This window comes from Labrus bergylta, chromosome 14, assembly GCF_963930695.1.
Source record: "Labrus bergylta chromosome 14, fLabBer1.1, whole genome shotgun sequence".
In the NCBI taxonomy this organism is placed as follows: Eukaryota; Metazoa; Chordata; class Actinopteri; order Labriformes; family Labridae; genus Labrus; species Labrus bergylta.
The window spans coordinates 15,423,429-15,567,607 of NC_089208.1; the positions used below are offsets into that span (position 1 = coordinate 15,423,429).

Sequence of the window (144,179 nt, forward strand, 5' to 3'; positions counted from 1 at the left end):
TTCCAATAAATATAATCACTGAACAATTCATGGAGATGAAAAGGGTGCAGTAATTGTGATGGATTGCAAATATGAATGGCCCATTCCATGAGAACAATACAGCCACGTATGCCAGGATGGGTAGCAATTCAATTATGTCAATTTCAGAAGTACAATTACTTTGGGAAGATAAGGGGACACACTTCAAAACCCGGCGTGTTTTGATGACGGAAAAGGCGGCTTCAGTAGGAGTTTGTTAATTGGTTCATTATTCCACAAAATAGGATTTAATTATACATGTCATGATATGTTCTCTGGATTCGAGTCGTTTTAACGTGAAGCTGGGGTGCTGAGCAAGCAGATTATTGTGAGAAACTTTTCAAAAACTTGCTGACCTTTTTGAAGGAAAAAGAGCTCTCAGATGGCAGAGTGGTTTTTTTTATAAGCTGTTTGCTTAGTGCTAGTCATCCATTTTTTTCTGTGGAAAACAGACTGAGACTGACATACATAAAAGCATGCTGTGAGGAAGAGAAGAAATCTGCAGAAACAGATGACAAGGACAGAAAGGAAGAAACAGAAGAAAGACAAAGAAAGATCTCACCCGTCTCAACATTCTGAATGCTGTACTGTACATGTTTTCCAGCACCACGGACAGTTCCAACATCCACTTTATTTTTATCACATTGAAGCACTCCACACAATGACAATTCAAAGTCACTGCTGACACACTCTTACAACAGAGCACACAGTCGCTCTTACACACTACAACACTTCATTGCTTGTTATTACCCCAAAAAAAGTGTATTGTTTAAAGTCATTTCTGGCCACACCACAGTGCTTCTATAAATACATGATTTCTCCCACGTGAGATGGACCCACTGTACTTCACGAGCCTCACCATGTGGTATCTATGGTAACCACTTACAGTAGGAGAAACTCTGCCTGTGTGCTGGAATGTGTGTGCTTGTGTGTGTGTGTGTGTGTGTGTGTGTGTGTGTGTGTGTGTGTGTGTGTGTGTGTGTGTGTGTGTGTATTTGTAGACTATTTAGAACTTAATGTGCTCATAAGAATAAAAAGGTGAAAAATATCTGGTTTTTGCTTCTAAAAACAATTGAGGTTGCAGTGTAGGGTGAGAATTAGAGCTTTAAGTTAGAATTAATATAAGTAACTATTCCTTGACATATTTTAGACATGTTTAACATGATAATATGTAAGGTATTTTCTGAGTCTTACTCTGTGCAAGCTTTTTGTTTACCTTTCATTCTATTTCTTTGTTGAATTTTTTTACATTGAAAAAATTCCTTGCATGTGTAAACCTGATTGGCAATATACCATTAGCCTATTCACACACGCACAAAACACCTGAAAATATCCCCACATTTTTCAGGATGAGATGCATGTGTAAAAACAAACAGACAACCTTCTAACCCCACCTTACACACATTCCTCCCTGCCCTCTAGCAAAAGTTTTGCAAGGCATAACAGTTAATATTCTGGAAAATACACCCGAAGCAAATGGGTAGGGGTGATGACATTTATGTTTTGCAACCACTGCATGAATGGTTCTGTCTTCTTGCAAATAAAAAAGCTGCTACGTATTATTTTCTGCTTGCCAGTATGTTCTTTTCCACCCTTTTCCAACCACTTATACGGAGAATACGTCCAAGACAGAAACTGTCATCACACCTTCAGATGTTGCTTTGTCCACCATCTTGGATATATTATAGACATTGCATTGTATCTTCCATGACATCTGTTTTAACAACAATGTCAGGATCATGTGTGAAAGAGCTACCCAGGAAGATTTCAGGGTCATGTCTCAAAAGGGCTCGTGAGTTAACACTCGGTCTGCGTTAAGTGGTAAAACATTATGTTTTCTAGCCTGACCCACTCACTTCTTTTGATGAAATTTGTTTCTAAAAATAACAAAGTAAATAACAAAATTCCTTATCACAACAAGACAAGTGCAATTTAAGTAAAAAAGGCAAAGGCTTCCTCAGACAACAAAACATGTTCCATCTATACTTAAAACAAGACAATCAGCAATATTCTTTAAACATAAATAAAATAATTTGACTTGGTCAGATCATCTGTTTTTCCAGTGTTTTAAAGGTTTAAACCTGAAATTAGGGATTTTGTTGGGCAAAATGTATTGTTAAAGAAAATCTAATATATGTGATGATTTTTCCACTTAAAGGTGTGTATTTAGGTTAGTGGTCTGTACTGGGCATGGCATGTGTATTGAGTTTGGGGCTGGATGATGTATATCTAAGCACTTATTTGTCAGTAATCTCATTGTTTGAGACCCATATCAAACTAGGTGGCTTAAAAACTTTGCAACTAAGCTTGGGTAAACTGCTGTCCTCTTTACCAAACCCCCTGGCCAAACATCCACAGCGATCAACGATGCATAGTTCTTTTAACATCTCTACTCCTTAGACATGATGTGCTGCACCACCTCCAGTAAATTTGACGTAAGGGGGTTAAAAAAAAAAATCCACTGCAGTTTCCATGGAGACCAAACCATATCATTGTAGGATAAAATAAGTGTTGATTTTGAGAAAAACAGTTGTCCTTGCTGCCTCAGTTGACCTTTTGCCTGACTGAAGCCACGAGCTTTACAATGAACTGTGCTGAACAGCTGCCAACAGCCCGCAGCTCAGAGAGAGGGAAAAGAAGCAGAAACACTAAAGTCAATTGAATAAACTTTATTGCCTCAAGGTTTTTTTGCTGCGATTGAAATGTAAATGTATTCATACGTTGCATACATGTACAGTACACAAGAACCAAGGAAGAAACAGAGGTACCATACCAATAAACATGAAGGGAAAACAGATTATATATATTGTATATATTATAACAGAGTTATTTCCATTGCAAGACAACTTAACAGGAAAACTTAACTATTTTCTTATTGCCTCTACTGACATGTAAACTTAAGTTGAAAAAGAAAAATACAGGAAAGTTCCATAAAGTCTTTCAACAGCCCCCAGTGAAATACAAAGTTCTACAAACTTTTCAGTACTTCATAACAGCTTCTATTTCTTATATAACCAGGTTTGGATTTTGGTTTTATATTCTAAGGTTAAGCATTGGATATATGCAAACGATAAGTTTATATGGTTAAGAAGAAATGTTGTCTGTTTGAAGTACCGAGATCAAATCATGAACAAGACCGTTGATTACAGGCTCTGTCAAGACCAACATTTAAGAGACTTGACAAAGGTTTGGCTAGACCAGTGCTGGTCCAACAGAAAATGACCAACAATTATGACAAAGACTACTTAACAGACTCACACAAAACATTGTAAATACATAAATGATTACACATTATTTTCTGAAACTGTTGCCGTTTTCAATACATGGAGCAAACAGATAACACAGATCAAAACATCAATTACATACTGAGCAGAACAACATTTCGAAAGTTGAGAGAAGGCAAACTCTCAAACAAAACAAGAAACTCGTGTCAAAAAAAAAAAAAACAATCGTTCATGATTCCATCACTGCCTCAAAAAACACTTCATCTCATGTCAAACAGAGAAACTATTAAACTGCATTCATATTAAAACAGTCACTGAAAAAGCCCCCTACACAACCACTAATTCACAAAAATTTCCTCAGGCTAAAGCCAAACACCCACTTTAAAAGCTAATGGGAATGACAAAGGTACATTCAGAAATAAAAAAAATCATCAAAATACAGAAAAAGAGCAGACATAGATCCTTTAACATAAACGCTTTTTCTTGTTTCATCTGTTAAAAACACAAATAGTTGGTGCTAAATTTGTCTTGACATTCTGAACCATCACTGTGCATAGCTGTTCCTCCTTCAGCAGGTATAAGAATAGAAAGTTAGTATTCAGTCCCCATGGTAACCACTTGTAGTTATGGAAGAAAAAAAATCAATGTCAAGTTAAAGTCAGCCAGCTTGCAGAGGTGTTACTCTGTCAGTTCTGAGGAGCTATCTGCAAAATGAATTGATCTGATTGCCTGACCCGGTCAGACCAGCTGCATGCTGGTGAAGGGTTATGATTTAGTCACTAGAGTAATTAAAATACTTGTTAACTTTAAAGCTACTGTGAGGAACATTATTTCACTCAATCTTGTCCATTCCTGTTGACAAAGCAGAACCTGTAATCTGATCGTGTCCTGTACATGTATAAGAAGAAGGACAATCTCATCCTGCTTCCTGTTAACAGTTTAATATAATGTATTGTGAATCTTGATTCTGAAGACATTGTGGCTGCAATGAGCTGTTCATAACCCCTACATTGATAGCAGACATTTCTGACAGACATAATCTGTCCAATTAATGATGGTCTGGTTTGCTTTTTTAGGTCATCAAGAGGCATCAGTCTTCATTTTGGTCTGTTTCATAACCAGTTAAAAATTCCCAACAGGAGCATTAAGTGAGAAAAATCTCAACAAAGTCTTTTGAATCCATCATTAAAATGACAAAATAATTCACAATTAAACTGCTTCTTGGATTTATACTCAATAAAAAAAAAACACAAATTCAAAAAGTGTAGGTTGTTTGTACTATCCACATATCCATTGAGTACAAGTCCTTAAGCTGCGGGAAAGCAAATGCCATTTTAAATGTCATTGAGGTTGAAATGTTCTCTCTGGAACAAATTAAGGGATGGGTGAGGAAATCCCAATGAAAACTTTTTTCTATTACATAATTAAAACTACTAAATAATGCATAATGTGACTGCTTTGAGGGCTTATATTTAAGGTTAAAAGATAGTCTTTGAGAAAAAGTACACACGAAAAAAACTCAGGTTTGTACAATTTACATTGATGTATTCTGTAGGATTATTTAAATAGATGTTGTAACATATGCGAGCTGATATGGCATCAAGAGTAGAGCACGACCCGTTACAGAGGCTCTTGGCCTTCTTAATCTGCAGATGGCAGGGCAAAATGGTGACACCAGTTCCAACTACCACGTTATCATCCTGTGTTACTGCCTAAATCACTTCTCATGCCAAGACACCAAAAGAGGGACTTTTGGCAGAGCTCCTCAAGTAATCCTCCTTTCCTTCCGTCCTTCCTCCTCCACCTCCATCTTTCCAAAGGCTCCAACTGTGGCTAAAGCTGACACTCACCCTGGACTCCTGTCAGCACTTTTGGCAATGATAACCAACGTCTGTCGTAGGCATAGTGAAGGACTGGATGTGTGAAGGTAGGCAAGGAATGGGCCAACGATCTACTGTTTTGGTTGGTGGATGGACAGAGAAGGACACAGCAACCTTGAGTAGGTAGCAGGTGGCGCCTTCTCTGGTGGTTGGAGGGTAATGAGGCATGACGGTTGGCTGAGGCTTCGTTTGTCCTGCTTATCTACACTTCAGAGGTTGAAACCACTGGCATGACATTTTACCTGACAGGTGAAGATCATGGCCAACAGTGGCTTTCACATGGTGCCAAGTTTTGTGTGGAAAACTTGAAATCCAGGAATCATTATTGGGTATTTTTAGGCAATTTTAACTTGCTTTTTTGCCTTCAGCTAAGATGTATTAATTGTTAATGTGCAGTCACTGTTGGTAGGTTTTGATCTACTATACGTAAAGCATGAAAAAACTGTCTGAACATAATTATCAGTGAAAGCTGTTACATTTGAGAATAATTGTTTTTGGACGTTGCTAATTGGATTAAATGTTGACCTGAAATACTTCAGTCGTCACAATTCTACTACTTAATTTGATAAATAAATTCAAACTGTTTGATGTTATTTTCAGGGGCTTTGTGTGGGTAACGTTTTATTTCCAATGGGTTAGCATAGGTTATCAAAGCAACTCTTCCAAGGATTTTTGTTAGATTTTGAAAATGTGACAACAGCACTTAAAATGGTTTCAATTGGGCAACCATCAGGCAGGTTGACATGATAGTCAATCAAGCCAGAAAGAGGAACTGTGAAAATAAAACCCTGAAGTGTATCAAGATTGTTAACTTTTATATAAAAGTTTAAGGTAGGCTCCTGTCGGGGGACACTGTACACTGTCACAGGCAAATATGTTCAGGGTATTTGACCTTACATTTATTTGCACAATATACTGTACATTATATTTCAAAATATGGGTGCAGAAAACATGTGAGCTTGTTTAAATATGATAGCCTACAAGTTATAAAACTGATAAAACCAAGCAGGAACATTTAAATTGCATTAAATATTCAGACAGAGGTCCCTGTGCATTGGTGCATTAAAGGCATTGAATTCATTAAATTGTCTAATCTGTAGTCAAATGATAATGCCTCTTTCCAAAACAGTTACAACATTATGAAACAAGATGCGTTTAAACAATTCATGACAAAGAGCTCTGGCTAAAATAATTCTGAACTGGCTGCTTCTTTTGAACCTGCCTGATTTTCCATTGGGTTTGATGGTTAAACACCTTTCACCAATTTTGCAAGAGACCCCTCAGGATGAAAAATAAATGAATAGTTTTTTTGTGAATGAGTCACAGAATGCAAGGGAGAGAGAAGGAGAGAGAGTTTGATTGTTTTGTTTTTTTATAGGAAAACTGGATGGGGCACAGATTATCTGGGCATTTTGTCAAATAGCTTCTTTTCTTTTTTAAGAGACCTTTCCCTTCTTTCTTGGCTGTTTCAATGTAAAGGACTTATGGCAGACACTTCCAATCCCTTGCTGCACACAACAGTGTGAAACAACAAAGACCAGAATGAGCTACAACAGGGAGTCAGCCACAAAGCAAATACAGTTTTTCTAAGTCTGCTGGCCTAACAAGAATTTGTTTAACATTTTAAGGAAACTAAGACCAACAAAAGCAGGGCTTTTGATTCATGCGGTTAATCGGTTTGGTTATTAGAGTTAGCATTAGCTTGCTCACTTACACAGAAAGAAAAATCAAGCTAACCAACATACCAGAAAACTATCTTGACTAGATAACCTCAGCTAATTCATCCAGACTGCTTGAGCTAATCAGGATGCTCAATTGACTAGCTTCCCAAAGTTTATTTGGAGCAGCTAAGGCCAGGTCTACGCAATTTACCTTAGCTAACTTATTATAGCTATCTCTAAAAACACATTATCTGAGAAGTCATGTTGGCTTGCTTATATAACCTAATCAGTTGACTTGGTTCTTGTTAGAACATATATATTATAACAGACCAGTCTGGATTAAGTCAACAGTATTATCTGGTGTGAGGCTGGTCATTCTATTTTGAGTCTAAGGTATATCATGTCACTGTCTTGGCCAAAGCCAGAGAATCTTTACATGTGCCCAGTATAATAGCTGATGATTTAACAGTGTCATTTATAACAATGATTCCCACATAGTAACTTTGAGTACATTCTACTGGCAATAGTTTTAGTTGAAAATATCTTAAATCTTATTCTTTCATTTGTTTTAAAGCATTTTAAATTGAATTCCAACTAATTGTGAGATAAAACATCTGAGCCTTTCCTTCATGACTGCACATGTCTAGGTGTTCGGTTAAGTGCACCTCCTTTCTAAAATCAAATGATTTTGAGCAAACGTTAATAAAAGGAATCAATCATTACCCTGTCGGTTATAATTACACTCTACTTTACTTGTGTCAGGTTTTTTTTTTGTTTCTAAATTTCTTTTGTGCGCCATTGACCTAAATACTAACCCTCTCAACAATTACAAGGACATCGTTTAAATGTGCCTTCCACAGGCCTCTAATAGAGCTCTCCTGCTGAGTTAAGGAGCTCTAATCAGCAGTGTCAGTGCTGTAATTGTGGTACATATAAAATAGAGATACAGAGAGGTGTTTAATTACAGAGAAAAGCAGAGTGCAATTTTCATCTCAGGCTGACAAATTGGGTTTGACGATTCTCTCAATGTTATGTATGTTAAATGTTGAAGCCTACATTTCATCTGATGACCTAGTTTAAAAACACATCTGTCAGTTCTGTTTAATCTTAATATTTCTGTAAATACTTACAAACATAAAAAAAACAACGACATTACAAACATGAATCGACACATTAAGTGCACCAAAACAGATTCATTACAGTAACTGGGTGAAATGATGCCACTGCTTTGTTGGCTATGTGCCATGACATATTGCCACTCCATCTCAGTGGTGCTGGATTGATATCAGATAGTAAATCCATGGGAGGTGTTACCTGCTGAGAACAGACCAGGTGCAAACTCTGCAGTAAGACCACAAGCTGTAGAGGTTTATCAAGCACTGTGGAGTAATTCACCCACTTACTGCCCTCAAGCCTAAAATGTGTAAATAAATAAAAAGACAATCCCACTGCCTCTAATATTTTGCCACTATTTGGTGAGGTTTAAGAATACGTTAGAAAGATTTAATTGAGGAATTATACTAAATGAGACATGTGGTGGGCAGAGATTTGAAATGTGGGCACATCACTTAACATGGATAAACTCCACAAAATAACAAGACAGTTATTGTACTGAAATTGTCTTTTTTATAAACTAATAATGATAGATGATGAATCACAGCCTCCCCACAATGTCCCTAAATCTTTTAAAATTGAACAAGCTCAAGTGATAGTCTTTGCTTCTTAACCAGTTAGTGATGAAGTCATTTTGATTTGAAGGCATTGGATCTTATGAGCATGTGTGTTTATTTGTTTTACTCACAAATGTGTGGACACCCCGGCTCATAATAACTTGCTACACAATGGACTTACTATTTTGGGAGAGAAAGCTCATCCAACTAATGTAAACTATGACCAAATGTATGTGCAAGTGTGTGGGACTACAACTTTTGGGATATACCCAACAACACACTGAGTGTGTTGTTGGGTATAGTGTTGTGACTTTGTTTGAGGTTTTCTCATCATGTTTGTAGTTATTTATTGCAGAAGTCAATGTCATGGCAGATGATGGACTGAGATGTGTTATCTGTGTGCTCAGGCAGAGAGTCCTCATTCGCTCTCTCTCTCTCTCTCTCTCTCTCTCTCTCTCTCTCTCTCTCTCTCACACACACTCACAATTTCCATCATCTTGCCAAAATTCCTGCAAACAAACCCCTGTTTACTCACATGAAACAACACTAATGTCTCTTTTTTTCAGACACTAGGGACATCGTTTTTTTTTTTTTTTATTCTTCAGCACAGAACAACCTTAACATTGCACTGGCAGAAATGTGTGCTACCTTACTGAGAGGCCTGAAAAAGCATTCATTATATTTATGTAAGGGCAAAGCTGCAGAAAGACATGGCAAGAGAGAGAGAGAGAGAGAGAGAGACAGAGAGAGAGAGAGAGAGAGAGAGAGAGAAAAGAGGAGAGCTAAAGCCCTTTTGGGAAAGTTAGACAATTTACTAAATCAGGCATTAAAAAACGCGTGGCAGGTCAACATATTTGTTTGCTTGCATCAGTGCCAGTTTCTGAGGGATGTGAGCATCCACCCACTGACTTTGAAGGGTTACAATACAAGTTTCTTCTTGATTTATACTCACAATATTGTGATTGGTGAGGCATTTTGTGGATCCACCATCTGTTTGCCCTCCGATAAATATTAATGAGCTATGAAAGGCATGCTAAAAGAGATCAGGAAATTGCTTTTCATGACAGTCACTAAAATCTTTGCATGCATGGAGAAAATAACACAATTGGGTCTGGTTCTGATGGAAACATGTTTTGTTTTTTGTTTTGTGTGTGCATGTGTGTGCATGTGTGTGTGTGTGTGTGTGTGGGGGGGGGGGGGGTCGATTACATAACTGATACAAAACATGGTGGCAGGCCTATTAGGAAATGTAGTGGAGATTGCCGTGCGTGCTGTCCATGGGGCTGATCCTTCGGCACACATGCAATTTCTTGGTAACACTCTGAAGTTCTACATGTTCTAGTCAGTGGGTCACCAGGTAGCAGCTTCATGGTGGTGTATTGAGCACACTTACTATTTGGTTAAGTAGGTTAGTTGAGTTAAAATAAATTGTCAAAAAGTTGACTAAATAATGTAAATGAATGCTTGTTTTTAATCATGTTTGTTCTTTTCTAGTTACCAGAAACAATATCAACACAAATGACAGAATATATCTACAGTAGTTCCTAGGTGGCAAAATAAATATCATATTTGCATAGGGGAGACAACATAAACACTGTCAATGAAATACATGTGCTCAGAAGTAATTCAGTCAAAATAAAATATTCCAATTACTAGTATAGATGAGGTTCATAGGCCCAATGTCTCCAAATAACAGGTCTGACATTGAGTATCTAAGGCTTGACCAAGCTGAATCATTTTTGCAGCTGCCTCTTTTAAATGTTTTTATTATTTATGTCAAGTAGAACAGTCTGGAAATTCATTACAATATACTCTGTGCCAGGGACAGTCTTGTATGGAGTAAACTTCCCTTGCATTCTTATGTTTAACATTCATTTCTATTAATTTTTTTGCCATGGGTAGGTACAAAGTCAATCAAAATACGACAATACAGCTGAAAAATTATTTATTTTTTTACCCAAAAACTTTATATCAACCTCCTATAGATGTATCAATATATGGGCTGGGAATAAAAATAAAAAAACACCTGACTTAAAATGCATTAAATTCGACTGTGCAAGTCTTCACATTTTACAACGCCCCCTTCAGGTCAAAAGAGAACAGAATTGTATAGTTTTCTTTGGTTAAAAAAACAAATCGATTCTACATTATAATGCAGGAATCACTCGTAAGAAAGTAATTGTTTCCGATGTGTGCTTTTACATCGCAGTGCATTTAGCATCCTCCTGCTCGGATCACTTCTGCCCCCCTCCTCTCTCTGTGGCAGGGCAGGGGATCCGCTGCAGGACTCCTACACAGGGCTCACTGCTCTAGCATCCGCCTCTGATCCCACCATATCCATGACGTTTCGTGTCCGAGTTTACACGCTGAGTGGCGCACATCCTGCTCACCAGTGCGTGGAGCCACAAGCGTGCATGTTTGCAAGAGATGCCTCTGACTGTAGGCTTCAGTGCATACCGCTCTGCTCCATGCATCCCGCTTTCAACCCTGAGGCTCTTGCACTGGCACAGCGCCTCTCAAAGTATTAAGTCGCACTTCTAGTTGTCGTCAGAGGCCCGAATGCGAGGAGATCGATGCAAGAGCAAGTGTTAAAGCAGGGATGCATTTATAGCACGGAACCCCCGTTTTGTGTGGAGAATAGGCGATGAGGGAAGCACATTCAGCACCATGGACAGCGGAGGGAGGGAGTGACTGATTTTGCACTTCGAACAGGGAAGAAAAAACGAATGTAGTGATTTATTTTTTCCACTTGTATTATATCATACTCATTCCCTTTTGAAAATTATGAAGAACAATAATTAAAGAAGGTTGCAAACTATGAATACAGTTGGCTCCCTCAGCCTGACAGAACTCATCCACTCCACAGCTTTCAAGAATAGGCCTATATCTGCCCTAATTGCAAGTTCACACCTTTGCAATCACGGTCTCATTTCTCAGATCACTGTAATTCTTTTTGCGATGCACACCATAAAGATTCAGAAATATGACCAAAAAATAATTCAAAAGAAAATAATTCAAATGTATATGTAAAGTTTGTATTGGGTTACTTGTTTTCCTTATATCCATTAAGCTAGAGTTAAGTTAGTGATGATGTCACGTGCACTTTAACTGGTACATATAGCTGTCCAGTCAAAACATCAGCAGGAAGCTCCCCAGAAGTTCTGAAGAAACAGCAGGGTTAAGTTAAATGCTAGGGAACCCCTCTATAAATTGGGATACGGGCGTGTAAGGAGCGAATGAAAAGAGACAACCCCACCCACATGTCCAAACTCGCCCCCGTGGATTCAACCCCACCATCTTTCCAATTACCGCTTTTAAAACAGCCACGGTGAGTTATTTAAAAGAGGGATACCCCAGCATGCCCCAGAGGAACTTGCAGTCTTAGTTCTCCTTTAAATTCCTCCGTGTCTGGGTACTACCTCTTCTACCAAGGGCAGCGGTAGCAGCAGCGCCGCTTCTTGATGTTGTGGTTGCTAGTACGCATGCGCCCGGCATTGGAATTACTGCACTGGCGAGAATAAGTTGCACCTCGTCTCTCTTCACTAAAAGAAAAAAAACAAACACGTAAAATAAGTATGGCAGTTTTCAAAATAATGTGTTTTTGCGTGTGGTTGTTTCCTCTCGTAGTGACTGTGGTGCGCGCCCAAAGGTAAGTGAAAGGGTCGGAGGATGCTCCACTCATTTTTTACTAAGTGTGTAACAGACGCCGTGGAAAATACTTGGTGCACTTTCTGCTTCAAGAATGTCTCGTTTTTCAATCTCCTGTGCAACTTTTTCTCTCTTTTTTCTTCCATAGTACCAAAGTCAATGACCCAAGCAATATGTCCGTGGTTAAAGATACGGTGGATAGAGTGTTAAAAGGTTATGATATACGACTGAGACCAGATTTCGGAGGTAAATGAACTCGTGTTACCACCAACTCTGTTCGAATTTGAGCCTTGACAGCCGTATAGTGGCTACAGTGTTTATATCGCTTATAAAAACCACCGAAAACTGAACGAGGTTTGGTTCGGAAAGTAAAGTGCCACAGTCTATGTGGCTGATATGAAACAGTCAAGGGAAAAAATGTGCTAAAACATTCCAGGTTGCCGACAAAAATGCGAGAACTCATGAGTTAAGAGGCTATCTGATGTATTTGGATGTTGATGTCCACGACATCCTTTATTTAAATGAAAAATGTATAGTCTTCAGAAAAAAAAGTGTCTGTCTACTCCCAGGACACGTCTATTGGAATTTGACATACAGTTGACAGCCTATTTGATTTTCCAGCATCTTCCTATTCAAGTGTTCACTTCAAGGGAAACATGTTTGGACATAATCAAGGGCGTCATGATTTAATGTCAACAACTTTTAGGGGAATTACCAGCACTTTCACCACAGCTCAGCGAGTCTAATCCCACCCGAAATGAACACTGTAAACTATTACCCGGCTGACAACTGCTAAATTCTCAAATCTGTGTTCCCATCACGCAAACATTATGAACCGTTTCTCGCATGTCAATGAATCATTTATGCACGTGATGTGCCGTATTGCTCTTCTTAATCGTTGTTTTGGTCTGTCCCAGGTCCTCCGGTTGGAGTGGGAATGAATATTGACATAGCAAGCATAGACATGGTATCAGAAGTCAATATGGTAAGTAGGCCATTATTACTTTTTATTCTACTTATCCTTCTGTGCTATTTATAACGCTAACAGGGGAAATACCCCTTCTCACCACCGGGGAACCCCCTCGAAATGTAGGTCCGTGTGCATGTGTGTTTCCCCCGATCACTGGCATCGACTTAGGGGGTTCGAGAGAGAGAGAGGGGGGGGGGGTGATTTGAGCCTCCTTAGGGGTTTTTGATATAGATTGACATTTATGGATGTTTATGGCTGTATAGTTTGTTAAGTGGCACACAAGCAAGCATCTTTCAACTCACAAAATACATGATAGGCTATAGGGACTTAAAGTTCAGTCCAATCACAGCTCTCACTTACAGGTGAAGTAGTATTAACTCAACTCACTACTCTGGAAATATATCACACTAACACTAATATCGCAAAAAAAATGTTTAACGTTGTTTGCAGTCGCTTTATTATAAATTGTGTCAGTAGAAGAAGTTGAGAGCTGTGGATGTGAGAAGTACAGATTAAGTTTTGCTTCATCCAAGTGCACCTCCTAGTGATGAGATATTAAAACTGCAAGACTGTGTCCATTGAAACTGAAGGCTGTATTTTATCATCATAGAAGGTCACTCTTGACACTTATAATGCAGTCGACAAGGTGAGCAAAAATTGATATTTATGGTAATATGCACGAGATTCTGATAGGTCCATTGTCATCTTTTTTTTTTAATTTCTCTCTGTGGTTGACCTCTACTGTGGCAGTAAACTGGTTTTTAATTTGCATCTTCTTTGTACACTCCCGTCCTGATGTTGCACTCGCAACTTCCTTGTTACTAGCTGTGTTCTAAGTCATGTTGTGATATCGAGGATATTTTTGGCAGCAGCCTCCAAAGGCTGTTTCTCATGTTGTTATCTTTGTGCTCCTGGAGACTATATTGATGTATAGGACAGAGATTAGAACATAGACGATGTTCTTTTTTGCATGTTCTACACACAGAAGACCTGCATAACCATACTCTCATACATGTACATACACACACACACACACACACACACACACACACACACACACACACACACACACACACACACACACACACACACACACAGCCATACACATTCACAGAGCAAGTCTACAAGGGCTTCCAGAGTGGCCTAGAATGCTTAATTAAAGGCATGTTTCCCGAGAGTAACAGATGCAAGAGCTTGATGGATGCCATGCATTGTTTTTCTTGCTTTTGTGCTTGCAAGTTTAGTACAGATTTGAATCAGATTTTCACAGGAACGACCGATAAATGATGACATCTGGGTATTTTTACTTTTTGGATAGCATAGAATAGGGCGAAAAGAGAATAAAAATAAAAAACGATTGAACATAAAAAAGTTCAGCAATGGTGTTACAAGTGTATAATATTTTGCAGCCTGCCTCACTCCAAAGTCATCAAAAATGGCAGCTTGGGCAGTGGCCCTTGGTTTCAAGTTATGGCACTGTAGGAACCCCAATGGAAAACTGTTTTGAACGCTTTCCTCTAGGTCATTGTGTTGTTGCAGAATCGATGTCAGGTGTTGTAGGATATCTGCTTGTGGTGACAAAAAAAGAGTGGTGGATGGGTGATCAGTGGGTTAGAACTTTCCAAAACATCCATGTATGACTACAGCCTGGTTATAAAAAGATCATCAGGGCTTATTTGCATGCACACACCTACGCACACAATGCCAAACAAAAAAGAATATCCCACTCTCCAAACGTACAAAACCAGTGATGCACCGCTTCTTTGATCACTCCACTCCTTTGTCAGGTTTGGCCCACTAAACAGCCTCTGATGTGAAAGGGGAGTCATTACCACCATTGGATTCTCATAAAAAGGAGAGGCCACATGTGTTTGTAATGCTTTTTTCAGAATCTTTGATCCGCTCCTCTTCCTATAAATGTAACCACTTTTCAGGATAGCAGCTGGTGTAGAAGGACTTTCCTTTCTTCCATTTCCTCTCCCCCATCTGGCTCCGTGTCTGCCACTTATTTTGGTGCAGGGAGAGAGAGAACCACCCTGGGTACTTTCTTTTAGAGAAGAGATAAGAAACAGGGTTGAGGATAATGGAGACATGTCACTGAGAGAGATGTATCCAACAGTGTCCCATTAGCTATTAAGGCAGAGCGGGACATCCATGCTTTGGTGTGTATTAGCAATATATTCTTCTATCCACCAACTGCTGCTCTCTGTTGAGGGCTGCACATTAAAAGCCGAGACATGGACCCATGATAACAGGATGTATTATTTGATTTTTCCAGAGGGGCCATTAAAATAAAGAACTGCAAAGAGGGTTGTCTTAAACCATCTGTTTTAGCACTTTGTTACCAATGTCACAAAGTAGAAACCCATTTAGAAACAACACAGGCCTCTAGCACACTCCAGATGAGTCACCAGACTAAGCATTCAAGCCTTAAAGTGTGAGTGGCCCAGAGGACATGGAGTCCTCTTCTGTATTTTGTCACGTAAGCGGCTCTGATGTCCAAATGCACTACCTGGACCCAAGCAGTTTACAGTGATTTACTCCCACAAAACATTTTCTTTTCTTAATCAGAGTTACAAGAAAATGAAGCAACTGACTGCTGCTGAAGTTCTCTGAGGATAAAAGCACCAGACGCTGTCTTTACTGAGTCATATACCATGCATGAAACTACATTACATGTCACTTAGGCCCGGAGCCAGACATGGGATGAGGAGGCTGTAGTCTGGTGTTCATTACATACCCATGAAAGGTCACTTGTTCTTTGGGTGTCAGAGCCGAAGTCCTGAGCCTTCTGGGGTGAAAAGGTATAAGATATGGTTGTGTAACACCTAGGGGTCAACTTTTTCACCTCTGTGGCTGTGACAGAGAGAGAAAGACAGAGACGGATAGGGGCGAGAGATGTGACATTAACAAGTTAGCATGTGGAGAGCCAGAAGCAGGGCTTGGTGTTGGAGGGAAGGTCATGTACCTAGTGCTGCTCAGGGTTCATTCTGTATGACTCAGAGGTGGACATATACAGAGAGACACGCACTGAATACCAATGGCATGTTAGACATTCCTCTCAAGGCCAGGTGTCTTTGCAAGGCTTAATGTATGTACTTGTGGAAGGGAGAATGAAAGATCTGTCTTCAAGTATAAAGTATGAATTCAAAGCAATTCTCAATTTTTGTACCTTCTCCAGTGCCATTTAAGTCTGAATATTTGCTTTTAGTTGAGCTTCTAAGCACTTGAATCCTAATCCAACAGTTTTCACAAGGGAAGAAATACTCCTGTCTGAGGATGAACTCAAGTTTTTATCCTCCTCCAAAAGGCAGAAATACCATTATTGATGCTCATAAAGGTCAAGAGGAGCTTATTGATTGCTGGAGAGGGAGGCACCCCCCCACAAATTTGTAGAACCCAGTTATTTCCTCTCCCTCGAAGAAGATATCTGAAACGGGATGTCTGCTATAAATGCAAAGATATCCCACTGAAATCTATACCATATTTTAAACAAATGTGATGCATTCTAATGGATGATGGCAGAATGGCAAGAGATTACATTTGGCATACGATATTAAAGGAAAGAAAGATCGCGGCAGCACTTATGTGGTATTGAGTTATATCTCATCCGGACGTGAGAGCTTTAAAATGATATTAAGTCTGAATCTGCGCATGTGTCTTAATCTATTCCACGGCGGTCTTCCACATCGTATAGCTGATGTGTGCAGAATCATGAATTGATGAGCAGCCAAAATAATTAGTCAATCTGATTTTAATAGATTTTCATGGCATGAATTTGACAGTTAACTCCAAGTATATAATGGTTAGGAAACATCAACCTAATCAGCCCATTGTAATGTTAATGATACTTATCGAAAGATAAATGATAAAGTGTAATTATTCTTTAAAGTTAATGAATGGGACATCATTTTATATTCCTAAAGTGAGATAGTCAAACTCCTGATTCTTTTGTCGTTCCAAACACATTTTACCCAGCAGGATTTCTCAGAAAAATGTCACACAAGGTTGGATCACCAGAGGCTTGCCAAGCTCTCAAATGATCTCCAAACCTGCTTCATTACTGTTGCATGGTGAGTAATGCGAGTGTAGAGGCAATGTGTGAAGATTTGCAAACTGCAACACAATCAGATTGTGCTGGGAAATAAATAACAAGTGAAGTGCAAGGCGCAATTAAAATGTGTGAATTCATGGAGGCACTGTCAAACTATTAAAAACCATCCTGTGCTATCTTTCAAACTCATAACAAGCTAATGAGCAAATGCTCCGAAATTGCGGGTAATAAAGTATTACATTTAGTTGACGAGTACAGCTCAATGAATACGTGTAATAAAGCAAGAGCAGGGTTTTTTTTAGTTTGGATTCTGCGAACAAAATTGAGCTATTTGTGCCACACTAGTCTTGATTTGTCTTTATTGGGTAGGTGCAGCACTTCAAACTACGCTATGAAAAGTTTAACTTCCTGAAGTTCCTTTGAAAGATTCTTGCAGTGTCTCCTTCTCATCTGCAGTCTATAATAGGCTTCCATATAGGCCAGACATGGACATATACTTAGATAGCCTCTGGTGAGGATGTAATATCTCTGGGGTGCCGGTGGCCTAACGGTTGGTGCGCACACCCGATGTGAGTAGGCGGTAGTCCTCGAGAGCGGGCCGCCCGTGTGTGGGACCTTTGGCTCCTTTCCCACTTGTCATTCCCTGCTCTTTTTTCCCCAGTTTCTAACTCTATCCGCCGTAAAATCTCAGAGATGGAGATATGGAAAGCCCGAGAGTAAATCTTTAAAAAAGGATGTAATATCTTGTCTTTCACATTCATGAATCCTAATCCTTCATTCACTGGGGCCCAAACTCAACCTATCTGTTCTGGAATGTTTTGGTATCAAGAGTGCTGGAGTGTATATAATGTATGAAGAAAGCGAGGCTGGAATGTTACTGATTCATTTTCACTGCTCGGGAAGGAAGATTGATCGGTCAGACTTAAGAGACAGCCTGGACTGAACCTCAATCTTTGTTACCAAGACAACATCATTGGAAATTTGGTTTGAATATGGTTTGAAATACATTACAGATACCACTCAACTCATGTTGCAGTGTACTATAGAAGGGGCCTTGCTGCATAATGCTAACTTCATATGGCACGTGAGGCTAGAAAAGAAGACAACAATAGACAACTGAGATGTTAGGAACACGAGAGGCATTTCAAAAATCACAATTGGATTAAATGCCTTGTTATCCATATCCTTCCCGTTAGCTGCCATTAGAATGTTAAACATCACATCAGGAAGCATTCAGTTAAGAGCTGCACCAGAACATTGTCACGATCTCGGAGGCGGAGCAGGATACAAGTAATTTTAGTAATCTGAATGCCGTGATGAAATAGAATTAATCATCCATGCAACAAAGACATGAATACTGATTACTGTCACCATGTGTTTTTTAGCCAATTGGGAATAACAGAACAATAGTATTACAATCTTTTATAAATAAACACCTGGTAAAATGGATTGCAATATGTGTACAAATGAAAACCTGTTGCCTAATGACTCATCCATTAGCAACATTTGCATTCATGCTGCGTGCTGTTTCTGACCACCCAATGAATGTTAATGTAAAACCCATGAGGTTTAGTCATTCTATTTTAGTCCTGTTCTATGCAGGAAGTCCTTTGAGAGATATTTGGAAGCATTGACTCTGAACCAAAACAGTAAAGGGGAGCTATAAACCTATAAAGCAAAGAGTTGAATTTCTATTCAGGGAAAGTGCAGAGTTTGGTGGCATTTATCTCAGTCTGTTTTTAGAGCCATGAACTTTCATACTGAATGACATAATGTCCTATGTTAAAGCAAATATGTTTATTGATCTGTCAGTTGCTGTTGCAAAAGGTTAGATCTGGTTTTGGTTAGACTGTAAATAACCAAAATATCTCCAAACTCCTGAAGTGGACTAGACTTTCTTGTCGATGATGTTTTCGCCAATGCTTTCTGTGTCACTATCGCTTACCCATATCCCTGCGACAAGATTGGCTGTTCGGCGTCTTTTTCTTCTTCTCTTCCCCTTTCCCAGTGTTTGGGGGGTGTAATGAGCTTTAAATCTATCAAACCTTTATCAAACATTTGTTACAATTATTTTGAGAAAAATTATATTGCGATAATTATTATTATCATTTTATCACTCGACGACAAAAAATATCAGGTCCCTGATCACACTCAGTCATTCACTGTCTTGTTCTTTATTTATGTACTTGGGATTTGAGGCACTGCGAGAAAAATGTTCACCTATATACTTTTCTTTTTCACCTCAAAACCTCTTCACAAAACCACATAGTTCACACTCAAAAAGCCTGGCAACAACCTGCTACACTTATTGACCATTCTTTAAAAATAAGACAAAACCATGAAACATACAAAGAATCTGTGTGTAGAAATTACATAAGAATCAAAAAAAAGGACAGTAATCCTATGCAGGAATAAGTCACAAGGGATGTTGGAGGAGTGGATGAATTGTGTGAGTGGAGTGCTGAAACAACCCATGCACCAACCTACATTATTCATGCTGTGAGGTTTAAATACATAAGCCTCCCTGTAGAGTTTTCATAATGCATTCAGATTACATTCATTTGTCACTTGAAGGCAGGAGATGGACATACATTAAGTGAGATTTCTGTATTCGGAAAAGAGGATTTTATGGCACCAGTGATAAGACATGTTTTCACATTAACAACCAGTAAACTAAATGTGCTGGATGAAGGTGCACGCCTTGATAGTGATCATGCTGGTTGAATTAGAAAGCCGACCTCACACTGTACAGTATGAAGAGGGCATTTACAGCACTCTAAATGCTCAAGTACTCGCATTACCTGCTGTGTCTGTAGGACGGCAGTCAAATCCCACGGCTGAATGAAATGACAAGTGATGGTAACACAACGTATGACTCCTTGAAGAGAGCTGTCCACAAGTCTGTGGTATCAGACACTTTGCTGTTTTGCACAATTCTGCTACATGTTTTCCACTGTCATTGCTGTTGTTAGCCGTGATGGTGGCTTGTACTCCGGCTCGACAAACACCATCGGCTCGCAGAAGCTTTCTTCTTCTTGATACAACCGTTATTTCGTTATTGGCGTGTCTGGACATAGGGCTAATCTTCTCCGCTCTAGTATATTCAGTTAGGCAAACCTAGAAAGCGCAGTGATAAGGTGAACTATCGTAGCTCATAACAATGTGTGCGCAAGCAATGAAACGTTACTCGGGTAATAACATCAAGTACTGTACTCAAGTACTGCAGTACCCGAGGACTCGTACCCATCTCCAATGAAGAGAATAGTGCATTACACAATAGAACAATGTGAGCATCTGTCTCCTTCTCCGGAATACTATTAAGCTGAGGTAAAAAAGATCCACTGTCGTCAACGTGGGCACAGCCGGAAGACTTGACATTTTGTTGTTTGTACTTCACACTGTCAGTTTTGGGAAAAAATAATAACTGATGCACACACAAAAAAGAAAAGCTGAATGATGTTTCAGCCTGTGAGTCAGACTCATTTTGTAGAGTGTTATTATCAAAGCAACACTGCAGCTCTACTGGATTAAAAATGACATGTTGGTTATACTCCATAGTTCATATCAGGTTAGGAGAGATCTTCCTTTCTGGTTTACTGCTTGTTAAAATGTGCCCCTTTTGAGGACATCTTTTCCACCTGTGGCATACAGTATGTTTTAATCCACAACTGAAAATAGTTCCTTAACAAATGTAGTATTTCCTCCTGTTAACTTCTGTACCTGGAATTGTTTAAATTGCTTTTTAAAAAAAACAAAAAAAAAAACATATCTGCCACCTTGTAAAAGTTGCTCTTTAAAGGAGTGATTTAAATAGACTAAACAATTGGGTCAAAGTGCCAAAGACAGGTTAGAGGGGATCATGTTATCCAAAAAGAAATCGCTTTGAAACAAAATCAATCAGATATGGGGGAAAAAATCCCAAAAGTTTGACAGGCAATAAAAGAAGAGCCAGGTATGATTAACATAATGACTCAGGTATTATATGAGGGGGGAGGGGGGGTGATAAAGGCTGGAACAGTAATGTCTGTGAAAACAAAGACAGTCTAGCAGAGGGTAACTGTGCGCTAACCCCATATAAACAGAATCTGTTACTCTCCTTACTGATGCTTGTTATATTTGGTTGTGCGGATAACTGAATGAGGTATGCGACCAAAAAAGTTGAAGAATAGCTGGTGTGGGAGAGAGACATTTTTGCATCTGAAAGAGGAAAACATTCAGAGAGGGTGGAATAGTGGGATGAACAGAGGCAGAAAAGGGAAGGGATGTAGACGGAGCAGCTGTCATCATGACAAGATTACCACAGGTTTTGGTGCAGTCAAAATCTCATAAGCTGTGTGTACAAAGATGTCTGGGTAAATGGTGAATTAGGCATTATTATGTCTGATCTCCATGCAGATATCTCTTTAAATATCGTGGGTAGACTAAAGTTTCTGCGGTTGTCCAAACTTTTTTCACTTTTTCATAAATGAATGAGCTCTATATTTACTTTTCCTCCTCATTTGAGCAAAAGTTGGATTCTTTACAAACTGCTGTCTTAATAATAATTTTGTTGCTCATTATTTGCTTTCTCCAACTCTTTTTACTCCAATTCTATATCTATCCATTTTTAAGTCTATACGGATGACCCTCTAGCTTTTACAAGTCAAAATATTTCCTTAGTGACTCCTAAATTAACCTTTTGTATCTAATACACCAAAAGTAATGGCAATCCCAACAGTCTCAGCTGCAATGTGTGTTAAGCGCTCTTTAGCAAATGCTAACAAGATAACAGGCGAAACCAAAATGTTAAAGTAAGGCCTACAGCAGTGGTCGATAGAGGTGCTCTCGGTCACCACCCTACAACTTTCCATAAGGAGAATGACAGACCTTCACTGATTGTGATTTTAAAAAATTAGTTTTCAATATAGGTTATACATACATTTACAAAATAAATGGTCAATTATTTATTAAAATGTATAATCTGCATTAAAAGTGTAGATTTAAAAACGTATTAAACACCATCGCTCTAGGGAGGCAGCAGATAGACATGTCCCATGAACTGAGACATAAAGAGCAAATCATGCAGTGTCACTGGATGAGAGCATTGACTGTTTATAAAGATGGATCAGAGAAGCAGACAAGCAGTTTTTTTTTAAGATTGTTTCCAAGAGTTTAGGAAACATATGCCTGTAAGAACAAATGTATAGGGTGTTGTTCGTTGAGTATGTTAAGTAAAATAGATCGTTTCCTAAGTTAAAATTATTGCTATGCTAGTTCTGTTTGCCAGAAAGAATGTTCAAGTATGTGTTAGCATCAAACACACCAAGCTAACATATACATTGCAGTCCATATGTGAGAAATGGTGCCCACCCTGGAGAACAATGCACCGGCTGCAACTTGCCTACAAAGTTGCAACCTTGGTTTAGCTGCTTTCATGTTAAAAGAAACATAGACACAAGGGGAACCCTTTATATAACTAAAATATCCTCTGTGATGTGGTGAAAAAAGCCTTCTTTTAGCTCTCTATTGCAAGCCAAGCTCTCTCTTACGCTGAAAGCTGACACAGTTAAGCCTCACTGAACCCTGCAGCAACACTTGGAAATCTTCATCATAATCTGAAACATTAATAAAAGAAATGACGTAGATCCATCACAATACACAGAGACACACACAAGCACACACATACATCACAAAGCACTAGCGTCATGAATATGTAGGCCTGCTGCTTAGATCGTTATTAATGTTACAGACAGTGCTTAATGTACAATTAGTACCGTAGCTCTAAATGTCAGGGGAAGGAAGGCGTGTAATCAATTCCCTCAGGTTAAACAAGCTCACTAGTTAAGCATCTGATTCACTGCTGCTTGTGACAATGAATGATGGGCTGGATGTTCAGCCATCAGACATCAGGCCAGTCCCTGCAGCTGTAGGTCTGTTAAGCAGCAACATCTTGTTGTCTTGTCAGTGGGGAATGGACAACATATTGCCATCGGGCTGGTCGCTCATTGCAGGGCAATAATTTCTGCACCTGTCCCACATCAAGCTGATGTTATTCCTTTGGTGCAGGGATGAGTATCCCTCTGATTCTCTCTCACTCTCCAGTTCTCCCTCGCTTCATGTTCTCTTTGCCTGTGTGTTAATGACACAAGGCTTGGACCCTGCTGCAGGGGGGATTACACAGAGTTACAAATCGAAGTGGGTTAATCGGCCGGCCTACCATTTCTGAAAGCGTCTCTCAGTTCACTGGCCCCACTGCTCTATTTGTATGTGTGCCATTGCTTACAGTTTGGTTTAGTCTTGGTGATGAAAACCCTTCTAATCACATTTGCTGAATTTCTCATGAACTTGTGCGTGTTGAACATCAGTGTAAACCAACAAATGGATGGAGGGGCTTTGACACAAGTGTTAAGTATATATGTAAATTCAGTTTTAAATCTAAAAATCAAAGATTATTCATGCATGACAGAGATGACTTAACAAAATGGAAAAAGGGCAAAATACTATTTTTTTGTAACCTTTATTGTATGTAAGAGACAATGAGATTGCATATAGGGTGCAAGCAAAGATATACATGAAGTTGCATGTTCAGTGCAACACTGTTGAGTTGTGGGGGGGCCAGAAGGGGCCATGTGGTAGGGTAGGAAGTATGGGTGTTGTATCTACACATATCTCACATCTATATCAGATCAGATATCAGATCTGTTATATAATTGTTGCAGTTTCAGATATATATATATATATATATATATATATATATCACCCTGCATTCTCAATGTCTCACTTCAGAGGATGACTTCAAAATGTCCCTTTGACATACTTCCTTGATATTGGCATTAGACTTGTTCAGCTCATGAATGAATTGTTGGCAAGAAAGGGTGAAACAGTTTCATAGAAAGTACATGTTGTAAGAAGAGTTAAGTCAGGGTCAGAGTAGAAGAAAGGAAAAGTATGGATGAGGACATCATACAGACACAACATGAGCTTTAATCATTTTTGCATAAACTCCAAAACACATTGTGGTCCACTTCTGCCTCAAGTAAGCATTCCTGTGTTTCGCAGTGGGGAGAACACTCATCATTGTGTAGGACCTATCTTTAGATTGTTAATCAAGGTAGCATGTCCAGACTGACACACTCAGCATGATATTCCATTAAGTGTCGAGTGAAGAGTAGAGTGGGATTGCTTCATTTCAAGTCATCCATCCGCAGTGACCTAACAAAGGTCAAAACGTGTGTGCATTAGGTGTATGACTGTTAGAGATGAGCCCAAATCCCAATATGAATTCGCAAAGCACAGATAATGAGATGGATACAGCTCTTTTTCACATCAAAAAAATTGTTGTCACAACAACACGTTATTATCCGTATACTTAAATGACCCTCACTGTCTCGTATTGGGGGAGGATTCATTAATAGGTTGGCACTGAGAGCCTTGTGTCTCGCAAACAGATTTCTTTAACCCCCTCACAAACTATACAATAGAATTAAGCTTTAGAGCTTTTTGTTTTTAACTGTGTTCTTTTCCTCCACTCAAAAAGCTATAATAGTTACTTGATTTAACTCAAGTTCTATGAGTATGTGGGTAGCTATGGAGGAGGAGAGAGGAAAAGGCTATGAGTAGCTACTGCAGACAGGCGCTATCGTTGGCTATTTGCAATTCCACTTGGCAACAATCACCTGGATTACTTTTGATACGATGCAAAGTGTCTAAATAATGTGATTGAGACAAGATTTGAGGTTGCACCATTTTACTTTTGTATATGATTTCTATGTGGCATATCTAGGTGGGAGAATTATGCTTGCTTGCATTTGACTAACTGTGATTTGTGTTTCGATGTATTGGATTAACTAACATACATTATTGACATACTGTGGTGGGTTGAAGATCAAATGGCCTTGGATTTACTCGTCTATGTTCACTTGAAGCGGAACAAACTTCCACAGGACTCCGAAGTAAAACTGATAAAACAAATTCCTTTAAGCCACAGTTTTGTTAAACAATCTTACTGGATGATTCAAAGTCAAGTTCTCCTAATCAATGAACTATACCACGGTAAAGAAACCATGTGGCTCGGTCCTTAATTGATCCTCAACTGCCTGAAACCAGTCTAAACCTCCCACAGCACTAAAGAGCGCTCTCTCTCTTAAAGTGACGGTAACCTACCTCACTGCTCTAACAGAAATACCATACTGCTTTTAACTTTACAGAAAATCGACATGAATTAAATCAAATTACCTTTAGCTGACTTTTAATACATTTTTTTTTTTTTTTTTACACTGCTTATTTATTTACTTTAACATGTATGAATGTAACTTGGCTCCTTCACATACATTTGTACTTTCTCTATCAAGCAGTGATTTCATACTGATTTGACCACTTTTACCTGTGCAAGGGGAATATTAGTAATCTCTGGCCTGCTTCCAAGATTTGGAAGGTTCTCAACAGTGCAACCCTAAGGCCTAAGTATTGTCACTTATAGAGGTAAGGTAATCAGATGAGTTCATTTTGTTTGTGTAGATCCCCCATCTACACAAAGCAAAAGGTTTTAAAGGGTTGGTATCTTTCAAAAAGTAGCATTATTTTGAAAGTAGCATTCCCTCAGTGCGCTGTCTACACCCACCCCTCCTCACTGTGCTCCCTCAAAAGCCACGCCCCCCTCACATTTCTGCAAATATTTTATTATATCTTTTCATGGGACAACACTGAAGAAATGACACTTTGATACAATGTAAAGTAGTCAGTGTACAGCTTGTATAACAGTGTAAATTTACTGTCCCCTCAAAATAACTCAACACAAAGCCATTATTGTCTGAACCGCTGGCAACAAAAGTGAGTACACCCCTAAGTGAAAATGTCCAAATTGTGCCTAAAGTGTCAATATTTTGTGTGGCCACCATTATTTTCCAGCACTGCCTTAACCCTCGTGGGCATGGAGTTCACCAGAGCGTCACAGGTTGCCACTGGAATCCTCTTCCACTCCTCCATGACGACATCACGGGAGCTGATGGATGTTAGAGACCTTGCGCCCCTCCACCTTCCGTTTTAAGATGCCCCACAGATGCTCAATAGGGTTTAGGTCTGGAGACATGCTTGGCCAGTCCATCACCTTTACCCTCAGCTTCTTTAGCAAGGCAGTGGTCGTCTTGGAGGTGTTTTTGTGGTCGTTATCATGTTGGAATACTGCTCTGTGGCCCAGTTTCCGAAGGGAGGGGATCATGCTCTGCTTCAGTATGTCACAGTACATGTTGGCATTCATGGTGCCCTCAATTAACTGTAGCTCCCCAGTGCCGGCAGCACTCATGCAGCCCCAGACCGTGACACTCCCACCACCATGCTTGACTGTAGGCAAGACACACTTGTCTTTGTATTCCTCACCTGGTTGCCGCCACACACACTTGACACCATCTGAACCAATTAAGTTTATCTTGGTCTCATCAGACCACAGGACATGGTTCCAGTAATCCATATCCTATGTTGTTTTCTTTTGCATCATCTTTAGAAGAGGCTTCCTTCTGGTACGACAGCCATGCCGACCAATTTGATGCATTGTGCGGTGTATGGTCTGAGCACTGACAGGCTGACCCCCCCCCCCCCACTCCTTCAACCTCTGCAGCAATGCTGGCAGCACTCCTACGTCTATTTTCCAAAGACAACCTCTGGATATGACGCTGAGCACGTGCACTCAACTTCTTTGGTCGACCATAGCGAGGCCTGTTCGGAGTGGAACCTGTCTTGTTAAACCGCTGTATGGTCTTGGCCACCGTGCTGCAGCTCAGTTTTCAGGGTGTTGGCAATGTTCTTATAGCCTAGGCCATCTTTATGTAGAGCAACAATTCTTTTTTTCAGATCCTCAGAGAGTTCTTTGCCATGAGGTGCCATGTTGAACTTCCAGTGACCAGTATAAGAGAATGTGAGAGTGATAACACCAAATTTAACACACCTGCTGCATTCACACCTGAGACCTTGTTACACTAACGAGTCACATGACACCGGGGAGGGAAAATGGCTATTTGGGCACTATTTGGACATTTTCACTTAGGGGTGTACTCACTTTTGTTGCCAGCGGTTTAGACATTAATGGCTTTGTGTTGAGTTATTTTGAGGGGACAGTAAATTTACACTGTTATACAAGCTGTACACTGACTACTTTACATTGTAGCAAAGTGATTTATTAATTTCTGGCAGGACCTAAAGACAATTTCAACCAAAGTCTTAAAAAGTGTATCTGGAGAAAATTAACAACCCCGCCTGTAAAGCTGAAGAGAAATTTCATAAAGCTCTACTTTAAAAAAAACAGAGAACACAGTGAATTGGAAAGGGCTTGTATCTGATTTCTGCAAGATAAATGTGTTTTTGAAATATGTATTGATCTGTGTGTTTCTTACAAGCTGAAAAGATTTACCCACAAGGTTCTGCTGTTCTGGCCTGTCATCAAAGCCTTATAATTGGTCTTGTGGGTCACTGTGGTTTGGCTCGTGTCTGGCCTCACACTACGATTTCACAGTGCGTGGAAACTCATACTGCTAGTTGTCAATAGAGGAAAAAGTCTGCACTCTGCAGTATATTCTGTTTTCTCACAGCTTGTCAAAACACAGGAAGTTGTTAATGGCCAAACAGGAGGGATTTGCGGGTGTGGATTGGTTTTCACAGCAGCCGAACATGACACTGAGAGCTGATAATGGGATAGCCTTTGTAGGGATAATGATGCCACTGGCCTATGTTTGGAGATACTTTTTCCATCACTTTTCTTTTTTCAGCTTTCACCAACTGTTATCTTATATAAATGATGTACTGGTGTACAATTTGAGTGCAGTGTTGTGATGTGCAGAAACCACACAAAAAAAACAAATCATAGCATTCACAGCCTTGTTGTTTGTGGTCTTAGGTTAATGCTTCCTTTGTAGTTCTCTCTCTCTAGGATTCTAGGAAGTGGTACATTTGGGATAATGAAGCCGACTACAAGTGCGCCTGTTGCGCTATTAAAGGGAGGTTTTACGTCAGCACTGACGCTTAAGATGATGCCTGGAACAATTTCCAGCTTTTAATTATTCAGCCTTATATTGTCAGCTGTGGGAGTGTATTCAAGGATAAGAGAGGAAGAGAAAGGAAGCCCTGGATGAGGAGGTTAAACAGGCATGTAAGTGTTTTTAAATGCTTTCCTTCCAGTTGCTAAAAATTTCACCCACGTGTGCATCTCCCACTCACGGAGATTGCATGCAAGAAATATGAGTTCTTAAATAAGTGTCTGTATATCTGCTTGTTGTCGGTACACTGATGCACTTACGATTTCCTACATTTGTTCTAGATGACTATGGTACTGCAAAATGAAGTTTTACTTGGCTGGCAAGTTGTGGTAGAAAACCCAAAACACAACTGTTTTTCTTTGGTGTAAAACATTTAATTAGTAGTTTCCAGCTGTTTATATAGCCTGTCAGCCCATTTTTAAATCATTAACAAACTTAACAGTTTAGAAAATAAAGACATTATTTTTAAGTTTTGATAGATTTATTTTAACCAAGGTGGAAACACTTTGAATGTAACAGGATTTGTAGATCTTTTTTGTTCTGTCGACAATCGAAATGGAAAATTAAAAACAAGTGTACAATCTTGATCTCTCTTTCCAGTTAAACAGGTCGGTTAGGGTGACATGAGGAGAACATCTCCCCTGGAAAACAAATAACATTGTGAGGATTAGTGTTGACTACCATGTTTGTGCTGTTTTTTGTCAGATGCACTTTTCATTCCAGAGTACGACGGGTATTAAGGCATCTTCATGCACACGTCAATGTATTTTTTGGGCCATTTTTGCCTCTTTTTGATAGGACAGCTGAAGTGAGATGGGGGATGCTGGGAGGAGAGAGTGGGGAATGACATGCAGCATTCAAATTCACGGCTGCTGTGACGTGGACTACATACAGTGTGGCATACTACATACTAAGTTATCCGGCGCCCGACGTCTATGTATTTTTGGCTGTTGCTTGTATGAAACCAAAATTATTTTTAATTCCTAAACTTATTCTCTGAAGCTGGACAAAAATCTGACAATGTTAGTGCCATTCAGACAAAAGTGCTAAAGACATTAAAATGAACTTACTTTGTCCCCACTGGTTATAAATTCCTATGAGCTCACAGCGCAACCTTTGCCATAGTTGCAATAGGGTGGAGGTGAATTTGGAACACTTAAAAATAAGGCAAGGCAATTTTATAAAATGTATTTTAACCAATTATATAAAATTGCCCAGCTCCAAGTTTCAGCTTTATTTGCTTTGTGTATCAGATGGCACTCGGCTTCAACCTTTGTTAACCCAATCTTTGTTTAGTTTACTAAAAATGGTCCCAATGGCTGATATGGTTTAGAACTGCCTCAATACAGTGGATGTATAAGAAGACCGTAATGTCTTAAAGTCTTCAGCAGAGTTTATGTAATGATTTTAGAAACCAACAGTAATTCCAACATTCCCCTTAGCTAACTGGTCCACTGCTGGTGTAGTGATAACACCAGAGTCCACTGTTTGATAGGTTTGCCAGGTTGCACACGTATTCTTTCTCTCCTACCCACACAAACTCTAAAGCTGACACCCTCTTAAAGCACCCCTGCGTCTCTTGTAGGTCAGTCCCACTGTGAGGAGATATTGCTTCTTTGTGGGTGTCCTTGCTCAAGGAGATACTGTATGCAGGCCATCAAATCCAAACACACACAACCCGGCACACCACACAAAGGAAAGGACATTCACTCAGATACACAAGTGTAAACTTAATTTGTGGTTACAGGCACAGGTTGATAACCAGTTTCGTTTGTGTACTTACACAGGCTCCATACGTGCCATCGATCCACACAAGTCTATATATTGCATTATCTTATTGTTGACAATGTGTGGATGTGCTGTGGGCTTCTTGGTACCCTCTTTGAATAGCAATAGGCTCCTTTCCCCGGACTTCCATAATGCATGAGACGTGGGACTCTTCTTGTGGATCAGTGTGTTTGTGTTTATTGAGAATGTGGGAGTGAAAGGACAGCTGTCAAAAGCCCCGGCAGCAGCAGAAAGGCAGATATTTGGCATGGTTTTTTTTAGAAGAAAACATACTGAAACATGCACCTATACAACGTGTGCAGTTATGACACCCACACACACACACGCATGCATTATCTCTTAAGTGAAGAAAGTGAAGTGGCACAAACAACCTTTTCTTTTTCTCAACCTTTTAGGTCAGCTTACCTTCTATCAAGTGTAAATGACAGCTGTGAAACCTTCATCAAAATCCTCTCTGTCTTCCAGAGGGATTCAAAAGCACCCTAATAATCTGGGCCTTGCTCTTCCATGTCTTTTCTTTCCCATAAACCCCTCTGACTGACACACACACACACACACACACACACACACACACACACACACACACACACACACACACACACACACACACACACACACACACACACACACAGACACACTGCATCCCCCCCTCTTTGAATTGCCACTCCACTCTACTCCTCTCCAGGGACACAAAAAGGCCTGCAGATGCTCCAATCGACTCTAATAAATTGCATGTAGTCAGTTGAGCTGTGTGGCTGCCAACTGGCAGAGCTCTGAACCCCTGCTTTGGGAGAGCTCTGAGAAAAAGGAAAAAAAAGGTTGCTCTAAATTTGATTCACCCTCAGCGGTGAGCTCTTTTGAAAGCTATGTCCAGGCAGGAGTAAATGATGAGCATTGAAGAAAAGGGGATATATAGACGGAGAGAGAGGGATGAGAGACAGCGAGAGAGAGAGAGAGAGAGAGAGAGAGAGAAGGGAGCAGTATGATGGAAATGAAGGTTAGACAAAGTACATGTAAACAAACAAGCGTCAGTCATCTAGTTTCCGACATGGCATAAACTTAGGAGAATGTCTTCAGGGAAGAAAAATACAAAACCGTGTACTGAGCCTAAAAGCTTTGGTCAGAGTAATGTCCTTACGAGAATTCAATATCAAGACCTTCACAACACACAAACAAGCACACATTCACTCCACTCAGTAACTGCATTTTTCACTGTTATTCAGAGATCCAGCCAGGGATCTACTACATAGCCACTTGTAGGATTATAGATTAGCTCTTTTCATAAAAGCATCAAGCAGCAAAGTCACTTAGAGGGTTGTCTTGCTAATTTACAAACTTATCTGTCTGTCCATATTATGTAAAAAGCTTTCTCTTTGTCTCAGTCCAGCTTCAAAATAAGTTCTTCTTCTACTATACTACTACTGTTGTTGGGTGTAGCTGGTGGTATAGGAATACAACAGGTGATATTTTTAGCATTAATTTATAGTATCTGTCTTAAATAGAGAAATAATCTGCCCAGTAACAATTGCCATTATTATTCTACTCTGTTTTGAATGACATGTTAGAAACAGTGATTTTAATAAATCAGTCAATCTAGTGATTCATTATCTTAAAGCAGTTAGAACTTGACTGTCATTTATTTGAGTGATGTACAAATGTGGTTTAAATTTGAATTAAAAGGAATAAAAGGTAAATAAGCGCTATGTTAAATTTTATTACCAATTTGTTTTTAAACTGGGCGTCTCTGTTGGACATAATTTGTAACAGGCTGATTTCAAATACCTTCAAACATGTCCATCATAGTATTTTTGTGACTGGTATGTTCTGTCTATGTCGCTATATTTTAAGAATTGTGTTGAAGCTGTCAGTTTTCCTGTTGTTGTTTAAATATATATATTGCCATTATTTATTCTGGAGCAAATGGGCCACATGAAACCCCTGCAGCAGTGCCTGCATGCTCTCCTGTTGCAGATTTACGCCATGCAGTGCACAAGCTGTTCCAGATAGAGCTGAATTGTAAAGACTGCATACACAGATCTCCAGAGACTGTTATATATGTCACTCTGCTCTGTGGGGATCGGTATGTTTATTATTAGGCGTCTTTGGAAAGGCTGTGCCCTATGTCAGGTTCCTCGTACCCTGTCGCTGATGGCATAAGGACCGGGTGAGACAGGAAATTGAAAGCCACTTGTTGTTAGAGGACTTTTTGGAGGAACTGAAGTAGGGGGATGACGGAGTGTGGTATGGACAGATGGCTAAGTGGTGGAGGGATCACATTTCCTCTCAGCTCTATCGGAATTTCAAAAAGGAGGATGAGAGGAAGAAGAAAGATGGACGTGTAGGGTAGGGGGAGAGTGGGACTCCGAGGCAGACTGCTTTTGCATTCAGTCCCACACTTCAAGGTCAGTGCACTATAGAAATAATTCATAGCAAAATATACCTCTTTTATGGGTTTCATGTTTCCCCTAAAAAGAGTTAGAAAATATTAATCATATCAAACCCAAATCATAATCACGTAATTTTTCAGAATTTGTCAAATATCCACTCCATCCATTTGTTAACAATGATTTTCTTGACATCAATGCAAAATTGACCCCTTTTTGAAAATGGCTATACCCATGCATTATGCCTGCAAGCTTTTTGAAGGATAAATTGAAGTCTGCAGCTCCATCCAGCACCCTAGAGATTGATCCAACACCTGTCATGTTCTCTAGACGGCTCCCTGGGCTCTGTCTGTTTAGCCGTAATGATCTAAGCTATTCACACTCAGCATGTGTTAACTCTTCCTTTTTTCTTTTTTTTTTGCTCTTATCACATGCAAATAGATGCAACAGAACCTCCCCTGAGATTGAGCTGCAAACATGGAGAGGGAACATATAAGAGAGAGAGGGAAGCCATAGGGGGAATGAAATGGAAGGAAACTTGTGTGAAAGAATAGGGAGATGAAAAAGAAGAAAAATCACACGAAAGAAAGGGGTAAAAAAAGAATGATAGGGCACATGAGAAGAGGGATAAAAAGAGAGAGGGTTGAGGAAGGTAGCAAAGGGAGGTCATTGCTGGTGCTGAAATCAGAGACTGGAAGTGAAAGGCTATGAGAATAAAAGCAATTTGCATCACTGCTCCACTGAGCTTTCCAGTGCCTTTCATTTACCCAGCCTTATAAAAACCCTACAACACCCCTCTCGACCCTCTTTTCCTTCCAGCAAACTCACCACACCATTCCACGGCACTCAAATGGAAAAACCAGCTTCAAGGGGATACTGCGGGAAGAAAGAGACATACAAAGTACTCGCTGTTTAGTCATCCTCATTCTCTCCCCTCTCCGTTCTCTCTCCCTGCAGACTTAAAGCCCCTCTTTTCCTTCCTCGGTCCACATCATCCTCCCATCACATTTCATCAACCCCCTAACTGTTCTCCATCATCTCCTGGTCCATTTTTTTAGTCTTTCCCTCAATGCCATTTATGTTTTTTCATTTGGCCTCACGTTTTAGTTCATACTCTTTTTTTTGTACCCGCCATGTAATAAGAAAAAAAAAACTTTTGATCTAGATTCATGTTTCATTGAGGAGGGCCTCTAGTGGAGATGTAAAGCATGACTCTTGTCCCTCAGAGTGTAGTTCACAAGTGTGATGTCAAAGATTAAAAAAATCACATTGAAACCATGAATACCTCCCCACATTATTTATGTTACACCACTATATGACATGATTTAAAGTTATTTTAACCATTTGTATTGCCATTTTTTTACCATATCTTTTAACTCAACATTAATTGTATCAATCAATAAATCATTATTTGTATGGTGCTAATTCATGACAAATGTTTTAAATATTAGCACGGAATTTTTAATTTTGAAACATTAATAAAATAAAAGTGGCACAAACCTCTAGCAAAACCAGACTAATATGGAACAGCAGTCTGCTGCAACTGTGTTGGCCTTAGTAGGATTCCTGATAATATTATTAGGATATTAATGCTTTATAATATAATTTCTTCATACTTTTTGCAGACCAATAGGGACCATGTGATGCTTTGGTGGGCAACAGATTAGTGGACAGGACATTGGAGGATATAGATTGAGGCAAACAGTTTTAGATTGTAGATATTTAAGGCTAATTGGTTGAGCGAGCAAGTCTTGACATATGCTTAATAGTGGCTCATAATCCTATTTCAATCAGGAGAGACTTAATTGAGAATGATCAATTATTTATTTACAATAAATGTGCAACAATTTAATTTTGAATGTGCAAAGTCTTTGGGGGATTAGACTCCATCGTGACGACTTCCCACTCGGAAGGTAATGAAGCCGACAGCAGGCTAGGAGACCCCCCTATGGAGTCTAGACACTGGTGGTGGTGAAGAGGAATGGAGGCTATGATGAGCCTGAATCTGGACTCTGCTGAGCTGGAATGGAGGTGACTGGGGCGGTGGTGGGTTGCAGCGGTTGCCCTGAAATGACAGGATGACTGTGGAAGAGAGAGAACTGTTTTAGCATTTTGCCGCAGCAGGATGATTGGTTGAGAGAGGTTGTGCCCGAATCTGTTTGGTTAATTACTTAAAGAATAAACGCCCATTATCAGCTGATCACCAGAGAAGGGAGACAGAGGAAGTAGTAGGGGGAGTGGATTAGGTTGAATTAAAGAGTGGAAGAATATAACCAGTCTTCCTGTCTGAACTTACGCTGAGCTCCATAAGATATACTTACAAATCCTTTTCGCATTACAGGAACCTACAGGTAGTAAGGATGGGGTACGAGTACTCTTTGTTGATGTAATTCACCAACCTTTCAGTACTAGCACATCCGTTTTTCCTTAACCACTTGCGCTTAAACCACAAGGAGAAACAAGCAGAGATAGAAACAGGCAGTCTCACTTCACATCATTTGTAACCCTGTTCGCGCACATCGTTTTGATGATACCAGAGGGAAGACACAGATTAGCTAATCATGTAGTAACGAAAATGGTGTCCAACGTTTTTCTTTTCTTTATTACGGAAAAAAGTATGTGATTAGAGAGTACTCTTTCATGAGGTCATGTACTTGAGTGTAAAGATGACTGTAAATGTGCATGCCTAACAGGTAGTCAATAAATCATATCATATTCAATATTAATATCCATTAGCCTTACACTGTTTGGCTGCCTGAAGGCTTGACTGAAGTTTACTCTGTGGAAGTAGCACTGTCTGTAAACTCTGACATTGTCTGAGAGATCCGCCCACACAGTGACTCTGGCTGTAAAATGTACCCTTTGAGTTATGAAACCAAAAGTTAAAAGTTTCCCAAAGTTATTTTGGGAACACATCATCTGAGCTAGATTGTAGAGTGTGTAGGCTGGGCTTTGTCACAAATTATAGGTTCAACTACAGGACATATAGAGCTCATACTGTTAGTGCAGTAAGCAAAATAAGATCAACTTTATTGATCCCCTATTGAGAGACGTTCACTAACATGATGTTTGTGCAATAGCTCCAGATTATAACTGTTCATTTCTGGCCATAGCTACTTTGCAATCCGCCACCAAGCCACCAGCTTTTAATCCAATTTTTCCTGTAAATGTTTTTTTTCTAGTACTAGATCTGGAACAGAAATTGACTTTTGGAATACACAAAATTGGAAAAACTGGAATGTCTGACTTCCCTAGTTCTTCTATTCTAAGATACAATATGTCAAATTGTTACGCTACATTTTTTTTAAATTGACTTAACATGTGTCATATATTTTTATTGAGTACTTACATTACATCAAATATTTCCAGCAGTTATCAAACCCAGAGAAATCCTTAATTTTATAGTTGTAACGGAACATGTCTCGTTAAGGCAGGCGCAAAGGCTGCAACATATGCTAGTGGGAACTGCTACTGAAAGCTGCTGTATTGTTGCTGTATGTAGTGCTGTGATAAACATGTAATGTAAATGATACTTGACTACATCAGCTGTTAGGTAAACAAATTATCTTCCAATGGTCTTTTCTACCCATTTGTTTTTAATACAGTCAACTCTGTGTTCGTTTTTCTGGGGGTGGGAGTGAAGTTGCATATAGAATCACTGTCATGATTCCCAGGCAGCCTGGACTTCACCTTTTGTTCTTGTATTGGTTGAGCACCCCCAGGCAGCAGAATTTACATACAGTTCTTTCAAGAGGATTTCACTACCTAGGTTCAAAATTATTATTAATGTTATTTGTTTTTTAACCCGAAGTGTAAATATCAGTTTAAAGTTTACATATGGCTTATACTACTTTCACATCAGTTACATTTAGTCATATGACTTCTTGAGTCTTGACAAAAAAAACAAAAAACAATTTCAGGTGATAAAATTAAGAAATTGTTGTCGTTGTTTTTTTTTTCAAAAGGGAGATTTTCATGAATGACAGACATGAGCTTAAAGTTTTCAGTGTTTTTTCTTAACCTGCACTGAAAATGTTATTTTTGAAGGACTTGTATTACTAAATTCTATAACTCAGACTTTGTTACTCTAAATATTTTATTCCTGGATGAGGGAACATTTACACAGCAGGAAGTGTTCTGCAGAACTGGAAATTAGATCTAATGGATTCTCACACTCTGCACAAGCTTGAGTTTGGGAATATAATAATGATCACTCTGGTTTCTGCTCCTCTTAGCTGCCTGTCAGGATAGCATATTCTGCTCTCATACATGAACATGACTCCCCCTGTATGCTTCTCTGTCTCCTTTCCTTCCGCTTTTTTATTCTGCACCATCTTTCTCCCCCCAACATTGTTTATATACTGGTGCTCATTATGACTGCTGTTATGACAGCCTCCCTTGCACTTACACGCACACAGCCGCCGCAGTTATTCTGCAGATTTACAACCTCCTCCTCCACCACCCACAGAGAGAGAAACAGAGAGGCACACTATAGCTGTCTAGGAGGAGAGCTTTATGTTCACAGTAAACTAGCCACAGTGGCACCACCACAGAGTCCGTCCCACAAAGCAAACCACAAGCAGACAGTGCTGCAATAATAGGCTCTCAGGGATGACAATGGCAACAGTCACTCAGTTTATAAGTACGTCCCACGTCACACAGCACCTTCTTACTCCAACATCCCTGTCAGTTTTCTTCACAGCTACTTAAGAGTACTTTAGATTGCTAGAGTGCTGCGGAGGAGTGCGCATATGCTAGAGTGGCTGATGGCTTTAACAAATGATGCTTATTATGAGTGCTAAGTGATGTGATACACAAGATCAGGACTCTTGTTATCCAATCCCTGCTGTCACATTTTGCAGAGGACACTTTAGAGTGCAAAAATCACAGCTGTATTTAAATAATAATAATGTATACTTTATTGATCCCACGAGGGGAAATTTGTTTTTACACTTTGTCTAGTTAACATGCTACACAAACATAGGCTGAAGTACACACATGCACATGCACAAACAAGATCCTATGGACATGCACTATTGGAGAGGTTTCAGAGTGAGGGGGCTCCCCATAGTGGGCGCTCCTGAGCTGGGTTAGGTGCCTTGCTCAAGGGCACCTCTGCAGCGCTCAGGAAGTGGCCTGGCACCTCTCCACCTACCAGGCCAATTTCCGGACTTAGTCTGTGCCAGGACTTGAACCAGCGACCCTCCTATTCCCAACCCAAGTCCCTACAGACTGAGCTACTCTCCCTGTTCAGTGATTGGCTGTGATCTCGTAAGAACATCAAAACAACATACAAAGAAAATAACACACATTTATGTACCCGCACATCAACAACATCATGCAAAAAAAAAACAGTATCAAAAAAATACTAATGAATAGTTGTTGCTGAGATGGATAGCACTAATGTGATTTCTTGATGTAGTGTCTAATCAGTCAGTTTCATGCACAGCTGCTTGAGCAGTGGTCCAAAGCTTCTAAATACTGACATCAGTGTGGCACCTGCAAAGCTCCACTGTCAATTTAAAAAAAAAAAAAGTAAAGCAGTCAGGTTAGCAATAATAAATCAGCTTAACTGTGATATCTGTCTAGATTAAACTTGCTGAGGAAAATTGAATGTGCCTCAGGTTGTAAAATGGTTGCATTTCAGTTATGTATAGGCAAACTACTTCTAGGTACATTAACCGATAAGAACATCAAAATCACACCTAAGTTATTACAGGCTGAGTATCTATTTAACTACTGCACACTGACATAGACATAATGCAGATGCAATTTTCGGTGTCCACATTTCTTACAAGACTCGAGGAGATTCTTTGTGCCTGTGCGAGTAGGTGCCCTCAAGAGGGGCAGAGGAGCCTCCCTGATGTTTCATACATCAGAGTAAACCCTCCTTCCTATTTGTTGCTGGGCATTGATGAGTGCAGTTGAGATAGTTACAAACTATAGTTAGAACTACATGGCAACAAGCTTCTCTTCAGCCAAATTCGCTGTGGTGCACAGCATGCGAGAGAGAGTGGAGCGTGAGCTGTTACATAACCACCAAGCAGGGATTGAAGTGTTGGGAAGGCAGCACGTGTAGCCAATGATCTTTGGTGCTAAAATAAGGCCAGCCAAATATCAGACCCTTAGTTCTTTTGTAGAGAGAGATATTTTTGATTCTGTGAGGAAAAAAATGATCTGCCTCATTAAGCTTCAGATGTACCACTTCAAATGCTTTTCTCTGAACCAAAACAAACAAGACATTCAGGATTTAAGTGCACATTGGAAAAGGGACTGCACAATCAAAGGTACAAGTTTTGACCTGTATCAAGGATTTACCTAAATCACTCTATTCCAAGTCCAATTATAGAGCTGAACACTAGAGTTGCCACTGTTTATTTCTTTAGAAAAACTCAACTTTTAAACCCATATTTGCCAGCACCCCAAGCCAAATAGGGTGTACACAACAACAACAACAACAACAACAACAACATGACAAAACCTATTAGAGTCAAACAAGTTTTTCACTGATGGAAGCTGCTCCTGTTTCTCTGACTTCATCCAGTCAATATCCAAGCCTCTAGATCCCAAGGTGCTGTGGGTTGTCAGATCTGTAGCCGACGGGCATTTCAAAAATGCATGTTCAGCCTCTTTGCCAGGAAGCGGATGTGCCAGTCATGACAAAAAAAAAAGTTCCACGCGACAGCAAGTTTATTTAACTTAGTTTTCCATGTTTGATTGGTAAGCGTCTTACTTCAGTGAGCTACATGAGCATCTGACTGCTTGCTCGACTGTTTTATCGTGTCCTAGATTTAGCATCAGGGAATTTTACTGCAAGCAATCAAACTTGCTCTGAATGTTTATGAAATATTAACCTAAAGTATTTGATGCAGGTTTTGTGGCACCAGATGAAGATGCATCCTTGAGTTTAATCACAACCAATAACCTGAATGGTTGTGATCATAATTTAAGAGTATACAGTTTATATCAAGACCTTTTTTTTTCATCAATTGTTATTCATTTTCTCATAAAAGTTTGCAACGCTGTAATTTTTTTCTATTTCAAACCTATGTTGCGTCATAGCCAGAACGTTCCCAATTTGAATCCCTGCTCAGGACTTTCTGTGTGGAGTTTTCATGTTCTCCTGATGCATGCATGGCTTCTCTCTGGTTACTCCGGCTTCCTCCTGTCATCCAAACTCTTAATTGCCTGTATGTATTAAAGTGAGTTTGACTGGTTGTTTGTCACTGTATGTCAGCCCTGTGATTGCCTCTCACCCAGTGACAGCTGGGATTGGCTCCATGCCCCCACATCCCTGACTGAGTGAAGTGGTATAGATTATGTATGGATGTATGGATGATGGATGTATGGCAGGATGGAATGAACCCTACATCAATACATCCATTTTTTTTGTGGTGCCAAATGGAAACAAAAATAACAAGGCTTTCCTCGGCAATAATATACTGCATGGACAGGTTTTCTATGCATAAGGGGAGATATTTCTGAAGTTTTTCAAAAGGATGTGTACACTGTCCATACTGTATCTAGTTTAAGAAACATGCATATTTTGTCTATTACACTTTGATGTGTGAGCATTCTCATGTTAATCAGATGTATACAATCCCTTCAAAAGCTCCTTGCTGTCTGTGCATGACATGATGTGACGGGAGTGGACGGTTTACCACTCTGATTCTGGGATGATGAACAAAAGAAAATGGGTGAATATGTTATTCAAGTAATACACATCGAGGCCCATTTCACAAACAAAGCTTAATCCCAGAAAGACAGCGACTGTCAAAGCAAATAGAGCATGTAGGAGATATTTAGAAAAACAGATTTTTGAGGTTGCTTGGAGGTTATTTTCATTTGTCTGGAACATGCAGTCTCTCTTCTATGTGCGTTTGAGCGTGTGTCACATGTCCACGCACAAAAACACAAAAACATGCACAATCAACTGAACAAGCCACACACATACGCACATTTTTTATCATATATTAACAGACTCCAAATTCACACACAGGCACAACAACGAGCACAACCATCTGTCTTTTCTCCCCTCTCTGATTCATATACTCACATATTTCACACATTCTGTCTTAACCTCATGTTTCTATAAAAAGAGAGATATTCCCCTTTGCTTTGTACTGAGGTTTTTTTTTTTTGGGGCCTGTAGTGCTACTGTTCCATTTGCTTTTAAGTGAGCTTCATCTAATATTGAAGCCTAGTCTGGTCTTATCTGAGAGCAGGCAGTGCAAATGTATTACAGAGAAGCAGTGTAAAAATGGTTGCTTTTGGGGTAACCCTCTCTTCCCCTCCTTCTCTACATCCCCCCTTTCTTTTATCCCTCTTTTTCCTTCCTCTGTTTTTTCTTCGCCTTCACCTGTCTGCTTCCTCTCTGATGTTCTGGCTCTGTCCTCTTCTCCCCCCCTCCCCCGCTGCTTTGTCCTCCTTTGCTCCCTGTCTGTGCACATACAGGACTACACATTGACGATGTACTTCCAGCAGGCCTGGCGAGACAAGCGGCTGTCCTACTCTGAGATCCCGCTCAACCTGACCTTAGATAACCGGGTGGCGGATCAGCTCTGGGTTCCGGACACCTACTTCCTCAACGACAAGAAATCGTTTGTCCACGGTGTCACTGTGAAGAACAGAATGATCCGGCTGCACCCGGATGGTACTGTCCTGTACGGTCTAAGGTGAGGTATTAATCTGTTAAGAAAAACACCAAGACCAAGGGTTTAGATGTTTGGATTTGAGTGCTGAAATAGACTACAACATTACTGGGACTGTTTTTTTTACATCAATTTTAATTAAGATGAAAGCAGAAGGGTGTGTCTTGATTGATTAAGCTGGTACACGTGCAATCAAAGCAACATTCACAACCACTCTGTTCATAGTTAATGATGAAAGCAGACTAACAATAAGTAAAAAATACTTTAAAAACATGTTTGGATTTCTTTGTAACAGTCCAACCTCCCTCAATTTGCAGAACTGTAGAAGTTGTGTTGTCAACGTCATGAGTGATCAAATAACAAAAACCATATCATCTGCTGTTTCTTTTTCACTTGACTTCTATAAACTGCTTGTACAACTGTTGTATTAAAGCAATATTATATAAGAGGTTGTGCTGTTGTACTGAATATCGTGCCTGTGACAGGATCACAGCCGTGCTGATAGTCACAGAACTCCCTCTGGTGTGGTATTGTTTAAGTGTAGTTAAAAAGAAAGAAAACGATGTTGTCAGATTGTTTTTACTTAAACTTTGGTCAAGTGTACTTCCTGTTTAAAAAAAAAACAAATAACAACATGGGAAGAACATAATCTCAACCAACTTTAAATAATGAGTCGACAGTTGACACATTGGGCTCTGTCAGTAATTAGCTCATTAGAGCCAGATGGAAAAAAAAAAACTGGAGTAAGGTGCAATGTTGCCCCTAAGCGAAAATTACTTTGTTGATGAAATGACCTACTTGTGTTCTCATTGAGGCAGTTGTGCACCTAACCAACTAAAGTCTTCTGTAAGTATTCTGCTCTTCATCGATGTTTCTGCACTGAGTAGATGATCTGTAATGAAAAAGATACTGTTAGGCTTAATTTTCCACTCCTAAAACTGACCACATCTGTATTGTCTATATTAAACTGTATCTGCATAAAGAAGAAACTTTATGAGGATCAAGCAGGCCACGCTATTTTGCTTCTTAACTTGAGCACATTCATTCACATTACTTTGATTGTTTTCAAGCTAAGGTTAGATTGCGTGGTTCTTATTTGTCAGCACCTTGGATACACCGTTTATCTGTGGTTGCAATATTTTTGTTTTTTGCTTCATCAACAACCAGCTTTATCATCCCAGCAGCTTGCAAGCCTGCTTGTCAGTCACAACAATGTGTACACAGACACGCTGCTTTAGAAGGCTCAAAATAATAGAAGCCTCTTTTAAGATTCTCTAAACGGCCATCTTCCCTTCTTTAGATAATAAAAAGCTATTAACAAAGAATGGAACATTGACATTTGTTTTTTGAGCAATACATGGATTTTTTATTTAATTTCGAATGGAATCTTGTCTTTTGATTGACGCATCCATTCATCTCACTCAAGCTGTGCATATGGTTTTGATTTCTACAATATACTCAAAATATGGATGTGTTTCTCAGTAAATGACAGCTTTCAACATTCATCAAGTTTGCTGACACTCTCAAAGCTACAGAGATGAATACAACTTTTCTGTAAATTCAGGTTTGATCTTTTTTTAGACAATATTGTTTGGGGAGGGCCCTTTATTTAATATTCTGAATATTTCCCCAGGCTGAGGCTTGCATGTTTGATATGTAAATATGACATGTCCCATCTGCTTTCATGTTGCCAAAAACAAACTCCCTATTGTGTCTTATAAATTGATTGACCCATTCCACTGAGCTTTAACCTCTCAGAGGTAACATGATTACATTGCACTTCTCACACATCAGTGATGTCTCATCAGTTCATTTTGCAAATAGCCCTCGAATGCCCAAACTCTATAAAAAGTTATTGAAAACCATAACATCTTAATGGCCACCATGGCAGCACATTGGCACTGCTCTGGGAGAGAGGAATCAAATAGAGAAAGAGAGAAGAGAGAAGGGAGACACAGAAGGAGAGAGGGTTAGAGAAAAATCTTTTTGGTCTTTTTCATCAGTCCATCTTAGTTAGTCAACCACAGGCCTGTTAAGGTGTTCCGTGGGTTGTAATGTTCTCAGGTTCTGCACAACAGTTTACATTGTGACTTTGAAAAACATGTTCTTATTTCTAGCTTGTTGGGATACAGCACAGTTTTCAGTGAACCAATACATACAAAAAGTAAACCCTCTAGTATCCTTCTACTGTAAGGAGCTTACACTTTGTTTTGGCCACCCCATGTGACCAAAGCAGTGTTTTTATCTTTACTGAACTTGTCCTGTAGCTACTGACTGTATGTAAGCAGAATTGTCTCGGGAAGAATCTCCTCCTTACTCCTTTGAAATGTCAAATAGACCATTCCCGGAAAATGTAAACAAAGGCACATTTAGCAGCCTGCTATAAATAGCAGAATTTGACGCCAATCTGTTGGCTTGATGACAGGCATCAAAAATAATTCTATAGAAGTGGTCTATATTCTTCAAGACTATCTTTTTTACTTTTGTAGGTAATGAACAAAAAGTATTAGCATTATCTTCAGTTGTTTCATAAACACTTTATATCTGAAATGATTTTTGGTTTAAATAATACATATACAATATCTGGTTTGGCTTTAAAAAAATTAAAATTAGTGGGAAAACAGTGAATTAGTTATGACTTTTCGGCACCCAATAATAATTGTAAATGTTGGACTTGGTTATGCTTTGGCACCAAAACTATCGTTTATGTGATAAATCAGGGGTTGGATTTTAAAAATGACCTTTACACTTGTGTAACTAATGCATAATTAACATGTATTAAGTGAATGTTAGATAACTAATTTTGTTAAAAGCTGTCAAGAATGACAACTTGTTTAACGAGGGAATCAAATCCTTGTATCCTTAAAGACATTTCCTTGTTTAGCCCACGTATTACCCCATATGTGTCAGACCCAAATAGACTTCTGTGCCATTGATGCTATGATTTCTTATGGTGTATTATTGTTAGGGAACCTCTCATGAACTTTGTGTACAAATATTTCAGTGCAGTCAACTGATTAGAAGATTTTTTTAGAATACCCTTTTTGTGCTCATGGATACTTTTTATGGTCGTCAGATTAAATCAGAAATCCCCTGGAAAAACCAAACCCTTTCTGTCAAATTTACAGTCCACTCGCTGACACAACCATTCTCCCTGGATCAAAAGTGGGATCAAATTTAAAAAACGCAAAGCATTACACAACAGATTCCCACTCATAGAAATCACTGCATTAATCACAATTCTTGATGGCCTTTGACGGTGTCCTAATATGAATCCTTTGAAGTTTATTGCAGTTTTGGAAAAAAGGGATTTTGAAAAAAAAAACACGTGTCATCCTGAACATACTGTACTCAGAGTAGTATAAATCCTATAAAACATCACTGTGACATCACCAATGTGACTTCATCCACCATATACTCAATAAGAATATTGCATGATCATAACATTAAAGTGCTTCTATCATGGATCAGAACCAATGTGTGCAGTTGCTCAGAACGTCAAGAGTAGTCAAAAGCATTCAGAAAAAGGCTACTGAGGGGCACCAGACATTTGCCCCTGACATCAGATTATGTTAAAATGGAACTCAGAATATTAGAAATCATTTTACTGTCTGGACATTTGAGTGAAAATAGATAACCTTCACTATCAACTCATAATCCAATACGGAAATCAAAAAGCCAAAACTACTTGGAATGTGGTTTTGTACATCCCCAATTCACTGCAGAAGTTGTGACACAAAGTCAGTGCATGTATTAGTTTGGATGAAGTGGGATTATAGTCAAACTCTGAAAAAAAGGAAATCCATCACCCTTGACATTCAATGTAGTAGGATGGCCAGATTCCTACAAATCTTAAATTGGTCATGGAATCTTGGCCAGTGAGAGCCAGAAGTCAACGCAGCACATGCAGATACAGTATATCACTGCCCAATGAAACCCTAATTAAAATTAGGTAGTTATTTTATTTAATAGGCCAATAAACTTTATGAAATGGTCCCTGAAGTGAAGACGGGGGGTAATTTTAGAAGCCAGTAGAAAAGATAGCCTAAAGAAAATCAAATATTAAATTGACACTATTTAGATAAAAAAAAGATATATATTTAAATAAAAAGACATTGAGTATTAGTTTATTATATCATGTTTTTAAGTTCCATACTGAGGTTAATTTGGAAAAACTTGTAAAACTACAAAACACTTTCAACACATTGTCAATAGACTAATATCAATCTGCCCATCCAATTTGCCAAAAATATTACATCACATTTTCGTACAAACAAACAGAAAGATACAGTTTTGAATTAGAGAATCTCCTCATTGAGGCCCTTTCTTGGAAAGGTAATTGGATGCAGAGAGTCTATAGATGCTGATAACAAAGAAAACCTCCCATTCAATACATTCTGAGATTAATTGCCATTGCACTGCCAATTCATCCAAGGGACTCATAATGGCAGCTAGAATACATACAACAATTGGCCATTTTCGTGGGCTGAAACCAGATGTGAATCCATTTGCAAACATGTTTACATGCATGCTGGTGTTCTTTGTACTACCACAACATCAATCTTCTAAACTCAATAAGACGTTTTGAAGGGCGTTCTTTTACCTGTGAAGCAAAAAAAAACAGGAAATAGCACAATTTGCATTCGGAAAGCATTACTGTACAGTGCAAAAGGAAATTACTATGGCAGAGTGATTCGTATTAATGAGTTATATCTGATTGAAATAAGCCAGTATCAGGTTGACAAAACATAAAAGTCAATATTTTCGCTTCCAACATTAAATAGCAGGGATTTTTTTATGAAATATGTAATTATGTTACAGCTTCCAAGTGATTTGGTTCCATTGGCTTTGTATTCCCTATGTTTTCTTAATAGCTTGTAGGTGGGAACCAGCTGGCTGTGGGGGAAGATTACACTTTGAATACTGTTATTTCTTTGATACTAATTAATGCAGCTCTGGAACTCTGTAGGGAGTAGTAGAGAGGTGTTCAGGTCTGTTGTGAAATTAAAGGTGGCTTTCATACATTGTACCATTATTAGTCAACTTCTGTGTTAGTTTAAAAAAAAAACACGTAACATAGTCCACCCACACCCCTGGTCTAGCAGTTATCTTATGTTTGTGTTTACTTCAAATTTACATCGAAACCATTGACTGTGACATCAGCTGTCTCGTGTTTCCAACCTCCACCAACAGCTTCAGAGCTGGACGTTCTGAACTGCTTGCTTAGATGAGACTCAGAGTACTGGAGTCTTAATATACAGACTGATATCCAATCCAGACTTCACAGTTATTTATTTCTAATAACAACCCTTAACACTTTAAGAGATTTGAAAACAATAACAGCAATTTGGCAGAGACCATACCAACTACGAGAGTAAAGTCAAAAATATTATATTTGTTTGTAGTTGTTTTTCTGGAAAAAATGTGTTTTATTTTCCCTAACAAGGATACAAAATGCACAATCCAAAATCACAACAACTGGGCCTTTAAAAGATGTAATTTCATTATAAATCAACTTAAAGATACAAATAAATAGGGTGTGAGGTTAACGAACAGATGTCACAAAATAAAACTATAGGGGTTCTCAAAATGGACATGAGTGAATGAAGCAAAACCAACTTAACCCCAACCCCTCCCCCATGACATCAGCATGTGGTAACTTCAAACGTGCCACACCAAATGGACACACCTGCACCAACCCAAACTTTGTATGGTCCTAGTCCCACCTTCTGTGAGGCATAAACAGAGGACGTTCAATGAATAGGATTTGACTAAAATCTGAGTGGTTCTCACTGAGCATGCCTGTTCTCAATTATGTGAACAACAGTCAACCCATCTACTTGGTCTGAATCCCATTGACTGCTGGAAGCCCTTAGGGCTACTTGGCCCTGATTTGACCTCACAAGATTTTTCCATCGAGAAGCAGAGTCTTGGAGCACAGTCTAGTAAACATGTAAGGCCACTCCAGGTGATGCAACATATGGGGCTCAGTTGGTGCAGGTTGGCAGTGTCCTGAGGCGGTAACCAGGCAACAAGGCACTATACAAAGACTGAGCAAGAAATGCGTCTACATCATTTAATGGATGGGACAAGAAAGGGAAGTATGTGAGGTTAAATGGAGTGCCCTCTGAACACAATCAGGCACTTATATGCACACACAAGACCCAAATGACAGCAGCGTAACATACATATACAGGCGCACACACTTTACCCCACACAAACATGAATTACCTTTCTTTCCCAGACAGTCTGTTTTAAAGCTTCTGCCAGAGGCTCTTTGCTCTCAGTTCTACACCGCTGACTCCATCTTGACACAGAGATCAGAAAGTTGCCAGGAAGTAACCAGCAATTTACTCCTTGGTTAAACACTTGGATGCTACAGAGCCCCATCACCAACGGCAAATCCAACAGAGGAAAAAGTAAATGCTGACAAAGACAGGGGACAAGAAAGAGAGAAAAGGAGACCAAAGATGTCCAAACTTCTTAGGTCGAACCAACCTTTCTGTCTCAATGGTGGTCAGAAACCCCTGAGGTCATATCAACAAAAACTGCATGTTAAAATGAGTACCCTTACCTTGAACTTCTTTACTGCTAATGAAAGGTTGTGCTGTGACAGAAACATTCAGTCTCACCTGAAACCTTTAACCTAAAATGTTGTTTTTTTTCTACACTCTTTTACCTCTGATGCTCTTTCGCCTTATCACCATACCTTCACTTTGCATCACAATTGTATTCATCATTATATCATACCAAAGAAAGTGTTCAAAAACACTGTTAAAGTGGATTTTTCATAATATGTCCCCTTTAAGGTTTATTTGTGAGAACTAAACTTTGGCATTGACTGCCTCCTGGAGAAGTTGCAGGCACCAACCTTGGGGCTTGAGGGATAATTATTCACACTTTTTGTTTGTATGCCTTTAATATGTGCTTGGTTTTTGGATTGACCTCCAAATGACTGAGTGTACAACACGGACTCTATCAAATTGCGTAGGTGTGGGCCCACCTGCTCGCCATATGGTTCCTGTGGCGAGCTCGGTTGCTTAGACACAGACGCAGGTGATTCACAGACAGAAATTGGTTACCATGTTTTTAAAAAAAATTACCAAACAGCTTCTCAAAGCATTAACGTATTGCTGCGTCATACAAATAATAATACCGCACGCAGTATTTGTACTCATGTCCAATATAAAATTGCACGATTCTAAGATAGCTTGGATTTCAGACGTACATGGATTATTAAATGCAAAACAGATTGTCATTGCAGTGGCTATTGGTCTGAATTATGGAATAGTGAAAGAAAGAGAACAAGGAGAAGAGAGAGCAAAATAGAGAGAGGCACAGAAACACACAAGGGTGATTATCGCTTATGTGTAACACAGAGGATGGGACTCAAGATGAGCCTCTCCTCTGGCACAAATGTACCTATGTTGTCAGGTGTGCGTAGACGATTACCCACCATGCTTTGCTGCTCTGTGGCGACTCCCTCAGATGAAGTCAAGTTCTCACCAGCAGCTTGGAGAAGAACAGCTGCCCATTGCTCACAAACTCATCATTAGGTTCCTGTTACAAAGCGTGATGGACATCATTACCTCCTGCATTGACTCATGATTGGCTGCTGCTATTATTATTATTATTATCCAGCCCTGTCTATTTGTTTTGATAGGGTAATTGCTATGATGCCAACATATACACAAAGTATTATTGGGCAGTGAAACAGAAGGGAGTATCTCTCTGGTCATCCTGTTTGTAGCTTTTGTAAAGCCATCAGCATGCACAAACATTTTTTTTTACATAGTAGAGGAAGTCTGTGTGGAATGATTTCATTAATAATCTATTTAAACTGTTGTGATTCAAAATGCTTCAGTGAAAAATTAATATGCGATTAGAATAAAAAAAAGATGGGTAGGTGAAGAATGTTCCGAATGATTTGTATTGTTGAAATGGATTTTAAGTTTTAGGTTAACAGAAAGTATTTTGCCACCTTAAGAAAACATGTCAATGGTTTCCTCCCATCACTGACTGTGCTCAAATTGAGTTTTACTTCTTTTTTTATGATACCATCATTTTCTGAGTAAATTGGATTCTGCCTGTGGATACGTCACAAAGCCGTGCCTTGGGTGTCATCTTAATGCTCCAATGACCCTTCTGCCTCAATTCTTTTGTATGTGTCCTTACGATCACTCTTGAGGCCGTCCCAGGTGAAATGAAGATAACAATCTTCAGCATTATTGATCTTCTTTTCTCAACATGTTTCTTGGAGTCAGGTCCTGTTGATTTGTAGCACTTCAGGTGCCTGAGATTAAACCTCAAATCCCATTTCAGTCTGCTAAAGGATGATAGGATTTGCATTTGTCATTCAATAGTTGCTCAGATGAAATCTGTTAAGTGAAGGATAACTGAGACCTTTTCTTATTAAACACTGTTGGGATTTAAACAGTGGGTTAGAGGCTCATTACATACAATAAAACAGCTCCCTTGATTACACTAGGCTCAGAGATACTTATTTATGTATATAACAGATACTATACTAAAGAAACAAAACACTCATTAAATTTCATAGCCATCTAGAGATGCAGAAGAAGTATAATGTAATTACTATGAAGATGAATGCCTACTAGGGATGTGCTGTAAACCGGTATCAATACCGTCACCTATTGCGTTCACCTGTTGCGACGACATTGATTTTTGCTAACCGTCATCACCGGTTCAAACACACACACATTTGGGTGTCTGGGGCTAAAACATAGGCTATTATATGTGCTGGAACTGATCTGCATCTCCATTACAATAAGTCTTCCTGCTTAAAGGTGTGTTTACACGGATGCCTTGCTTCCAATTAGTCCAAGATGATTAAAAGAAGCGACTGTGGCTTTGACTTGTAGTGGAAGGTGCAGCTGTAAAGAGAACTGCAGTGTTGGTGAAAATCTGCGCTAAATGCCGCTCTGTTTAAGCTTGAGATATGAATTTAAGCTTAAGATATGAATTTAAGGTAATAGTCCCCTCCTCTAATGCCTACTTTATATTTTACATGTCCTTGTGGAGTTTTGCAAGTACCTTTAATTGACTTAGCTTAGCTTTATTTAGCTTTATTTTTATAGCACATTTCACACAAAAGAGCTTCACACATGGATAAATCAATGGGAAGAAGGTATCTGTTAATAGAGATAATAAAAAAAAATCAAACAACCTCTGGCATTGCATTATGGCTGATGCAATGCCAAAGGCAATGGATTTCTCCTTGTAGTCACAGAAGTCCTGGTAGTCATTATTCCAGGCAAGTTTTGGGAATTTTCTATGGTCGTAAGACACTCCCTTTCATTCTACACATTTCATGTTGATATGACACAAAGTAGTCAGAGTACAACACTACCACTGTCATCTCTGGCCTTTTGATGCCACTGCTGTCCCAAAGAGCTTGATCCCTGCAGTGACTCGCATCTCAGGTGGGCCTGACACGGGATTATCCAAGCAATGCTAAAACTGGGACATAAGGATTAGTTTTGGCCCTGTAATCCCCAAAGGACTTCCCATCACTGCTGCCACCAACCCCAAACCCTCAAAGTCTCCTGGATTTACCTGGAGGTACATGGGTTGGAAGACTTGAAGTCTGGTTTAGTGCTCATATTTATGGGTGAAAAAAACTTTATCACCAGTAACAATAACATCAGTATGAACTGTAATTGTGGTGAAACAAGCAAGCACTTTAACCCCAAACCAAATGGCAATATGCAGACCAAGGAGTATCAAGTGCCTTTTGAGGGTTGTCTAAAATTCTGATTTCTCACATAAGGTTATAAAGTAAACTGTAAACAATTGGTTGTTTATCCTTGGATGGCTGACAAGATGCTGTGTTTTACTGTGATTCTTCAACAAAGACATCTGATTTTGCCAACAACATTTCAGTGAAATGAAAATATCATTTTCGTCTTGTGTGTTTTCAGAATCACGACCACCGCTGCTTGTATGATGGACCTTAGAAGATATCCACTGGATGAGCAGAACTGCACACTGGAGATCGAAAGTTGTGAGTACATCCTTTCCTTTTAATTATTTATCCTTCTCCTCTCCTATATTGACATTTTGTTTCCTGTCAGTGGTATCAATCTCTGCACTGATGTAAGAATAGACAGCACATTTGTTCAAGTCAGCTATCAGGAGCGCTCTACAGGCGAAGAATTGGGTCCAACCAATTTGTGCTCCACTGTGTAGCAAGGATTTTCTCAGGGTTGGGATATTTTCATCACAGTATTTTCCATCAAATCTAGTCTATTAATACTGATAAAGCATTCCTAAATATAATCTGAGCTTTCATGGAAAGAAATACTATACAAGCTCTGATATATATTTCAGAGCTGCAATTTATTGCATGAAAATTGGTCATTTCAGCTTCACCAAAGGGCACAAATACTTCTTCAACTGAAAAATTTGTAGGAATTTTAATAAACATTTTATCATCCTTATTTGTATGAAGATCCAACCAAAGAAAAACTCTCACTTGGCTAAAAAGTGCTTTTTGAAATGTGTGCTGTCCATGTTACTGAAGTGATGGAAAAGATTATGGAGGATGATTGAGGAGAGCAATTGCTGAAGAAAACCGCAAAACTGAGGCCTTGATTAAAATAAAGACAATTTACAAGGACTTCAACTAAAGCAGTGTGCAAAAATGGCTATCGCACCTTGCATGACCTACCATTTTAACTTTTGCTCTGATGCAAAATCCCTTCTGATTCTGTTCTTTGGCACCTAAGAGAATTTTGCAGGTAATGTTGGGCTAGAAAAAGGTGACTCGCAACTCATCTACCATCACATGGAAAATGAAAGTTGATTCCAAACCAAGCTGGTTAAATTTGCACAAGCTCAGTCAGATCTCAACTGGATGACTGGAATTGCTTCCAAATGTTGTTGTCACATACAGATGGCTAAAGGATGTTGCACTCAGCTGTGCAAGCGAGCTTGGAGGCCTACAGCTGGTGCTGGTGTACAAAAGGAAGTAGAGCATAAGGAGCAAAAGAGGCAGTTTAAAAGTTTTTGTGCAATCAAGATCGCACAATGGTGAGGTTATACAGAGGTCTGATTATATTAGCAGAGGGCTTGTGTAGAAAGTATGGGTACCACAAAGTTGTTATGGAGCTATTTTCTCATACAGTACCTCAATGATCGCCTTATCCACCAATTTTCTCTTTCCCCTGAATTTGAAAGTAAGTCCTGGAACGTTCTCTCTGCAAGGCTAATGATGCAGACAGCTCCATAGCCACTTTACAAATAAGCTGTACCCAGAAAGCTACTGGCCATTTGTCCAGTAGCAGCCCCTTAAGTTCTCTGGGAGTGTGGTTACAGAAATCCATGAAGACTCCACAGTCCAGTAGTCAGCTAATGGACTGGAACGTGTGTTGCTTGGTGTATTATGTGTGCATAAGACTTTTTAACTGAATTACACATTGCATCAAGTTCTATAATACCCAGGAAAACAGTTTGCTGATTTCAAAAGCTGAACTAAAACACACAGTTTATGTACACATAACACTGAGGCCATCTGGGTTTGAGTTCAGCAAAGTTGGCAGTGAAAATGTCCAAAATAAACTGAAAAGAAAACTTTGGGAGGAGAGAAAACAAGCAGAGAGGGAATTTAAATCAAGCTGTGGCAGATTAGAGTGAAAGAGATTTGGACTGAGAAGAGAAACAGTCTTGTTTATAAGCTGTTAGGTTAAATGGCTGAAGGGAGCCAGGAGGTGACAAACCAATTAAACCTGTTTTTCAACATGTTTGACAAAGTGACCTCTTGCCAGCTGCTCACACCGCCCATCTCCTTTATTGGTGACATCATAGCTCCTTATCAGATGTATACTGCCCATCAGGATATACACCAAATCTATCCACTACTGCTTCTTCCTGGCATGGACTTTAGAATGCAAGATGAAATGTTAGAGATAAGCAGTGGCAAAGGTTTCCTTGCAAGATTTTAACCCTTAAGTGAACCTGAAATTAAGGGACACAAATATGACTGACATTATGGATTGATTCATAACAGTCCTACTTCTCTTGTACAACCGGAGGCAACTGGCGAAAATCAATTTATTTGATTTCCCCAGAGATTCCAATACACAACCAACCATTTCCTTTAAGGGGGAATTCAAGTGTCAGGAATTTGACAAATGTCAAATGGACAAAGACAATGATACTACTACGGTCAGCAATGCACTCATGTGGTCTTGCATGTCTTAGCTCACTGAAAAATAACACTTTCTTGTCAATATCAGCACATACTTAGGTGGGTGGGAATTAAATGTTGTAGTAGTTATATGTAGTTATCAGTATCTACCATTGGGCCCCATATGGTGCTTCAGCATTACAACAACAGCTTCACTCATTCAGAACCAGCTTATACTTGCTGTTGCGAGGTCCAGGAGTTTCCTGGCTTCGATTTTCAGTTTTTGTCTAGCGAGCAGTCCCGCCCCAGCCCCCCACCCAGAAAAACAATAGGAAACAGTGACGTTTTTGAGCACCCATAAAAAGTATCTCAGGTTTGCCAGTAAACCATGCGCCTAATTGCCTGATTCTCACATTTAGAGACACCCATGCTGCACAGAAGGTCACAGACCGGGGAGAAAGTGTTGAAGCAGAAGTGAGTGCATGATGTTGTTGAGAGCATGACCTTCATGCTAACTATCTACAGACCTGGTTATTTATCATCCATAGTTTTTCTTCCAGTGGGGAGCAACGTGCAAAAGTACCTAATTGGGGACCTGGTGAGTGTTTGCTAAGGTGTTGTAGAGCTTGTAAACAGAAAATGTTCACTCATACTGTTCCTTATGCCCACACTTGTTTGAATGTAGTAAGGCTGAGACAGAGAGGGATATTTGCTGTTTACAAATGAGTCTGCCTCGCAACACTGCAGCAGGCAAGTCATCAGCACTCCAAGCGCACATCCTTCTCTTTTAATTTGGTGACAGGCTTGTTCCCAACAACTTTAAAAACACTGGCTGGGGAGTACTAAATGCTGTGTGTGTGCATGCGTAGATGTGTATGTGTGTGTGTGTGGTTACAGTATGTCTTGGAAGATTTGATGTGTCCCGCAGATAGAAATTTGAAAACAAAAGGGGCACACGTGGTCCCTCTGTTGTTTCATGTGAGCTCAGAGGCTCACTGAGCAACAGTTAAAAGGGATATCTGTTGGTATAGACTGCCTCAGGTTTAGCATAGTCTTTAAAGACGGCTGGTTGGGTTGTAGGATTGATTTTTTTTTTTCTTTTGCAACTGGGCTCTTTCTGTTCTCCGAATCATTGGATGCATCTATTATTTGTTGCAATCCTGGCATCTAGTCTTTTTTTCTTTGTCTGCCCCTTCCCTTTTCATCTTTCAGTGTTATCATTTCAGCTTTTTTTTTTCCATCTGTTGGCTTGTTTTTAATGAATTTGATTGCTCAGATGTCTCACAGATTAAGTCAAGCGTTTACAGGTTAAATATAAAGCTACAAATTCTCAATCATGGATCAAACTTTCTTCAATGTATGCCGTCCTTATTGATTTATTCGAGGCCAAAGTTGAATGCCCTACCCTTGTTTGATTACCAACTTCTAATAACACAGTAACAAGCTTTTTTTGTATGTTTTTTGCTGTATCAGCATGATTGTTTCATGCAAAGGTGAATGGAAAAACTGCATTTGTCTCTAATTCTTCAGAGAGTTTAAATACTATTTTTTATAACGTCACCACCATGCACAAATACAGTCAATAGAGCTTTAATAAATGTTTATTTATTTTAATGAATTCTTAATCGGTTTAGTGTCCATGGGTCCCTTAAAAGGCTCTATATAAATTCAATTTATTATTATATTACTATAGCAAAAACATGTTTTAACCTGCATAAATTGTATTTTAATAAGAGATTTCACTTTAACAAGGTTTTTCCTTTTTTTCCCCAACCAGTTCGCCTGGTATATATTTGATTCCCCTTTATTTTGTTCTCATGAGAATCACGTCCTGTTGACTCGCCATTGACTAGCATTAGTGAAATGAATAAAAGGTTCATACAGAGTGAGGAAAGAGATTATTAAACCTCATGCTCAAAGTGGTGGGCATGGAGTGAAGTAAATGATTCATTCTGGATAGTCCGGGGACTTTTCTCGTGCTGCCTGTGACTAATGGTGTGGGAGATTTGCACATTGTTCACCAGTATTTTGGATTGCTACAATGAACAAACAGTTAATACAAATGTGTTCAAACTTTCTCACATAATATTCTCATGTCTTTCCATCCGTGATGACTAAAACAGGAACCTACCACCTGCTTAGATAATAACATGTTGGGCCAGAGAGTATAAAGGGTTTTTAAAAAAGTACCAAATGACAACAACAAAAAAATTCAGTAGAATAATTTCACAACTCCTGCCTAAACTTAGAGGAGCACTGTGAAGTTAACTTATTGCGAACAAAAGGTTATGGACATGGTGTGTAATGCTCGATTATAGCCCAAGTGTAACTTTGAATTCTTTGTTTTGTCGTGCATCTAAATAAGTCACAAAATGTTTCACCTAAGACCATTTTACATGTTAACATTACTGTTTCTTATATCTGTCTGTTAAAACTCAGTACATTTTCAAATTGCAGAATTAAAAAAATGCAGTTTTCTCTTTTGGTTTATTTAAATGTAAACCTTGATTCAAAGTTTGTTCCATGAAGATTTGTGAGAAAGGATGTGAGTGCTTGGCTCAAAACTCTTGTTAAGCAACAATGATAGATTCTAGTAATACAAACACTGCACATGTACAAATATGATAGACATTGTTTCTCAGGCTCTTCTGTAACCTGAGAGGCTGTTACTCCTCTATGTAATCACCAAGAAAGACACACATGTTTTTCACTGTATCATTCTTATTATGAGGTCAGGTAAATGTGACATTAATGCCCATGTTTCTGAACCTCATATTCAGGAGTTTTTGCTATCCATGCCTGTCACCCTGCATTTATTTAGTTACCACTTGCTCAGCATCTCTTTAATGCATAAGTAATCTAGGACTTGACCTTGCATAGTAGGCCTCATGGGACTTTATGTCAGTGGAAGGAAACACCAATTGTTTCATTATTTAAACGGGTTAAACTACCTGATCTTCTGGGTCACTGTTACAGTAATGCAGTTTACATTGCTGCACTGTACGGGAGCCATACCTTCGCAGGCGGGTGGTTCTAGTAAAATATGTAGCATGGACCTTACATGTACAGCAGCTGTGCAGCTTTTCAATAAATGATCACAAATGTAAAGTCACTCAACTGTTACACACTGGCTACTACAAATATGCATTTTTGCCCTGAATTGCCACCTTAGCTTTAGTTTGTGTGCAACAAAATATCCTCTCCAGGAAGCAGATAATCAGAACATATCAGTAAACTTTTATTGAGTTCATTTTCAGTCTTTGATCAAATTTCACATCCAATGGTATGCTTGCCATAACAGACAAACACATTCCTTCTTTTGTGTCTAAATCCGTTATTTCGCACAGTTGCCATGAACTCACAGTAAAACTATCATTTCATTACAGCATCTCTACCAAGTAATAGTTATATTTTCTGCACCAGCGATCCACATCATACGGACACAGCCGCTTCCACTGTCTATCTCTATTCCTCTCTATATCTGTGCCCATCAGAGTCCATTTTAAGAAATTGCACACATCCTCTGGAGTGTGAATGTCGTCTAAGCTCGGGCTTGCATGGCTTATTTATTTATCTTTGCTTTAGATGTTCAGTCCCTGTCCATGCAGGCATGCAGTCAGCTGTGGCTTGGCTGTGTACTGCAAAAGTTCGAAGGCATTTCTAATTGGACACCAGGAAAAGCTAAAGTCTCTTTGAACTGGGCGAAATAAAAAATTAATCGGCGACATATTTAAGAGTGGAGTAGCCGCCTCAGCTCACAGGGGGAGAGCGAGATGGAGGCAGTCCTTGAGGGGGGTTGATTTGAGATGCCCGTGTGTGTGTGTAGGAGGGTTTTTGGCCATGCAAGCATGTGTTTGCTCTTGGTAAGGGGACAGGTCTTTACTCATGCACCATAAATCCTGGGGCTATTAATATACATTGAGATGACATGCTTTTCCTCCTGTAGGCTTTTATTCAAGCAACCACCTTTCCCACACCATGCACTGTGGATGAAACAAGCCATTTGTTTCATGATTTCAATCATTTTACACACAGTCACTGTGTGTCTTTTGGTTTGTCCTTTACTGGTGGTGCAGCTATATTTTATTTTCCATATCCAGATGTGGCTTCACCTCTTGATTTTAAGCCAGGTCTATAAACACTTTATTCTTAAAAAGCTCTATCATTATGGAGTTTTCAAATTCCTGTTTCTGCATGACTTCTAAACTAAAAGTTGCAAGTTTTGTATATTAAAAAAATAGACATTTCATATGATCAAGAGTAAAAAAAATGCTTGTGTAACACTTTGACAGCAGCATATCAAAGCTATTGCTTTGTCTCCCTACAAAATCCAACTTTGCCCATTAAAACAGATCAACTGAGACATCATTTCATAAGCTCAAAAAAAAGGCCTGGAGTCAGATTTTGTCAAGAGTTAAATAGCTTTAGTATTGTATTGTTATCTCCTCTGATGCTATCATGAATTTTTTCATTTATGTTTCTGGCCTGCCATTGCTTCCAGCCCTTTGAATCCACAAGAGAAGCCTTTGGACTTGAGTTAAATGCATATTGTCACATCCATAGTTTTTTTTCTGAAGGAAGTCATCACCTCAAACCACTATGGAATCAGGGGGCTAATTTCCTTCTTTTATCGTTAAAATACATTTATTTTACTCGTCTTTTTTTCTCCGTCACAGTCTTTTCTGCTTCTAGTTCATTTCATGCAGGATCAGAATCTGTATGATCCATCTGTGCCCAACACTGTGATGTTGACATGAAAGAAAAGAGGCGACAAATTGCACAGTGAGCATAAAAGAAAACAGAAACAAAAGTTTAAAAAGGATTGTATAATTAGGCAGTGCAACATTTGAGAGTTAGATCTGATGTGTACATGTTTTGTACTTAGGGCAGGTGTGAGTGTAGTTGTTGAGTATATCATGAAAATTAATATTTTATTTTAAACTTGTGTGCAACAGAATACTTTAATATATGTCAGTAAGATGTGATACAACACTATATGATCTGATACAAAACATACGATAATGTAAGATACAATACGATACAGTATTAAACATCATGTTAGAACACAGCATGATGCTGTATGATACTGTATGGCACAATCAATGTTATATGTTTTGATGCATTGCAATATAAAGTCCTACGATGTGATACAAAATGATACAATGTAAGATAATTTAGGATATAATGTAATGTGATACCAATATGATATTATTGTTGTATGATATGATTGAATCCTGTACGATACAATGTAATAAATACATGAGACACATTATGTTAGCCCTGTAGGGAAAATGACACATTAAGCTGTCTCTATACAGTAGTAATAAAAACACCTTTTTTCTTTAAAATCGACATGTTAGCCACCAGAGAAAAGGCTGCATTTTAGGATTTTTACATGGAGAGCTTTTTCCCGAGGTGTCAAAGCTCTCTTAGAGAATTTGCCTAGTCGGCCTGTTCTAGAAATGTGATCAGAAAAGGTGACATTTTTAAATGAGGTGCAAACGCACAATGAACAGTGCAAGTATAAAAAACGGAGTCATCCTCTAGGGAAATGACTGTTGTCAAGCTGAAAGTAGTCGTATTGCATTTTTATATATCCTGTGTAAAGATGGAACTATACCACTGATGGTCAACAATGACATGTGCTCTAGTCTTTGAGGGAAATCCTCTGAGAGACTCACCCGTGTGCCTTAAATTCAAATTCTGAATCCCAGGTACAGGATGTTATTCAGTCCCTGTTTTTATCACTTAAGAAATGTATCCAAAATTAAGTTATTTTCCTCTGCCCCTGACCTGACCTGCCTTTATTTCATCCCATCTCGACTAATATAATTTCCTTATTCGCTGCACTTAGTGGAGAAGCACCTTATCATCTGCAGTTGGTTCTAAAATGCAGTTGCCAGGCCTTTTACTGCAATTGAGAGAAGAACACATTAATCTAATACGACCTTCTCTCCTTTGGCTACTTATTGCCTTTGGAATGCATTTTGGGGGATTGTATTGATTGTTTTTAGTGAGGCGATGATGATGTGGTAGAGCTACACAAACTATTTGGGACATGAATGTTTTGTAAACGTGTTATTTCTGATAGAGAAAAAAAGGAATAGCTATTGGTTTCAGTGAACACTTAAGTCCACTTTCAAAGGAAACAGAGTGTAAGGGTATGGAAGGCGTCGTCTGAAGAGATTTAATAATTCAGAGGACCTAAATGGGTCACACAAGTATTAATTAAGCAGAGTGTAGGGTATAGGGGACAAGGAAGAGGGAAGATTGAGTGAGGACTAGATGAACACATAGTTGTAGTTACTGTATGTCAAAGAAATAACAGAATCGAGAAGGACAAGGGCGTATTCAATTGGAGAAAAAAAAAGTGATGGGAGGAAAGGAGATAAAAACAGAACAAGTACAAGAAGAAGAGTGGAGACCAGAGAAGGAAGAGGAGCTGGGAGAAGTGTGGTATAATGGTCTTTATTGTGTGCAATAATCAATGAAAGAGCGTGGGAGTTCCATCTTACAATCCTCATTCAGCTTGGCCTTGTCATCCCACACACACACACACACACACACACACACACACACACACACACACACACATGCACACACATTCACACGTTCACACACACACACACACACATACACACGCTCACACACACACACACAAACACGCTCACACACACATTTTGTCCAAACTCATGCAAACCAAACATGTTAATTCACTTTTTCTTCAAATTTTTTTTATATTCATTCGCGTGTGTGACCATTTCCCTGCCAAATGCTGATGAAGGGGAGATTTAGCAGCAGGGAGTCAACCTCCACGCATGCAATCAAATAATTCACTCAGGAAACTCAACGAAAACACACATGCAAATCCCCACTTCAGCGAACATGAACTTGTAGCAACTGCAGCGAGCAACACAAATGATTAATATGTTGCATGTTGAGTTATGGACAACATTCCCGATTGTTGTTTAATCCACCCCCTGCTGTTACAGACAAAAGCAGTACTACACGTGCATATTCAGTTTGACTGAACAGTTTTAGCAGTAATATGATGTAAGACTGCAATATCCATTTGTTTCTTTGGAGGCAGCAGAGTGCGTTTTGGTTTGCTACCCCTGAGTTGCGCGAGATCAAGCTCGGATGCAATCTTTGGGCCTCATTCGCCAACATTTTCACAAGATTTTTATTACAATCCTGATTAAGAAAAGTCTAAGGCAGATTCATTCTTTTTTTTTTTTATGATTTATTTTTGGGTCTTTTTATGCCTAAGAGAGATAGGACAAATAGAGTCAGAAATCAGGCAAGAGAGAGAGTGAGCAATGACATGCAGCAAAGGAGCCAGAGGTCGGATTCAAACCTGGGCTACCCGCTTTAAAGACTGTAGCTTCTGTACATGGGGCGCACAAACTAACCATTAGTCTGCCTGCACCCCGGTGATCCTGCTTTTAAACTGCAGAATCGTTTCTATATGTTTTCTTAGCTTGAAAAAGTTCTTCCTTATTAGCTTAGGTAAACGGGCATGAGACCGCAGGGCCATGAACACATGTACGAGTCAGTATGAGAAGGTGTGTCATTGTTTGGTCAATGAGGCCGACTGTGATGAGCTGTCAGAGCGACAGTATTATTACAATAGTTATAAAAAAATATTCATAACTATTGATATATCTCTTGCCTACCAAATTACCTTCCGTAAAACAACACAGCAACATCAATAGATGTAATCAGTTTAATGATAGGTAATAAGTTAGGGAGGCAGAATCACATAAAAACTAACCAATAACAAATATATTGAAGAATGATTTAAAGGCCTGTCTTTAAAAGAATTGTTTTAAGAAGGGATTTAATAGATGAAACCGATTTCATCTGGCAGGCTGTTTCACTTTACAGGTGCCCTTACAGAGAAAGCACCGTCACCTTTCAGATTGAGCTCGGACTGTCGGACAAATAAAAGGCCTTGCTTGAGGATCTTGAGATGTGGCTGGGCTAATAAATTGTTAACAGGTCAACATTATAGCTTGGGGCTTATATTTCCTGTGCCTTAAAATTGATCAGAAAGTGAGATTAACTAGTGTGAGATAATCCAGTGCTGCTAGCAGTGCATGTGTTTCATGCCTCTAAATCCTTTTTGCGGCCCTAAAGAATGGTGGTGAAGAAAAACCATGATGACCTCAATGTTTCAAACAAGGTTGTTTTCTGTCAATGTTGCTTTGTGTTTTTTTTGTTTTTTTGTTTTTTTGTTTTTACAGCATTCTGCTTTGTTGTTGTGATTATCTCTGCAGTGGAACAGGAAGGCCTCAACATAGTTTACATATATTCAGTAGTTGTCGTTAAGTTTCACATTTCAGCTTGGCTCTACTTCTGAGCCACCCTTATATCTAAGTCACACTATGCCCAGCTGTCTCCTGTCCTTCCTCCTCTTCTCTCCTCTCTCCAAGACCAAAGCTCTTGTGCCCTAAAGTCAGCAGACATGACAAGAGCCCAGTTTCATGGTCTAATGAAAATGTTCCTCTCTTCTTCTTCTTGCAACAGCGCTTGTCTTCAGCTATAACTACAGCGCAACTCAATCATTTATCGCTCCTGCCCACTGGCCACTTTGCCATCCATGTCTCCACTGATTCGGCCAAAGTGAGAGCAAAAGAGCGAGTAGCTTTGCTTCAGATTAATATTAATGGACTCGGCTCTTGTTCCTTTGCACATTTTAATGGGTTTTAGTGATGGAAATGGATGCAAAGCCTGGTTATTTAATCATTCTTGGCCTTGTATTTAATAATTTAGTTTCTCATGACACAAAACGTAAAAAAACATAAAGTTGACTCATACAGTATATATTTAGTCCCATATACTGTATAAGGGGTTCCCTCAGCTACTATGTGGGATGTGTTATGTTCTGTTTTATTTCATAATTTATTGTTAGCAGGCCTTTTTTCATAATTCAGCCATTGTCAGAAATACAGCACCAAGACCTCAGCATGTGCCCTGTTCATGAAACAAGACATAGAACTGTTCAGATACTGCTCATACTACTTGCACTTACTTACTTATGAAAGAAGATTATTATTTTAAATATATACAGAAAAAGTGGTGTGTCTCTGTGGTTATGTAATGCTAAAACATTACAATGTATTGGTCACGATGAGTCAAAAGCTTTAATAACAGAAAATGATGACAACATTTATAACAGGGAACCTAACATATTGCCTCTCAGAGCACACATTGTTTTAGGGCCTACATCAATGAGTAGTTAAGACCAAGTTGACAGTGTCATGGCAATTAGATGATATATCCTACTGTATGTGTTGTATAAGGAAAAGGTTCCTGTAAGAAAACATAGCACTTTGTGAATATACAGTACATTGAGTTGGATATATGGGTCACCTAAGTCAGTGAGTGAAAAAGAAACAAGCAAAATGTATTAATACTTTAAATGCACAATGCGTATACACAACAAAAGCAATAACTCTGCTGTCAGCAGATGGTTAAATGGTAATGAACACAAACCTAGTCATGCTATGTGATTAACTAACTGGACTGTATGAGATCCAGATGGGACTTGATTATAACGCACACACATGCGCGCGTACGCACACACTGTATATATATGTATATATTAACGACCTTACAAATTCCTCATCTCTCTCCCCTTTCACAGATGGTTACACTACAGATGACATCGAGTTCTACTGGCGGGGAGGAGACAAGGCTGTGACGGGGGTGGACCGAATTGAGCTTCCCCAGTTCTCCATTGTGGACCACAAGCTCATCTCCAAGAATGTCGTCTTCTCCACAGGTGATGGAATAAATGAATGAATCACACCAATCACAAATGAGGCCTACCTTGACCTGGCATAGTTAAATGTACAGGGGAGAAACACATGCCAGTGCAACAAAATGCAATCCAATATAATTAGCATTGACTCATTTTCTGGAACATATGTTTGTATGTGCACACACTTCACTGTATTAACTTCTTTATTTCGTTTTTTAAAAAGCCCTCTCTGTCTCTTAGGATTCTTTGACTTTGTTACCACTTTGCCCTGCAAACAGGGCAATAAGGAAATCCTTAAATATTGACTCATTTCATTGTTTGCACTTATTGATATAAAAACAGCATCAGCTAATTTCCATCATGGAAACTGTTATGTAAATGTACTAACAAACCTCTAAATGAAGTGTCGTCCTGGAAAAGAGAAGACACAATGTTTTATTTAACAGCAATAAACAAAAGGGAACGCTGTCTGATACAATGAAATATTCATTCACACTCTTCTGCATCTTCATATTTATGAATTTGTCATGCAAGCAAGAAAGCAATTGTACGCAGGATAGCAGTTCTGCTGAATATAGTTTCCGGGAACTGTGTTGAATGAGAGCAGAACATTAATGTGGTAAGAATGTGAAGAGTTGGCCAATGAGAGGGCTCGTTTTGTCTTCAAGATTCCCACATTCCAAACAACCCTATTAATAACACAGTGCTTCCTGATGAATGCACAATCTTTGTATGCATCAGTGTATGTCCTGTCCATTAGCTTGCATGCAAAGAAGTCAACCCAAGTGTGTTCCTGCAGGGTGTCTGATTGGATTATCTTTATAAAGAGACCGGGGGATTCCCTTTTGAATGTGATGTTTATTGGGATATAGAGGGAGCCACCCCGGGGTCACTCAGAGATGCATGGCTCAGCACAAGTGCCATGGCGTTTATCCAAAACAAGTGTCATATTCCACTCCAAGGATAAGCAATGTCATTCTTGTCTTTATGAATAAGATATATTCACTGCTGCACCTCGGACCTGACATTTTATCCCCGAGTGGTTTCCTCACTGCATAAAGAAATAATTCAGTGATTGTCTCTGTGACTCATGCTGACATTAGTTAACTGTAGCCTACTCGCAGATCCAAGTGGCTGCTGGGTTGTTGGTGCTTTCGTTAAAAAAGGCTTAATCTTCTTCTCTGGCCCCTCATCTGTCTCTTCATGCCTTTCCAATAAGCTGTATATAGCAGGCCATTACAGCTCCTCTTCCTCCTTTCAGCTGCAAAGCAACTCAAGCCAAAATAGAGCCAATTTCCCTAGCAAGAGAAAAACATGTGCAGATAAAAAATCTTCCCGACCAAAACAAAAAGTAGACCCTTAACAGACAAGTATTGAATCTTTTGCACAGGCAGAAGATAGATGGTAATTGTCTTGATGCTTTAATTCTGAAGAGACCACAAATATGGCTTTTGAGTGCTTCTGCAATGCACAACAACAGGTTGAAGAATGTATTCAGCAAGTAGGTAAAAAGAGCTAAAAGTAGAAGATCTGAAAGAGTAAATGGTCCTCTGACTACTCAAAGCGCTTTTACACACCGCATGTCTGACCAACTACCCATTCACACACTGAAGGCAGAGGCTGCTATGTAGTGAGACCATCAGAAGTCACTAGTCCCATTCATACGCATGCACACGCCACTGACGAAGCAGCGGGAGCAACACGGGGTTAAGTGTCTTGCCCAACGACACATCGGACATGTTGCTGCAGGAGGTGGGGATCAAATCATCGACCAACTGAGCCACAGCCTTAACTTGTACAGTCTTAATTGTAGGGCTCCCTCACAGCTACTTATTTAGTGTAAAAAGCTTCCTGATTAATCAATTAATTAATTAAAACCTAATCAGCAATAAAGTTGATAATCAATAAATAAGTTGGGTATTTGTGAAACCTTAACTAGGCTGAGCATAAGGTTATCCAAAAATGAAAACCATGGGGCAGAGTTGTCTCCAGGAGAAAGTTATTATAGAGCAAAAAGTCCCGAGATCCGACAGCTGTGGCTAATGTTGTGGAAAGTATCCCCTAACTCTGCCTCTGCTTGCTATTTTGTGCCCCTGTTTCCTGTCTGCAGGTGCTTACCCTCGCCTGTCCCTGAGTTTCAAGCTGAAGAGAAATATCGGCTACTTCATCTTGCAGACATACATGCCTTCTATACTTATCACCATCCTCTCCTGGGTCTCCTTCTGGATCAACTATGACGCCTCTGCTGCCCGAGTGGCTCTAGGTGAGGCTTTCAATACAAATATAGACAGAGAGGCAGCACTCGTTTAAACAGTGGAGGACATGGAGAAGTAGACCAGATAGATAGTGGAGGTTAGCAATTTGTAATGTTTTTTTGTTTGATTCTGAGAGTCTCTATGCTTTCCTTGAAGTAACAGTTTCCTCTCTCGTTGTCATCCTCAATTACATAAACCTCTCATAGCCTGTGAGGTTTGTTTCCAGCTTCTAGATTACTCTTCGTTTATCTGAAGCTCCTCGCATTCTCTTCAGCCAACTCCATCCAACCGGCTTCATCCATCCTTTTACCCATCCCTCGCTTTAGTGGACAAGGCAATTTCACTGATTGACGACTGAGCTGCATTTAGTTATCGGGGGTTGGTGGGGGAGGGGGGGGGGGCATGCATGGGATTTAATGGAAAAAAAAAAGGCAATGCTCCATAATGGAGGCAGGTCAGCATAGTTGGTAAAATGTTTGGTCACCCCCCTCCGATCTACACTCGATCTAGGAGCCACTTCACTGACCTGGTTTGGGGCATTAAAATGGGCCTGTAATAGCTGAATCACATGGCCACTGTGCTGCAGAAATCCTTTGTTGTTGTTGTTAAGCTCTTGCAGCAACAGCTCAGGAAAATTGCCTGAATCCTATTTTGAGCAGTGGTCACCTGACAGCTTTGTGACAGCTGTATAATAATTTTATAATTGTTCACTGAGACTCTTAATAGAAATTGCCATAAATAATCACAATGGTTGTACGTTGAAAGTGGAAAATATATTTCTCTATAAGAGCTGGGAAGACGTGGGAAGACGCGTTCGTTTTGGTTTATGTTCTATGGTGATGCTGTCCTTGTGTTTCTTGTCTTCTGTGTGCTCCTGTTGCAACGCAAATTTCCCCTTGTGGGACAATAAAGAATCTGAATCTGAATCTGATAACTTAAATCATGAATGGAGAAAAATATCAAAGCTTTTAAATTCAGACTCTTAAATGTTATTTTAACATTGCTTTGCTAAAATGCCACAAAATGTAAAATTAAATCACTGCAAGCTTCAGATACTGTAGCTTGTCACTCATTACAAGCATAGACTTCATATATTGATATGCAAAGTCAGTCTGACAGAAACTATCCCCCCTGCTCGCTTGGTTAGATTTTTCCCAAAGTGTCTACAACTTTTCTCAGAAGGTGTTCTCCGCTAATGAACAAGACCAAGGTTGACATTTGAAATTCAAATCGTTGTAAAGCCCCAGGTGCCCGTCTCTTAGTTGCTCTCTCAATGCATAGCAGAGTAAAGTCATGGAGGAGGGCCCATTGGTTTGATTGATCCCGACAGGCCTAATGAGGCACAGACATGGAACCAAGTAGATCACAAAGATATCTTGCAGTCAGAAGGCCTAAAATGTCCAGAAATTCAGAGTAGTGAAGAAAATCAGGGGTTTAGGGGACTTTCACTATTAATGTATACATTTGAGGACTCATCAGAATGATTGGTTATATCAAAATAGTGGTTAGAATAAGTTTATTAAACAGCACTCAACAAAATGTATTAAATTAAAAAAACTTCTAGGATAATTTAAGTTTCTGTCTTTTTTCCAACAGGTATAACCACAGTGCTCACAATGACTACCATCAACACCCACCTGAGAGAAACCCTCCCTAAAATCCCTTACGTCAAGGCAATTGACATGTACCTCATGGGCTGTTTTGTCTTTGTATTCATGGCTCTGCTCGAGTATGCGCTGGTAAACTACATCTTCTTTGGACGAGGCCCTCAGCGTCAGAAAAAGGCAGCTGAAAAATCAGCGATAGCCAACAACGAAAAAATGAGGATGGATCCAAACAAGGTAAGACCAGCTTACCTTGGCTCAGCAGTCTGTTGATGTGCATTTTTTTTTCATTAGAAGGGACAGATTTCCCCCAAATGAGGTGCACTTTTCAGGAAAAAATGCCTCAGTGTCACCAAACTGAAGCAAAAAGTATTTCTCAGTTTCCTTATCCACCAATTTTCTAATGATAGAAATGTTCTTCCTCTAACTAAATTGACTCAAGTTAAATTTTAATGAGTTATTCAGAAAGCTGTCTGAGGACCTTAGAATAATAAGTAGCAAAGAAAAGAAATGTGCACCACTTCAAATGGAGTGTTGACCTAATGTTTCTGCTTTCACTGTGCCAATTAAGGCCAGCATAATAAACGTGTACATGTTGCAACTGAAACAGAAGGAATGAACGTCTTGGTTCTATATCTTGATAGAAAAACTTCTGTTTGTACTCCCAGCTGATATAAGCCAAATATGACTTGCAATGAAGCAAGTAGGCCATTTTAGAATGGCTGCTTATAGCAGTAAACTGCATAACTGTTTTTAACTTGTTTTTTGTTGCATTAATATCTGTTGACATTAAGGCAAATGTGTGACAAATATATATTTGATAAATGCATGCTTGAGACAATCTCAAAGTTTTTGCCATATTGCTTGTGCAAATAAAGACTTAATTACAATTTTATTCATAAAGTGTACTGTATACCACCAATGTACACACACAAATGAAACACTATATTTTAGTTGCATTGGTAACCATGGTGATTTGGTTGGTTGCAGTGGTTGGTGGGGAATGTCGTTGGCAGAGATGACACTCTGTATGCAAGAATGAAACAAAGGGATCTTGATGGACATGACTCCATATGGGAACCAATCTTTGTGGATGATACAGCACTTGGACTTGGCGATCAAAAGAACAAGGTACTTATTCTAAGAAAAATATGAGAAGAATTCTACATAGGTAAAGATGATTCTCTGTTGGTTATTCAAAGGGAGAAACTCTCTTTTAAATTTACACTGAAAAACATTTATTTTTCTAGATGGACCCACATGAGAACATCCTTCTGGGCACCCTGGACATCAAGAACGACATGGGGGTTTCAGAGCTGGCTCTGGGTCTCAATGACCCAAGAAATACCATGCTGACATATGACAGTTCAACCGTTCAGTACCGCAAAGCAGCACTGGCCAGGCACAACTTTGGCCGAAACACACTTGAGTGTCACATGACTCAGAAGAAGAGCAGACTACGAAGGCGTGCGTCTCAGCTAAAGATCACCATCCCAGACTTGACTGACGTAAACATTATTGACAGATGGTCGAGGATGATCTTCCCTACTGTCTTTTCCTTCTTCAACATTGTTTACTGGCTTTACTACGTCAATTAAAAGAAGAGGACATCAGTGAGTGCAAGAACAAACAGCAAAATATGTTGCTCATTTCTTGTTTGTAACTGGTTTGTTTCATTTTTTTGTGTGATTTGGAAAAACTGGACTGAGTAACCATATTCAGGACCAGCTCCATCATATCATGGAATACCGCATTTGCTGGCTAACACATGAAAACCTTATAAAAGAGAGATTACAAACATATAAGGTGCCTCTACCTGAGTAGTTGTGAACTATTTTATGTATTTTGTGAATTGTGTATCTATTTTAAAAGGTTTATTTGCATATTTCTTATGTTTTTATCATGTTAAATTAATAGCATACTAATATTTTGCCAAAAAAAAAAATCAGTTAGATACAAATTAATCAACAACCATCATCTCTCACTGACATCACTTAAAAAGTGCTGACACATGTTTCAGGTCATCCAGGTATTCTATGTTTAATAACATCAAAGAAACTACATTTCTTGGTACAAAAATCATTTGATACTAACGTTATAAGGGCCCCTCAGTTCACAGTTTATAGCATTGTGTATTCAAAAGATATCTATAATAAGCTTTTTCTACTGAAGTGTGCTAGTAGAATTTTTATTTTACTTGTTTCATAGCATATTCTTAGTTTATAAATCATGTCCATTGGATTGCAGGTTAAATGAACTTACATCATTCCAAAAGTACAAAGTGTTTACATGGACTGCACTTCAGAAAAGTGCTGACAGTCAGAAAAAGTCATAATATAGAAAGCAAAAGTATTGGAAAAGCTAAAGGAAAGATGAACAAGGAAGGAAAAATAAATCACATATTTTGCTTCAGCTACATTGGCTTTACTAAATCTTTTAAATTGTCAATATTGAAATTTAAGCCCAAAGTACAAATAAATGATATGGATGGCCTATCCATAGTAGAGCCTCAAACAACGATGGTAATTTCACCTGCGCAGCATTTATTAACAGAATAATAGACAAACAGTATTCCCCTTTTGGATACATTTGTAAAACTCTGAAAAATAGGTCACTTATGCCGAACTTGCTTTTTGATAGCTGTGGTTCAAAGGTTCATGAAGATCACAAATAATGAAGCTAAAGGGGTGATTAGGCCTACAGAGAGGCGCGAATAAAAAGCACAAGAATTACTTTTATTTTTGTTACGAGTGTTTTACTGTATCTTCCTCCTGAAACCTATTATCATTTTCAGAGGTTTAAACCTTTAACATTTAACACTCACAGCCACCTACTGTGTCCATTTTTTTTTTAAAAGAGTGACTTAAGGAGATAGCCGTAATTCCAAATGAACTTATTATATAACCACAAACTATTGAGTGATATCATTTGCTTTTGACTGTATGATTACATGGAAGGTTTTTTTAAAGGATTTTGCACACAAGTTCTGTACCGTATTTATTCTGATACCTGGTGCTTATTGGAGCTTTTTATTAATAAGACTATGATCATAATGTAAGATTTAATTACAACAATGATGAAATGTAAACATACAACTAGGGCTGCAATACACAAGACTGCCATCCCCCCCTCAGCCACACTGTCTGTATGAATGAACTCTAGTGTTAGAGCCTCTTCTACATAAACATTAAGTACCAAATCATACATTAGAGTGAAATACAAACTGTCTAAAGTCAGAGGAGAAAAAATGAATAGCTGACACGTAAAAAAGACATGGTTCCTGTTTAAAAAAAATAGGAACAAGTAGCTGGAGCCTTTGTCTCCTCTGTCCCAAGTGCTTCTACCGAGTTCATCTCAAAGAGCAAAGATCTTATTCAAAAAGGACTATCTCACTAAGTATGCTATTCCTTTTGTTCGTAAATGTGTGAGAGAACTTAACAAACATTAGTATTCTACTTGTTTACTTACAAATGTAGCTTCATACAGTTATGTCTCACTGCATGCTGTGTACAGTAGATCAGTAGTTCTCAACTGGTCTAGCCTCAGGACCCACCACCAACTCCTTAATAAGAAATCGCAACCCAAGTTTCAGATATTTTTCAACCAAATGGATTTGTTTTATGAACATTTTAGCAGTTTGGACCTCAGAAAGCAAAAACCTGTTTTTTCTAAAGTGATTTTTAGACTATTTAGCACTTTTTTTCCCAGGCACACTTTCGACCCTCTTTTGGGTCCCGACCCACCAGTTGAGAATTACAGTAGAGAACTCCTTAATATCATGTTTTTGATCACTTTTTCTTCCTGAATGGTTTCTTTTCATTTGTGATTTTTGTGTTCAGTTCACCTCACAGATACGTGTGCATATGTCTGTGATTATTTATATGTCTGCTTGAAATTGCAAATGTTGAGGATGATGATGTGTGACTTATAGATTTTTCTATAAAGCATTTACAGAGCAGAAACCACAGTTTTTAAGAGATGCATTTTTATGAAAACTGCCCAACAAACAAGAACAAAGTCCAGATTAGTCTGAATCTTGGACTTTCACATCACTGGTGTTTAAATGTTTCTTATCAAAATGTATCATTTTCAGTTTGTGTTGATGTAGGTTAAGAAAGCAGCACATTGTAAGTAGTTTATACTATTTTTTTTATGTCTGGTTATTTCATCTTTTCTTGATTTGAATATTTTTATTTCAGAATAATTTTATATATGACTTAAAAAATGGATCCTGAAAGGCTCGATGTTGTTGTTTTTTTCAAGATGATTGGAAATGTAAATTTGTTAAATAACTGCAATTCGAACTCAAATTTGGGATTTTGATCCAAAAAGTTCCTCGTAATATAAGGTTGTACACATCAGATTATCAGATATTATTAATAATGGTCAATTGGAACATATTATTCCTGTAAATAACTACCTATAAGCTTTGAAGAGAAACAACAAAATGCTCATTTCAATGTCACTTTTACTTAAGAGAATGCAAAGGCTGAGGTGAAAAATGTAAATAGTCTATTTTAGTGTCACTTGATCACTTTTTTTGTTTCTATTTGCTCTATTTGTCGAAGCACATTTTCTTTGGTTTTGCCAAAATGTATCAGATATTCATGAATGTAGTTGATATTCTATACAGCATGTATTTGCTGTAATGTGTCAGCAAACGTATAACAGTTTCTTGTACCAATGATCAGCTAAACACGGCTCAATGTACACCACTTGTTCAAACACGCGTACACATATACACAAAGGGTCAAGTGATTCAAAGGCATGTGTTGCCTTTATTATCAGACCAAAAGTCAACCATCTCAGGTCAGCACGATTCACATTACTGACAACGCTGCACAACAAAACACAAAACTACATTTCCAACCCATGAATTGTATTTTAGGGGAAAGTACCTTAATGAGCTTGTTTCACATATTTGTTATTGTACTTATTTGCTTCCTGTGTTTTCCACAAGTTCCACACTACACACAAACACTAAACTACTAACAGCGTAATATTGCTTTCCCAGCATTGGCAAAATCAAGGCGATACATTTTTAAGTCATTAAGGTACATAATACAACTCAGCTGTAGACAAGTTTCACCCTACCCTATATAGATATATTTCTTAATCTTCACAGGTATACTGTGTGTGGTATGACATGGTGTATTTGAGTATGAGAATGTTGTACTGGATGTGTGTCAGCCAGGCAGTAATGTGTTTTGAAAGCACATGACGGGAAACTGGCGAAAGACTCGCTTCATAAGTTCTACACTTTGAATATGTGTTTGTACTTCACAGCGCTTTTTTGTTTCATATATTTTTATACTTCTATACTCCAGTGGGAAAAAAAACGGAAAAAAAACTGCAAACAGTAATGTTGTAAATTCAAACTTTGGCTATTTTCACATTTATACTGTACAGAATGATTATATTATCCTGTAGGGGTCCTGAAAGCAATGACATGTATGCTTATGAAATCCTTTCATAATCCTTGTGTAAAGTAAAAAAAAAAAAAAACATGGTGGTATGCGGTTTGAAAATAGCTTCTTGTTTTTTTTTTTTCTCAGAGGAACGTTTTTGGAAATGTCTACTGTGGAGAGCAAGGACAAACTGACATCCTAAAAGCATAAATGACACATCTTGGTGATAGTGTATGTTTGCACACACTCACAGAAGAAGCCTTAGCCTCCTGCTGCCCTGGACTTCACTCCAAGGAGCATCAATCCTTCTTATTCTCTCGACACCCACCACCTCGAAAAATCCTTAAGCGTATGTGCCACTCACGAGAACATTCCCAGAAACCCAGAGCTGTAGGCTACCCTTTTCAAAGATAAGCCCTGAAATCTCAGTGTCTGTCTTTACTATGAACAATCTATGGAAATGAATACATTCTCAATAAATATTGTATACAGTTCTAATTCTGAAAAGAGGAAATAGGCTTATGCTGGCCTGTTGTCACATTTTGTCTGAAATGCATTTTTTTATTTCTGAAATGGTGTTACTTGGATGCTGCAGCCATCAAAACAGAAAGAGGGCTAGATAGCTAGTAGAAATGATTCCGATTCAGAAAACAACGCTGTCCGCTCATGCATAATTAACCTCCTTCCAGTTTGTTAAATGATAACACAAGAGGAGATATAGAAAGTTCAACATCAGAGACATCCATCTTGTTTTCTTTACGACAATGCTTCAGAGGGGCTCAAATCTGTCCTGTATGTTAGAAAATCTGTTGTGATTGGCCCAACCTGAATCATGTCGGTTGGAAATCTGTCTGAAAGAGAGGTGCAAAAGACACATGCCAAAAGAAATCAAACCTATCTTTGCGGATTCCTCTGGTTCACTGTCTGGAACTCCAAACACATATGTTAATAGCCTAACTTATGGTGCTTGAAACTTTAAAATTCTAGAAGTCTGTCAATGATTGAGATGATATTTATTGGTCAATAAAAAAAATACTATCCAAAAACAAAGGGATTATGAAACTTATGTCCTCTCGCCTTTTTATATCTTAATTTTACAACCAATTAATTCACCAATTTTTTAACTTTTTTTTATACCACTGAACATTTTCTGGTAAACTCAAGATTTAACAACCTTCTTTACTGTTATCTGAATTGCATCTTTAAAATCGATGGCCAAACTTCTCTTAAAACTGTTCTGAATATCCGCCCCTATAAGGTGACTTTTTCCATACACTGTTAGTTTAGCGCAGTGCGGAGATGCATGTTAAAATGTCATTTCCGAGTTTCTTTACTCAGGAACTTTGGAGTCCAGCAGACTCAGCTACACATGTTTTTTTTCTCCCCTCCTTCTGTCTGATTATGGGTCTCTGCCTTTGGCCTCGTGTGAGTGTCCCAAATTCATAAATAACGTGATCTCTTGACATGTATCTCAATCTGATGACAATGGCTTCCTTTTATCCTTATCCTTAAATCCTTATCCTTTCATAAATTGTATTGGGGCTTGTTAGACAAAGACCAAAAGGACTGACTCCCCCGTGTGGAAGGGAGACACATCCCTCTCAAGGAAAATACTTGGTCACTGAGACATCGCCCCACATCAGCCCCTCTGAACAGATATCACAGGGATGGGGGACAGGGTGGGGGAGGGGTGTTTTTTAAATGTTAAATTTGACTTGAATCTTAGGTATGTAAAGGTTTTTTAACCAATTTGAATTTGCAAGGAACTACTTTAAAGGCACTTTTTAAGATGCAAATATGATTATATTTGTTCGTGTTGAAAGAATCCAGGAGCAGGGTGATGGTGTAGAATTTGAGGTATGTCATGGCATGTTCAAAAGGAAATGTGTTTAAGCTTTATGCTCTATAGTCTATACTGAGAAGCATTAAACAAGCCTGTGGGGAAAACGTGAAAAAAACTGTATTCATCAGCAGACTGGAGTTCTAACAAATTATTCTAATATAATTGGAAAAATGTTACTAATCACTGAAAACAGTTGTACAGTAACCCAAAGTACCACATTTTTGACTGCCAAAGGCTAAATAGTCAATATACTTTTACAAAAATACATTTTCAAAGGTTAAGAAGCCTTTTGAGCTTTAACAAAACATAATTTCTACAATGAATAAGACATGTTGTCAGAGTTTCAAAAAGAGGTTTCAGGACAGCTGAGAGGTCTCAAAATTTGCTTTATTAAATCTTTAAGAGGGCAATAATAGTGCAGCTGCCTTTTCAAGGTCCCAAGATGGAACTGCAATTATTTGCATTTTATTTATTCATTTTTAACATCCCTTTTCTACTCAGAATAGTGTCTTATAGTGGGTTAAGTGTTGGTTAAGTGTCAAGCCCCAATACTTTACTTCCATCCAGAAGACAAACTTCAGTCGTACTTGTATCACTCTTCTTAATGAGGGCTGAAGAACAGATAGACATTGTCTAAATTTAGTATAGCACAGTGAGATAGCCCTGCCCTTGAGTGCATTATTGCATTGATGGTCTGTGTTTTTAGCTATGAGTGCTGCAGCTTCAGCGAATGCCTCTGGTATTGTGGCTAATGTTTTTGCTTTATGAAAAGCTTCTTGTGGTTATGTAGTAGCAGCAAGTCATTTCAAGGTCCTTCCTTTTTTGTGTTGTTTTTCAAGAAATATATAATAGCACGACACAAAAATCATAACAAAAGTGAAGTCGCTATATTTAAACCCATATTCTGGGGAATCACAATCAGACTTGATTTTTTTTGCGATCCAGCACCAACTCAAAATGTTATCTCAAGACACTTTTCAAAAAGAACAGACAGCTTTTTGTGTAGTTCTGAGTTTTCATTCAGTATCACATTTTAAACAATGCTTCTAATATTATGATTTATTTGACAGTTTGTTCTAAGATCACTTACAGCCTGCCATAATGATGAGCTTCAGGTCACTTGACTGACATCGCATAATCCCACGATGTGACTATGTGAGTTTGCACACATCACAGTTGTGCATTTCAGCCCTATCAGATACCAAACTATTGAGCCACATCCTGCATTGAATGTGAGTAATTAAAATGCAGTTTCCGCACTGTGTGATCTGGCCTGATCAAAAGAATCTGCATCCCATGGCAACAAAGATCCTTTCAATTTTACATACAAACACAGCGTGATGCTGAGATCTGAACTTGAGCCACAGCGGAGAAGAAATAGAGCTCTGGAGGATCCGGATAGGACATGAGTCATGACACGGAACTGTAGGCAGGGCTGGCATTACAACAAAGACATTAGGAGACTAATGCAAAATGCTCCTTTTCATCTTTCACCCACAGCACCCTGTTTGGTCATCACCCAAAGCCTGTGTATGTGTTTATGTGTTTATGTGTTTATGTGTTTATGTGCGTGTGTGTGCGTGTGTGTGCGTGCGTGCGTGTGTGTGTGCAAAACCCACATCATGGTTTCATCCAGCATTTCAGATTAAACTCACAATGGGAAGCAAGGCTTGTTTAGCCAAGATATCCTACAAGCTTTATTGTAAAGGATGACTCACCTTTTAAGGACATTTTAAATATAATAGTCTGACTTTTTACACCCAAAGCAACTGAAGAGGATGAGGAGTGTGCTTGTGCATGTTTGCCACACTGTAAAAACAAAAAGTCATGATAACATAAAATTCTTAAGTTTTACTTCAAGTCTATGAAAATGTTGTTTTAACTCAATATTATATGTGTAGTGGCTATTTGTCCAAAAATCAACAAAAAAAATCAAATGACCACTGATACACCATGGGGATGTAATGTACGCAGGCAAAAGAAATCCAATGTCCATGCAAGAGCTGCGGTATTTTGCTGGTTTATTTGAGGAAAACAAACAAAAGAACAAAGAAAATCGTGGCTCCCGCTGCCTCTCTTGACCTGGTAAAAAACAATAGGCCCACCCAGGTGCATGCTGGTCCTCTACCTGCCTCTTACTTAAATAATCTCCGGTGCCCACAGTATTACCCAAATACCTAACAAAATTACTAATACAAAACTAAATTTACTAAACAAATAACTAGCAAAATAAAACGTTACCCAAATATTAGTAAACTAAATACAAAAACTAATTCTAACCCCAATTAAATAGCTCCAACAATGTGTTTATGTCACCTCAACTAATTGAATTTTTTCCAACTTTGAAAAGTGATTCATATTAACTTAAAAATGGGGAGCTCTATTTTCGATTGAGAAGAGTATTTATCTTACCTCATCACAGATTGCATTCATTTTGGATCTGGATAGTCACTGAATATACACTGGTTTTCTGAGTGGGTTAGAAAAGCCTCTGGATGTCACAGAAACAGATGGAGTTCATCGCCTGAAAGCCGCTGATGTGACGAAGCAAGTGGAATTTACAATTAGTTTCTACGTCGTACAGTTGTATTTTTAGAGCCGTTAATATAAACACAACGCTATTATCCCATCCACAACAGCGTCAACCGCAGAGGGTTAAATCTCAGCTTGTTGTTGTCAGGTTTGAAAATGTCAGGAGAGGATCAGATGGGAACGTTCTTTTCAGGAGGTTGGACAGCTTTCGTATGGTTGAGTTGACAAGATTTTGTTAAACTGGCAAAGTCAATAAAACAAGGTTCCTTTTTGCCTGGATAAACTCCTACAAATAATTTGGTGAGTTTAGCAACACATTTTTTGTAAACTGTAACAATGAAGGTACCATGTTATGAACGAGACTAACTGGTATTGCTTGAATGACTTTTCTTGCAGTTAGACAAACTAATTCTTGAGTCGAGTTTCATTTCCTCCATTTATCAGATAATGAATTATTTGAGAAATAGAGGAAGCCGGTGTTGTTTCTCAGTTCTTTTTCTCTCTTATCCAGTAAAATGAAAGACTCCCTAAAACTCTGTAACACAGGTGATTTGCTTTAATCATTATAAGAAACTGCTACAATTATAAAAGCTTAATATCTGTTGATTTGGGTTGACCAAGTCTGCCCGCAAAAGCAATTGAGCTAAACAGAGCGTTTTTTTCTTTCAGCTCCCCAGTGCGGGGTTGACATATGAAAGCTTTACTTCTGTCAGTCTGCTCTGTTAATTTATTTCCTCATCTTTCCAAACTTCAAAAAAACATCTTTAATTTCTCAGTCTCAGCCTCTCTGCGACTGTATGTGTGTGTCCCCAGTTAATTGGGAGGAATATATGTTAATGGGATGCTGCTAGCAGACTAATTAAGATTCTGATTAGAGTGAAGATACTGTCAGCCTAGTCCCAATGTGTGTGCCGTTACATGTGTGTGACTTGCTGCTGGCTCCCTTGTCGAGGAAATCACCCGCACTCTAACATGAGCTGGAGGAACAGATTACACTGTGTTCTCTATCTGAGAACATATTCTGAGCTAGAATGGTGAATAACCATTTAATTAAAAATAAAAGCAGCTTTTGAGACAGATAGTGTGGTGCTGGATTTGCTGAGTAGGAGGTGGCTATAAAGTCCTGATGTGGACTTAGAGGACCAAAGGCTGAATTTAAGTCAGGACCACAGTGATCCAATGAGTTAACCTGTGTGTGCTTGTGTGTGTGTATGCTTCTCTCTCTCTCTCTCTCTGTGTGTGTGTGTGTGTGTGTGTGTGTGTGTGTGTGTGTGTGTGTATGTGTGTGTGTGCCTTATGTGAGCAGGTTTTAACAACTTGGTCGAATTGCATGGCGCCACTTTGAACCCGCTGCAGTGTGCAAGCTAGCTATTCCTTTCCCTTCTGGAAGAAATTCAGAAGATTTTCCCCTCATGTTGTACATCTGCCATAGCAACAGTGTATTGACAAGAGCCAAAAAAGGAGCCATATCAACAATTCCTTTTGTGTCTCTGTCTTGCTTCCCTCCTCTCGCTTTCTCTTCATCTGAGTCACACTGCATCTTCATTTTTTCCCCTCTGATTGTTTCTCTTTAACACTCTCTTCTCATCTTTCTTTTCCATCTCCCTTGTTTCATCAAAAAAAAAAAAAAAAAAATCTATTTTTGAAGGCTTCTCTCCAGTTTTTCCATCTCCAGCTTTGCTCACATGCTCTGCCATGTGGATTGCAAAAAAAGGAAGCGAGAATCCAGCATCTGTAGGTTGAAAAAGAAAATGACACTGTTCTGGTGCAGGGAGCTCCTCTGCGCATGTGCCTTCACTAGTGACTCACATGCGCATCGTGATTGATGTGAACATTGATGTACGCATTGCAGAATGAACTGCAAAGATTAGATTAATTTACAACGGGGGGGGGGGGGGGTTTAGCATGAAGTCACTTGGTACATAGTGAGCTTCACTCAGCATTGACTGATGAATACATCACTTCCATAGGCTGCAGCAAGGTGTAATTGAAGCTGTCTTCATGATTTGTGGGGTTGACATAAACATTGGAAGAGAGATTTATGTATGGTTTTCACTGAGGTGATTGACTGAAGTCCTTCTCTCAGTTAACTCTGATAAATGAAATAGTTGTGGTGTGCAAAACCATTTTGTTTTTGGGGGGCTTTTTCTGCCTTTACTGTAGAGACAGGACAGTGGATAGAGATGGAAATCAGGGAAAGAGAGAGTGGGGAATGAAATGCGGAAAGGGAGCCACAGGTGGGATTCGAAACCCGGGCCGCCTGCTTGGAGGACTATAGCCTCCATACATGGGGCGTGCACACTAATCACTGCGCCACCAGCGCCCCAAAAAGCCTAGTGTTTTAAGGTTATTTTAAAAGGTTAAAGAGTGCAGCGGGTTTGACAAGGTTTTAATTTGTGGTGCCAGTCAGAGACAAAGTCTGACAAATAAAAATGAAACGCTAACAAAAAATAGTCAACCTGCACAAAATATGACATAAGCAAGAGTCACAAAACAATCAAACAAAACAGCCATGTGATTTCAATAATCTAAATTATCACAATTATCAACCACACTGCAAAACAAAATGAATGTGCACAATGTGTGTGCGCGTTTCACAGTCTCTGTTTGTAAAGCAAAGTTCAGTCCTTTCGGCAAAAGTCGGCTCCGGTGTATCCACAACCCACAGTTCAGTCCATTTCAGTTCAATGTTCAACAACAAAACAAAAACTCCGCTCCGGGTATTACCGCGGGCCTTGAAAACAAATAAGGACACAAACTCAAAAGAAAACCAGCGTCTCTCTTCGCGGTGCAATAATCAAAATACAAACAAACAAAAGACAAACCATGGAAATCATGTATCAAAGTTTTAAAGTCAGTCAGTAGGTTAAGTCAGAATTGGCTTTGATCCATCGGGACTGTGACTCCAGGGAACAGCTGTTCCGCCAGGGAAATGGCCTGACACAATGCCGTAACACGTACTTCAAAACATGCTCTATGCCGAGGTAATACTTCTCCTTCACTGACTTTCTTTCACTGACTCTTCGCTTCCATCACCGGTGACTTGCAGCTATACAAATGCCCTTCCTGGAGGACGGATTCAGACTTCGCGGGGCACTGCTGCTGTTTTTCATTGGAGTGTGAGATGAATGTGGGTGGATGACGGAGGAAGCAATGACTGGAGGTGTGAAGAAAGAGGATTCTGACTCTGCAGGCGCCACAAGAGTCTTTACAATCAATTACTGTACAGCAGCGTGTCCAAAAAACACAAACAATCTGGTAGAAACGTTTGACCTCCTCCTCTCCTTTCACCTTTCTTCCTCTTCTATTGTTTGGTAATTAGTGCATTTTCTGGTACACCGGATTAATTACGATACAGCACCACCATAACGGTGTACAAACGGAAATTTCAGTTAGAAATGAAAAATTCCCCAGGTGCTGTTCTTGAAAAACTGCGTTCTTCATGAAAACACCCGTCACATTTTGACGAGGGCCCGTGGCTGTGTGACATTAGGAGGAGTCGGTCGCCACCGAGTTTTGAATGCATGAATAACCCACGCTTATATAACTAAGAGAACATTCCACAATCCTGGGGCAGCAGAGTAGAAGGCTCTGTCCCCCACAGAGCAAAACTTGGTCCTTGGTGGTTGGAGGTAGTTAGTGCGGGCACATTAGAGGTTTCTTGTAAGAGTTTGTGGGATGAGCAGTTATTTGAGGTAGGGAGGGACATTGCTGTGTATGCGTTGATGAATGAGTAATGAGATTTGTATTCGATCCTTAGTGAGACGGGAAGCCAGTGTTGTGAGTGCAGGATGGGTGTGATGTGCTCATGTTTCCGCACTCTCCTCAGGATCCAAGCAGCGCTTTTTTTTGGACGTATTGAAGTTTCCCTACGACCCTTTCCAGGAATCCCAATGAGAAGTGCATTGCAGTAGTCAAGCCTGGAAGAGACAAATGCATGGACGAATGTTTTAGCGTCTTGGAGAGCTAGTGACGGGTCAGGGGAGTTTTGCTATGTTCTTGAGATGGAGGAAGGAGCATTGGCAGATGTGTTTAATTTGTGCCTCAAAGGTCAGATAAGAGAAGATCCCGGCAATCTAGCAACAGTAATTTAAATGCTTTATTTGTTTAAATTCCCCATTGCCCCTCACAGGTGGCTGCCAAAATACTCAAGCATGTGTGAAAAAACAACCTGTAAAAAAATCATAGAAATGTAACATACTGAGCCTCTCGCAGGCAGCATTTTCCAAATCGAAGCCAGAAATGTCCCGCTGTCTGTTCACTCATCATTACACACCCTCTTCACACTTCACAAAGAAACACACACATCCAGGTTGAAGCCATGCTGTTTTTTACCAGGTGGCCATCACAGCTATTTAAAGTCCTCTGCTCATAGCCGCGACTTTCACCTCCTCCTCTCGCTCATCAAAAAGCTGTTTCTCACCTCAGTATGAAAGATGACAAAAAGCTCCTTATGGAACTAAATAACAGTGAAGTCACATAAAGGGGTCAGCTGGTCTGTTTCTTTGACTCTGACTTCAGTAAAAACAACACAACAGCCTATTTCTTAAGCCAAAAGGGCTACACAGCAAAACATTGACACATTCCAAGATCCAGAATCAAGATGTTCTGTAAAGCTCTCTATTTCATTTGTTTCCATGACGCGTAAAGCAACCCCTTGTGCTGGCCTTATCTTTCATATTAGTCACATGCCTTCTGATGTTAAACATTCATAGTGCAAGCATCGATGAAACAGAATGCATGTTTTTTTATGTGCTGCCAACCATTGAAAGATTGTTTTTGATGTAAATAGGTTATTTCTCATGATGCAAAGAGCAACAGAGAAGCTTTTAGAGGATTATAAAGTTTAATGAACGCTTTTGAGGGTATCAATAGAAGCAAAACAACTTAGAGATTAAATGTCCCATGGAGACAAACACATTTGAAAAGATCATGATGTCCGGATTTAGTGTGGTTTGATTTTAGAAATGTGCATGACTCCTATTTGTTTCTAATTAATATTATTTACATATGATGAACCATCATATGTAAATAATATTTATTGCCTCACAATCAATATTTTTCAAAATATTTACCTAATAAAAAACATACATTAAAAAGAATAGTGTTCTTTCTTAAATACAATAACAGAACAATATATTATCAAAAGTTTGTATTAAAGAATTACCATGGAACTACATATACAGAAATTCCAATGTCCAATTGTTGAAAAATGCGCGCTAAAGTGCCCTCCTGGTGGAAAAACACACTAAACTGCCCCCTTAGATGGTTAAAATATGATAAACTGCCCTCTTGGGTGGCAAAAACGCGTGCTAAAGTGCCCTCCTGGTTGGCAAAATACAACTGCCCTCTTGGGTGGCAAAAAATGCATGCTAAAGTGCCCTCCTGGTTAGCAAAACACACTAAACTGCCCTCTTGGCTGGTTAAAACATGATAAACTGCCCACTTGGGTGGCAAAAATGCGTGCTTAACCCCTTAGGAGGGGTTGGCAAAAACATCTGCTCTCTTGGGTGGAAAAACACACTAAACTGCTACCGTTGGATGGAGAATATTGATTCCAATGAAGGCGTGCTGTTTATGTTCAACACACGTTGTATGGCCATTAGCCCATATTTTCAGTTTTTTGTTTTGTTGTGTTTATTGTTTTGTTTGCCAACGGCCGATGGGATAATAAAATTTCAGGATTTTATTTTCAATTTACACTTAAGGTTAGGTCAGTTAGATTACTTGTATTTAGTAAATGATGGAATAAATTGATAGCAATTACATAGATAGTAACTAAAGTTTTAAGAACACATTCCCGTTGTTAAAATAAGTCCAAATAAGGCTTAATGCTGACTGAGGTGCAACCCTGCATCCTACTGCTGTGTGAGGTAGGTAGCTAATATAGCAAGCTGTCTCTGAAGTTACCAATTATGCATTACTAAATACTAGTGTATGTAGCCTGGAAGTGCTATTATTAGGTAGAGATGCCTATCACATGTTTAAGCCTAGGCTGAGGAGCTAGCCTAGCTAAGTATTGCGGGAATAGCTTTAAAATGCCTTTTAAACTACAGTTAAAGTTCACAGCTCAGTGGGAAACACAGATGTGGTTGGAAAGCTACTTACTGATGCTTGCAAGTGTTGGGCCACGCAGGCTTAGGACAGTCAAACAATGGACTTGGGCCTGCACCTCTGTAAAAGCCTCATTTGAGTTATTCACTGAGATCACAAAGAGGCCTAAAAGGACTCTTAATCCCAGAATCCCCTGCGGTACTTCACACCTACGCGTGAAGTAAGGGGGGGGACCGGAACCTCTCTCTCCTCATTGGAGGGGACCTGAGGTAGACCCCCCATGGAGCAGGCCAGGCTACAAAACTCCAAGACTTCCATTGTTCTTCCTCTTTCACGCGCTGACCTTCGGTGCTCGGAGACCCAAGAAGATCTCCTGTTTCCTGCAACAATCTTCCTTTGTTTTAAGTTTTGGCGCGCAGGTAATCCGCGGCCGGCAGTGTTCTAAATTCCGAGCTCGGATTGTCCAGTGAACGCATCTCAGTTTCTTGGAGAGCGTCAGACTATAACAGATTATCAGAAAGATAACGGTCTTATTCCGTCCTGCAACGAAAGGACATCAAAGGACATTTTTCCACTCGACGGAGAACCAACGAAGCCGCTCTCGCCGTAAGGGACCCTCGCCGCCATCAGACGCCTCTGCACCAGGACGGACAGAAGATCTGCTCCATCGCCGGACTCTTTTCCTTTCACCAATCGCGGACAAAGCGATTCACAAGTGAGGCTTAATTAGGTCTGGGCAGAATTAGCTTTAGAGAGTGTTTTTAACAATTGATGATCAAAGCAGAAACTGTAATTTTTATCTTTGTTGGACCTGCGTCCTGAGTTTTAACTGTTTAAAACTCTTGTTGTTTTGGACCGCTGCGTCCTATATGTGTTTAGCGTAACAGCGTTATAACCGGGTATTATTCTTCTGATCAGAAAGGCCAGTGTAAGCTGTATTAACCTGAATTCGGCTATTGGTTTGTTTCTGTGAATGAAGGGAATTACTCCGAGTTGTGGCGCGGGAGTCGGACTGTGATCCGGCCTCTTCAGGCACGCATTTCTCTTTTATTCTCTTTTATTTCCCCTTCTACGCACACACATACACACATAGTCCCGTGTAAACGTACATCTGGAGACCAACTCCACCACCGCGCCATTACGCACAGAGATCTATACACTCGCGGCCATCCAGACGCCTCAGAGACACAGATCGTGTAGGGCCGAACTCAGTCTCTTTTAGAGCTTAAGGCCACATTTAGGCCTTTGTTAGGTGTGTGCCATCGGAAGGGCGACCACGTGGGACGAAGTAATCTTCCCCCCCCTTCTCTCTCCCTTTCATCCACACAAGCACGCACCCAGGTCTTTGTTAGGTTTGCGCCATCGTGAACAACCACGAGGGTACGAAGCCATCTCCCCCCCTTTCTTCTTCCTCTCTCTCTCTCTCTCTCTCTCTCTCTCTCTCTCTCTCTCTCTCTCACACACACACACACACACCTACATTCACACCCCTTCCACAAGCCTTTGCTTGATAATGTTTGTTTGCTTAGATTAGTTTATAATAGTTATTTGTTTAATTAAGTTCATTGATTTTGGATTGATGTTGCTTTGTTTGAATAAATTCTGTTATAATTTAAGAGAGCAGTTGTTTGTGGTTACTGGTGTATTTACATTGTGATATAAGCTGGGTGCGAAGGCTTTGTGTACGGATTTCACGCCTTCAATTTATTAAATATAGTTATTCATTATTAATAATATTAGTAATTAAATAACTAATTTGAGACTGATTTGAGTGATATTTTGGTTATATTTACCTGATTACAGGTTGGTGCCCCAAAACGAGATTAAACATAGTTTAATGATATTTTATTTATATTATTAATAATTAAGTATAATTATTAAAGAATATAACCAAAGTTGACTTGATACAACCCCAACACAAGTTAAGGACGGAAAGTCTTGTTTGTAGTTCTGTTATAGTCCAGAGCAGTCTTGACAATTTGAGGCACCACTCCTTTTAGCTGCAAACAGTGTGCAGGCTAATGGCTAATGCTAGCAGCTAGTTGAGAGGGAGAGAGAGAGAGAGCAGCGTGGCGATCAGCTAATTGGAACAGAGCTGTGTGAGCATTATAAACTGTGAATGTAGCTGTAGTATATATTATGATACACTTTGTGATGAAAATAGATTATGCAGTCCTCTGTGCAAAGAAGGCTAGATACATTTAGCTAATTTTAGAGACATGAATGAGCCGCAATTTATTCCATGGAGCAGTAAATGTGTCTCAGAGCTTTTCAACAGCTATGGCTTAAGCTTTGATATTATTTGTATTATTTTAATTTAATTCAATTTCTTTCGTTGCTGTTGAAAACGCAGCATTCCAAGACTGCACATTGTCAGATTCTCTATAAGACTCTTCTTGAATTGTTGATTTTTTTACATACGTGTTGAGCAAATGACATATTTATAACAACACATTATGTGGTCATATTTTAAATTCTCCAGTTAGCTTTTAGCATTGACTTAATGTGGGGACCTGTGGAACCTGTGTTGTAGCTTTTTTAAATTCTCAGTTCCTTGATTCCATCCGTGACTCTGTCATCACAGAAACTATCGGGCCCTATCTTAATGCTGCTATCAGTCTGTCTGATTGCCTCCGGGCCTAACAATTTTTTTGGGGGAAACCCTGCATATTCTATGATTACAGAATGCTCAGGAAAGAAAGAAAACAGAAAGACGTTGAAAAGCAGCTGGAAACTGCTGCAAGAGGCAGCTTGTCTTTGAAAGATTGGGTCCAAGGAAACAAAGGAGGAGATCATGATAGAGGTATGTGTAGGCTTATAGGCTACCCCTCACTGCCAGCCATGTAGCTTACTAGTGTTAATACCGTATCACACAGAGCCAGTTTGGATTATCACAGAGAATCTGATGCTAACATGATCAAGAATGCTTATTTTGTACAGAAAAATAGTTCTCAAGGTTTAAATTCACCAGCATTTAAATTGACCAACCATAGACCTTTCTCTTCCAATCAAGCCAAGAATGCTAAGTAGTGCTGTACGACATTGGCCTACTATTTGATAATACATTTGGGCCACTTATCATACAATACGTATTGTACGCAGTACAATTATATTCAACTTGTATAATACTATTGTTATTTGCTCTATCTTAGATAAAGACAATACAGACAGTGATGATGGAGATACCAGAGAGCCGAGGGATACAAGGTAGATAGAGGATAAAGAAGATGAAGATATTCAGGAGGAAAATGATGATGAAATCAGGGTGGAGTTAAGTTAAAGACATAGAGAAGACAGATGATGATATGGAGGGAAATGGTGATGATGAAGAAAGAGAGAAGGGAAATGAGGATGATATGGAGGGAAATGGTGATGATGAAGACAGAGAGAAGACTGACAACAATGATATCGAGAGAAGTGATGATGAAGTTGAAGAAATACAAGAGAAAACAGATGATGATACAACAACAAATAACAATAATGCTCTCCTATCTTCATGAAAATATTGCACTGATCCAGCACATGTTCAAAAGCACAGCATAGATCACTATGACAGATTTGTTGAGTTTTGTTGCTCCATTGGACCTTGTCAACCAGTTGAAGGTTTCCCAAAAGCTGAGGGGTGTTCATTCCACAGGGAGTGGTATCAAGACAATCCCTGGCTAGAATATTCTGTGGAAAGTGTTTCTTTGTTTTGTTTTAGTTGCCGACTTTTCATGAAGGAGGAAAAGTATGGGAGTAAACTAGCTTGGAGAATGGTGGGAGTTGACAATTGGAAAAAAGGCACAGAACAAATTAAGGAGCATAAAAAAACAGAAGCACATATGGTAAGCATGGTAAGATGGAGAAACTTCAAGCAGAGACCACTGGAAAAAGCTTTCAGGAGGGCAGACATGGAAGGCCAAGACAGAAGAGAGGAATAACAACAATGAAACAGGGAGATAATGAGAAGACTGATAGACATTACACTGTATCTTGCACGACAAAATTAGCATTCAGGGGTCACAATGAAAGTTATACATCTTTGAACAAAGGAAATTTCCTTGAGCTTGTAGAGCTAGTTTCAAAATATGACTCATCAAAATGCATCTTGACAGCGCATGTATCACTGTTGTCCAACAGGACAGAAGATAAATTCTCAAAGAGATGGATGAGTCAAAAACATTCTCCATTCTCTTGGATGAGACAACAAATGTTTCTCATGTTGAGCAAGTGTCCTTTTTTACAAGTGTGTGATGTGAGCAGAACAACAGCAAAATAATTTGAGGATGTTGTGATGACAGTTCTTGAAGAGAATGGATTAAAAGTGGAAGACATCAGGGGCCAAGGCTACGACGGAGCCGCAAACCTGAGTGGAGGCTACAGCGGTCTGCAGTCAGGTACTCAAAGCCACAATGAGAAAGCTTTATACGTGCACTGCCATGCCCACTGTCTGGGGGCATGGCAAACAAAGTCAGCCCTTTGTTTGTTTTTTTCAATCTAGTTGAGAGTCTGTACACTTTCCTAGCCATATGTACCCTGGTCTAAGAGTCTGTGAATTGAAAAGGCTGTCTGACACAGGGTGGGCATGCAGAGAAGATGCTCTGAGATCCCTGAAGAAGGTCCTTTCTGCAGTGGTGAAGCTTTTTCAGAACATGGCTGACAGTGATCCACCAGACTCTGCAGCAGGTGATGCCCGGATGCTCCTGCGCAGTATAGATTTTGAATTTATCCTATGCATGGAGATTACCACACCCATCTTCAATGAGACTGCCATCGCATCTGCTACGCTTCGGAGAAAGAACCTTGACTTATCAGCATCATACACCATCGTCGAAGGGGTCATACAAAAAGTAAAGGCAATGAGGATGGATGAGGAGTTCAAGGTCCTTTTTACAAAAGCAAGCCGAGGCAGCAGGCATTGAGGAGCCAGAAGAAATACCTGGACAATCCAGACGCAGGAAGGTACCTCAAAAGTACAAGTATAGCTCTAAATCAGCTACAGAGGTATACCAAGCCGAAGAGGAGCACTACCGAGGAAAGGTGTTCATTTGTTTCCATGAAGCGTAAAGCAACCCCTTGTGCTGGCCTTATCTTTCATATTAGTCACATGCCTTCTGATGTTAAACATTCATAGTGCAAGCATGGATGAAACAGAATGCATGTTTTTTTATGTGCTGCCAGCCATTGAAAGATTGTTTTTGATGTAAATAGGTTATTTCTCATGATGCAAAGAGCAACAGAGAAGCTTTTAGAGGATTATAAAGTTTAATGAACGCTTTTGAGGGTATCAATAGAAGCAAAACAACTTAGAGATTAAATGTCCCATGGAGACAAACACATTGAAAGGCTATCCCATGAGCTACACCCATAGACTGTAAATATTACTAGACGAACCCTGACCCGCCTGTTACATAGGCAGAAAATGAGTCCAATCGACGGCTGCATCCATATTGGATTTGCAGTCTCAACCTAACTTCGGATCAACCTAGCAACAGCAGTAAGGCGGGACCGGCGGGACTTAACTCCGCCCATTTAGCTTGACGTTAGCAGTCCACTTCACAGCATAGCTAACGGCTAGGCTGCTATCATCAACTATTCCTGCTCGTCCTGAGAAAACTCTATAAACAGTAAGTTAACATTTAACTTTTCTACAACACAGTTAAAACTAATTATATTCAACCCAAATATTTAATTAAAGTCTTAAAACTACACTTTTTTAAATATACAACTATGGTTATTAGTTATTTGTCAGAGCAGTTAGACTTTGTCAGTGTTAGCAGAGCAATACATTGACAAAGTTTTATCCATAGACTGTAAATAAATGAGACATCCAGAAGAAATCAATATTACAAAGCATACAGTTCATGTTACTGTTCTGATAACAAGAGGAATGTCTGTGTCTTATATTTACTGATGTCAACAGCGATGTGGGTAAACATGACAATTGAAAAATAATTATTTAGTATTTATTATAAGACATTTGTTTTCTATTGAACCCCGTGAAGTCATGGAGTCTGTGGACATTGTCAGCTTCACACCAAAAACTTTAAGTATTAGAAAAAATAGTGTTTAAGACTGGCATCTATTATTATGAGTTGCAGCTACCTTGTTCAATATTATTCCTGCAGATGTGGCTAATAACAAAAAAACACCCTGAGCTGTCACATGTAGTTAACTGTACATTTTGTGTTGTCTGAGGCATTAATTGAACACCTTTGTATTTCTCCTATAGACACAGTGTGGATTATTGGGGACTTGTCCGTCGAGGTGCCCAGAGAGCTGCAGAGACAGAGGAAGAAACCTGAGCCTCAACAACATCTGCATTTGTTGGTTCTTCTGGGGTGGACTTCGGTTGCTTCTCTTCAACAGCTCGCTGCGAGGGAGGTCTCCCCCGGGTGGCCTGAGTGATGTCACCTACAAGCTGAGAGCTGGAGCTGAGGCGGGTTTTAAGCCTCTTGACAAACCGTTACACCGCACCCGCCTTATTGTGAATAACTCTTATTCTTCATCAAATCAAAACTGATGAGTCATCAAAACATTCACCCCTCCCCCCCGTACAGTGTGTGTCCATCGAGACATGAGCTAATCACACCTATTTGTTTGTTTTGTACCAAGCTGTAAACATGTTAATCTCTGCTGTAAAAACAGACTTTTTTTAATGTTGTTTTTCAGATTAAATAAATATTTCTATATAAATGCACTCCTTTATGTCTACTTATGTGTATACATTTCAGATTTGAAATGACAAGACTAAAATGTGCATTAATGCTCAACTCAATAGCTTAGGGAAGGAAGTCTACTTTTACACAACTTTTTATTCTTTTGATAAATACTAATGCAGTTCATTTCTTAAAATGGGATGAAACAGAGTCATTGCAAAATGATGACCTTAAACAAAGCCCCATTCTTAAATCAAGATACATCGAGAGTAAATAAGATCAATAACTTGTGAATAAAAACACAGTTAAAAATGATTTAGAAATGTAGTCTTCCCAGATCAATATCACATAATATCAACTTCTCCCATCTAAACTGGACAAAGGGTTTTAAAATGGGAAGAAAATAGTTTGATTGCAAGTTGTTTGGAGGAGATCTATTTTTATTTGAACAGCATGAATACAGTCTTCCAAAGTGCAAACCCTCCTCCTTCTTCTGAAGCTTGTGGAGCTCCTTGATGTACTGCTGTCTTATCTGCTGGCCATCTTCTCTCACCAGAACTTCGACTGTTGAAAAGTCATTCTGAAGAAGCTTGAGCATGTGACATGGATCCAGGAGAACATGGACTTTTAGTGAGAGGTCTTCAGGATGGAAAAGAAAGAGAGAAAATATCAGTTATTCATTAAATCATTTTTTTGTTCTCATCTATTTTTCTGTATTCATCTGTGTGTAAGAGCACATTTATAAATTCAACAGTGTACTACCCAGACAACAAAGGTACAGTATTCAGGTAATCAACATCTATTCAAAGTTAATAAGATAAACCTTATTGTAATCATGCTGTTTTCAGCTCTCTCACTCACTTGCACAATGATATTCCACATCAAATTGTCTCAGATTTTGGGTGAGGAAAAATTAAGCAATTTATTGTGGATAGTACTTCATCTTAACATGAAACAAATACAACCTGAATTATTTAAATCATTAACAGTCTCTGTGCTTCAGTACAGAACATACAGTAACTCATTTATTATTAACATGAGCTCAGTACATGGCTGTATTCTTCAAACTATTTCTTACACTTTATATCTATGTGCCTTATATCTTATTTTCATTCCATATGTTATTTATATTTCTACTGCTATATTCTGTGTATGTGTTCAGTGAAAATTAATATGGTTATTAATATAGTTCTTAATGGTTACAGATGCTCTTACAAAGTGATTTTTTTAATTTGTTAACAGTTTGCACAAATCTTAAGACACTACATCAACCATGTAACTTTAATGTCATCCTCTATAACCTACACAGCACATTAGGTTCAGTTCAGTTTATGTTACTGACGGATAATTACTACACAAAGTTTGTTTTTTTAATGTCCACATTTACGTGGAGTATAACATTCATCATAACATCAGATAACCATATTTACAGTCTGTGGTTAACCACCGAGGTGAACCTTTAGCTTCTTACATCACACAAACTCATTATTTTCAACCACAACATCTTAACAAACATTTCTAAACCATTGACCGTAAATAATGTAAATAATGTAAATAATGTAAATAATGAGCTACACTGAGTACAGTTAGCCGACTGGTTTACAAGCTAACGCTAAACAAGCTAGGTCCGTAAATATAAACACATGAGTAAGCAGTAAATATAACCCTACTATATCACTTACCGAAAAAAATTGAAGCATCAACTTGTTGAATGGTCTGTTAACCACACAGCAAGCCATGCATGTTGTCAGACATGTGTTAAACAAACTCTCCAAACGAAGTAAGAAAGAGGAGAAATCAGACGAATCAAGCTGTTAGCCTCCTGACCTGCTGACCTGACAGACAGATGCAGCGCGCAGAGCTGTCAATCAAATCTGCCACAACCCTAATATGGGCATAGTCGTTTTCCTTAATAGAATAAAATCCGATGAGTTATAAAAAAATTCACCCCCCCCACAGTGTGAGGAGAAGGGGCCGTCAACTTATCAGATATATCTCGTTTTTTAAACCAGGCTGTAAACATGTTGATTCCTGTGGTAAAAACGGGCTTTTTTGGCTGTGGGCTTATGGCACTTCCGGCGCTTCTGCAGCCAGCCTCAAGCGGAACCTCGAGGAACTGCAGTTTTTTGTACTTCCGCATAGGCTTCATTTTTCGAGACCGGAGGTTGCCCCTTGGCTACACCGAAGGTTCAAGGGGAAGAATGACACGCCTACTGGGTCAATCCTATCAGGTCTTACTGTCTCACGTCACTGGAAGGGTAAACTAGATGACAAAGCTCCTGCATCTGTCAAAAATACGTGCCAGTTCTATGATGTAAAAGAAGAAAACCTTATCACTGAGCTCAAGGTATTCCACTCATCATATGCACTCCACTCCAACAATGTCACAGCTACACTCAAGTGCCTTGGAGAAAATTATGTGGAATCAGTTTTTCCGAGGCTGACCATGCTCCTCAAAACGTGTGCGACTATACCAGTGATAACTGCTTCAGTAGAGCGGTCCTTCTCAAAACTGAATCTCATTAAAACCGTGCTGAGAAACTAGTGTGGGGAAAAAAGGCTCTCTGACCTAATGCTACTCTCCATTGAAAGAGACATCCCAATTGACCAGAACAAGGTCATTGACGTATACAAACAGATGGCCAAACAAAGACTTGAGACTCGTCGCACTTCAGTCACTCACACAGAGACTTGACTTAAAACTTGAGGTCAAAGACTTGAGACTTGACTTGGTTTATAACTCAAAGACTTGAGGCTTGACTTGCACTTTAGCTCAAAGATTTGAGACTTGATTCATCCCTGCTACCTGCAGCAATAGAGCAGCACTTATGTCCATGCTTCATCATAGTTTCTTTCATTTGAGGTATCAAATAAATATTTTGTGTGTATGTGTATTGTTCCCTGTGTGTTTTTATCACAGAGCCCTCTTGGGTGAAGAAATCACACTAAACCCCAGAAGACTATTAGGACTAGATTAGGATTAGATGAAACATTACTGTTGCAATGACCTTTATGTTGGGCCCTTTTTTGATCTACAGTATATTGAGCCAGAACTATATATCACAGAACTAGTTTGGATTATCTGCTGCTAATATGGTGTTAAAATGCACTTGAATACAGGAAAAGGCATCTACTTAATTAAAAATGTTCTGGGGGAGGACCCCCAGATCCCTTATGGATTTTTTCCTTCATACATCCATGTCTCTGTGTGTTCTTCACAGTCGAACGTTGAATCTACACAGTTCTCGTGGATGCTGATCCTAACTACAAACTAACTTGAGTAGTCTGTCTAGTTACTCTGTTTTAAGGCTATATAATCTGCCATTTGTATAACATATAAACTTGTCTAAACTTGTCTAGTGCCCTCGAAAACATGCAGAACTTAGTGCCCTCTTCAGTGGCGAGAACGCGCTGTATGTGCCCTTTTTTTTCTTTCTGCCCCCGCCCTTCAAAAAGCCTGTGCACGCCACTGTTCAGTTACATACACCTGTCTCACCTAATTAACTGATAAGCTTACGTTATGAACATTCAGTTACATTGAAAATAGTTCAAAACATCAGCCGGTGCATGAAACATAAAAAAATGTCTCAACTTGCAGGTGGCTTTTTTTCTGGCATACACCTTAGAAAATGTGGTTGCACTGATCCTAAAGGTGTGGGTTAATGTGGGTGTATTCAGTCGATGGTTAGGTGGTATGAGAAACAATCTGGACAACCTTTATCAAGTGTGTGTGCGTGTGTGTGTAAACAATTTTTTTCCATGTCACCATGCATGATGGTTTGAATGTAATGTTGTACTAGACCCCAACTATAGGTCTATTAATTATATATTCCTTTCATTATTGATGTAGAAACATTCATATAAGTCTTTATTTTCTAGATAAATATAGGTGCATATTGAAGTGAAACAATAAATCAGTATTTATATTCTGATAGGCCTCAATAACCTCAGTGGACATCTCGAGCAACACATACTTATTTTGTAAAGTAAAATGCAATGTAAGGTCAAGTCCCAAAATTAATAAAAAATGGAAACCCTCAGTTTACAACTCCATGTTGCCTGTTCAAAATGTTGTGTTTGGTTTGCTCTTGCAGTGGAATCACAGCAACAGAAGTAAACCTGCCATTCCCCGAGGCAGATAAGAAAGAATGAGATTTGACAGCTGACATACGTCATAATAGAATGTCAGGCTTTTCAGAAGTGATGATTGAGAGGTTGCACAATGTGTTCGGCAATAACTTGGCGTCAAACTGTCTTTCACTTCAATGCAGATGGTATTCTGAGCTATTGTGGAAAAAATAATGGGTTAGGTGCCCTACTCAAAAGATGAAGAACCTTTTGTGGGTTTGTTGTTTATCAAGGACACAGAACAATACGTATTGTACACAGGACACGGAAGAGCGATTCATTGCTTTCACATACTTTGCAAATTCTCTACCAACGTCATATCTACACACACAAACAACATATGCAACTGTGATGGAATTAATTATATGCTATTTTAAGGCCAACAAAAAGCAAATAAACAAAAAAAGGCCCAAAAATAGCATGAGTGGAAAATTTCAAATGACTTTCCAAAAGCCACATATGGCTCTGCTTGCTCAAACACACGTCAGTGATGTTATCATCACTAGGGTACAGTATACAGTAGGCTATAAAAGCCCATGGAGTACAGGGAGGTTGAGGTCATCATTTAACCAGACCTCCTCTTCCTGTAAGTAGCATGTGCAGAGGAAGAAAGGCGCTGTGAAGCCCACACTGTGGGCTGCGAATGCCAGGTGGATCCCACAGGGTGCCCTAGCGGTGCACAAATGTTGTATAATTATGTGTTAATATGCCTGTGTAGATAGGAAAGAAAGGAGAGAAGAAGCTGGGATGTAACAGACTGAACTGTCTTTCAAAGCCAAGAAATCTGCACATTAGCCACATTACCACTAAATTATATGGCTCGAGAAGTACAAAAATGCTCCACTCCCACTTAGCAGCACGTTTTCAGTCTCATTTACCCAGTAGGGGCAGCATAACAAGAGACTTAAATTGTTTAAAAGATATATGCTATTGGGCTTCTGTCTTTCTCAAGTCTTTGAGATGATCACTGACAAATATCTTAACCCAGGTGAAGAAGAATGATTATGTTTGGTGTCCTATTGACGGATCTGTTTAAAAATGATTTAACTGAAAATGAAATTACGCAAATAGGCTTTACAATTTCTGATTCAATTTGGTCATATTTCAAATCTGTTTTCAGTTGAGGATGGATCTTTGAGGATTAATTATCAAACTGTCGAATAATCTTCCCTTCCCACACTTTGCATCCATTTGTAATGCTCCAGCGTCCTATACACGCTCAGAACTCATGCAAGTGGGGAAACGTGATCAATTAAAAAAGATGTGTGGCATTTGATCAAGTGTGCGGGCCTATCTTCTTCCTAAGACTGCTGATTTTGCACTGCCCTGCACCTACATGATGTGCGTACAACTACCTTAGTTTTCTTCAGGGGGGAAATCACTGAAATAGGATCAAAGAAAAATGAAGACAACAAAATCATGTGCATTTTTCATTGTTCCTAATCTTCCTAAACATTTCAAGCCAAGAATAGAACAGCAAATCTATAATTACAAAGCCCCTTTACCCTGCCAGAAATATAATTCAATAAGTTATCAATTCTATGCCAGTGATTCATTTAATTGGTGAGATACAGGAGGAAAATCTGTAGAAAATAAACACTGTTTTGTGGGAGAACAGATGCACAGTCTGTTTGCATTAGTAGGGATTTTTGAATCTGAATGCATTTACTAAAGGCTCAGTACACACAGACAAATGTGATTATTATCAATCTGATATTTTAAGACAACATAAAATAGGAACTTTTTAGTATTTTTATACTGTTCTCTTCTGACTTTCTACAACATTCTAAAAGAAAAACTCAAATAATCATAATTTAGAAAAAGAAAAAACAGCTGAAGCATGAGCATGTGTCAATCCACCACACCATGATTTTTTTCAAAATTAGAATTTAGCTCAATAAATAATCAACTGTTCACCACTGTCCCTCAACACTCGTAATAAACGTACTTCTAATCTAGAGTAATGTCTGATAAAACGTTGAAAATGGCACTGGCGTTGTCAGCCCTTGGTCTTTTATTAGTGGAACAAGAATAGAAGAGGCGCTTCCGTATTTCTTCCCGTGCACTGGCTCTCCTGTTTCATTTAGCAGAACAGTCAATCAGAGAGGTTCCTACCCCCAATGCACCAGTGACCGCTCCTCCGATTCAACGTGTAGAGTCGGCCAACTGGGGCCAACGTACCGACGGCCGACGGTCTCCTTGGTGTGTCAGGGACTTAAGTTTGTTATTTTCAGAGAGTGAAAGATTCATAGTGTGTTGGGGAGTCTTAAAGGGAGTCTTAAACATTTAATTTTAAAAATAAATATTTTCTTGAAGAGGATTTTTTTTTTCACTGAAGATGTTTTACCTTAAATTAACACAGTGGGCATTGGGGTGTTTATCTGCATATTGATACAATAAAGAATAGGCATAGCATGTTGTTTAGTTTTAGTCAACACACTTCTTATGATGCTCTCATCATGGAACAACACATTATTATAAACATGCTTTCGTGAAAAATAATTTCTTACACAGTAAAGCATTTCACATTTTTAATATGCCAAAGGATGTGCTTAATGTAACTACATAACTTGCTAACCTAGTGATCAGACATAATATTAAATTATCTTTCCTCCGCAGTTATTTAAAGACGTTGAAAATTAATTGGTTGGTTTTATCACGTCATAAAAATGTATCGATTAAGGAAATATCGAAGCGCTTTAAAGTCCTGCCACATTCTGATGCCAGTGTTATGTGCCTTTAAAACTGATGCACAGCCACTCCATTATTAAAAACTATTCATAAATGCATTGATGTTCACATGTTACAGAATATTGCTTTTCTTTCATTTGTCCTATTGTGTGGCATTCTTGCATAATGCATGGAAACATCTCAGAGCTTGATTAAAGCATAATTTAAATTCAAGGATTTGTCTATACAGTGGATCTCGACATTCATCATGTACATAAGAACAGCAGATGTAGGAGCAGTGTGGCAGCTCCTGTCAGTCTGTCAGCATGTGAGCTATGAACATTCTCACATCAACATATGGATATTATTTCAAATTCATTTCAGAAGCGATTTCAGAATAGAGGCAGAGTCACTTTGACGTTAATCCATAGGATTTTGACAGAGTAGGAGCTCTCAGAAGTAAGAGGAATGGACATGAAATGAAGGTTAAACTGAAGTACATGAATCTGATTTTGTTTCAGTTTGTTTCATTATATGGATGTGATACTTTGTCTCCCTCTGGCTGTATTTTGACATGCATGATGTTACTGGAAGAGATGGTCGTTTCCTTAAATTCAAAAACAACATGATGGATAACAATGAACGCAGCCACTTCCATCTCCAAGAGAAAAAGAAATGCAGTGAGCTAACAAATAGGGTGATCAGAGACATATTGTGATGCTTGTACTCTTCAGTTACAGTGATTCATGTTCTTCCGTAAGCAGCTTTGATATGATCACTGTATCTATCACCTAGTTTGGAATAATACAAATCATATTCATTAAATGAGTGCTTAAAAAAACAATCTTGGTTTTCTTCTTCCATTTATTTCTCTTGGAGTACTCTGCTCTATTATGATACGATTAAAAAAATATAGATTTATATCCCTGAGGGGAATGTAAGATAAGTGTAAGATAAGCACCCACAGCTGCAATCACTAAAAACAGAATATATATATATATATATATATATTGCAAAACATTGCACATCAATTATGTGATTTAAAAAGGCATCATACTGTTCAGAAATCATCAAAAAAAACATCCCAAAAATAAATTGTTATACATCAAAATTAGTGCAAACATATCTGATAATTCTAAAAGACATCAGCAGCCAGTTTTTAAAGTAAGAACTGGTCACTTGTTTGCTTAACAGGATTGAAAGAAAAGAAAGCCTTCCTTGGTTAATTTTATATTTGCTGGTTTTGTAACTTCCGTTTGAAGGTTGAATATGGGATTAAACAAAAGGTAGAAGACCCACATGCAGAATAACAAAAAAGATTATGTTCTTAAAAGTCTAAACGGAAACAGCTTACTGTTGACACACTCCAAAATTGAAATATCCAATGAAAGTTTAAAAAAATCCTCAGACAGGGAAAACACAAGGAGCTTTCACATTGACAACTACAACAACCTCAAATGTTCAAGATCTTAAAAGAGAATATTAGAAAGTAAGACATAGAGGCTTTTTCAATTTACTAATGTGTCTCCACGCTTCCCTTCCTTGCACTGTTTCCTCGCGCCTTAGCTGATTCACGTTTAAAGAAATGTGTAAGAAACATGACTGAGCCTTTAGGTGACATTCATTTCAAACAAGCTGAAGAAAGCACACATGTCCCGCCAGAGTGAACACAGAACTGAGAACATAAAATGAAGTTTGACTTCAGTCTCTTTATTAAAGAAGTTATAGACTCCAATATATGTTAACATCGGTTATAATGGATTTTTGCTATATTAATATTCAGAATGACGCATTGAAGCCTTTAATTCTTCATTCTTTCAAAATTTACTTCTACATCTTACAAAACAACCCTTTACATTTAAAAAAAATAATAATTCTGTTTAATATAAACATAGGATTATTGTTCTGCCAACTGTTTGAAAATATTATCAAATAGCAGTTTGACGACAGTAAAGTTGTTATTTTGCCAAACCTGTTGTCAACACACATCTGCACCGAAATACTGTAAACTATGGTGGCAATGGCTGCACCATAAAGCTTTAATATAGCTTCCAAATGAGTTTGTCCTTTACAATGTCTTTAGACTATGTGATAAATGATTTGAATGTGCTTTGCATCACCCCACTGCATTTAGCCTCATGTCTGTGTGCTCTCTGATTAGACCATGTGTCTGTGAGATGAGTCATTCACTCGGTCAGTTAGCCAGGCCCCTCTTGGCTCCTCCTGGAGGCCATTTGGTTTTTGGATGCCTGGCCATTTAACTGGCCGCTGCTGCAATGGCACCATAGCACAGACGGTTCCTGCTGAGTGCCTCCTCTTCGCTCATCAGTGGCAGCAGCCTCATGTCAGCCATTGCTTCTGTAGTCGCTCTAAGTTTGCCTGCCCCCTGCAGGCAATGAACATTTCTTGACTGTTACTGTGTACAGATCTGTTTTTGAAAGTGTAGACTTTATAATTTGGCATGCTCCTCACTGCAGGTTTGTTATTTGCAAAGATGTTTTGATGTGTGATCAGCCCTATCACCCTATCAGCATGGCGGTCATTCCTGATACATAGTTTATGAAATTAACAGTATCTCAGTCAATGTCTCACATAGAAATAGAAATAGAACCTTACAAAGTGTATTTGGTGGTTAACATACAACAACAACAACAACAACAAGCAAAGTTAAGCTTTTTCCACGGCTCTTTGTGATACTGGAGCATTCAGTCACAGATTTAACTAACTTGTCTACTGCAGTGTTTTCAGTATCAGACTCCTATCATTTCCTGACAGTAGCTGTTAGCTGTTGAACTTGACACTGGACCTTTTAATGGATTGGTGTGTTGGAAAATGGCAAAGCACCAGGGTTGATCTGATAAAGCTATGGAACCTGGGCCAAATAGATTATAAAAGAAGTAATTAGGTCTGCAGATGCAGCACATAGACAACAACTGTATGATATATCTTGCTTGCTGTAAGACTGATACATCTTTTAAACCATACAATGATACTTTTTTTCTGACTGTTGCTACAATTAAAGGAGACAATGATTTTCTTTGAACACTCTGGTCTTTGTTTTTGTATTACAAAACAGGGGGGGAAAAGCAGATGAGACAAAAATTTGCTAGTGGGAAAAAAGAACGGTACCCCAAGCTCCAATAAATTGGATCCCTTGCCCCTGTCTACACATAAGTGAATTAACAATAGAGAAAAAAAACATCATTTGATAATCTGTCCTTAAGTACCTCAGTAAACCAGCAAAGGGTGAGAACAGCATTGCAGATCGGAGTCTTAACGACAGACTGAGGCTTGTGACAAACTCATCATAGATCATGCCTGTGTGAACTTGGGATGTGAATTTGTTGTCTGTTTCAGATGGAAATGCTGTTAATACTGTATATATGTGTACTGGCACGCTCCCTCACTCTTGCGTGTAGTTATGAGCTCTATCCCTCTCTCACAACCCAGATGTTAAAATAATGAAAAACCTCAATGTGTGCAAAACAACTGAAAACAAAACAAGAAGGATAAACATGAGATTAAATGTTTATGAGCTGATGGATTGAATTTGTCTAAGTGTCCCAGCACCCCCAATTCAATTGAGTTTTCACGTCTTTTTGTTGTCTTTAAGCACTTTTGGCTTATCCACATCACCCCTATTAATCAGAATGACCTAAGAAATCAAACAACCAGGTAGAAAACCACCTCATCTGAACATTTCTGACATTAAAGTTTTACTGACACCAAATACAGGCTAAACTCGCTCATGCAGTAAACGCCCTCTTTAATCAAACCTTAAAGAGGATGCCACTTTCTCCTTCTCTTTGTATCATCTTCAAAGCCAAAGGTAAGGGATAGTATACATCCATAAAATAAATCTATGCAGATGGCATCTTACTTGATCTAAAAACACCCTAAATGTATGTCAAAATATTTAAAAACCGTTAACCATAGCTTCTGCAAAATCTCAAGGGCCTTACATATAAGAGAGCTTGTATCTGAGCCTCGTCGATCTGAGCACAGCGTAAGGTCATGTTTGCCATTTGTGTGCTGTGTGGAAGCAGACCCACACCCTCTTCTTCTTTGCTGCACAACTCCTCCTCCTAAGCAGAAGAAAGGTCAGGGCTTTCTTCTGAATAGTGGACAGATACACTGTGCATTCTAAAAGTATCTACTTTCCCAACTATCGGTTCAGTCGCCTAATAACTTGCACGATTACTTGACGCGATTAAAGCCACTAATCTATTCTATCAACTGGTATAAAAAACATGACTACACATTTCATGATGTAGAAAACAAATCTTGTGGCACACAAAAGATAAATAATGAAATGATTTGAAATCATCCACCTTAGTAAGTGATATTCATCACACCCTGTGCTTATTGAACAACAACACCCATAAAACATTCAGTTCTTGATATAACTTCACATGTTTCTCATGAATACATCCTACTATGGGTGTAATGTGATCTTCAAGAAGTAATATCAGGTGGATCATGTAACACATGTTTTAGAAAAATTTGCTTTCATCCTATTCAGAGAAATCGTCCTTTATCATCTTCCATATTTTAGGGGCCAAAACCAATTTTACCTTCATTTGACATTGGTGATTACACAAAATGTCAAAAGAAAATTCTACATTGTCAGTTTTCTGATCATTTCAACAGCTTTTCCAAGTTAAGAATTAAAAGTAAAATATCCATGCTGATGCTATGTTAGTCTTACTTACAGTGACTACAGTAAATTAACTTGAGAAACATGTTCTGATGGATGCAAATGGAAATACCTTGAATTCATTTTTAGAAATAATATGCGTCGCAGAACTTTAGAAATAAGAGAAAACACTCTCTCCTCCCTTACATCATGCAATTCCCAAGTCTAGCTGAATTGTTAAACTATGTTGGCGATGTTGTGTTTGTTCTTTGGGGTGTCATGGGAGTCTGAGATGAGAAGGAAAAAAAGCTTTCAACAAGATGTCTTTCACAGAGTAAATCCCTCACGTGGATTGTAAAAGAAATGAATTATGAGCCCACATTTATGGGTGAGCATTATTGAAATATTTCTAAAGCGTTACTCTTTTCTTGCAGAATTTAAATGCAAAGTGGCCATAGCTGCAGTTCTCCGATGGCTGAGGTAGAACTACTTCAGGGATCTAAGGGTTTTAATGGGATTTGTCACATTCATCCCTGCTTCTTTATGTAAGCAGTAACAGAGCAGCCATTATTCAAAATGTGACGATAACATGCTCTGTAAGCATGTTTTTGTAGATATTTCTTGTATCTCCTCTCGAAGAAAATATATATTTTTTGATATTGATATATTTTTTGATATATTTGGTATGTGTAGCAGCAGCAGTGAAGGTTAATAGCTATGGTAGGGTAATCATATTACTTATGAATAAGAAAACAAATGTTTAAATTTATCTTCAGGGGAAAAATTAGCCAATATATAAAACTCAATCTAGAAGCTAATTATGTATGCACTGTTGTTGGGCACTGTTGTTGCCAACCAAATTGGGCAATTTGGTTGGCAATGGAACCTTGAAGAAAAAGGAAACATGTCCTCAGGACAGTTTAATTAAGGTATGTGTGATGGGAAATTCATCAATCTCTTTAAAAAAAAGCATCCATCTTTGATTAATTAGTGTGCTCCTACCTTTTGCAGTAATTGGACTGATGTAAGTCAACATGGAATTGTTTGCTACATTACTAAGAAATAATTATACTCTTCGTAACAAACTGCTGTGGTGTGATGGGATGTGTTTCAATCTGCAGGATCATAGATCATGTCACAACAATTTAGCAAATCTTAACATCATGAAATAATGCCTCAAAGACCAGTGGATTAGAATCAGAACACGGAGTAGTGAGGAAGGTGAAAGCAGACGAATCCTTTCTGTTGCATTTATTTATGAACACCAATTAAATACCAGCATCGGGATAATGAGCTAAGCTGGAATTCAGCCAAGGATGCAATGCTCTATTCCCACACCATCGAGGAACACGTTGTATCATCATCAATATGTAAGTACAAATGCACATTATATATGCTGAAGATAAATGTAGTGTTGCAGGTTTTATAACATGCCATTTTAGTAAAAAAAAAAAAAAACTGTAAAAACTGATCCACAAAATACTTCAACAGCTTGTTGCTCAAAACAAATCCAACATATGTCTGAAAGACTGCATTCTTTCTTTTTTTTTTCAATATTTAAGCAAAGTTAAATGAAATGAAATGAAATGAAATCCCAAGGCATTGCAGTCCTTGCTTTACCCTCCCTTTTGCTTTGCTTCTAGGAATCCCGAAAACGCCTCTTCCTTCAATTTCCATCCTAGTCCATACTTCTTTAAATCACTATCTAATGTTGCATAATAGTAGACTTGGCTAAATCATGTGCAGTTTACTTAATCAATATGAAGTTACTGTAAGGCACATGTGAGGACCTTCCTGTTATGATTTTTTTTTGGGACCTCTATGAACAAAGCCTTGCCTCCTATCTCTTTTATGATTTTGTCCTGTGCACAAGTAGTGACTAGATATCCTGTTTTCTTTTCTAACAGTCAAATGTTTCACCTCCTGAGAATCTTTGCCATGAAATATGCATAAAAAAAGGCTTTTTCCGCAGCATGATGTAAATCATTTCATCTGATACCTACCCTTCAGCATGGTTTCAGGCATTTAAAAAATATATATATATTTTAACATTCAATCTTGAAGTGAATGGTTTTGTTTGCTTTTGTAGGTGATACAGAGGCATTCAGGGATTTCATATCTTAAAACTTTAGGAGCTTTAATTGCATTGGAGCCTAGTAGTCACGATATATTTCCTTAATTAACCAGGCTAACCTTATAATGTAATGTAATCACTTTAGCAAAACAGTGTACAAAAAGTACTTGTACAAAGGGCTCAAAGAATAACATGACCAATCAAGCTGAAGTTATCTAATGGATCTGGTAAGTTGATGTATGGGCTTTAATTGTTGTTAGTGTGGGTTATTTCCCCCCAGTATGATGTGAAATTAAGTTTGCCTGTTGCCCTGACCTCATGTGGACACAGCTGTAAAATTCTGAACCTTCTGGTATACACCTGCTCCCTGCCGTATGGACCCCAAATCCCTCAAGCAATTTGCAGATATTGATACTGACAGTGCCCTGGGCAGCACAGTCGTGTGGAAAGTTAAAACTACGCCATACAGCTTTTACCTTGGGCTTTGGGCTTCCTTATCCCAAGGTCAGTAAATGTAAACCTTCCTTCCGTCCTTCAGCAAGACACAAAATGTTTTTCAATGGGAAAACAATTCTTTGTTTTGAGTTGCCCTTTATTCTGACCTCCCTGTTTAAGGGAATAACTGCAGTCTTTCATATTACTAAGGACACTGATCCCTAATGGTTTTTAGTCTTCCATCCAATTAAGTGCAATATTAAACCTGACAACCAAGGGAAATACAATTACAGCATACAGCATCCTCATGTGTAAATCTTTATTAATGTTAATGTCATGTCAGGTCCTTTGCCAACATAATTTCAAAACGGGAAGATATATGCAGCTGTAACCATAGAGGTCATTTAGATCTCAATTAAGATCTAGCTGTGGAAACTTGACCAACATATTCAATCCCATAGATTAAGTATTGTCTGTTTGATTTGGAAAAGGTTGAGAAAAAAATGCTTCGATATTCGATATGTTTCAATGTTCTACCATCTGCAACAGCTGACTGCAAGCTATAGCCAGTTGAAACATCCAATTCAAATAGCTTCTTGTTCAACAGGACTCTGACATGTAGAGTTGGGCCTTATGGGACATATGTGGATGACTTCTTGGTTGTGTATGATAATGCCTCAATGGCATGAAAAGTGATCCTATATTAGATAGAAGGTTGTGATTGACCCCCCTAACGCAGGTATATTGAAATCTGTCTGAATGGCAGGCGAACCAGACACGTCTCTCTGTGCAAATGAAAAACTGACTAGCAGTTTGTTTCCATCTTTGCGGACCAATTTGTTGTTTGTAATTTGTTTAGCATATGTGATTGATTGATTGATTGATTTTATTTTATTATTGTGTCATGCACAAACATTAGCCAAGCCCAACACAGGCTACAGTAACAAGACACCGTTATTAATACAATGAGACCAAAGACCAAAAGTGGACCCTTAATAATTTAAAACTAGAGAAATATACCATTCTGATGTTTCTTCCAGGTGTAGAGACAAAAGTGGCCAGCTTATAACCAGTGAAATTAAACAACTGTTCCATTCTGTTATCATCAGGGCTTGAAAACATTTCAGGATATTGAGCGTACATTTCATTAATCAAAGGTGTTCTTCACTCATCATAAACAAGTCACAGAGTTCACACAGTCTGTTTTCCACTGGGATGCTTTTAAATCTGCCGATTTGAAGTGCCAGAGGAAGGATTCCTGTTCTCAACTGAGCAGCTAAAGATCTCTGACTTCTTGATGTGTTGGACCCTTTTATACCCAGCCAACATCAGGCAGTTTATGAAAAGTCGGCCAGAAAATAGTACATTTGATTTATCACTTATTATGTGTAGCAATCAATTCTTCCGTTATGATCTCTTTTTTGACTGCATGCAAATACATGAGAATCCTTGTAGCAATACTCAGTGGCATTCGCAGAACATATTTGTAAATTACAGTAAGAATAGTGAATTAAAAGTATTTACTAAAGGTGTTTTCACCCAGGAATAATCTGACTTGTAGATGGAGTGTAGAGAGTGCTGTTAAAAAGGCAACAGCTGGCCTTGAAAGCCAATTATCCAACAAACTGCTCTTACCTGATTCTCAATTCAAAAGGAAACTCTTGTGCTGCTGTTCCCTAATGAATATGCAGGAGTTTGGCAAAAGTCCCTTACTAATCTGAATAATGCTGATGCACGATTAAAGGAAGTTAATTTGTAAGAAAAACAAGTACAGCCTGGCTTTCAGCTTAGCAGTATTTCAAGAATCTGGTGGAAGTGTAACTATTTCTTTTAGCATAAACAGTGGTAATACTTTAATGCAGAAATAAATAATTACATGTAAAAGTCGGTATTTAGTTAAGGACAAACCCTAAAAGAATTAGTCCTTTCATTTTAATAGTTTTTAATGCATGTGTGTGTGTGTGTGTGTGTGTGTGCGTGCGTGTGTGCATGCATGCGTGCATGTGTTTTATTTTGTAATTTTGGCTCTGTGTAAAGCCCTTCCTAGAATGGAAATGTCCCCAGGCATCCAGGCAATCTGACAAGTATTCCTCAGTGTGTTTGTGTGTCTGTATTCATGCTCATTGGTATTCTGTGGCTTTCAGGTGAGCAACCTTCCACAGAGGCCACAGCATCTGAATCCACACATCCATGCCACTCGACTCTGCTCTGAGGCTAACACACTAACAGTTCAAACATCCAACTCCTTTGGCTGTTTGTGTCTGCTGTCCTGTTTATTTATGCACCGCTATGTTTGCCTATTTTGCATGAATGTGGGATGGAGGGGTTCAAGAGGGAAGTATTTTCATATAAATCTTATATCTCTAAAGTTTTAGGTTAAGTAGAGAACTTATTGACCCTTCCAGGTGTTCTTTCATTATGACAACTGTATGTTGATTTAGGTGGAATTAATATCTAAAAGTCAAATTTATTTAGTACTGAAATAAAAATAATATATATTTTTATTTTAGAGAGAGCGGAAATAAGCAACATTTATGGAAATTTCCAGACATAGAGGGGATAAAGTAAAAACAAATTATGAGGTGCCATTTTATGCTTTTTGTTTTTTAGTATTGTGCCTTTTAGTTCCTGTAGTACAAACATTTGAAAATAGAGAAAAATCAGTAAAATCGGCTTTGTTTTTCCACATCAGCAGGGGTGCCTATCATTCTCACAGTCACGTCTCGTTTAAACTTTCTGAAAGTTAAAAGATGGCCCTGCCAAATGTTTGAAATATTATCATTTTTAACTTAAAAGCCGATGTGCGTAATGACTTGGGTTCATTTTATGATGAAAAACTGAAATTGTTGATTTTGTTGTTGAGTCACAAACACCATTGCAATGAGCAAAAGTTAATTGAAAGCAGTAAGAGCTGGTGAGAAAAAAATGAGTGCGATCAAAAAAGTGAACAGAATTCCAAATGATGCCAGGAGGTGTAACAGTGGGGGACCCAGTGGGTGAGACTTGGGGTGGGCTTGACAAAGTGACAAGTTGTTAAGATGCCAGTGGGTCCCTTAATGATGGATATCCAAAGGTAGCAGAAAGGAGTTCAGGGAGATGTTCCTGCTGGAGTAAATTAAGTAAAAATGACTTACAGTAGATACCGTGGTACACTATTTAAGTATCAGGTCTGTATTCTGTCCAGCTTCTTCCTGTAGACTTTTTTTTTCTTTAGATATCTTTTCATTGTGTGACCTATATAAGTATACAGAGTAATTGTGAGGTCAGGAACGTTTCATACTGTTTCTAAGTTTAAATTTGTCAAAGCTAAGATCATACTCAAACCTATCAGTGCTGGTATCACCCACTGTCAACGAAGAATACATTGACATGTTAGTGATAAAACACAAAAACATATGAAGCTGAATGTATGTCATGTATCCACACCAGTATGCTATACAGTGACACAAATATACCAGCATACATACAGTATTAAAAAAAAAAAAAAAAAAAGAGTTCTGGTTGAGCTGTTCTTATTTCACACCTGACCTGTGTTTGGACGGCTGGCCAGCAGGCTGTCAGCTGAGGAACTGCTTCACTTGTTTGAATCTCACCCTTTTCTCCCCCTTTTAAGCTACAATGTCATTTAGAGAGATGGAAGGAACATGGGGGAGGAAATAAGGTGAAGAGGCATCAAGAGAAGCTGGGCATTCGAGGGCCGATTTAGTGAACAGATCTCCCCAGGCGAAACCAGTCATGGGGCCGCCTTATGCCTTAGAGAATGTTAGTATAAAGCAGTGTTGGAAAAAGTGTGTCAAAGTAAAAGAATTCTCTAGATCTGTAAAATGTAAAAGTAAATACCCAGAGGAAGAATACTGCATTCTTTATACCAACATTGATATTTTATCTACAATCATGTTTCTGTTTTATTGTTTTTGTCCACTGGATAATGGTCTAGCTAGGTTTCAAATTGGCTTCATGTCTGTCCACATTTGACATTTGACACTTCAACTTGTTTGGTTACTAAAACACACAGGATGTAAAATGTTACAATTTCCTAGCAATTTATGTTCTTTTCTTAGAAAATTGGAAGCACTCCAGACTTCAATCAACACACCAAATGTAGGAAGAACAACAGGCAGAAAAAAGATCGGCAACAGTGTGAATGTGCAAATTGAAGCTTTTATGACTTTTCCATTAGTTCCCAATAGATCTCACTAACCTATAATAATCCATTTTTATTTCAATCGATAAAATGTGTTTATCAATTGTATTCATGTGGCTTATCTGACAGTTTGAGACATTATACCGTATTTCAGCTGCAGCCCTGACAGTATACAGAGTTGTATGGGGCGTAAAAGAAATAATACGAAAACATAATTGAAAGCGGTAACCATGCTTCATTTTTTATCAGTAAAAGTAGTTGGCTTAAGAGCTTTGTGTTGAAGGATTATTAATGTAAAGCTTTCATATCTTTCACGATCACATTTCACTTTAAAACATATTGAAAAATGAGAATGGAAAGATAAAGTGTTTGCCGTTCTCTTCCTCCTTCCCTCTCACAATCAGCTTACAGACATCTGTGATCGAGAGTCTGATTGGTCAGTGAGGGTTTTTTTTCGACAAACTGATCTCTTATTCCAAACATAACCTGCTCCGGAGCAGGTTACCATAGTGATCTACCAAGATAAGAATAGAAAAAAAAAAACAGTTAGTTAGGGTTAGAATAAAAATGCTCTGCTTCGTTTGATGCTTTGTAGAAAGCCACATTACTTGAAGGCCGACCACAGTGATTCAGTGTGTCTTAAAGTCAAGGACTGAGAGATTTTTGGAGAGGTCAGAAAAGAGAAAAAAAATGAAGAGTCATGTCAGGAAGCAGGAAGTGATGAAGATGTTAGCTGAGGGTATTTTTTTGTGGCACGAGAGGGTGTGTTTTGAGCACCAGCTGGAAGTAGAGAGAGACTTGGTTCTCTCCAGAAGTGCCAGCTGGTGCCCCTGCTTCAACTCTGAACCGATTGAAGCTCATCACTTTCTGACATATATTTATGTCAAGTGAACTTGTGTTTTGGTATGCGAATTAGTGAATAGTAAGATCAAGTCAAGATAGTCAAAACTCTCAAAACTCAAAACTTTTTTGTTTTAAAGTATCTATCTACCTATCTATCTATTTCCAACTATCAAAAGACAAATAAAAAAAGCCACCAATTCGTGAAGACGAATCTTAGGCCTTGGCTCCAAGAAAATCAAAATTTTAAATATGGGTGATTTTAATGCTTTGATGGGTATGATTACATGCCATTTTTGTCTGAAGTAATAGCAGGTTGTCTGAAACCATTTGTTGCCATATTGGCTTGCATTGTGTATAATGTTGATGATGTGCCATTACAGAGTTATGCCAATCACTATCAACTTTCAGTGTATGATTCTATGGTACTGTTTTCTTCCTCTCCTCATCACAAGCCTTAATAAGTTAAATTGTATAAGTAGGAATGCACTGCTGTGTGGAAGTATGCTTTTGTGTGCATTAACTGCAAATCTGTGCAATTATATAAATATCTATGGAGTGTGTAGGGATTTTAAATGTGCAAGGGCAACTAACTTTATTGCAATGGCTGATGATGTGCTTCCCATCTGCAGCAGCTCTCTTGTGCAATCTATCATCTCCAACTCAGACTGTGTTGTACACGAGAAACATGCATAATACTACTTATTTATAGCATTGTGTTGCTATGAATATTTCCATACAATCATCAAAGGGTCAAGCATCTTGCTTACTGCACCTCAGGGCTATGTAATGCTATGCTTCTATTTAGGAACATTTGTTTATTTTTAGGGGAATTCTCCACATGTTTGATTTTATTTACAGTTGTTGGTGGTTCATGTAGTCATTGTAGCCTTGATATCTTTAGTACATCAATTATTGACTAGAAATGCTCTCCTGCTTAGATGTGGGGGCCATAGCATCATAGCATGTGCAGTCAAGCAGTCAGAGTCATCCTCTAATGCATTTCTTTAAGCAGTGCATTCTAGCCCTTTTTAAAAAACACTATTAAATATATCCTGATCCATAACACTCTTTGCACTTTTATATTGAGATTTATGGTGGGAACCTCTGGGTAACTCACTTACGATACGATACTTAATATGTGACCCTTGATAACAATAACATCACAATACAGTGATATTTAATTTACTGCAAGACAATTATGGGATACATCAGGATATGTGTTCAACTAAGGAATATAAAATGTTTCTTTAAAGGTAAAGTCCAGGATCAGTTTATTTATTTACAGCAATTTGATTTCATTTTCTCCTCTTTTAAAGGTTAATCACTGATCATTTTACCTCTGCCCTCATCATCCTGCCGCTGTCGTCTTCCTCTTCTATCCTCCTCGACATGTCAGACTCTGTTGACATTTAATTTTCTATTTTGCAGTCTTTTAACACCAATGCAACCCAAAGCCAATTAGTTCTTATGCAACCTCTCTGTGCTCCCCTGTTTCAGTTCAGTTGTTTTTTCTTGCGACAGCAATGACCGTCGCTTTGGATAAAAGCATCTGCTAAGTGAATTTTAGAAACAGACAAAGTAAATTTAACCAGACTCTTTTCTTGCGGATTGATATGATTACATAGTAATCGGTTTGCTCTTAAAAACGGTGGTCTGAGGATAGCAGACTGTTGCTATGTAATTGGCCCATCAGAATTTAGTATTTAACACAGCTTTGTAATGGTTTCTGTTCACATTACTCTTATTTATGTCATAAGTTCCACTGTGAAGAGTGATGAAGTAGTGCACTGTTGAGGCTACAATGGCAAGCAATCCTGTTTATTGATATAACGATGTTTGTGTTTTGAATATTGTATTGCATTTGTCAGGAAAATAATATTTTGCCATGTTAATATTTTGCCTAACCAATTATTGGGATGCAACTTCATAGCTTTATTTCCTAGCTAAACCCTGAATATCTTCTTTTACAGAGCCCCTTTTGGATTGATCACAATAATATTTTTCATTTGCAAGTTTAAATATACATATTTATATTCTGTGAGCTGGTGACTGAAGGATAGCTAGCAGTTCTCCAGTTCCAAAGGGGTGGTGCACCAATGATGAACCCGTTCTTTAACCTATCCTATGAAATGAAAAGTCTACGTGTTTCGGTTTCAGTTGATAATATTAAATGCAGAATATAAACTCATGTCTTCAAAGAGATGATATTGTGGATTACCAATCAGCAATGATGTGTTTTAAATCGGAACTGTTAAGAGGTTCAAATCCTTTTTTTTGTGTGTGTGACCATCTATCCACCTTTTGTCCAGGTTCTATCTTTATGGGGAAAAAAAGGTTTAGCAAGCATAAATTACCATGTGAAACAAAGCATGATTTGGGCATTTGTTTGGGAATTGAGAATGGTCTCTACAGTGTTTATCAGAGTAATGACAATCCATGGAACACATTTAGTGTGAGCCTGGCAAGGATCTCAATCTATACAACAAGTTAAGTCTCTCTAGCTTTGACACTAATAAGAAGTAAGAAAGTAATTTTCAGGTGGCTCCCATAAGAAGGGCAAAAGTCATTTTGACCTGTTTACAGCTTCAGGGACTACGCTCAGCACCAAAGCCTAAGAGTGCTCTGGCAGAGTAATTATTATTCAAGCAGCCTCTAAGAAGGGGGAACGACAAACTTAAATGTGTTTAGCAACCAATAAAAGCTCTAAGAAAGACATTTTTTTGTGTACAATTTCATTATTTAAAGCAAAGGGCAGGAATAAGCCAAGATGTAACAGGCTTCAGTGATCAGGGCTACAGTGTGCAGGCCTTGTTGTTGCTTAAAGGTTACTTGTGCAAAAGTGCAAGTTTATTTTTCTAGTTCTTTTTCTCTTCTTCCTCTTATTCTGTCAGTATTCAGATTTTCCTGCTCTCTCTTCTACTTTAACTCTGAGTGTATAATCCAATGCAAGAACCTAATATTCATGAGTGTTTGTTGTCCTGCATGGCATAAATAAAATAGTTTTAGTCATCTTTCACACTGTATTTATGCTTCTAGAATCAATGGCCTGGTGCCAAAAGGGAAAGCCGAGGTTTAGCTTGGAGATACATTTTATTCAGCAGTGTCAGTGCGACGTGCTTTCTCATGAGTGTGTGGATCACATCGCACTTCAGGGCAAAGTTGCAAATTGCACATTTCAGGTTGGATTATATGGTGCGCATAGCTAATGTTTAGCTTCTGCAGCAGATACGTAGCTGTTTACGGATTTATTTACTTTCGGTGCCCAAGGCCATGAATAAGCCTAGAGGATTTGACACTAATTCAGGAATGTTTTCAGCGTAAATTAAAGAGCTCTGACAAGACTTTCATGTTAAAATAGTGGCACACTGCATGATAACTGAGTGGGTTGTGTTTTGGTGTTAAAGTAGTTTCTGTGTATTGTCCATTAATTACCAACATATTCAGATGCCTCTGAATGCATAGAGGAACAAAAAGGACAGTTGCTAGCTCATGGATTTTCAGCCTAAAAAAAGGCAAACCAATGTTTAAAACATAGACTCAAAAGAAACCGTCATGATGAAAGGTCAGTGTTTACTTTCTTCTACCTTAATCAAATGTATTCTCTGCTGATTGAATGTTAATTTTTCCTTAATGGGAAATAAAGCTAATTTTAGATTGGCGAGTTTAATTAGTCAAAATTTGGCAAGGCATGACATTTATGTCTCCAGAACCCTATATTCAATAAAACTGGAATGTTGTGGAAAATGTGAATAAATTGCTCAAGGGAGTGATCTGGCACCTCTCCAGCTACCAGACCAACTTCTGGATTTGGTCCGCACTGGGATTTGAACTGGTGACCTTCCTGTTCCCAGCACAAATCCCTACAGACTGAGCTACTGCCGCCCCCAAATCTAATTGAAAATAGCACAAAGACATCATGTGAAATGTCAGAACTGATCATTTCTTTTGTTTTTGGAAAATGTTATGGCCATTTTAAATTAGATTTTCCACCAAATGCAGTTGTCAGTTACGCCCAGTGCTGACATTGTGTCATTTGTTTGCCCCCATGTTAGCGCCCATGGGTGTATGGGTCTTAAAATGAGATGTGGTCAGGTGGCACGTTCCTATCTTGGGGACACATAGAGCAACTGTGCATTAAACCATCTGAAACCTGCACTGGAGTCTGTGGCACAGTATGTGCTTGCTATTTAGAGGGAGTGTTAGAAAGCTAAGCATACATAATAAGCTCATAATGGACTTCCACTCTGTCCATTAGACACATAGGGAAGCACAGCAAAGCTCCCCCTGTTCAGTTAAATTCATTTGTTTGCATTTGCTGATACACTTAAATAGAGTTTTTGATGGCATGGAAGGCTGAGAGAAATGCTTGCTCCAATGTCAGTTCTGTCTAATACTCGCAGAAAGATTACACACTTATTAGAAAATACAGCCAAGCACAACAACGCACAAGCTTGCAGGCACACGTGACTCTTAGAGGAAATAAGCGCTGACACTGTGATTAGTTATATTCATGTTACGCCAAAAACACACCCATGTATACAGCCAAGCGACTTAATACAACCTCTATGTACTCTTCGCTAATGTGCCATGTAACAAGCAAAATGTATTGTCAGACAGGACCCAAATCACTTTGCACCTTGAGCTTTTGACCACGTGCTTTACGCTGTCATAAATAGGGCCCTTACCTTCTAGTTTGAAAACAACTTGTACATGCATGGTCACTAGTTAACCACGTACTACATCTGTTGTAGAAATGCCTTGATAGTTCCATTTTTAGACACAAACAAATGCAAAACCATGTTATCTCAGCGGCTTGTCTCCAATTTCAGTCACTATTACCATCTCTCATCTCTTTTGCAGGACCAATGGTTACATCACCAGTGTTTCCCCTAGGTTTACAGCTTTGGGGGTGGGGGTGGGGGGTGCGGGCAGACGGACACTGACACAAACACTTTAAGGAATCTTGGTGTTCATGTGTTACTTTTAATGACAGCTGTCCTGTTCTATCGGAAAGGTATCCTTAAATGACTTATTTCCCTGATTTCCGACTCTATCCACTATCCTATCTCTATAATAAAGGCCCAAAAAGCCCAAAAATAAATCTAATCTTTTTTTTTTTTTTTTTTTTTTTTTTTTAATTAACTTGACCTTCAAGGGGGGTGGGCCGCCCTCCTAACATAATGGTAGGGGAAACACTGCATCACTGCAACAGTGAGAAGACAATTTCCAGGCCGACGGATACAACTTTTTCATGACCTGAGCATCTGATTCACTCCTTTTTTTCTTTGACAAAAGAAAGACCTTTATTTCACCTTCACCTTCAAGTATTTTGATGAGAATTCTTAACATGGCATCCTTAATGTCAACTACATTTTTATATACACTAGCAGCTCAGCATGCTTACATATTATTTGTTATTAACTTTGATCACTGTACCTTTAAATGCTTTGTGTCAACATTTGTAGGCACTGAAACCACAGGACACTACAGGGTTTAATGAATTGTTGGACATCCTGGTTTCTCAATCAGTTGGAAAGACTTTCTTAAAATGGTGCAGAATCACAGTTCAGTAATGGTCAGTGGAAATTTCTAAGAATGAATCCGCTGAAGAGTGCATTTTGTGGCTGAAGAACAAGTCGGAGGTACAGAGTGTGCTAAAAGACATAAATGGATCCACTGCAGAAGTTGTTTGCATTATCAAGGATGTTAGATTATGGAAGAAGAGTTTATTTTTTATTATTTTTTTAGAATTTGGTTTTGGTTTTGAATAATTGACTTTTCTCTGAGTATAATAAGGGATTCCTAAATGTATCTCTACAATACTAGGGCATATAATTTATTCATATTATGGACAATCCTTAAAAAAATAAAAATCTTTAAATCATGATGGGGATTGACCTACATCACTATTTTTTTCCACTTAAGGTGATCATGCCAATATTCAAACACGAAACCCACTCTACACATAAGTACACCAAACAAGCCCTGTGTACTTACACATTGCATCAGTAATGGTACAATTTTTTTTGCCGCAATGTGTGAATCCACACATTGCATTGTGTGAACACACAACGGGAGCTTCTTATACACAAACACACAATTAGGTATGCACACACATATGGCACTGTGGGCTCAAGTTTCCTGCCTTCAACTGGCAATCATTGCGTGCAAATAGATTGTCTTTTTGAAAAATGCTGTGTTACTCAAACAGAGTGTGATTTCAGAATGGTTTCTCAGGTATTTATACACTTGAGACCAAATCAGGTCTACGGCCCACACAGGTTCAATAGTTAAATAAATCTGGGTGATTTACAAATAGGGAAAAAGATAAATGACACAAATTAACACAAAAAGCCAAGTCATCTTATAATTCCTATCTATTTATGATGTAAAGCCTATGCACATTTCTATACAAAGCCAAAAGTCCCTGTTTCACAAACATATAGTCAAACAAAGCCGCAGATAACTTAACCTGACCAAACACTATTAGACTTAATATCCGTTTAAGCGCTTAAACAGCAACTTTATCTCAGATTGCTTTGTTGCCTTGCCGATGCTCAGACAGTTTTTTTTTTCGTTGACAGCTGTAATGAGATTAGAAGGAACCAAGGACCAGGGGAGACATGTTACGCCTTTAAATGAGATGGAATGAAACTCTGCTAAACTATTCATCAGCTGAGACTGTTTTTAAAGTGCAAGCACATGCAGGCACACACATACCCCGCCACACACACACACACACACACACACACACACACACACACACACACACGAAAAATCTTAGCATCTTGTTCTACCCTGCCTCCCCTGAGTCAGCAGCATATCCGTGCAAATCAAGGCCACCATATCTGAGTGTTGTATGGGCATGGAAAACACTACATTGCGGGCTACTTTGACTCTTCGAGATGAGTGATGCCTTGTGAAGGTGAACCCTGATTGATAGCTGGAAAACCAACATGTCATTTGCATATCTTGGCTGGGTCTTGTCTATTCTCTGCTGCAAAATATTGATAATTGATAATATATTCTCTTTCTGACTCATGTATTACAATTTTCAAATTGCTGGTGCCAACTATCAATACATTGAAATAAACATGGTGCTCTCAACTGATTCCCCTGGCCTTTTTTATCTAATGCATCACTATTTTATGACTCCTTGCTGTGGTGAAAATAAGTTAAAGGGTGAAGCATGAAATGAGGTGAAACTGACACCAAAATTGCAGGGAAATAATAGATGAATCCTTCACTAGACCTTTTGAGGGGCATTTCATATTCTCCCGTTAAAGGCTTTATATGCGATTTTTTTTTATCCAGCAGATGTCGCCCTTGAGCACCAGCATGAAACCAAAACAACTCGCGGTGCATTGCTGTGTTGGCATGCTAATGCTAGCGATCTTCATTATGCTCGTATCTTCGCACTGCATGTAAATTTACTCGAAATGAGTGTGATCTAGAAACACAGTTAAGCAGTGAGTACAGTATGTTAGTCTTCTTTTCTCTAGTCCCTCAATTAAACAAGTTTTATACGCCGAGGGGAGGAGTCAGTGAAAAAGCCCTCTAATGACCAATGTAAGTACCACATTCCCCATTATAACCAAGACACAGAAGTGAACTTTTCTTTTACATATTCAGTCAAACATGAATTACCCTGAGCTAAAAACATAAACCAAGCTAGTTGAAGTTGTTGTCATATATATTTAACAGAAAACAGAAAACCGCCCGCAGGACATATCCCTGTTCTCTAGTGGAAAATAAACAATTTGACCCAGCAAATGTGGGCAACTGTGAGTAACAAGCTAATGAGTGAAGGGTCAATGACACTGTGGAAAGGACAGATGGAGTGACAGAGGGAGAAAATGGATGATGGCAGATGGAACGACTGAGAGCTGGAGAATGATGGTGATCAAGGCAGAGATTTGTGAGATGAATAGAATGATTGCTTTGGAATGCTGTGTGTGCGTATGTATGTGTGGTTGTGTGTGTGTCAGAGGTGGCTAATTGTCATTGTGTTAAATTGCAATTCCATTGGTCTGCCAGTGGCCCCATTAGGATGACCTTCAGTTGCTAATGGAAGGGGAGTGGGAAAAATGTTGCCCATGATAGAGGCCTGATGGAGCTGGAAGCTAGAGGGAGGAGGGAAAATGTGGCTCCCATGTTGAGGGGAAGATGAAGAAAAGGAGAAACGGAGAAAAAAAAGGTTGTATGAGGGAATTGGAAAGTCAAGAAGAGGAGAGAAATCCTTCAGTTGTTAATGAGTTGACACTTGGAGTGGTTGGTAACTGTGGGGAGGGGAATTGTTTTCCAATGATGAAGATAGAGTAGGATGAGAAACACTGGAAACAAATTGAGACCTGAGATACCAGAAGGACATTTAGCCCTTGAGAAGAAAAAAAGCCAGCATGCCAGGCCTTCTTTCTCCCAAACAAACTAATTTGTACTTTTATAATTAACAGTATCCTCATTGACTTCATACACTTCCTGCAGTAGCTACTCACTTTATCCTTAATTGCTGCTAAACTATGTAACAATCATTGAAGCGCATGGACATTAGAATTAAGCCTTGGTTATTAGAAATGTGTACTACAAAATTAAACCCAGTACTTCCCTGCTTCTGTAAATCCTTGCTTGTACACCAAATCCATGGCTAAAAATAATCCCCAACATATATACCATGAACGATACCATAGTTTTAAGGAGATTACTTAGCTGTTTTTGCAATCAAATTTAATATTAATATTAATACTTAATATTTGGCCTACAAACCATAAGAATTCCTAAAGTGTACAGAGTAAATTTATATCCACTAAGAAGATTCATGCACGTCAGATTTTGTTTAATATATGCATATATATAAACATGTAAACATGATACACACAGTTACACTAACCTCTGTAAATTAAAAAAAAAGCATTTTATTTCTGAAGGGCTTTTTGATTCAATTAATTTTTTCCCTTCAATCACCCTGCATTTATTGGTTTGGCAGTGCAACAATGAGCACAAGGACATTTTTAAATCTGCCGCTGCATAGTCTCGTCTCACACGCACGCACGCACACACACACACACACACACACACACACACACACACACACACACACACACACACACACACACACACACACACACACACACACCCTCATATTCTCAATGATACAAGCATAGTTGTTGCTTTGACTCAACACACTGTCCTTGATAAAGAGTTACATTTTCTAAACAGAAATCAATCACAGTAAGAGACAATTAGTGGTTGGGGAAAACAACCACTTTTCTAATGTGAGTCCCTCCCTCCTTTTCTAAATCCCCTTCTGTCACTGCCTTTCTACGCTGGAATATTAAAGTTAAAACATTCTGGAAGTCACGCTACAAAGTCAAAGATCTTAAGAGAGAACAGTGTCACCTACTGGCTTTCCCTGAATATACTTTAAAAACTGAGTGGAGAAAAGTTAACCCGTTGGTTTTCAAGGGCAATTTAAGAAAGCTTCAAGGATCTTTGTCTTACTTATCCATTGTTCCAAAACTAATCCATGCACAGAAAAGATTGGTCTGATATTTAATAAGTGGAATTTGATTAATCTGATTAACATTAATTTTTGTCTCCTGCTAATCATCGGAATATCAGGGGATTCGTGTGATTTGTCAGTATCCCTATGCCTAATGGCTGGATTCACTGCTGGCTAATGAAGCCACAATGTATTCATTCAAGTTCATTCATTTCAAATTAGATCAATCAAGAATGTTAAATATAGTTTCTAAAACTGGGTGACCCTTAGAGACATGATGTCACATTTGGATAACTGTGAGGTTATAGCATTAAAGACCCTAAAGCGACTTTCAGGAGTCTTTAGCTTGTTATTATGAAGCAGGCTGAAGTTAATATTAATGTATTTTTATGAGCTGCAAAGGCAAACAAGTTCCTCAGGATAAAGCTTGATCATTTCTATTATTATTTTTTACAATATTATCATTATTTGTATAGTTATTTTTAATGCCTGAAACTACTGCTGCAGGATAGGTGTCAGACAAGATGATTAACAGCCTGGCACAGAAACTATCTTTTTTATATTTTCCATGGGAAAGACTTTTAATGAAATGACATGTTTTGATCTAAAAGCAATCATCCAGTGACTAATCACTACTACAATGGACTGGCTCACCTTCCGACTTCTTCGTCCACAGGGAACTCCAATATCTACACATACAGAAAGTTCCCTACAGTAGTTTTAACAATTAATTTTTCAGCATGCTAAATCTGCCAACTGACACCTTGGAGCTTTTGGGATTGCAAGCTGTTATAGGACCCTGAGGCACTTTAGAAGTGTGCATCCTTGGCTATTCAAACAGAAAATATAACTTGTGAACTCGTCAGATGTTAATCTACCTCTGTGGTAGTTTAACACAACTGGCTGTCCGAGTAACTTCAGGATCTTCAAGCTCAGGCCAAGTACTCCAGTCTTATCTTCCTGTTGCCATGGTCTTCGTTTTGTGGTATAGACCACCATAATGGTTTGAGTGTCTGTGTCACGTTTCCATTCTTTTTTTTAGCTTTTCACCTTCCTATCACACAATTCTTCAGGAACACATGCAGTCTGAACAGCCACAGCTGCCTGCATGACGGGGCAGATAAGAGATGATACTGTTCAGAGTTGCAGAGCATGATATTAAATTGCCCATTTCAGTGGTTTGCTTTTTTTCTTGTGTGTGTGTGTGTGTGTGTGTGTGTGTGTGAGTGAGAGAGAGACAGACAGAGAGAGAGACAGAGAGAGAGAGAGAGAGGTATCAGTTTTCAAATTATTTTTTATTAAGTCTCACTTTAATCCATAGCCTTTAATCCAGTTTTGACTAGCCACAATGCTTGTGTTTGTTTTCCTTTGCTGTTTTTCCTCAGATGTAAAGCACTTTCACACGCATACACAAACAAGTATGCATGTGGCGTAACCATTTTGTCAAGTATCAAGTAGCCTTGCATGATAGCCCACTGGGGGCAGGCAGATTGTCCCCTGTGCAGCAGACTGGAAGGCCGAGATCCCAAAGGTCATCAGCGCTCCGCATAAACAGACATGAACCACTGGCCCGGATGTTTTCAGCAGCACGTGAGAGCAGCTCACGGCCAGATATGCACGAATGAGAAACAGTGCCACTCAGAACCTTTAAGTCTTGGAGCACCAGATGTTTCTGGGCCTGACCAAGAGGCGCAAATCCCGCCAGGTTATAGCAACAGCAGGGGGATAAACAAAAGAAGGGACCATGAGAGAGTTTAAAAACGTTGGAATGAAAGATATAAAAGTTATCTGTTTAGTACGATGATAATCTTCATTTATGCATTAACACGATTTCAGTAGATTAAGCTGAGTATAAGAACAATTCTTGAGAAAAAATAGATCTCTGGGATAATACCAATCACACAAACTGTGACTGAAGTGGACAGGTGAAGAAGACCAGCAGAACCGAGCTTAATAGAACTCAATAACAGAAAAGCATGATGAGAATAACAAAAGACACCAGTCACTGACACAGTGTCGGGGGTGTACCTGTCTATCTGAGGCTGGATAAGAATTTGCAATAATGCATCAACATTGAAAACACAGAGCAGTTTTCTACCTCATAAGCACAAGTGTCAAAGAAAGTCTCTAAGGACTCATTACACAGTTGTTGAAAACAACACAAAACAACTGTGTGGCAGTTTCAATCAAACTTGAGGTAATACAAGTGGCAAAAATGCACTTCAAACTACCAGCACCTAGCCATCAGCCAAAACAGAACTGGCAGAGACAAACAACAAATAGAGCTGAGCCACTGTTCTGCAGAGACCCGACCTTGGTGTTTATTCTCTCGGTGCAAAGGGAATTCTGAGTTGGCCAAAATAATAACGGTTCCTTTGAAGAATCAATAACAGAATCATCCACCGATACCAAAATATATACAACAGAGTTCTTACACACTGACTGATCTCTCGCTTTAAAAATCTGAATTTTGAATCAGAACTTTTGCAGGCTCTGCTCGTTTTTTCACATCGTATTTGGTGGTGACTAGCAAGACGGCAAAGTGCAAAGCAGATCATTTGCTTTTTATGATCAACTGTTTTTTTTTTTATGATCAATAAAAAAAGCTAGTAAGAAAAGGTCCTCTAACTAGTAAGGTTTTAGCTCATGGTTCTTCTTTCTTTGTAATGAATTAACTTTCTCATACAGACCACAATGCCTGTGCTGCTGCCTGTCTTGGCCAGGACACTCTTGGATGTTTTAGTCTAAACAAGTTCTTTTCCTGGATTTTTCCTCATTAACGGCCCCTCTCTTTATTTACTGCCTTACATGAGCATTATATGTACTGCTGATGTTGGCAGTATTGCTATTGATGCACTGCCAATATCTTGCATCATGCAATCTAAAGAGGTAAAACAGCCCATGTACAGATATGGTGATTATTATTCAGTGAGTGCAACACTGGTCTTTATAAGTGACTTTTTGATTTGTATCAGTGACATATTTTCTATTGAGCTGTTTCCACCACATCACTTTTTCAACTACCCTCACATACTGCCTCATTTCAGTGATCCTTTACACCGTGTTGATTGTTAGTGCACAGTCACTTGTAAAGTTGGTGCTAAATTAAGTATAAAGAAGAATCACTGCATTTCATGGGACACTACCTGGCAGAGTAGTAGCCCCACACCACACTGAGGAATAACTGATATATGGACATCAATTAGGGAGCAGTATGCCGCTAAACCTATGGAATCATATTTGTGCAGAAAAAAATCAAACAAAACTTCTTAAATTGCAAACAAAAATAAGACTTTGAGAGATATAATCTCACTCAAGCAAAAAAAATTTACTTGCATTTAAAATATTTGCGTAAACGTGTAAATAATCAGCCTTTTACTTTTCTTGTCATCAGTCCTTTTGTTTACAGTTCCCTCTCTTTCTTTCTCACTGATCAGACTTTTGCTCTCACTGTCAGCTTCATCGTTTGCGCTGCCTGACTTTTTGTTTGCGATTCTGGCACAAACCTACGGTGGCCGGTAGGGGTCACATGATCAGCAACTGATGAAACAACAAACATTTAGAAAAACGCGCAGCATGTATAGAAACGCTGCACTTTCAAAAGCAAACGCAAACTACCACAACAAATGCAAAGGCTGAAACGCGCTGTATAGACACAAATGTGCTGCAAAAAAAAAAAAAAAAGCACTGCAAAACGGCAAACAACCGCATAAATTTTAGTAGTAGTAGTTTGCATTTGCTTTTGAATGTGCAGCGTTTCTATATATGCTGCACGTTTTTCTAAATGTATGTCGTTTCATCAGTTGCTGATCGTGTGACCTCTTTCAGCCACCGTACAAACCTCTCGAGTGAGTGGGCTTTTTGAGGAATGCGTCCCCATTGGCTAATGAGTTTTTGAGTGACAGCTCAATGCCCCGGATGTTCCAGGAAGTCTTTTTACTGAAATACCGTGCCCGTCTGCATGAGAAGTGAAACCTATCAACATCAGCGGAGTTTGATACCGGAGAAAAGACGGACATTGAAAAGACGCTAAATGGACCGTCGGACATTTAAAGAGACTGTAAACATCTGTCAGTTTGTAAAGAGTCAGTCTGTGATGAGCTGGGATTAACAATCTCCCCCGACTTTTATAATTTATTGGTTTTCTGATTCACCATCAAACAAAAAGTCTGTTGGTTTTAAGTGTTAAAACCAAAGGATCATAAACGACTGAACAGCTGATACAGAAGGGGAGTCAGTCAGTCAGTCGGAAACACGTTTTACATTCATCGACCGTTAATGATCGTATACGGTTTGAAAATGTTATGCATCCTGTTTTGCTGAAGGTGTTTTCAGTCTGTATAGCCTAAATGTCCGACTATCCGTTTAGCTTCTTTTTAATGTCCGTCTTTTGTCCTTTATTAAACTCCACTGAAGCTGCCGACGGGCACGGTATTTCAGTAAAAAGACTTCCTGGAACATCCGGGGCATTGAGCTGTCACTCAAAAACTCATTAGCCAATGGGGACGCAGTCCTCAAAAAGCCCACCCACTCGAGAGGTTTGTGCCAGAATCGCAAACAAAAAGTCAGGCAGCGCAAACGATGAAGCTGACAGTGAGAGCAAAAGTCTGATCAGTGAGAAAGAAAGAGAGGGAACTGTAAACAAAAGGACTGATGATAAGAAAAGTAAAAGGCCGATTATTTACACAATTACACAAATATTTTAATCGCAAGTAATTATTTTTGCTTGAGTGAGATTATATCTCTCTCAAAGTCTTGTTTTTTTGTTTACAGTTGAAGGAGTTTTGTTTGATTTTTTTTGGCACAAATATGATTCCATAATAAAACCAGGCAACATCACATTCACATGTCCGTTGTGAATATTTGCACTGTCATTTCCTTGACTGCGTTTTGTCTCACTTCCGCTGATGGCGGAACTACATTACATACACAGAGGAGTATCTTGGCATCCCTCTGTTAATCTAATGATGTCCACAGAGCCACAAGGGGAGCAAAGGAAGAAATGAAGCACTATATGAAAAATCAACAAGTCTCCCTGTGTTCTGAGGATTACTGAAGTGCCCACTGCAGTCATTATTTCAGAAACAAAATACCATGAAGACTTAGAGGCTTTAATAATTTAAATTTAGTAACTTAGGAACTGTTTTTATAGAAATAAGGTTTTACTAAGTACATGATTGGAAGATTTTAAGTTAGAGATATCTAATATTAAAACATTACAATTAGATGCAATAACATTTACAACATGATAGTTGTATACATTAATACATGTCTTCCTCTAAACTTGTTTGGTTATAACCCCACAGACCAAACTATTCTGCTTTGGTTTTTAATGTTAATGGACATAAGACACATTGACCTCCCTCAAATTCACTGATCCCCATCTTTGGCTCAACAGTCCTCTGTGTGACTTTGTGGAGTTTTTTTTCATTCCCCATGTCGCCCTGGTAGTAAATGTGATCTATGGACGATGATTGTTTTGTTGACACTGTGTCCTGGACAGTAATCTCACAGAGTCTCCAGGGACCTATTATGCTGTTATAATTACCACTACAAAGACAAAGGGAACTGCTTGTGTCTGTCCTGGGCATTCATCATGCCTCATCAGGCCTCTAGGCTGCATGGCACCAATGCTTGATAAATTGAACTCCTAAAATGCAAGGATTGTACCTCTAAATAAAGACAATTCCTTCTTTAAGTGCACACAGGTGCATCTGTTTTCTCACCAATGGTACCTAACTTTCACTTATCATATTCCTAATGGGGCAGTTATATCCTTACAGCCAAGGGGGCTGTTTTATGTCAAATTATAGAAGATGATTTTTGGTTTAATGGTATGAGTGGCAGTGAGCTGTCATGATTTCCTCTTGTTCAGCTTGTTTATTCTTTGTTTTTGCTTAGGTTTTATTTCCTGTTTTTTTTTATCATTTGTATCCTCATGTTTCTCTTTTTCCTTTGTATCTTTCTGTTGATAATCTTGAATTTAGTTTGTTTCCTGTTTTAATGTTGTAGTCCCCCCCCTGTGATTCATATCCAGTGTTTCAACCTGGTTCTGTGAATTTCCCTCCAGTTTTGATTAACCAGTCTTCACTTGTGTTACTAGTCTCAACTGTGAACGATTACCCAAGTTTATTTATTCTCACTCTCAATTTCCACATACTCTGCGTGCCCCGTCTGTCAGCACAACACACGTTCGCTGCCACTCTAGTCAATGCTTCTGATTCCACAGTAAGTGCCACGGTCTGTCTCTGGAGCATATGAGCAGCGCCACTACCCTTGGCTCCATTTCAAATACGCTTCAAGTCTATTTTCGACAGAGCCTGCTGCAAGCACACAACAAGTTGGACAGAATAGATTGACCCGGAAAGGAGGTCAGACAAGGAAATGTACAGAGCGTCCAGTAAATTTCAAAATAAAACACAATACATGGACTCCAATTGTGTTTTCCATCAGTTTTTCAACAATACATCAAAACAGGCAGCAAACAACAAATCATCCTCAGCAAGACAAAGAAACATGTTTGCCTGTTTTTCTCTTATTCCCGCATGATCTTGTAGTTCTCCTTTGATGTGTGTACAGCTGCTAATGGCTGCGCTCACACTACAGTACACTACACAAACAGACCCAGTGGGGCAGGGCACATGGTGCTGACGGAACGCAGTGGGCAACAACTTTGTGGAAATTGGCAGTTAGTGTTCCTTCCCTTCTGTGTAATACACAACTACCTACCTATGTTCTTGTATGCACTTTTTCTTGTCATTGTTTTTGGCTGTTTTCTTACTCCAATGGTTTTGGCTTTTTTGTTAATTTTTCTTTTTCTTTACATTCAACTACATTTTGTTAAGTTGTTCCCTAACATGACATGGGCTTCTTAAAATAAAAAAAGTTCTGTAGAAAGATGTCTTCTATAATAATCCAGGTGATGAATACATCTCTAATTTGAATACTAAAAAAGGGTATAAGACAAAAATGATTTTCCACCTTATTTAACCCTTGATTTAAATCAGGAACAAAGAAAATGGTATTAGATATTGAAATGTCTAACCTCTGTACTTTGTAGTTGTTGTCGTTACATCAGAGTCAAACATTACCAGTAGGATATAAAAAGGGATATGAATGAATATGTTGGTTTCTAAGGATCTTTATTTTTGCTCTGGTGTGGGCTGTGAACTGGAGGGAAATAATTTAACTTTGGTGGGTTCTAACATTCAGCAGCTTGTCCTTGGTTGGCTCTCTCAAATATTTGCCCGAGCAGGTCTGTGTGTGTGCGATCATCTTTTTGTGTGTTTATCAAACGATGTGTGCTCACCCACTTGTAGCAATCTGTGCTACCAGTCAACAAGCAGCTGTTCTCCCTGCACCCTCCATTTGACTATTGAGGGCAGTCATCCTTGCAACCTGCCACTCCTGCACGAGGCAAATGGAAGCTGACTTAAGTAAGTAGTCCTTGCTGCAGTCTGTGCAGGTGGTGTTACAAATCAGCTTTCCTTGCTTTTAAATTACACTGACTGCTCCAGCACACTAAACAAACAGGGGAACACGCCTTTCTGAGATATGGGTTTTTCCCAAGTGGACTGGGTCCAATTAACAATAAACAGCCATGTATTGGCTTTCTTGTCGTTATTTTTGTTTGTTTGTGGTGACGAATACAAGGGTTATATAAAAAAGGACTAAGAGACAAAACTGATAGCTTAAATTGATTAAAACTGATGTTAAACTGGTGCACTGGTTAAGCTCAGTTGGTAGAGCAGGTATCTGTTGTTCAGAGGCTGCATTCCTCGTTGCACTGGTTACAAGTTTGACTTCAGATCCTGACATTGGTTCCAGGATGTGTGACGGTTGTGACTTGCTCCATTTTCATTTCAGAGTTTAGAGTGTATGTTAACAAGTCAAAGCCTTTAAACTGCCAGATTTATGGCTTCGAAAATGTAGAAATTTTTCTGGAAATTTCCGGCCGCAAAAATGTTGAAAGTTTTCGTGTGACAAAATTGTGGCTTCAAAAATTATCATGAAAAAAACAAACAAACAAAAAAACGTCACGTGACCTGCAGACAAGATGGCTACGTAGCACAATTGCTCTTGCCAAACTTTTCCCCTACTTTAATCGATTATGCATCTTTTCACACACTAAGTTGCAAGTCGCTCTGATCGTTTTCAACCCATATACCTACAATGGCGGAGGGTTTAAGAAGCAAAGCCGGCCAAGAGTTCACATTCGTCGATGGAGATCTTGAATCACTGAGGCTAGTCCTAGCTTCCATGCTATCTTCGGCACTCGCGTAGCAGCGCACGTTCATTGAGACACAGTTTGCCAAGTTTGAAACCCGCCTGGACTCTATTAAAAAGGAGGTAACAAAGAACTTTAATGATATTAAAAATCTGAAAGCGGAGCACCAAGATCTGTCTTCCCAATTGACTAAGACGGAAACATTTTTCCAAAGCACCTGCTCTAAACTTGAAGCTGATATAGCGGAGCAAGAGGACAGGTCCCGCAGAGACAAAGTTCGCATCATAAACCTGCCTGAGAAAGTCGAGAACGGCGATGCGGCGGGGTTTGTCTCATCCTCCCTCCTGAAGTGGTTTCCTACTCTTGCCGGAGAGAAGTTGGAAATAATGAGAGCCCACCGTATAGGACCGGAGCGCAGCAGCGGGGGCTCGCGCAGGATGATCTGCAAGATACTACGTTACACTGACCGTGAACGCATCCTGAAGGCGGCCAGAGTCTCCCGGATCGAGGTCAACGGCAGAGGAATTCGCTTTGCAGCTGACTACAGCAACTCCACTATTAAACGGCGCTGCTCATTCTCACAAGCCATGGAATCAGCGAGGAAACTCGGCTTTTCTCCCTTCCTCAACTACCCGGCACGACTGAAGCTGTCCCGCGGCTCCGATGTCCACTTTTTTGAGTCGCAACATGAGGCAGAAGAGTTTCTGAATAATATGTCCCAGCCGGTTGGCAAGGGAATTTGATACGTTTACTAGGAGATCTGCTTCTCTAAACTGCCCTACAAAGGCAAAAGACCGAAACTTCAGTTTTTTCGAAAATTAGATTTTGTCATTTTTGGAACATTACAGATGTGCTTCATCATGTGGACAAATATCTTGAGTCAGTTCTGTTTATTTTGTGATAAAACAGCGGGTCATTATTGCCTTAACTTCCAAAAGCCCACTAGAAACCAAGGCAGAGTCCCGTAACTTCAGAACGTTCCAGAACGCTCAAACTGAGTTAAGGTCTTCTGCCTTTGTTTTACTGCGGATCAAAGTGAAGTTACTGTTTTGACGCGGTGGAGTTAAGGTGTTATGCCTTTGTTTATCTGTCATCAAGCACTTCTGTCACAGACAGCAGCTTCAATAAAGTGTAGAACATATATTTAAGTGTTTTGTTATTTTAATCATGGCCGATTGCTCTGATTGAAGGTAAAATGTTGGTGGAGATGGCTGAAACGCAGACACCAAGATCAAGGTATGAACAATTATAGCATAAATTAGATTTTATGACATTAGATAGATCGCCAATTTACTTGTTGAATAGCCAGCTAGCTAGCGTAAGCCAGCTAAAGATCAACAACTAGCCTTAACAAAACTGCTCCCATATGCAATCAGAATGCCAACAAAACATTTCAAATAAACAATAACTAGATGAATTGCCAGGAAAAAAGTAACCTCATTCATCATCAATCAATCAATCAATCATAACAAACACGCAATGAATGCCTTTTATCTTATCATGCAGACAAGCCAATGCCAGCCTTTGACACAGACAGCCCGACACTGACATCCAAGGAAACAGCGTACCTCGACACACCTAAATCACCGAATCACACACACGTAATCTCAGCAGTAACAATTGGCAATTAAATAGATATCCTACCTTTTCTTGTAACCTGACAAAATCCATTGCAAACAACGTCCTCTGAGAAATTAAATCCACAACACGAGTTTTGAGCGTTAAATTGCACGCCAGCGTCCACAACATCATCAACAGCAACTTTAATGCGCTGTATGTTTTATCTAAAAACATTTACTGATAGGCATAGTTACCTTGGCATTACAAAACCAGTTGCAAACTGCTACTTAAGGATTATGAAGAGAAATTGTCTTTTGTTTCAATTCAATACAACAATGGGGTTATAAAAAAGGTCCTTTGTGACCTTCAAATACACATTAATTAGTTCTCATTTACATTAAGTTATAGTTATATCTATATTTTATGAATCTTAATTGTGCCATGATCATTAGATTTCCTGTATATGTTATCATTATTATCATATACTGATTTTATATAGTGATCAGCAACCAAGGGAGATATCAAATAAAAGTTACTGCCTTTGACCTTGGCACGACCCCATATTATTGTACAGGCAATGCAACGGCAGAGTACCTTAACTTCCAAATAAGGGTCAAAAGTCAAGTTTGAGTTCAATATTTTCATGTACATTAATAACCTGATTAAAAAGACAAAGAATTGCCACATTTCCAATATTCTGCCAGCAACTCATTTGGCTGGACAACAAAAAGTAATTTTTCTCAGCTCTACACTCTGGCGAGTTAAGGTCTTTTGCCTTTGTAGGGCAGTAAAGACGGGACCTTTGAAACAAGGGAGAACTGATTTAAGTTTCTCTTAACAACCTTGTTAATCAGGCTTCCTGTCGCTCTAAGGTAGGCCTACTGTATGATGTTTACTTTATAATTTCCAATAAGTTCTATACTATGATGGATGATTTTTATTTGATTTGTCTTCACTGCAAATCCACTCAGTGATTATTATTTATTCTTTTTCTTTAAAGTAGGCTCACGTGTAGTTACGTGGATTGTTACATTGTTTATTTACACGGGGAACTGGCTTGTGCAGTGGTGTGATAGCCAACTTTCTCTGTTCAGGTGCCCAGTTAGTGGGTTTTGTTGTGGCAGTTGCCACAATGTGGGGTAATGTTGTATGTGTTTGTATTTTTATTTTATTTTAATTTTATGTAGTTACGTGGTGAAGTGGGTTTGGGTATATTTGCGTCTCCATAGTTTTGTTTTTCATACATATGCAGGGGAATAAGAACTTGCCCAGTCTTGTTTATGACGATGCCTATGTTACATGCTAGTTGGAATATTAACGGTTTAAATGGCCCAGTCAAGCGCTCAATGTGTCTAGCATTACCGGGTACTCCGGTTAGATCCCCTAGGTGGCACTTTAACACCATGTTACTTAAAAACAATGAATATTGTGAACACTTCAGGAACACTTTTAAAGTTTTCGTTGCAGATAATGTGAACTCTGTAGAAGACCCTTGAGCTCTATGGGCAGCAATTAAAGGATTTATAAGAAATACAACAAGCTCCTTTGCTTCTCACCTTAATCGTCAGAGATTGGTCAAAATTAACACACTTGAAAATGATTTGGAAAAGCTTGAACATGTTCAGCAAAGTGATGGTTATACTGAGGATATAAAAAAGAAAATAGATTCAGCCAGAGTTAATCTGACCAATCTATTAAAAAGTAGAGCTGAATTCCAAATACATAGGACTAGAAGGAATTACTATTTTCATGGTTCAAGGCCTAGTCGTCTTCTTGCTTTGAGTCTGCAGAAATTTGAAAAATACTCAACTATTGTGGCTATTAATACAGAGCAAAGATTATTTACTTCTCCTAAAGATATAAATGCAGAGTTCGCTTCATTTTTTTCAGAATTATACAGATCTGAAGTAATATTAGATAAAGCTAAATGTGATTCCTTTTTGCAAGATCTGAATCTCCCAGCTCTACCCCAAGAGGATGCGGAGCACCTTGGTGTACCAATAACTTTGACTGAATTAAAGACTGCAGTGGCTGGAATGAAAAAAGTGTTTTCAATTGGGCTGTAATTTAATTAATTTAAATAAGTTATTATATAATAACCCCACTGCAATGGTTAGCACTAATGGTATTATTTCAACTAAATTGTCCTTATCACGGTCCTACAAGGCTGTCCTTTAAGTCCTTTTTTATTCGCTCTGTACTTGGGGGTTGATATTTTCCCCTCACTAATTAATATTGCAAATAAGAACTTTCAAGGAATTTATAGTAAAATTGAATCAGACCTTGAAAGATGGGCCTATCTTCCAAATTCTTTACAAGCTTGTGTATCAATAATTAAGATGGATATACTACCACGGATAAATGTCTTTTCGTCCATGATTCCTTTGTCGCCCCCAGCTGATTATTGGGATAGAATTCATACCTTGGTAACCAAATTTATTTGGAGAGGGAAAGGACCAAGCATAAAGTTAACAACTCTTCAGCGCCATAAATCGGAAGGTGGTTTTTCAGTCCCTAATTTTAAACATTATTTTTGGTCATTTATTCTGAGACCAATATCAGTTTGGCTTAATCCCGACTCGGCTGCCTGTTGGAAACCGATAGAGAGCAATTTAGCATCCCCTCATAGACTAGAAGATCTGATTTACTCTGCTGTCCCTTTGAAATGAGCAAAGCTGTGTCTTCGACCCATAATGAGTTTCCTATTATCAATATGGCGCTTTGCTGAGAAAGAATCGAATACTACGTGTGGATGGCATCTTAACACCCCAATTTTTAATAATTACTCTCTTCTCACTGGGGGGGTACCATTCTCATACCCATCTTGGAGAACCAAAGGGGTACATACTTTTGTTGACATTCATAACGACAGTGGGCTTCGAAATTTTGATGATTTAAGGCTGTCATTTAATTTACCAAGCTCACCTCCAACTGCGTGCATCCATGAAAGCATATGGAGTACCCTGGAACTCTCCACTTACCAGGCATCCTTTGCATTCCATCTTTGCCCCAAATGGGCGGAATAAAGGTGTGGTTTCTCAGATATACTCACTCTTCCGGACAACTTCCTATAAAGAGCTGCCTATTGCACGGGTATGGGCTGGCGACTTGAAACAATATGCTGGAGAGATTAAGCCTGACTGGAAGAGGATATGGTCCTCGATTGTTATTGCCTTGAGGAACCCTGATCACCAACTGATTCATTTCAATTACATTTATAGGACGTATCTAACTCCAAGAAAGGTTTATCTCATGAAACGACTGTCATCCCCAAACTGCACATTGTGCACAGAAGCACTCACAGGTTCCTACATGCATATGTATTGGGAATGCAGGGATGTTAAAACATTTTCGGGTGAGGTTTGTGATATTATATCTGATTTACTGGGTGTAGGAGCCATGTTTGTGAAGTGCAAACACAAATTGTTCCAGCAGGTGTCACCTTTGGGTTAAGGTGAAACTCTATATAGGTAGGAACTATCACTGGGGTGTCAGGTGTTGCTAGACGGGGAGCAATTACACTTTTTTTAACGCTGTACGCCACGCTATGAGGTAACAGGAATGATTGTAAATGGACATGTCTGGATTATTTGTTTGAACAGTTCACATGTGACCGTAATCAAGACAATGAAGGAATGAGAAATAAATATTCCTAAACGAAGAAGTCTCGAAATCTTACGCTCAGGAGCGAAGCTGGCAATTAATAGGCTAAAATAAGCCTGTCTATGTAGCCCCTCAGTGGCTTTAAGTTTTATGCTCCTGAATGATACAACCTCATTAAAATTAACATGTATAAATACACATATTATTTTAACAGGCATCACTGCAGCCAAAAAGATGTTGGCTTTACGCTGGAAATCCCCACATGCAGTCACAAAAATCCAGTGGATTAACACATACATTGATATCATTGGTGTGGAGCTGTCAGTGGCAAGAGTGCATGGTGCTGCAGTTGTCACCATCTCGGCATGGGAATCGATGCTAGAAAGAATTAACAAACTGCTGTAAGCACTATATTATTATTTTATTTTTTTATCTATGTTCTGGAATCTGAAATCTGTTTTCCCTGCAGTATTTGTACAGTATTTATTTATAATAGAGACCTATGGGGTGGGGAGGGAGTGAACGCCACAGGGTTTATGTTTCACTTTTTTGTCTCCTTACTTTTTGTCTGTATTCTTGTCTGTATATTTTATGATTGTTGTAACTCTGTCTGTTATAAAAGGAAATTAAAAAGTTGATCACAAAAAAAAAAAAAAGATATCATGAACGAATTTTGGCTTCAAAAATGCCAAAATTTTTATGCAAAGAATTGGGCTTCAAACTTTTTTGATGCTGACATTTTTTGGAAAAGAAATTTCAACTTTATTGTAGCCGAAATTTTTTGGAAAAGAAATTTCAACTGTTGAAGGTGAAATTTTTGGGTGAAAATGTTCAACTTTTTTGAAGCCGAAATTATTTTCATGAAAATTTTCAACTTTATTGATGCCAAAAATTTATGGAAAAGAAATTTCCATTTTTTTGAATTTGAATTTTTTTTACGGGAAAATGTTCAACTTTTTAAAACGGCCCATATTATGCTTTTTCTGGTTTTATATGCTCTTTAGTGTGTTTTCCATGTGTCCTGTGCATGTTTAGGCACATCTATTTGCAAAAATTCAAAGTCCGCGGAAACGCGGTTTCTCTTAGGTCCTCCTGTTAGCTGCAGCATTAGCTGCATGTAACGCTCGGTTCTAGCCCCCTTAAAAAAACAATTGTGAGTGTGACATCTTGTCAGTGTGATATCACTGATCTAAGCCCATTGGCTCGTTGTGGCAAGCTCATGTTGCACGCCCGTTAACTTCTGTAGCATGCCCACGATATGGCACGCCACGCCTGCGGTAGCACAGTAGTGCTAAGGTGCTAATGTATTTGCTCCCTGGCCCTCAGAGCCAGAGTGGCTGAGCGACTGACCAATTATGGCAGAGCCGCCAGGCCGACCAATCAGATCAGACTTGGCACACGTGGGGACTCTGAATGTGGGCACTTCAGAGCCTTAGAGAGAGAGTCAGAAGCGAGCCGGTGCATGGAGTGGCAGTACATGAAAACAGACACTTTTTTCGACCTTTAGCTATTGTGAACATACTTTAGTAGGTACATATATTAAATATACGAACCCCAAAAAGGGCATAATTTAAAGCCTAAATTTCTTCAAGACAATTTTCAACTTTTTTGAAGCAGAAATTTTTTCATGAAATTTTTCAACTTTTTTGAAGCCAACATTTTTTCATGAAAATTTTAAACATTTTTTGAAGCCGAAATGTTTTCATGAAAATTTTAAACTATTTGAAGATGACATTCTTAATGAAATTTAAAACGTTTTTGTAGCCGAAATTTTTTGGAAAAGAAATTTCAACTTTTGAAGACAACATTTTTTGATGAAAATGTTCAACTTTTTTGAAGCCGAAATTTCTTTCATGAAAATGTTCTACTTTATTGATGCCAAAAAATTTTGGAAAACAAATTTCCATTTTTATTTTTTTTATTTGACATTTTTTCATGAAAATATTGAACTTTTTTGAAGGAAAAATTTTTTAAGCCGAATTTCTTTCATGACATTTTTCAACTTTTTTGAAGTAGAAATTTTTCATGAAAATGTTCAACTTTTTTTAATTCAAATTTTTGCATTAAAAATTTCTTAAAGTTTGAATTCTATATTTTTTCATGAAAATTTTCGAAAAGTTTGAAGTCAACATTTTTGCATGAACATTTTTGAAAAGTTTGAGGGGCAATTTTTCCCTGAAAATTTTCGAAAAGTTTGTTGTTTCTAAACATTTTAGAAGCCGAAATGTATTCATGAAAATCTTTTGCATTTTTGAAGCTGACATTTTCTCGTGAAAATGTTCAACATTTTTCAAGCCCAAATTGACATGCATGCAAATATTCAAAAAGTCTGAAGTCAACATTTTTGCATGAACATTTTTGAAAAGTTTGAAGTCAACATTTTTTCAAGAAACATTCTGTCAGGTCGAGGCTTAGCGTTTCTTTATGAAAACACAAATTTCCTTACTTTTTGTGTGATGCTTAGTACTTGATTTCTATTTGTTTAATTTGCTTGATTGGTTGTTGTTTGTTTGACCTCTACATTTTGTATTATTGCTTGATCTGCTTTTCATTTTGTATTTGTATCAAAGTTCTATTTTTGAAAAATAAAACTGTAAAATGACTCATAACACCATAGATATAACCATAGTTAATAATAAATAAATAAAATATTCAAGAGATGTAGTCTTATACCTCTCACTAATAGTCAGGTAACATAACAACCTTTTATTTATTTATATAATTCTCTTGAGGTTCATTTTACAATTTTTTTGGATTGAAAACGAGAGGTATGCTGTCAAAAGAAAGGCCCGGGGGGCCACTACAGACTGTAGTAAAGGCAAGGCAAGTTTATTTATATAGCACATTTCAACAACAATAAATCTTCCTAAATATAAACAGATAGGACATGGGTCAAACAAATCAAAATGCACATCAGATAGATTTTTCTTATATTTTGTGTTCAAGTCACCTCTTTTCTGAGAAGTTTCTTTTTGTTTGTCATCTGATGCTTCAAACGATTCAAAATGCCATGATTTACAAATGCGGCTCCTGCGGCAATGTGCACACCGTGTAGCAGATTGCAGCAGAAACAACAAGAGAATATGAAACAAACAAAAATGCAAGAGTCGTCTAACTTCAATTACCTTGATTCAATTATCTTCAATTACCTTCAAACACATCACAAGAATCTGTTCTGTGGTGATCTGGACCCACCTGAGGGACTTTTGCTGTTTTTTCTGTAAATTAAATGTGCATTTTAATTAGAGGAAGCAGCATGACACCAATACAGCTACTCTTCCAGCCGATCCCAACTGCCAAGACTCTGGTTGCAAATTTGAAATATGACAGCGCCCATTATGGCAACATTCTGGCTTCATCTGGTGCAAACAAAGGAGGCTGAGGGACACTGACCACTAGTATATCTTGTCTATAGTTTACAGCCTGGTTGAACAAACAGTTTTGGTCTTTATAGCTCATATCTTAAAAACATTAAAGAAATGGGGAGATCTCTTAATAGTTCAGCAGTTTTGTTTATATTTAGACTATTTCGAGTTTTGCATATATTGGCATAAATTAGGGATGGACCAAGGTGACTAACAGGTGGGCACGTTGTGGCTGTTTGCCAAGATGCTTAAGGCCCACCCCGATGTCTGCTACTGGGTTGATTGGGAGTTAGGTTGAGATAGCATTTCCAATATGGCCATCGCTATCGTTGGGCTTCAAAATACTTCTTAAACCAAATTGGGATGTCATTGAGACTACGGCCACGTTTTATACAGTCTATGGAACACATGCACTCAAAAGTTGTCTTGTGCAACTGAACATCTACTTCGATCACCCCACAGACACAATCTGCGGAGGCAGAAATGTATTGCGCTTTTTACACTCATCTGCTATGCAGACTCTGCGTAGATAGTGGTCCCTTAAGAGGCCTCCTTACAAACTTAATGACATTTTTTTGTTTCCCAAAAAACTGTTCTGTCCGTGTGGGTATATTTAACTAGATATTTAGAGCTCTCAAGAACTGCCGTCAATGTTGTGCTTTGCCTCTGTGCAATGCCTGTCAGCACCTGTGTGTCCAATCGGACTCTAAGCTGATCGTTCGCTCTTACTGACATTGTTCCCTTTTTTCTAGATCCTTTCTTGTGTTGTATTTACTCTCTGATGTACGTTGCTTTGGATCAAAGCGTCTGCTAAGTGAATCGTATAATTTAACTGCAGTCTTTATTTACAGTCTTTCTCACACACACTCACGTTTACGTCACAGTTGATGGTATGTCACCATTTTCTCAGTTTCAGCAACACCGATTCCTCCCCTAGACAGCTTGTTGAGCAAAACAAATCTGATTTGGTGCATGCAGTTTTTGTATGTTCCAAATAGTTACATTTTCTTTTCCCTGTAGTAAAAGTGGAGTTTGATGATAACATGAGAGCAATGTCTCCTGGTGGTGGGACCGGCAATGAATTTAAACCGTTCAGTGAGAGGTTTACATTATATTATAGGGCTGTAAGTACGCTCTCATACAGAACAATGAAACAAATACACGTTTTGCGTTTGTGCGTGAATTTGTGTGCATGTGCATGAGCTTTTTTTGTCACATCTAGCAAAGACCAGCACTCCCCCCTGCTGGCTGCTCCGCAGACCTGCTGGAATGGTTTGAAGCCTCACCAACACTGTGGGAAACATTTTAGGACGTTAATTCACTTAAACATTTATTTAATGATTTAAGTCATTTATCATTTGTAAACTCAAATGTGTTATTAATAGATAACAATTGTGTTAAAAATTTCTTTCCCATGACATTTTGGTACTTTCTTTTCCACACTGTACACACCCTGCTGACTGTGTGCTGCATTCTGTAGTAGATAGAGAGAAAGTGACTTCATAATTAGAGCAATTACAAATCTTTATATGACCATTACAAAATAAAGTACCACAGTGATAATCATAAAGGACATGCATTAAGCATTTCAATGGCATACTGCCATATGGAAGACTTGTGAAGAGAGACAGAGACGAAGAGAGAGAGGGAGAGAGTCTCTTAGTATTCCACTTGAGACACGGTGCCTCCATATTGCAATTTCCTGTTTTAGTCTTATCTAGAGCAACCTGGAACTGCACTCCAGTGAAGCCTCACAGTCCCCCTTGCTCACCTGCTACTTCCAAATATCGTGTTCTGGTTCTGTTTCTCTCTCCCTCTCCCTCTTCCTCTCTCTCTCTCTCTCTCTCTCCCCCTGTCTCTCGCTCCCTATCTCTCTCTCTCTATCTCTCTACCCCTGCCCTTACACACTACCCCCTGCATGTGCAATGTCACCATTAGTATGCCAAGAAAAAGAACCAGTAAAGCTTAACCTGGACATTAGTCACTCAGATGATCAGTCAGCTGGCTCCCTGTCAGTCAGTCTGCTGATCAGTCATCCAGCTCACACTCTTGTAGAATTACTCATTAAATTGCTCAGTTGATTGCTCAGCCACTTAGTCATTTGTGTCTTTAAGGTTGTTTAATTTAACTCTAATTCCCCTCACTTATTTGTACACCCCAATAAAAATGAATGCATTATACGTATTACAAATGTGTTTAAATGAGCAGGGCCCATTCAGTCTTTACATTTATACGCTCCTCTCTTGGGGAACTGGCTTCAGCCTAGTTTAGTCCTTAAAGATGCTTGTTTTAGCATCTTTCGTGTACTCTCTAGAACAGAAACAGCCTCTAAGGATGGCAGTAATTCAGAAGACAGATTGCTCTGACTGTAAAACTTATTGTGCATTCAGAAGAGTATAAGTCACACAGCACTAACAGCTTTCACAGGATACCTTTTTTCAAAAGTGAATCTATCACTCAATGTGTGTTTTCCTAATATTTAGCCGATGGATGCACTCAAGCTGTACATTTCCTGATCTTTAAATTGTCTCAACAATGTTGGTTATGCCGTGAAATGAAATGCAAATATACCAGCATTTAAACTACTTCAGCAATATCTAACAACAAATCCATGTCTTTTATTGATGTCACGGAGAGAGTTAGGAAGAGAGAGAGATTCAAAATGGCAGGTAGAGCAGAAGACTGATCCCCCTTTTCTCCCATGATTACATTCTGTTCAGGCCCTGTTGCAGGGAGAAGAGGAAGATCGAGCTTCGGCCACAGAATATGAATTTTATATCTGCAATGCAGCCAAAAGATACCTTTATGAAGCAACCAGCCTGCTTCGATACTGGACAGTTAAGATCTGTCTCTATGCCCCAGTGGAATTTTATTTAACATCATTTCATTCTTTTTTTTTCTTTGGTAAATATGTTTTTTCAATTTAATCTTTTGCTGTTGATATACTTCACCCCACTTGTAAGAGAAGTAATTTAATACAGAATGCTGTTCCTGAGTTTGTCATTTCTCAGTCTTAGGTTATTGCACTTGAATATCACTCATCATCATCACTTTCATTCTTGACAAAGCATAGATTTGTTGATACCAAACAAAAGCCAGAGTATGTATTATAATATGTGCACAAGCACATGAAGTACAGGGAAAAGCCTCAAAGACGTGTGTTTGCATGTCCATGGTTGTATTGTAGTTTGTAGAAATTAAATATTGATGGAGTTTGCACAATCCAGTCACACTGGGCTACACTCAAAAGAGTAAAGTGAATTCAGTCCAGTGTGATGGATGATTGATAAATGCTTTGCCCAATCATCAAAAGAGGTCCACTGAAGTAAAATACTGAAAGGCCCCTTTGAGCTGTAAAGTGGTGTTACTTAATTTGCACCAAAATTGATTATACAATTCTTAATTTACAATAAACTTTCTGTTAGGATACATTTAAATTAACTTAAAATGCATTTTCAATGCTATCAGTTTGTGCCAGCTCATGAGAGCAGTAAAAGCATAAATTAGCAGCATCTAACTATCAAACTGGTTAAAATCAGCCCTTCGGCCAAAACAAGCTCATGCCAAACCTTATATTCTCTGTCTTTTTTTCTGCCCAGACCTAGCTTAAGAATTAAGTGTTCTTCATATAATGACACTTCAGTTCAGCCCCAAGGCTTGTAAACATGCTGTTGCATTATGGCTCTTTGTCTTGATTGCAGAGAAATTGCTGTCTCACTGTTTATTCTCTGTGTGTTTGCCTTCTCGGCTACAGCTGGCAAGCCTGACAAAAATATGTTTCAGCATGGCAAATTCTGTGTTTCATGCAGTTGTTTATTGCAGGAGAAAATCAAATGTTCACTCATATTAACTAGCACTATGACATCAACTGTGTGTTTTTGAGTGGCTTAAGTGTCAGCTCACATCGTGCATCTTCTGTGTTTGTTCGACTTTCCTGCTCTTTGTAAGATATCATCCTCTTAAATTGTATTTTCTCATCATGTGACCTCAGTGCCTTGGCATATTCATGTCAATTGTAATAGATCGACTTTCATATAGATGGATATCTCTTTCTTTACCAACCAGGAGGAAGAGGACCCTCATATCTTTATTACAGTTTTTTTCCAATTGCTAACACACTAAAATGACATGCATTGCACAATTATTTAAACTGACACACAAGAGAGAAAAACCTCTTCTCAAGTCTCCAAAAGTCTAAACACATTTTCTGCTTTACACACATTTTGCAATTCAAAATGGCACTTTTTAAATGCACTGAACACGGTTCTCTGCATAAGACACAACAATCTGACTTAAAGTCACATGTTTGCCATTTCAAAATACTGCCATTCAAAATGACACTACATGAGCTAATTGGCTATATATGTGCTACCTGGCCAAACACCTCAATGGTTAATTGTTATCACTTCAATCAGGAAGTAAGCACTATGAAAAGACCACAAGTGAGCACCTTTCTTTTTTTTTTTACAACAACAATGGAAGACTTTGCAGAGAGAGGAAGAGGAAGAGTGAGAGGTAGGGGTAGAGCTGGTAGAGGAGTTCATGGCCAAAGAAGAAAACAACTTTCAAATGAAATCAGAGCAACCTTAGTTGATCATGTCATCAACCATGGGCTGACAATGTGAGAGGCTGGACGGAGAGTACAGCCCAACTTGAGCCGTTTTACTGTACTGGTATATGTTGCACTGACTTGTTTGGTGAAAAATAAATAAATAAATGTTTCAACAGCATGTGTGTGTGTCTGCAAATATTTCTGTGCATGTGAACAATCTGAAGAATTTTCTACAATTCGAACTATTTTAGTATTATGACAAAGCATACTAAAGATGAGAGTGCTTTTCATTATGCCCAACAGTGTGTAGTTGGTTAGACAAAAATCTGGTAATATGAATGAAGTGTGTGCCATTTGGTGCAAAAATTTGAGTTTGATAATGCTATATGTAGTTTTGGTTGCAGTGCTTCATTTTGCAGGATATATGAGGTATTTTGCAGTTTGGGTGTTTGGTTTTGTGAATTGTGTTCAGTATTTTGATAAAAAAATTGTGTTTTAGCGATTGGAAAAAACTGTAACAGCTCCAGATAACAACTGACAGCAACCATTTGATGGTCTGACAACAACCATATCTGATTTTTCCAATGACTTTGGAATGACATTCATAGACCACAAGGAACTACATTGACCATTAAAAAAGTGCTATGGAAATGTATGTGGATTTCAATGAGCAAAGGTTCCTTTTCAAAAAGTTGAAGTCATTTAGAAATTGCTTTTCTTGCATCCTCCCTAATAGCACATGAAAAACAAAGACAGACTTGAGTTTCAGTGAGCTGCAGGGGAGGTTTTATTGTGCACCTCCACACTCAGACCCTCCACCTCATACAGTATTGGTAATCTGCATAACAATGTAATTTTAATCTGCCTGAATCCCTCCTAAGAAGTTCCCCTCTTGAGTAACAATCGCAGCAGCACCAAATCTGCCTTTGATTGTTTTGGCAAAGAACTGGCTATTTAATCAGGTGAAGTGAGTGACGACCGCACTGAAGAACACTCCCACCCATGAAAGCATTAATCACAAGGTAATTGGATTGAAAATTAGGGAGACGTTGTCTTTGTATTCCATTAGCTTGGAGTGGATTTCTCATTACTCTCTGGCAGTGAGCGCGCCTTTCTTTTTTTACATTCTGGGTGCCGTCTCTCTCTCCCCCCAAAGGCTTTTAGAAGAATATAAGTTGCAGAGAGAAGAGAGCGATAAGGAGGAAAAGGAATATAAATTTGATTCACTTAATTTTGTATAAGGGGGCTGGTGCCCTCAAAGAATAAATTGATCTAGTCATTGTGATGAATAGGCTCAATTAGTTCACCCACTGTGGGACAGAGGTGAATACATGTGTTAGGAGATGCCCCCTTGTTGCCTAATTTCTAAGACGTCATCTTAAATTTCTTCAAGTGAAGGGATCACATATTGTAACCTTCTTTTTCCTCGGTTTCACCCATCCTTCTTTCTTATCTTGTGAAAAAAACACATTCTTTATTTGTTCAGAAATGGATGAATCCACCGCATGGACACGAGACCTTTGAGAGGTGGAGAGGGACGGACTGTGTCAAGATGACAATAACAAAAAACCCTAAGCACTCACCCTCTTTCATGTACAAGTTGTAAAAAATCTAAAATTGGAAAAAAAAGTATTCCTGTTTTATTTTTCTCAAGATCTTATTACTTTTCCTATCCTGGAGCTTTTAACAATGAGGGACGCGTGCACTAACCACTGCACCACCAGCGCCCCATGTATTGAGGCTGTTGTCCTCCAAGCGGGCGACCCAGGTTCAAATCCAACCTGTGGCTCTTTTCCCATCATTCCCCACTCTCTTTCCCTGATTTCCAACCCTATCCACTGTCCTAACTCTACAATAAAGGCATGAAAAGCCTAAAGATAAATCTTGATCTTTGCTTGAAGTCTTTGTTAAACACACGCAAAATTCCACTTTTACAGTGTTTTTGAACATATATTTTGGTAACCTGAGTGTCTACCGACCCACAGAATGTGAAATAAACCCATCTAGTCCTTTGTTTGTGGTCTGCATAAGTCTTACAACACAGAGAAAAATGCTCAGTTTCAAATTTGCTCTCCTTGTGACATCACAGTTGGATTCTGGTAAAAAAAAAATCGTATATAGTTTAACTAAAGCCATGTGAATTGGCTTATGTATGTGCACACCATTTCACGCTGACTGAGCTGTATTACAATACACAAAGAGTTCACAGAGGTTCATAAATCTAACACATTACATAGTTCTGCTTTTACGTGCACACATACTTTTTAAACATCAATCTATAAAGTTTTATGCCTCAGCTCCAAGGAGTCTAGCCAAGGCTTTCAGTACTGTGAGCACTTAGTAAATTGCACAGAAATACTTTTCACTGGACTAATACCATATTCTGTATATCTCCACATCCTAAGAAACCCCTTTATATCTCTTTTCTCATATTTCTCATTTTACTCAAGCCTTGGTGTATTACTTTTTCATCACTTTAAATTGGATGTCCCAGAATAATAGTGGGCCTGTCTATTATTAATACACTGAATCCATCATGACGGGAAGAATCAGGGTTTGAGAACCCAATGAAAAATGTCAAGGGCTTAGGAAACTTACAGTTTCTATGCACGCACACTCTCTGCCCACCTGTTTGAATGTGTCTGATAAGGTACTGAATAGCAGCTTTACAAGATGTCTTTTCAGGAACTGCACAAGTGACACCGTACATAGAAGAAAGACAAGCCCATTGTGATTTGTGTATATGTAGTATTTTATACTTTTTAAATCAAACATGTCAGTAAGATGGGACATAAAATGTTGATAATTCAATATATAGTATCATCATCCTGGCACGTGTGGTACAATTATTGACCGCTGGTGCCAAATATTGATGTTTAGATAGATAGATAGATAGATAGATAGATAGATAGATAGATAGATAGATATGAACTTTATTAATCCCTTGGGAAGGTTCCCTCAGGAAATTCAGATTCCAGCAGCAGGTAACACCAAAGGATAGAACAGCACACAGATACAAAGAATAAAATAAAAACACAAGTTATATACAAATAATATTCTGTACACAGTAGCAGCAAGAGACATGTCTAAATAAAATAAAATATACCGGTACAGATTTATGATAAAATAGCAGCAGCAATAAGAAAAAGGTAGCAGCAGCTATGTTGTTTTGGATTTGTGCTTTGTGTTTATAAATAGATAATTAACAATAAATAATGAATAATGCAAGCTGTTAGGATTGTGTTTAAATTTAAGAAAAAGGAAAGTACAACGCCCTAAACATATTTTCCTCAATACATCACTCTATGTCTCCTAACAGTGGTTCTTATGACATGTTTGCAGTAAATAGATGAATTAATCCTGTACTTTATCTTTTCTATTCTGCAGTTAATTAGATATCATGATGTGCGATTATACAATTGTCTCCTAACATATAAGTTATTGCAGAATAGCTTTAACATGACAGTAAGCATAGGCCACGTATCACATGTCTCACCGTATTGCATTGTATCATCTACTTGCCAACTAATACTGGCTTTTGAGGCCAAAACTTCTTTTAAAACATGACTAATCAAAAATCGAATAAAAACACAGTGCTGTTTTGTGACCAAAATATACAGATTGTACAGTTGTACAACTATATCTTTGGGTAAGGATGGTTTCAGAAACTTTGCTTGTTGTTGACATATTAGTCACCTCCCCAGTTGGGGGGTAAAGCTTCTGAAGGAGCACGGACCAAGTGATGGATACATTTGGCTGCTGACATCAAGTGTCAACAATTTCCCCCAGATTCCACAAATCTCCCTTTAAATAGATTACAAACAATACACACGACCGTGTTGTTGGTCTGTATCTTTGTTTTCGTACACCGCACATCCTCCAAGGGGCATCGTATGAATTAAAACAGATTAACAATGACGTCATCACACATCAAAGATGCTTTATTCATGAGACGTGGGTGCAGCCAGGAGATTACTTTCATAAGAGCTTGAAGACAATAAAAAAAACATAAAGACAATGTGCATCAATCAAAAATATCCTATTGGGCAATCATTGGACACACAAATGCATGCACTGGTCCTCTTCATGAATATGGATGTATTTGTTCACCTGTAGATCCCAGGCTTTAGAAGGCTTTAATGTTGAGTTTGGCCTTTTCTCTGGATTGTGGCAGTTCTCACAGCTTGACCTTTTGTTCCCTTCAGTCAGTGGTCTCTCCCCCCATTATAGAGCAGACCCTCATTACCGGCTAATTCATTGCTTTCAGACTCCCACCTGTCTCACACTTACCGCTGAAAAGTGCCACACTATTTTTTACCATTGCAATCGTATTGTGGAAAGATGGTGTGTGTTTGTGTGTTAAATTGAACCAGAGTATGTCTGTCGAAAATAGTACTGTAGTGTTGCAAAGCTGGTCAGAAAAAAAATGTACAAAGAACCAAGCACACACACATAAACAGGGAGCACACATACATAAACATTTACACCAAAGAAGTGCAGTCACACCATGTTGAAGTTTTTCAGGTCTGAATCGGAATGTTACAGCGAAATAAGAAAAAAAATGTATGCTCAATAACAATTCAAAAAAGAAGATTACCTAATGTGTGGCAGCTTGACTTACTCAGTGGTAAAATATTTTGGCCCATTATCACAGAGATGCTTTGATCCAGTGCCTGGGTTGTGGTGTTAAATTAAGCCCATTAGTACAGGGTTAAGTAAAACCTACATCAAACGGTGTTTTATTGACCCAAACCTGAAATTTCTAACTTCATGATGATGAGGATATGATGATAACGAGGGACATGCTAGCTCTGGATACTTTGAAGACTTCAAATTCCAGCAATGAAAATGAGAAGCATCAAATATCAGTTTGTACCTTGTCTTTGCATACTGACTGTTTGACAGATTGATAATCTGTTATAAGCATTGTATTGAAACTGCTCCGATTTTTCTTTTGTGTTAAAATAAAGAGGCTATTATAACCCAGTTTGGGATGTTATATCTGGCTTTAGATAAAACACACTGTGGATCAAGTCATTGTTACTGCATTAAACCCTTCTCTAAATCCAGGAATTGGACAAACAATAAAGCCTGTCTTTGCTGTAAGCATGAGTGGCTTTCCGTTTGTCCTGCATGTGTCTTTTTATCTGCATCATTTGTTGCATTAACAATGATGTTTCTTTCTGTGTTCTCTCACCAGTCATACAAGGCTCCATTGGGAAACGATGACCTAGAAACTGA

General features: G+C 38.7%; 1 protein-coding gene across 1 annotated transcript; it reads left to right on the plus strand.

Annotated features, from left to right (window-relative positions):
* Positions 1–11,744: 11,744 nt before the first annotated feature.
* Positions 11,745–72,655, plus strand: LOC109987301 (gamma-aminobutyric acid receptor subunit beta-2). Its single transcript, XM_020638330.3, has 10 exons — positions 11,745–12,102; positions 12,250–12,347; positions 13,019–13,086; positions 40,755–40,975; positions 50,893–50,975; positions 62,749–62,886; positions 64,976–65,128; positions 66,717–66,961; positions 67,715–67,855; positions 67,975–72,655. Exons 1-10 carry the CDS (start codon positions 12,029–12,031, stop codon positions 68,320–68,322), a joined length of 1,569 nt encoding a protein of 522 aa, XP_020493986.2. The 5' UTR covers positions 11,745–12,028; the 3' UTR covers positions 68,323–72,655.
* The last annotated feature ends 71,524 nt before the right edge of the window (positions 72,656–144,179 follow it).

Bases quoted from the DNA above. Each gene is read 5' to 3' on its own strand.
- LOC109987301 (XM_020638330.3), top strand. From the start codon at position 12,029: ATGGCAGTTTTCAAAATAATGTGTTTTTGCGTGTGGTTGTTTCCTCTC. The intron at 12,348-13,018 runs GTAAATGAACTC...GGTCTGTCCCAG, and splicing joins ACTGAGACCAGATTTCGGAG to GTCCTCCGGTTGGAGTGGGA. The intron at 13,087-40,754 runs GTAAGTAGGCCA...GTGCACATACAG, and splicing joins TGGTATCAGAAGTCAATATG to GACTACACATTGACGATGTA.